The sequence below is a fragment of the Mesoplodon mirus genome, assembly GCF_964341445.2.
Source record: "Mesoplodon mirus genome assembly, chromosome: 18".
NCBI lineage: Eukaryota > Metazoa > Chordata > Mammalia > Artiodactyla > Ziphiidae > Mesoplodon > Mesoplodon mirus.
Window position 1 is genome coordinate 64,301,710 of NC_138994.1, and position 131,975 is coordinate 64,433,684.

The 131,975-nt window shown below is 43.4% G+C and overlaps 2 protein-coding genes and 1 long non-coding RNA gene across 5 annotated transcripts; 1 reads left to right on the plus strand and 2 right to left on the minus strand.

Moving 5' to 3' along the window:
• Positions 1 to 27,360: 27,360 nt before the first annotated feature.
• On the minus strand, positions 27,361 to 42,391 carry LOC309793234. 2 transcript variants are annotated; one of them, XR_014291895.1, is made up of 3 exons: positions 41,359 to 42,391; positions 38,880 to 38,992; positions 27,361 to 28,282 (listed from the first exon to the last, which is right to left on the minus strand). It is a non-coding gene; the product is annotated as an uncharacterized lncRNA (long non-coding RNA). The 2 variants fall into 2 exon arrangements; XR_014291896.1 differs by lacking the exon at positions 41,359 to 42,391 and adding an exon at positions 39,699 to 39,772.
• A 4,281-nt stretch (positions 42,392 to 46,672) lies between these two features.
• Positions 46,673 to 85,126, minus strand: SCPEP1 (serine carboxypeptidase 1). 2 transcript variants are annotated; one of them, XM_082603561.1, is made up of 13 exons: positions 85,011 to 85,126; positions 83,348 to 83,496; positions 78,482 to 78,571; positions 75,606 to 75,761; positions 75,186 to 75,260; positions 66,402 to 66,474; positions 62,419 to 62,456; positions 59,436 to 59,564; positions 58,732 to 58,825; positions 57,835 to 57,948; positions 55,050 to 55,187; positions 53,891 to 54,054; positions 46,673 to 47,000 (listed from the first exon to the last, which is right to left on the minus strand). In XM_082603561.1, the coding sequence occupies exons 1-13, from the start codon at positions 85,072 to 85,074 to the stop codon at positions 46,938 to 46,940; spliced, it is 1,347 nt and encodes a 448-aa protein (XP_082459687.1). In that variant the 5' UTR covers positions 85,075 to 85,126; the 3' UTR covers positions 46,673 to 46,937. The 2 variants fall into 2 exon arrangements, with proteins under 2 accessions (XP_082459687.1, XP_082459688.1); XM_082603562.1 differs by lacking the exons at positions 75,186 to 75,260; positions 75,606 to 75,761.
• A 10,322-nt stretch (positions 85,127 to 95,448) lies between these two features.
• COIL (coilin) lies at positions 95,449 to 112,993 on the plus strand. The gene is made up of 7 exons (XM_082604139.1): positions 95,449 to 95,700; positions 103,586 to 104,690; positions 104,814 to 104,900; positions 105,603 to 105,650; positions 107,543 to 107,612; positions 110,284 to 110,372; positions 112,031 to 112,993. Exons 1-7 carry the CDS (start codon positions 95,456 to 95,458, stop codon positions 112,139 to 112,141), a joined length of 1,755 nt encoding a protein of 584 aa, XP_082460265.1. The 5' UTR covers positions 95,449 to 95,455; the 3' UTR covers positions 112,142 to 112,993.
• Positions 112,994 to 131,975: the final 18,982 nt, after the last annotated feature.

A 131,975-nucleotide genomic window follows, 5' to 3' on the forward strand; every position in this document is an offset into this window, starting at 1 on the left:
CAACCAGACGCTATGCACTTGACTTGACTGTGGGCTCTGCAACAGTCTGACCCTCCAGATACTTCTCATCGGGCAATTTTTCTCACCCCCTTCCAGGTTCTTAGCTCTGCAGCCCTCTTCTCTTATACCTAAGAGCCCTTGATCCTCCTCCCAAATCTGTAGACTCAGCCCTGTCACAATCTCTAGGACCAATTCTAACTTTAGAAAAGGAAGATTAATGTTTAGTCTGACGACCAGGGACACAGCATAAAGGTAAGTTTGCTCTGAGATCATCTTTGACTTCTTGCTCTGTCCTAGGTTCCTTTGGCTGGGGCCAACAAGGCCCTTTTTATTATCACCCTAGTCCTCCCAGGACTAAGTCCTTACCTTGCTTTGGCTCTCCCCAAGGCCCACCCAAGTCCTGCCTCTGAACTCCAGCTGGGAGAAATGGCTGCTACCTGCAAACATGCTTTCCCGAAATCGGCGCCTACAGGCTTGATTTCCAATTGCAGCAAACCCATGACATGCTTGAGCAATACTCTTCCAAGCCACTTCGAACCCCAGCATTGTACAAGTGACTCTTGTTCTCCAGAATCAAAGGGTCACCTGCTTGTCGTGCGTAGCCTCTCATCACCTACTCACCTCCCTTTCAACGTTCACTAAAATTTAACTCTCTTTTGATGACCAGTGTCTGTGCCATACTCAAACAGCTTCTTTAATTTCTCTTTTTTTGTATAGAACACAAATGGACCTGTTCATCCCTTCCAGCCCAGCACAGCTGAGTTTGACATTCAGTTATATTTCATTTTTCTGACTAAATTTCTCTTCAGTTTAATACCAGCATCAGCAGCTAACTTACTCTTTCAAAGAAAAAAAACCATTGTGGTTATTGTTATTTTTTAATTACCTAAGGAAAATTTCTGTATGCCCAACAATGAGCAAAGAACCACAGCGTCATGGTGAGATGGAAGACCAGTCACTCGCTCAATTAGCTCACACGTGCTCAGGTATTTAAGATGCTTGTCCTGGCAAAATGACAAATGGCTGCATGTCATGGATCTTTGGGGTCACTCAAAAGTATTTTAAGTGGTGACTGTGACATCCAAGAATGCCAAGGGTGTTCATTTATTAGCTGGTCTCTTGTTACCCTGTATCCGCCTCTTGTCATATCAGATGACCCTGATGTCTCCTATTTTACAAAACAACTGCTTATCACTGATTGCCCTGTTCCCCAGATTCCATGTTCTACCTGCCACACTGGAGAGCCTCCTAGCACCCAAACCTGTGGGCTGCATTCCCAGGGCATATCCTGGGTGGGTGTGTCAAGTGCCAGGTCCCCACCCCTTCCAGTGCACCTTGTTTCTTCAATGCTCTGGACCAGATTGGCTAGGATGGCTGCCATTACCAATAACACATTGAACACTGGATATACTAACTCATGGAAATAGTTTTAAATACCTCAGCTGGTTCCAGGGAAACATATCAAGAGAAAATACAGGGATCCGTAAGATATCTTAGATCATTCAATCACCTCTTATGAGCCATCTAAACTCTAACAAGTTGAGCAAGATTCTCATCTACCCTTTACAGCCATCAAATCAGGCTCTAGTTCAAGTGTATGACCCAATGGTACTTTTATGCACTTACAGCTCATCGGGCTCCTGTGTAATCATGGCAGCTGTGTTTGAGTCTGTTTTATAGAAGTGGAAGCAGCACACTTTTATTGTTCTAGGTGATAACAGATTTTATCAGCTTTTCTCCTAGGATGTGTTTTTGACCATGTCTCTGACTTATTTAATGCTGAGTCCTTGGTTAGGAGCCCACTGTCCCATTTTAATAGTATTCCTATGAAGAAATGAAATACATCTTTATTTTTTCATTCAATGAATATGTTAATGTTTAAATGATCCATTCTGCTACTGAGGACATCATGAGCAGTCTGCCTCTGATTTGTGCACTGAGTGTGTGTGTGTGTATGTGTGTGTGTGTGTGTGTGTATAGCCAATAGTGAGGGATGGGGTGGTGTGGAATGAATATGATCCTTGGAGAAGAAGCTCTATTCTAGGACTGATAAGTGTGACAAGTTTCCCAAATGGCAAAAAAAGTAGAGAGTCTGCTGGTTGGGATGACCCTGAGCCAGGCTCCCCCAAAGATTCAACACCTTCAGCTTCCCCTAGGTTTCCTCCCTTAGAATTTCAGCTCATTCTTGTTCTTTCTCTGGACAAAATGGAGCCATTCTTTATCTTGACCCCACTTTGTCTAGAGGCCCTAGCATCTTTTCCCTGAAGCCTCAACCTCTCCTAAGTACCTCCCAGGGATGTCCACATCTTAATCCCCAGAACACGTGAATATGTTATCTTGCAGGGCAAAGGGGACTTGGCAGGTGTCATTAAGTGAAGGATCTTGAGATGGGAAGATGATCCTGGATTAGTTGTGTGGGCACAACATAATCACAAGGGTCCTTATAAGAGGGGTGCAGGAGGGTTAGAGCCAGAGAAGGAGATGTGACTATGGAAGCAGAAGTTGGAGCGATGTGGGGCTATGAGCCAAGGAATGTGGACAGCCTCTAGAAGCTGGAAGAGGCGAGGTAACAGCGTCTCCAGAAAGAAGGCAACCTGACCAATATCTTAGCCCAGTAATACCCATTTTGGATTTCTGATCTCCAGAAAGAAGGCAACCTGACCAATATCTTAGCCCAGTAATACCCATTTTGGACTTCTGATCTCCAGAACTATAAGAAAATAAACTTGTGTTGTCTTATGCCACTCAATTTGGGGTGACTTGTTACAGCAGCAATAAGAAGCTAATACAGTGCCCCGGCCAACATTGACTAGAAGGTAGAGACAGAGGGCTTATCTAGAGCTGTGTTGTCCAATATGGTAGCCCTAGCCACACATAGCTACTGAGCAGTTGAAATGTGGGAGGTCTGAATTAAGATGTGCTGCCAGTGTAAAATACACACCAGATTTTAGGAACTTCATTAATATTTTGGATACATTGGGTTAAATAAAATATACCATTAGGATTCCTTTCACCTGATTATTTTTACTTGTTTAAATGTAGCCACTAGAAAATTTAAAGTTACACCTGTGACTTGCATTATATTTCTATTGATCGGCGCTGTTCTAGGGATTTGGATGAATCTTGCTGCTGGGGTTTCTTTTATTACTGTGAAACCTGACTGGGTTGGACCAGGCTTTGCTTCCAGCTCAGATGCCTCTAGTCCCTGTTGAGTACTCCAGGATGCTGCCAGTAGGAGGCACAGTCCTGAAGTTCCCTACCTGTCTTGAGTCCTGGTATTCCACTTGAAAAGTTTTATGGACTGGGGGCCACCTTTAAGAAAAAGAACAGAAAATTAGGTATTGCTGATCTGCCAGGTTTTCCAGTCTCCATAGATTCTCACTATTCCAAAGACAACATCCAAAGTGGCCACCACAGCCCTTAATCCAGGCAAAAGGGGCCCAAGCCTTGAGCTTTACACAACAGATAAGTGTATTAAGGAATGTAAGAGTGCCCATCATTTGGGGTTTGACAGTCAGTGTTACCACAGCACAATCCATAAACCCCAAACATTTGTTCTCATGACTCACACTGCTCAGGTCCCAAGAAATGGCTTCCTTACATTTCTAACCTTATGTCCTTGAAATACAAAGGGACTGAGACCAAATGCCATGAAGATTTGTCAGTGGTCCAACGCTAACATAGAGGTAGACATTGCCTCCGAGCGCAAGGAGGAGGAAGAATTTAAGAAAAAAAGACAAACCAATTAACTTGTCAAATCCTTCCTCTCAGCTAGCTTGAATGCAACAGATTCCTGCATATCAAGGTTATCATTTCCCGGTGGTGCATGGTTCTGGTATTTGCAAGAGTTGCAAGTAAAAGCTAAGGGATATTTTGTACCACTAAATAATTCCTATCACTCTTAAATTTGTATATATGCAAGTTTAGATGCAACATTGAGGAAACATTATATGAATTGGCAACTAGGTGGACAAATACAGTGGCAACTAGATGCACGTTGAATGCTAAAATGATGAATTTTCATGAACATTTGAATAAGATGTAAATTTTCCCAAAATTTAGATATACATTTCAGCTTTATTTAAATAATTTTGAAAATGAGTACAAGATCATCATAGAGATAGAAAATACAACAGTGAAGCTCAGTGAAGAAAAAAGATGAAGGAAAAGGAAGTATTGATAGAAAGCAGTCCGCTTACATAGAGAAGAGACTTGTGGTTGCCAAGGGGAAGAGAGGGTGGGAGAGGAACTAACTGGGAGTTTGAGGTTAGCAGATGCAAACTATTATATATAGAACGGATAAACAACACGTCCTACTGTATAGCACAGGGAACTATATTCAGTATCCTGTGATAAACCATAATGGAAAAGAATATAAAAAAGAATATATATATATATACACATATATATATGTATGTGTAACTGAATCACTTTGCTGTACAGCAGAAATTAACACAACATTGTAAGTCGACTACACTTCAATAAGAAAAAAAATCAGTGCTTAAATTTCTAAAACCTAGAAACAATGAAAGTGAGCAGACTTCTGCTGAGCATGACCCACATAAAAAGACAGAGAGGATTTTACAAATTTTTTACCTAATAAAGATTTCATTACTAATCAAATAACAATGAACAAAAAAATTTCCAACTCATATTTTGGAAAGATTAGATGAAATCCCTGCAACTTCATATTCTCCATTAAATAAAGGCTTAATTATTGATTAAAATGATAACAGCAACAAAAAGAATTATTCATAACAAAGGAATGACTCAGGGAGCCAAATGCAGTTCTGGCCTGTCCGATAGCATATGAAGAAAATTGCATTTATAAAAGCTGAAATTGAATGTGAAAACGAAACACCTCTGGAGCTTTACTGTGCTTATTGGACAGTGATCCTGAAAAATGGCTATCACGTCCTTCTGACAGTGTAAATATATTTCTAGCAAGATGCAATCCCATTCAAATTAATGATTACAATTTTCCATTGCATGAATATGGCAGAATTAAATTTAGTATTTAATTTTACAGCAAAATTATTTTAGATGGAGAAAGAAATTGTAGAAATAGCCGTTATATGTTTTTATATCCTATGTCCAACAGCAGTATTTTGTTACCGCTGTGACAAAATTTTAAAGCAAGCCTCGTGATCAGTTTTGGCCAATTAAGGTGTTTGTTTCTGGAATCACTTAGGTTCTTGACTAAAATGAAACACCACTTGCATACAAAAAATATTACATATGCAACTACTATGATTAACTTTTTAAAAGACTGAATAAACAGCAAAACAAAAATAGTATTCAACAGAGACAAATGATGTTCTTATATTATGTATGATGCTCTTATAAAATAGTATGTGTCCAGATGGCAAATAGGCACATGAAAAGAAGCTCAACATCGCTAATTATTAGAAAGATGCAAATCAAAACTACAATGAGGCATCACCTCACACCAGTCAGAATGGCCATCATCAAAAATACACATACAGTAAATGCTGGAGAGGGTGTGGAGAAAAGGGAACCCTCCTACACTGTTTGTGGGAATGTAAATTGAGGCAGTCACTAGGAGAACAGTATGGAGGTTCCTTAAAAAACTAAAAATAGAACTACCATGTGATCCAGCAACCCCACTCCTGGGCGTATATCCAGACAAAATTATAATTCAAAAAGACACATGCACCCCTATGTTCATAGCAGCACTATTTACAATAGCCAAGACATGGAAACAACCTAAGTGTCCATCAACAGATGAATGGATAAAGAAGATGTGGTGCATATACACAATGAAATACTACTCAGCCATAAAAAAGAGTGAATTAATGCTATTGCAGCTACATGGATGGACCTAGAGATTATCGTACGAAGCGACGTAAATCAGAAAGAGAAAGACAAATACCATAGGGTATCACTTATGTGTGGAATCTAAAATATGACACAAATGAACTTATCTACAAAATAAATAGACTCACAGACATAGAGAATGGACTTGTGGTTGCCAAGGGAAAGGGGGATGGAGGAGGGTTGGATTGGGAGTTTGGGATTAGCAGATGCAACTATTATGTATAGAATGGATAAACAACCAGATCCTACTCTATAGCACAGGGAACTATATTCAATATCCTGTAATAAACCATAATGGAAAAGAATTTTTTAAATTAGAGGATAAAATAGTATGTGTCCAATATTTAATCAAGCATAATGATGCTTTTTGTGGCAATGGCAGCTCCATATTTACAGAAAACAATGGAAATTTTCTCAGTTTCATAAAAATTATTTTACAACGTAATGCAAAAATGTTCAGCATGGAAAAAGAGAAAAAAGGAAAAATAAATTTAAAAACAGAAAAACAAAAGATAAAAAAGAAAAAACAACTACAAAAAAGGGAAAAAATGTTAGCATGTAATATAGGTTAAAAAATGCATCAGATGATCACTATATAGAATGGAGGACTCAAAATGAGATTATTAACTTAATGTGTTTTAAAGTAAGAGGAAAAATCATATACAACATACTTAGAAGTAAATTTTACTTAGGTACTCAATTTACTTAGATTATATTACAGAATATAATCAAAAGTATTATTTCTTTTTCTTTATTATTATAAAGGTAACATTTCAAAAGTCATGGAAAACAAGTAGTATATATTATATATATTGATGAACCACCAGAAGGAAAAAAAACAAAAAGGAAATTGAAATTAATATTCACTGCAGTAATAATTACATTCAGTTATCTTTGCTACTTTGCTGGCTTTAAGTCATGTTAAAAACCACAGCTTTATGGATTTTAAAAAAAATTGTGTTGTCATGAAAGTATGTTTGTTTTGTTGTGATGAAGCTGTATGTGTTAGAGAGTTAGAATTTATTTTATTTAACCGTTTATTAGTTTGATTCTAAACTCTTAATTATTTAGACATATGGTACATGAATCTATTTAATATTCTTACTCGGGCCCAGCAAATGCTAGGTGTAGACCCAGCTGCCACCCACCACCTTTCTCAGGTCTGCAGACTCAGAGCCTTTAGGAACCCAACTTGCAGCTACACCAGTTTGCCAAGTCCTGGTCACACCAATTCCCAGCTTCTTCCACAACCCACATAGCTAGTTGTTGATGTACCATCAGGTCTCAGGCACAAGGGCACATATGTAACTACCATAAAAGTCTCCAAAGTGTAAAACATACTAAATCAACCGTGTGTGAGGAGCAGCCTCACAGATGAACACTTTTACCAGCTGACGAAATGATCCTACTTCTTTCTCCCACACTCTAGACTCCCAGACAACTAGTGTTTGGAGTACCAGACCTATGGGAAGAGAGATTTAAGTTTATACTAATCTTCCTCACCCAGAGCCTAATTACGTCATGGCCATTCATCTGTGTGAACTCAATTGGCTGTGTAGAGTCGGGGAAGTCACGTATTAATTATTCAAATTACCGATCTCCTGTATGAATTAGACCCTTACCTTCGCCCAAAGTCCCCAGCCTGGTTTCCTCTCTCATCAGCCACTCTCTTGTGGGATACAAGCTCTTTCGAATTGCCAGAGCAGTACATTTGCTGGTTCAAAAAACAAAAACTAAGTACCTGTAGATGAACACCATGGGTTCAGTCACCAGTGGTTTGGAGGATCTCCTCATGTTTTATATCACTGCTCCTTTCTATTATCACAGATCCTTAAGAGTAGCTGCAAAGAGAAGAATGTAGTGGCAAGCTGTGCCCACATCCAGATAAGCGACAAACTGCTCCAGGCTCTTTGATGTCCAGGATAGCCTTTAGTCTGTGTGGTAGGATTTCCCTGAGAGCGGTGCTTGTATTCATCAAAGACAGACTGAGAGAGTGAAAAAACAAACACAAAACAAAACAAAACAAAAAAATAGGACAACTGAAGCCTGCCAAGATAGGCTGGTACCTTATCCATCCCATGGCGTCTGGTCATGAAGCTTTGCTAGATCTTCCAGAAAAATCACTCACTGTTTCTCTTTTATAGTGACATGTTTTTTTTGTTTCTTTTTATCATTCCGTAAGAGTTGCTATGTATTGTACAAACTAGAGGAATTACAGGTTGGCAGAATAATATACAGCCAACTGCATACGTGCAAAGTAACATATAATTTTAAAAATCACCTGTAGTTCCACCCACACTATCATTGGCAAACTCTGGTGTATATCCTTCCAGTTGTGTGTGTGTATGTATGTGTGTGTGTGTGTGTGTGTATTTTAATAAAAATGAGATCATGTTGTAAATGCTATTTTGACAATCTTTTTAATCTATAATATTATGAATGGTTTTTCATGGCCTCGAATTTTCTGCTATCTTATTATGATTATTATTATTGAAAATGAATTCTCAGTATATGATAGCTACTTCTATGTGCCATGTACTATACTAAGCACTTCACGTATGACATTTAATCATTTCTGTGACCCTGGGAAGTAGGTATTATTATCCCCATTTCACAGATTAGGAAATTAAGTCTCAGAGAGATTGAATAAGTTAAAATATGCCAAAGAGTTAGTAAATGGCATAGCAGATTGGAGCCCAGTTCTCTCTGCTGACAGAGCTCAGGTTTTTAACCAATGTGATAATAATTCTGATTAGCAGAATTGAGTGTTCTAATAAACTTTTAGTTAGAAACATGGATAGATCAACAGGTAGTAGGGAGATCAACAATCAAAAGACATACATAAACATATGTAAATATAGTTGAGCATATCATCATGTACATGGATGTGCATGGGTATTTGTAGACACACACACACACAGAAAAACAATATAATCCAGGATCAAAAGAAGGAAAACCAGTAGAGAGCGTAAGGTCAGAGACAATGACGTAGAAAATGTTCTCATTCTTTCCCTGGATAAGTTGTGGATGTCTCGGAGAAGTAGAAACTACCCTTTAGTTCCCCTTAAATCTTTTTTTCTTCTATTGGAGTAAAATTGCTTTACAATGTTGTTACTTTCTGCTGTACAATGAAGTGAATCAGCTGTATGTATACCTATATCCCCTCCCTCATGGACCTCCCTCCCACCCCCCCATCCCACCCATCTAGGTCGTCACAGAGCACCAAGCTGAGTTCCTTGTGCTATACAGCAGCTTCCCACTAGCTGTCTATTTTACACATGGTAGTGTATTTATGTCAAACCTCATCTCCCAATTTGTTGCACCCTCCTCTTCCCCACCATGTTCTCTACATCTATGCCTCTATTCCTGCCCTACAAATAGGTTCATCTGTACCATTTTTCTAGATTCCACATGTATGCGTTAATATATGATATTTGTTTTTCTCTTTCTGACTTACTTCACTCTGTATGACAGACTCTAGGTCCATCTACATCTCTACAAATGACCCAATTTCATACCTTTTTATGGCTGAGTAATATCGCATTTTATATATGCACCATATCTTCTTTATCCATTCATCTATTTTTGGACATTTAGGTTGTTTCCATGTCCTGGCTATTGTAAATAGTGATGCAATGAACACTGGCGTACATGTGTTCTTTTGAATTATGGTTTTCTCAGGGTATATGCCCCATAGTGGGATTACGGGGTCATATGGTAGTTCTATTTTTAGCTTTTTAAGGAACATCCATACTGTTCTCCATAGTAGCTGTATCAATTTACATTCCCACCAACAGTGCAAGAGGGTTCCCTTTTCTCCACACCCTCTCCAGCATTTATTGTTTGTAGATTTTTTTTTTTTTTTTTTTTTTTTTTTTTGCCCTACGCGGGCCTCTCAGTGTTGTGGCCTCTCCCGTTGTGGAGCACAGGCTCCAGACGCGCAGGCCCAGCGGCCATGGCTCACGGGCCCAGCCGCTCCACGGCATGTGGCATCTTCCTGGACCGGGGCACGAACCCATGTTCCCTGCATTGGCAGGTGGACTCTCAACCACTGCGCCACCAGGGAAGCCCTAATTTTTTTTTTTTGATGGGTGGGATTGTGTTCCTGTCTTACTGGTTGTTTGGCCTGAGGCTTCCAGCTCTGGTATTTGTAGGCTGTTGGGTAGAGCTGGGTCTTGGTGCCAAGATGAGGCCCTCCCGGAGACCTCACTCTGATGAATATTTCCTGGGGTCTGAGGCTCTCTGTTAGTCCAGTGGTTTGGACTTGGAGCTCCCACCACATGAGTTCTGGCCCGACCGCTGGCTTGTGAACCAAAATCCCACAAGCCGTGTGGGGCAGCAAAAAAAAGAAAAGAATAAAAGGAGCAGAACTGTAACAAAGAGTAAAAAATAAAATAAGATTAGAAAATTAACAGATACGTTAGAAAGAATAAAAAAGTAAAAATATAGATGAAACAACAACCAGAAGGTAAAACAGAACCACTGTAGTAAAAAAGAGGAGACAGGGCTTCCCTGGTGGCGCAGTGGTTGAGAGTCCGCCTGCCGATGCAGGGGACACGGGTTCGTGCCCCGGTCCGGGAAGATCCCACGTGCTGCGGAGCAGCTGGGCCCGTGAGCCATGGCCACTGAGCCTGCGCGTCCGGAGCCTGTGCTCCGCAATGGGAGAGGCCACAACAGTGAGAGGCCCGTGTACCAAAAAAAAAAAAAAAAGAGGAGACAAAAAAATAAAGAAGCTGGAAAAGGCCTTGGCTGGGGTGTGGGGCTTAGGCTTAACTCAGCAGGAGGGGCCCAGGAGGGCCTCTGGCCTTGGAGGTCAGAGGACCAGGTCCAGGACCCCAGCAGGCTCACTGGGCCCGAATGGGTGGGGGAAATGCTAGGCACGTTCCCCCCGATCCTCTGATCCCAGAGGGCCCCTCCCCATTGGCATCTCTTTTTCTTCCCCTCCCCTCCCTCCTATGCCCCTAGTAGCCATACGGACAGAGGGGGCCCCAGAAGGCAGGGAGGGGACCAGACCCAGAAGCCCAACAGGCTTCCTGGGGCCAAGTGGGTGGGGGAGATGCCCTCCATGCCACCCCAGATCCTCCAGTCCTGGAGGGTCCACCCCCCACCGTCAGCCTCTCTCCTCTTCCCCCCTCCTCTCTCCCTCCTACGCCCCTAGGATCCACAAGACTGGAGGGGGCCCCAGAGAATGGAGGACCAGAAAATCATTCCAGGGAGTTTTGTAGGAAATAATGGGAAGAGACTCTTCCTTTCAGAGTTGGTGGATAATAAGAAACTGCTGGTGGCTATTTTTATCATGACTAGGGAGATACTAGCTGAGAACGAAGCCCTAACAAAAGGGAGCTGGATCACTGAAGACGACTCTTGAGTACCTAGGTCCAACTGTGTCTGAAGCCAAACGGCCCCTAGACTCAGGTGAGTCAGCAAATTCCCCTTACTGCTCTGGCCGATTCAAATATGATTTGCCATCTGTCACTGAAAGATACTTGCAGCGTTCACAGGGCTCGTCACAAACACTCTGCTTCTTCCTTTCCAGACACATGATAAGACTGTACTTCCACATGCTCTTTACGTTAGGGGTGGTTATGGGACCTGCTTTGACCAATTACGTGTGAACAGATATTTTAAGAGCCAGTACAAGATCTGCCACTTTTTTCTCTGTGCCGTAGCAACCGGCCATACTCCAGATAGCGTCTCTCCCATCAGCCTGGTTCCCAGCTGACCTGCAATGGACATGTAGCGTGAGTTAAAAATAAAACTTTAGTTTTTTCAAGCTACTGAGATTTTGGAGTTTTTTGTTACTACAGCATAACCTATGCCATCCTGACCAACGCTAATATAGACTAGTTTAGAAAGGAAAGGGATTATTGCTTTGTTAATCTGTGTATCATTTAAACATCGTCAGCATGCACAATAATGTAAATATACATACTGCCACTGAACTGTACTCTTAAAAATGGTTAAAATGGCACAGCCCCTTTAAGGGGGTTACAGTATCCTCACCACTTTACTGCAGGCTGTGATCCCAAGTACCGGAGCTGTGACAGCAGTCACCTTCATGAATGATGCTCTTCATTTACACTTTAAAGTTGCTCACTCTCACCTAGCTCAGCACCCGACTGATGTAGCCCCTTCCACTTCTATCCATCCTCAATCCCACTACAGCACAGAGAGCAATGCAGGGGCATATATATGAGGTTTCTGATTGGACCGTAACCATGAGCAATACCAAGTTTCAAAATTCCACTCTCCAGTTCGGATATTGTATGATGCTCTATGACAGCTCTGAAGATATCATTAAAAGGCCAGGTTACTTTCTTCTGGAAAAAAAAGGTTAAAATTGTCAATTTTATGCTGTCTATATTTTATCATAATAAAAAATATCACCAGCAGGCAATCAGGTATTTATTAGGGCCCTATGGGATAGTTCCATATAAATGGCTCTGATGGCCAAAAAAATTCTTTGTTGCATTCATTCAGCAGGCCTTTATTGAGCACCTACTATGTGCCTGTCACCAAGCTAGGCACTGGGGCTACAGAGACCACACTTTTGCTCTTGAAAAGCTTTCATCCAGCAAGAGGGCCCTCATCACAGCTGTTCGCCATCCTCGACCCCCTGCCCACCCCCTCACCCCCACTTTCAAGTTCTTGTATTATCACTAGACCCATCTATGGCCCTCATCAAGCAGTAATGACTCAAAGCCGTGGTAGCCATTTAAAGAACACTCCCTCTTTCTAATCTTTTTGCCCTCCTCCTCACTAGGACAGTGTTTACGAGGATAGGCTGGAAGGTCTAGCAGGCAGAGTCAAATCCCAGCTCTACCAGGTAATAGTTTTGTGACCTGGGCAAGTTACTTAATCTCTTAAAATGGAGACGCAAATAGTAACTGCTTTGTGATGGTTGTGAAGATTAAATGAGGTATTTCACATAAACACGTAGCCCAATGCCTGTACAGAGTAAGTGCTGAATAAATATTAGTTATCTTCAGTAGTTGTTCTGAACTTCTGGTTTACCCTGTGATGCTCACATATCCAGCCCACTAGTGGAAGTTGCAGTCAAGGATTCTGTATCCCAGGCTTCTCCATGTTCTCCATGTCCTGATACTTAGAGTTGGGCTCACATTTCTTGCCTCTCTGCAGGGGACCATTGCTGGTCCACAGCCACTTGGGAGCACCCTTGAGTTAGGCACGACCTGTTCTTCCTCCAGACAGGTGGCTCCATTCCCAGCCAGCAGAATCCAGTCAGAACCTTTCACTTTCTCATTTAGTCAGAACTGGGCGTGTCCTCCCCTGACACGAGGCTGGAGGCTGGTTCCCAACAGCTAAAGGAGGCCACCCCTGCTGAGAGAAGGCTTACAGCAGCTCCGTATCCCAACTTCCCAGCCTTGTCAGCAGGATCTGTAAGTGTGGCTGGAGTAATAGTTCAAAGTCCCCCCAACTCTTGTCAAATTTCTGGAAGGCCTCCCTGCATACCCTGCCCTTTCACCCCTTGTGAACAGGAGTCACCCTTCTGAACCAGAGAACAATGGTGCAAACACCAGAGAGTTACAGGCAAGATGCCGCTGGGCTAAACAAAGAGAGACCAAAGGGCACATTTGTAGAGAAAATCTGTGCGTACAATCCTTCTAGATGGTAATAATTTTCTTCCAGGTGTCTGTAGTTATCTCAACCAAATCTAATTCCAATGATTTTTTTTTTAATTCCAAAAAATTTTATTTTTTGAAAATTTCCAAAACATCTTATTTGGATTTTTTCTGCTATTTTCCTTATCTTTAAAAAAATTAGAGCAGACATTTTTTAGAGCAGTTTTAGGTTTATAGAAAAATTGGGCGGAAAGTACAAAGAGTTCCCATGTACCCCCTCTCCCCAAGTATACACGTTCCCATGGTATTAACATCTGGCATTAATGTGTTATACCTGTTACAATGAATGAATCAGTAATGATGCATTATTATTAACTAAGGGCCCTAGGTGACACTAAGCCTCACTCTTTGGGTCATACAGTTCTATGGGTTTTGACAAATGCATAACGTCATGCACAGTATCAGACAACAGATTCACTGCCCTAAAAATCCCCTGTTCCACTTACTCATTTGTCCCGTTCCCAACCCCTGACAACACTGATCTTTTTACCGTCTCTGTAGTTTTGCCTTTTGCAGAACATCATGTATTTAGAATCATACAGTATGTAATCTTTTCAGATTGGCTTCTTTCACTTAGAAATACACATTTATAGTTCTTCCATGGCTTTTCCTGGCTTGGTGGCTTGCTTACTTGCTTTCTCTCTTCCCTCCTCCCTCCTTCCTCCCTTCCTCCCTTCCTTCCTTCCTTCCAGCCTATTGAGATATAAATTGACACATAATATTGTGTAACTTTAAGGTGTACAATGTGTTGATTTGATATTTATAAATTGTAAAATGATAACTACCATAATATTAGCTACCACCTCCAACCCATGACATAGCTACCTTTTTTGTATTTTTTTTTTTGTGGTGAGAACATTTAAGATCTATTCTCTGGGCTTCCCTGGTGGCGCAGTGGTTGAGAGTCCGCCTGCCGATGCAGGGGATGCGGGTTCGTGCCCCGGTTCGGGAAGATTCCACATACCTCGGAGCGGCTGGGCCCGTGAGCCATGGCCGCTGAGCCTGCGCGTCCGGAGCCTGTGCTCCGCAACGGGAGAGGCCACAACAGTGAGAGGCCCGCGTACTGCAAAAAAAAAAAAAAAAAAAAAAAAAGGAATATCTATTCTCTTAGCAACTTTCAAGTAAATGAAACAATATTATTAGGCATAATCACCACATTGTACCTCAGATCCCCAAACTTGTTCATCTTATAACTGGAAGTTTGTACTCTTTGACCAATATTTCCCCCACCCCTGCCCCCAAGTGGCTTATTTCTTTTTATCATTGAATAATATTACATTGTATGGATGTACCATGATTCGTTTATCCATTCACCTATTGAAGCACATCTTGCTTGGTTCTAAGTTTTGGCAGTTATGAATAAAGCTGCTATAAACACTTGTATACAGGTTTGTGTGTAGACATAAGTTTCCAACGCATTTGGGTTAATACCAAGAAATATGATCGCTGGATCATATGGTAAGACTATGTTTAGTTTTTAAGAAACTGCCAGACTGTCTTTCAAAGTGGCTGTATTATTTTGCATTCCCACTCTTTTGGATTCTCTTTTTTTTTTTCATTAATGTGCAGTGAGAATTTGCAGTCAGAGGAGATCTAAGTATAGCATGTTTCCAGATAATAATTCTCTTTCAGTCATTTGCAGTTATTTGAATCAAATCTAATTTTTTTTTAGCAGCCGTCTCTTATTGAGAAATCCCCAAACATCTAATTTGGAGTTTTCTTCTTCTTTCTTCCTTATTATCTTTTGAAAACCTTTTTATTATGGAGAATTCTGAACATAGTTCAAAGAGCAGATGGTCAGTGTAATGAACCCTATGTATAAGCATCGCCAACCCCCAACCAGGAACCCATGACCAACCCTGTCTCATCCATACCCCCAGCCATGTCCCCTCCATATTTTAGTTTTTCAACTAGTACTTTTATTGAGGTATGCCTTTATTGAGGTTATACCTTTATTAAAGTAAAATTTATATACAATAAATTGCACCCATTTTAGTGTACAATTTGATGAGATTTAATGATGTATACATCCTTGAAACCACTGCCATAATCAAAACACAAAACATTTCTATCATCCCCCAAATTTTCTTGTGCCCATTTGCAGTCCATCCCTCCCTCTGCTGCCATTCTCAGGCAACCATGAGCTGCATTTTTTTTTTTTTTTTGGACAACATACGTTCCTTCCTCATATTATTTTGAAGCAAATATCAGATATTGTTTAATCTATAAATATTTTACTATACATTTCTAAGAGATAAGAGCTCCTTAAAAATACCTAATGTCAGGACTTCCCTGGTGGTCCAGTAGTTAAGACTCTGTGCTTCCACTGCAGGGGGGCATGGGTTCGATCCCTGGTCAGGGAACTAAGATCCTGCATGCCACACTGTGTGGCCAAAAAAAACCAAAAACCAAATGAAAAAAACGGAAATGTCATTATTATACTTCATAATTAACAATAATTCCTTAATATTATCAAATATCCAGTGCAAAGCAGGTGTGCATCCTGCACACTAGGTAGAAACCCCCAATGGCTGGCAAAAGGGAGAGAAATGTGAGCAGATCAAGCAAGCATAGGCACTGCTGGCTGCACAGAGCCCAGGAGCACTTTGCCTGCATCCAGCTGTCCTTTCCTTTGCTAGATGCTGGGTACTCTCTCCCCTAGGGTTGCCAAATAAATACACAAATAAAAATAGAGGATGCTCAGTTGAATAGTTGGATTTGAATTTCAGATAAGCAATGAATAATTTTTTTAGTATAAGTATGTCCCATGCAATCTTTGGGGCATGCTTATACTAAAAAGTTATTCATTGTTTATCTGATATTCAGGTTTAACAGGCGTCCAGTACTTTATCTGGCAACCCTACCTCCTCTGAAATTGATGGCAGAAGGACGCTGTCATGAGCCCAGGGCATCTAGAGGGCTGGTAATTCAGAGAGCAAAGCTCCAACTGACTAAGGTGGGACTGGTTAGAAGGAGCTCAAAATCCCCCAGAGAGATAGGACATCTCCCAGCTCCCGACCCCCAGGCCCCTATCCCTACCGATGGACAGAGACTGGCTTCCAAATCCCTCTCAAGTATTTCCAGCTGGTCTGGCTTCACAGCCTCACACAGAACCCACCCTAAAAGACCCCTCTGCTTTTTGGACAGATTCTAAAAGGGAATAAATTAAAGCCTAATTAATCTGAGGTACCCAGGGAGTGAGCTTTCCCTGGCACTTTTCTACGAAGTTGCTCTTTGCTTTGTACTGATCTAAGTGGCCATTGTTATAATGGGAATCGTCTCCAGCAGCCCTTTCTGGAATAGGAAAACCCCACTTGCTCAGACTTGCTGTATCAAATTGCAAGATGATCTCACCAAGTGCTTTCCTCCTCAGAATTTATTTTGGGTGTAACACATGTTAAGAACATAGGGGTGAGCCAGGCTGTGAATCTATCTGTGCCAAAGGCAAAAGGACCTTATGCCCCTCATGTCTACAAAAGAGAGCTCTTTACCTGCCATCACAGGTGCCTGCACCTGGCAAATAACATCCCACTCAATGCAATTGTTTTTTTATTGTCATTTTATTTATTGTGAGATATCTGATATATACAGAGGAGTAAATAAAAACACATGTACAGTTTAATGCACCATTATAAACTGGACACCCATATAACAACCAACCAGGTCTAAAAGGGCACTCAGCCTTGTGAGGGCCCCGTCCCAAATCACGTTCCCCTCCTCCTCCAGAGATGGTCACTATCCTAATCTGCGGAAATCATTTCCATGCTTTTCTCTTTAGGGTTATGACTATTTGTGCACCACTAAGCAAGCCCCTGGTTTGTTTAAAAAAATTAATTAATTAATTAATTTGAATTTTTTTGGCTGTGTTGGGTCTTCGTTTCTGCGCGAGGACTTTCTCTAGTTGTGGCAAGCGGAGGCTATTCTTTATCGCAGTGCATGGGCCTCTCACTATCGCGGCCTCTCTGGTTGTGGAGCACAGGCTCCAGACGCACAGGCTCAGTAGTTGTGGCTCACGGGCCTAGTTGCTCCGCAGCATGTGGGATCCTCCCAGACCAGGGCCCGAACCCGTGCCCCCCGCATTAGCAGGCAGATTCTCAACCACTGCGCCACCAGGGAAGCCGCAAGCCCGTTTTTGAACTTCATACAAATGGAACGATGTTGCGTATATTCTTTGTGACTTGTTCCTTCCTCCCATTGTTCTTGGACTAGCAATGTTTTCTGGAGTAGGCTGTCTTCATAAAAATTACTGGCCTTGAAGTCACACTAACCAGCTTTGCCCTCCTGGCTCAGCCACTCACCCACTAACTGTGTGACCTCTCTTTTCCTCCTTTGTCAAATTGTATCCCTGGACGTGAGCACCTCAAGAGCAGGAAGTACACTTCGTGTATCATTCTGTTCTCAGCAGCTCACAGGGCCTGATACCTGATGAATCTTGTGTGAATGAAGGCGTCGTGGTGAGATGATGTATTCAGGGCCAAATCCCACACCTGATTCATAGCAAATGGTCAACACATGGTGGCTAAAATTATTACTGTCATCAGTGTTGTTTATTTGAACATGCACCTGCCTATGGGAGGAAGCCTCTGCAATGGCTGCCAATGGTCCCTGCCTCCTGATAGAATGTGGCAGGAGTGATAAGATGTCACTTCCCAGATTCGATTATAAAGGGCCATGACTTCCACCTTGGGTCCTCCTTCTCACTGTCCCTGGGGGAAGTCAGCTGCCCTGTAATGAGGTAGTCCTGAGGAGAGGTCCCTGGGATGAGGGATGAAGGCCTGCCAACCACCACACAAGTGAGCTTTGAGGCATATTCCCTCTCCAGTGGAGCCTTCAGATGAGACTGTGGCCCCAATACAGCTTGACTACAACCTCTTGAGAGACCTTCAGCCAGAGGCTCCCAGCCAAACTGGGCCTGGATTCCTGACCCACAGAAACCATGAGATAATGAATATTTGCTGTTTTAAGCTACTACATTTGGGGGCAATTTGTTACACAGCAATGGATGACTAATACACTGCCTTTTCTTGGATGAAGGAGCACTGGCAATTTTTAGAGCATGTGGCAAACAAGGAGTTGCAGTGTTCAGGTCCCCAGTTAAGGATGGACTCCTGCCCAGATGCAAGGAGTACAGTTAACTGACAGCCTTTGGGGTCCAGCCCAGCTTTCAAGCTGAGATCACACTCTTCTTAAGTGCCTTCCCCAGCCAACAGGTAAGCTGAAGTAGTGGTACAAGGGCTTGGCCATCTCCATCTCTGTCTTTGCTTACAGAGCTCCATGTTGGGCTCCAGAAACTTTGACAGGTCTGCACTGGAGTCTTGCCTTTCCATGGGTGTCACTCCCCCATAAACCTTTCTCATTCCCAATCCCATCTCAGCCTATGCTTCCCAGATAACCCATTCTGCAAACCAAAGACAACATCTGCTTCATAGAAGCCCAAGCTTTCTAGTCAGCCCAGACCTGGGTCCAAAACAGACTCTGCCCCATGCTAGTTCTGTGACTCTGTGGAAGTTACTTAACCTTTCTGAGCCTTTTGTCTCACATGTAAATTGGATAGTAAACAACGTGGGGCTCAAACAGGATTTTTATTTACAGTGTATAACAGAATGAGCGACACATAGTAAGTGCTAGATAAAGGACAACTATTGTCTATCCGTAGACTATATACCAACTAGCCACTTTATATTTTCCATAAAGTTTTATTGGAAATTATTCCAGTAATTTGTCCAAAATATGCTGTCTAGTATATCTATAGTAGACCTTTGATGTTCATGAGGGTGTTGACAGAAAATTAATCATTCAATCTAAGAAAAAAATGGAAACTTTTATTCAAGCCAAATTTGAGGATTACAACCTGGGAAGAGCATCTCAGGAAGCTCTGAGAACTGCTCCACCGCCTTAGAAGTCAAGGCACAGTTACGTAAGTTTCTTGAGACAGAGGACTGTACCTCAAATGACGTATTGTTGACAGTTTACATAATCCAGATCTAAGCCTCATCGTGGTGGGTCATGTGACCCCTTACAAGATCAAGAAGGAATGCTATCTTTTAAGGAGTTGTCTTGCTGATGCTGGGAGAATGTTGCTCTTTGTGGCTGAGCAGGTATTTCTACCGATGGGGGAGGTCTGGTCAATGTACGATGCAGATACACAATGCACAGTGGGGGAGAGAGGAGGCCAAAGGACAGAGATTTTTCTTTAAATTTTTCTTGTCCTGCCATAAAAATAAGACCTTTATTTCACAAGGGTTATACCTGTTATCTTTGTGAAACCTCAAACCACCAACTGCCCGTCTAGCACGTCTTGTCAGCCATAAAATGAAATCAAGTACAACTCAAGCATATACATGACTCTTTTAAGTCCTTAACAGTTCTATAGATAAGGAGCTAAACCTTTTTTTTTTATAACAAATTTAATCAGTTATACATATACATATGTTTCCATATCCCCTCCCTTTTGCGTCTCCCTCCCACCCTCCCTATCCTACCCCTCCAGGCGGTCACAAAGCACCGAGCTGATCTCCCTGTGCTATGCGACTGCTTCCCACTAGCTGTCTACCTTACGTTTGGTAGTGTATATATGTCCATGCCGCTCTTTCACTTTGTCACAGCTTACCCTTCCCCCTCCCCATATCCTCAAGTCCATTCTCTAGTAGGTCTGTGTCTTTATTCCTGTCTTACCCCTATGTTCTTCACGACATTTTTTTTCTTAAATTCCATATATATGTGTCAGCATACAGTATTTGTCTTTCTCTTTCTGACTTACTTCACTCTGTATGACAGACTCTAGGTCTATCCACCTCATTACAAATAGCTCAGTTTCATTTCTTTTTATGGCTGAGTAATATTCCATTGTATATATGTGCCACATCTTCTTTATCCATTCATCCGATGATGGACACTTAGGTTGTTTCCATCTCCGGGCTATTGTAAATAGGGCTGCTATGAACATTGTGGTGCATGTCTCTTTTTGAATTATGGTTTTCTCAGGGTATATGCCCAGTAGTGGGATTGCTGGGTCATATGGTAGTTCTATTTGTAGTTTTTTAAGGAACCTCCATACTGTTCTCCATAGTGGCTGTATCAATTCACATTCCCACCAGCAGTGCAAGAGTGTTCACTTTTCTCCACACCCTCTCCAGCATTTATTGTTTCTAGATTTTTTGATGATGGCCATTCTGACTGGTGTGAGATGATATCTCATTGTAGTTTTGATTTGCATTTCTCTAATGAGTAAAGATGTTGAGCATCCTAGGAACTAAACCTTTTTAAAGCTGTTAACTTGTGCCAAAGCAACTGGGTGAATTGTTTCTTTTGTTTGCATTGAACTTTATCGCATCAGAGGTCTGAGCCACCTCTGAATGCTGCCCTTTTAATAAACCCAGTCATCTGAAGTTTAAGTCCAAACCTGCTCCTCCCACAGTCTGTCTCACTTTGATGGATAATTCCAAGCCAGGAAATGGGAAGCCATCTGTGGCACTGCCCTCCCTCATTCCCCACCTCCAGTCCAACAGCATGTTTTGTCTTCAAGATGCCCTAAATCCACACACTTCTCTCCATCTCCATGGGCATCATCCCAGCCGCCTTTCTTTCAAGAGCCTCCTAACAGTCTTCCTCTTGCATTTAGAATAAAGACCAAAAACCTCTTTATCAAGGCCTAGGGGCTCTGCATGAACTGGCCCCTCCCCTCCAAATCTCACCTCCACTCTCCAAACCCTCCTTCCCATGTGTCAAGCTTGCTCGTCTCAGGACCATCCTGCAGGCACGTCCGGTGTCTGGAACCGTCCTCTGCCCACTCTGTGCATCGCAGCCTCCTTTTCCTCCTAAGAATCTGAGCCTCGTGAGCTGCTTTCTCAAGCAGGTTCCATCACTCTCAACCACAGCACCCAGGTCATTTCTTGCAAAGCATGCATCTCATTTTGTCATGACATATTTATTAGTTTACTGAACGTTTCCCTCGATTTATTACAGTTTCTCTGAGTGCAGCGGTCTTATCCCTTTCGTTCATCCAGTGCCACGCCCAGTGCTGGCCACAATACAGCCTTGATAAACATCTGTTGGATGGATTTTCTAGCTAAAAATATCACTTTTATCTTTAACAATTATTTTTCCCCTATTGCAAAAGCCATACTTTTCATTGTAGAAAAGATTAGAAAGTACAGATTAACAAATCAAAACATGTAATCTCACATTTAGAGATAGCTGCATTAGCCTTCAGGTGTCTTCTTCTAGGGCAATGTCAATGCATCTCTACCCACATACATAGGGATATATATGCTCCCAAGCCCTTCAACCTTCTGGGGTTACTCTTTCAACAGCCAAACAAAATGTCTTGGTCCCTGGGCACCACACAAAGGGAAATCAAGCCTTCTAGAGGGACTATAATGGGGCTTGGTATCCTAGGAGGAATAAACATTACAGATTGTGGCAATCAGTGACAAAAGCCTTTGGGGAGGTCCCTGGAAGAGGAAGAGGAAGCAGCTAACGTGGAGAACTGCCCAAAGCTAGAGGAAAAGGCTCTGGCTCATAATAAATGTGTTTGACTTAGTTTATTCCAAATGAGCCAGTTTAGTTTTCCCAGCAATCTCAAAATAGCCTTTGTCATACTTCAGCCAACCTGCCCAGCAAGATGCTAAGAGGAAGCCAACTGGGTTTCCAGACAAAACAGAGGGAACAGTTCTCACTGAGTCTGACTCCAGCCAAACTGAACCAAATGTGGGAAAAGTCTGATGACCTAGGAGCCCCCAGAGCTACTTAGAATATATGTGTAGTAAAGCATAGTAGGGCAGGGGAGCTCCTAGACAGTGTCAGGATCAAAACAGATGGACAGGCCTTGGTCAGCTACTTTTCATGTTAGTTTACCCGCCCAACAAGCCTGCACCTCAGGCAAGGTGATTTTTAACCCCTTTCACAGGGAGGTTCAGGAATTTGCCCCAAAGAGCAGAGCGGAGACTGGAACCCAGTCTGTTTGGCCTCAGAACCTGAACTCTTTCTGTGGATCAGAAAGATGGATATAAGGGGACCATAACCATCACTGAACTGCAGGGCTCTTCGTGGCATGATCCTGTGTTGTTCTTAGAAATAACGATAACTAACGTTTAGTGCATTGTGCTAAAATTCTTCTGTACGTATCTCAATTACTTCCCCTAACAACTCTATAAAGAAGGCATGGTTATTGTCTTGCCTTTGCAGATAAGAAAGGTGCAGAGAATCGGAATAACTTGCCCAAGGTCACACTACTAGTAAATGGCCGAGCTAGGATTCAAACCCAGAGAGTCTGGCTCCAAAACCCACACATTTATGCCCCATGCTATGCTCCTCCTACCAGAAATGGGGGCCAGAAGCTCGTAGACATGAATTCCCACAGTCCCAAAGCTCCATGCAGGGGCTGGGAAAGGGGGCTGGGGGAAGATGTGACTGTACACATAATTAAGGCATGAGCTTTGGAGTCAGGCAGTTCCAAGTTCACATCTCCCCTCACCTTGGAGGCTTCGAGCCTCCCTTCTCCACCCCAAACAACTCTGGATGTCATTTCCTTTCTGCTGTTTTCCAGGATTGTGATGTGCACACACAGAGGAACAGAAGTGCCATAACCCAGCCGGGGCTTTCCTATCTCCTGTGTCCAGCCGCTCCCTCTTTTCACCCAGTGTCAACAGACCACAGAACTGAGCACCTCCCCAGTGTCCCCCAAAAGGATGCACTCGGGACTTCCCTGGCCGTCCAGTGGTTAAGACTCAGCGCTGTGGGTTCGAGCCCTGGTCGGGGAACCAAGATCCCACATGCCGCGCAGCAGGGCCAAAATAGCCCCACAAAAAGCAAAACAAAACAGACAAACGACAAACAAAAGAACCAAAAGGATGCGCTCACCACAACAGGGGACAACAGAAACATTACTGAGGATTTCAAAGCGGAGCTGAGGAAGCGGATCTCCAGCGCACAGCTCACAGAAGACAGCAATTCCGTTCTTATCCTTCCATGCTTCTTTCCAGCCCGCCACCGGTTCTTCTGTCACCGCTCCCTCCCCGCTCCCCACACATCCTCTGCCCGGGGTGGCAGGTGGTGGCTGAGGGAGGACTTCCCTCTTTTCCAAGTCTCTCCTTCTCACTCTCCTCCTCTCATCCAAATTCCCCTTGGAGCCGCCCTCGGGTTAGCAAACCAGTCTTCCTCATCCAGCACAGCCTTTGGGGGCCTCCCTCCAGCCCAAGTTGTTAAAGGCTTTATTCCAAATAAGTGTTCTCTCCCTGCTTGGAATCCTGATTAATACATTAGCTCCCTCTACCAACCCTCCTTCGAAAAAGGAGGCTCTTTTGAGAAAGGAAGGCAATGGAAATGGGGCAGAACTGTTGTGCCTGTCTTGCCGGGAGGGGGGAGGCGGGGTTCATGTGCCTTGGCCTGCGCTGGCCTTGCCCCCATTTCCTCTGTTTGGAAAGGTCACTGGTTTCAAAGGTCTGGGCATGTCTGTCCTGAGCCCCTGTTTTTCCATCTCTGGGTTTCTAGCTTGTCCTAACAGCAAAAGGGATTTGTCTCTGGTGAAGGCTGCCAAAGTTAGTGGCAGGAATCTCTCCGAGAGCAATTACCTGGAAGAGCCCTCCCTGGAGCACAGGCTCTTTCGCTTCCGAAATGGAAAATTTGCACCTCATGCCAATTATTCCAGAGGGCACTTGGACCTTTACCAGCTGGAACACTAACGAGTCTTAAAGGGAAAGTGAGCAAGGGACAAGGGCCACCTTCCAGGCGCTAGGGCAGCAGGCAGGCGGCTTTTGAAGGAAAAGCCCAAAAGGTAATAATGAGCTGTGTCGCTGGTGGAACACGCTGGAATATACGCTAAAACCCATCAACGATGAAAGTTATACGCCCCAGTCTTTTTTTCTTTTTCTCCAAGAGAGTATAGATTTCGTCACCAAGTTCTACAACCCTCTCCTTTACCCTAGAGGTGAAATGTCTATTTTTCAAAAGACTTATGACATCAGAAACCTCCTAAAGTCCATACGTAAATTTGACCTGCTGAAGGTTAATTATTTATCACAATAATAGAATGGCTGAGGATGTTTGCAGGTTTCTTTTTAATCCCATTGGCTTTGAGATGCACTATACGATTTATTTGGGAAACAGATTTGCTACCTCTGTTAGGCTTTGCCTAAGACAAAACTCAGCTTTGCTTTCCCCAGGTGAACACTGATTGGAGTAGCTCAGAGGTGTGCAGACTGGCGGGAAGAAGCTGGCTCGGGTTGACATCCTGCCATGTGTAATCACAGACTGGATGGCCCCTCTACAGCTCGTCTGCAAGCACCCAAAGCTTCAATCCAGGATGAGTTAGAGGGAAAGAAGGCACCTTACAGGAACTGGTCAGACCTATCACACGTGGTTTGGCAGAGAGGACAGTGAGCGGGGAGATCTGGTCCAGAGAGTTCTTTACACCAGAAGACATCAAATTAAGCTACATCATTGGCGATGCTATTTCATTCTGAAGAGGGTCACCTACAGGCTGCTCTTTGCTTTTGAATCTGACCCTAATTTGGACTGCTGACAAATTCCTAATGGCAGGAAAAAGCAAGGGCCAGGATTGCTTCTAAACATCCCAGCAAAACATTTTACTGCCTTCGCTGCCCCCAGAAATGAGCACTTTTTTTTTGACAAACAACAACAAAAATCCCTGATTCCCCATTCCCAACATATCTGAGCCCCAAAGTTATCTGTGCTTTCACCAAAAGACATTCTAACATGACTTTCTTTTGACCTGGCATTTTGCTTCTCTTTTTTAGATTGACATTTTTGTTTTAAAATATTTTCTTAGTGGTTTCTTTTTCCCAGCTCAGAGGAAAACAGAGCTAGACTTGGGCTTTAGCAAATTAAAACAGGTTATTCTTCTCAGAGCAGAGTTAAATGTGTTCCCAGAGAGATGCCAATGCCACTTTATTTTTGGTTTCAGTTTTCTCAAGAGGACTTTTTAATAGTTCTTGGAGTAGGGATGGTAATCTCTGGAAACAAGATAAACTGGGATATATTTACCCTACCCCTACTCTCTTTTTTTTTCTTTTACACTTGAGGTAACTAAATTGGAAGTTGGACATCATGAGTCCTATAGTTTTACTTGGGATTTCCTGTTGTTGACACTAAAGTTTTCTTTTTTGTTGGAACCAGCAATACTTAAGCCAAACCTAATGACGTGTTCTCGAAGTACATTTGAAATGCTTTTTGCCGGGGCAGTAACTCTTTCCTTCTCTGGGCTGATGAAAGAGTGTAACAATGACATTCCCAGTTTCTAAAGCCACACGTATTTAGTTAGAATAAGGTTTGGCTGTATGTGGTAGAAAACCCAAACCACCAGTGGCTTAAAATGGAACTTTCTCTCTCCCATGCAAAGGGGAGGGAAGTGGAGGGAGTGGAATGGTGGGTGCATTCCTCAAAGTTCTCAGTGACTCTGGCCTCTTCCAGCTTGTCTCCCACGTGACTAGGCTTTTGTCCTTATGCTCATTATCCCAAATGATAGCATCCATATTACCAGCCAGTAAAGTAAAAAAAGAAGAGGAAAAAAAAAAGTCAAAAAGCACCCATTGGGGAAGGTTTCCATCCACTGCCAAGACAACACTTCTGCTTATATCTCACTGACCAGAACTTAATCACATGATCACACTTAGCTACAAGGGAGGCTGGGAAATGTAGTCTTTTTTTCTGGATGGCTGTGTGCCCACTTAAAAATTATATTTGTAGGAGAATTCCCTGGTGGTTGGGCAACTAAAATCCCACACACAAACCGTGCAGCGCGGCCAGAAAAAAAAAAGCAAACCCCAAATTATATTTCTATGACATACACTCTAGGTCTTATGTTCTTAAAATTAATGTTTCTATCAATTTTACCTTAAGAATTTTGAATCACCTTTTGAGATTACAATATAAAATGGTGTAAAATCAGTATTAGAAATGCTCCATTCTATAATATTCATATTCTTTTACCAGTAATTTTGCTACAATTTAATTAACTCAAAATTCAGAAAAAGTTTTAAACAAAAAAATACTCATTACATAGTTATATATAATCAGACACAATAAAAGGGATCAGAATGCCAAAATATGGGAGATTGATCAAATAAACCATGATATACATCCTTAATGAAATATGCATCTATTAAAAATTATGTTTACAGGGACTTCCCTGGCAGTCCGGTGGTTAGGACTCAGTGCTTTCACTGCTGGGGTCCAGGTTTGATCCCTGGTCAGGAAACTAAGATCCCACAAGCCATGTGGCACAGTCAGAAAAAAAAAATTATGTTTACAAAGAGTCCATGGTAACTTAGAAAACTGCCTACCCTGTTAAATAAAATTATAGGGATATAAACTTGCAGTACAGTTACAATTAACCTATATATAGAAAGAAAAACAAGTAAACAAAACAAAAAAATCAAACATTAAAATCCAAACCCCAATGGCTTTTTGGCTAGTAAGAACTTTAATGACTATTTTTCCTACATTTCTTTATTTTCCAAGTTTTCTTACTATTATACTTATTATATTAGAAATAAAAAATAAATCCTATTCTCTTGTCTCTTTAGATACCTACATTCAACCCACCTCATAGAGCTCAGTTTAATCCTTCTTCCTATACAAAAGCTTTTCCTGATTACCCTCTCTCTCTTTTTTAAAATGGAAAGTCAGCTTTTTTGACTTACCACCATCAAGGGGAATCCTCTGCTGGAGGAGTCTTGGGGTCTAAAGTGGGCTAGATCTCCCCTCTCCCTGCTCCTTGGCAGATACGATGCAGTCCTATGATCCGGGCACACTAATCAGATGACATGAAGCATGGGATATGCTTTAAAATAGTCCATTTCAGGGGATGGAAGGTAGACTAGCTGAAATAAGTTTGTTCATGAGTTGATTAACTGTTGAAAAGAGTGAGAGAAGCATAGTGGTTCATTATACCATTGTCTCTACTTTTGTATTTGTTTGAAATTTTCCATAATTAAAAAAAAAAGATACTTAGAATTTACTCCAGTTTCTGAAACTGGCTAACTATGCAACTTCAACAGTTCATTTAATTAGGGCAGTAACAACTGGGAACAAAGTCATTAGTAAATTTTAAGGCAGGAGGCAAATGTTATCACTGGCATCATTTAGGGCTGTTTCCATTCCAAGTGAAGGAAAATCTAATTCAAAATGGTTTAAGCAATTTATTGGATCCCATTCATGAAAAGTTAGAAAATACGACTCTTTTCAGCTTGTTAACCTAAAACAATAAACAGCGGTTATTTTATCAGCAAAATGGGTTTACTTGGGAGCAGCAAAAAATTGCAATTTGGGACATGCAATTACGGAAAACCACATGCAAGTCCCGGTAAAGCAAAGGAGAGGAAACTCTTTTATAGAGGAGAAGGGGAAGTTGGGAGGGGCTATTACAAACAAAATGTCCATTAGAGGAAAACTGGAAGTTTCCCAGTATAGTGGCTTTTCATTGGCTGAGTCGTGACAGTCTCTCATTGGCTGAGCTGTTGCCAAGCGAAGAGAATCTTTTTTCTTCCTTCTGGAGGTGATAAAGTATTGTCACTTCCCGCTGGAGATGCAAGGTACGCCTCTTCCGGTTGGGATCTGAACTGTAGGTGAATGAGATCTCCCCTTTCTGGCCTCCTGACTATTTTAGTAGGGTTTCCCTTTATTAATTTTCACAAGGCGTTGTTCGAGCCAGGGTTCAACCATGCCACTGCACTGGGACTCTCTATATCTCTCTGTCTCCTGGCTCTGCCTTCTGCCAAGTTAGCTTCACCCTTGGACTTCACAAGGTGCTTCCTCAGGTTCACATCTGATCTGGTTCAAGTCTAGCAAAAACAAGAGAGGAGCAGTTGCGGTTGCCACCCCTCCCCCATGCACACACACACACACACACGCACGCACACACACACACACAATATTACATTCATCTTTGTATCCCACCATCACCCAACACAGTCCTCGCACATGAAAGGGGTTCAACAAATGCTTCTAAATGCCTTTTTGAATGGAAAACTTTTTGCCAGTGTACAACTGCAGGGCCAACCAGGCAGACTTGGAAAAGGAATTTTGCGACACCATAGAGAGAAATTTCATTAGACCTGATGACTAATGTCTGATAATCCCATGGGGGATAATGCCATTTGCCAGGCTTCCCAAGAGATAAGCCTTTACAAACAAAAAAACCTTCCTCTTTCTGTGGAATGATTAACAATAACAGCAGCCAGTGCTGACTGAGGGCTTAATCCATGCCCTTCACATTTCATCATCACAACAACCCTATTATTATCCTCATTTTACAAATGAGGAAGTTGAGGCACAGAACAATTAAGTCAATTACTGTAGGTCATCTGGCTAGTAGTAACCTGAGCCAGGACTGAATTCTGGCGACAGAGCTGGTTCTTTTAATCCCTCTCCTTCTTGGTCTTGCTGATACTTCCAAGCACTCTTTCTCAAACACTCTCCCTTGCAAGTCAGCCTCCAGCACCTGGCCGTTAAGTGTTACAAGTTCTCACAGGATTCTTCCTAGGCCCTCCTCTCCTCTCACTGTCTAGATTCTATCCCTGTGCAATTGCATTAAGGCCCTTGGGTTCAGCTGCCATCAGTATCAGGACTGCATTTGCCTACATACAGTTGGCCTTCTGTACCCATGGATGAGGAACCCACGGATACAGAGGGCCAACTATGTCATTTTGTGTAAGGGACCTGACCTTCCTCAGATTTTGGCATCCTTTTGGGGAGGGTTCTGGAACCGTTAGGGGAACCACTGACCAAAACCACCCCTCCTGGCCAGACAAGATCATAACCACTTGCATGAGTTATCTTACAACAGGAGGTCCTGGTAAGGAACTAATGGAACTAATAAGCTACCGCCAACCGGAAGAATTTGGTAAAGGTCACAAGGAGAGAGGAGACTCCTGTCCATATGTCCTACCAACCTCTCAGAATCCTTCTTGCTGGAATCCATCTTGGCTGAGCAATGCACGGGCCACCAGGAAGGACCCTGAGTCAGAATGATTGACTGGAGATAACCTGGAAACTAACCCCATTACCCTAAAACCTGAGACTGTGAGCCACGTGGCACAGCAGATCTTCCGGGTTCCCTTACCCTGATGCTCTCCGCCCGGGCGCCCCTTCCCAACAAAGTCTCTTGCTTTGCCAGCATGTGTCCCCTTGGACAATTCATTTCTGAGTGTTAGACAAGAGCCCCGGGAGGGATCCCCTTTCCTGCAACAGAACTAATCCCCCATGGATACTGAGGGACGACTGTCCAGCTAAAAAAGTGAGTATACTAGCTTAACCAAACGGGGGCTTGTTTTTCTAGTAAGATTAAAAATACTATATATCTATATATGTATATGTATAGCTATACATGTATACATATAGCTGATTCACTTTGTTATACAGCAGAAACTAACGCATCATTGGAAAGCAGTTAGACTCCAATAAAGATGTTAAAAAAAAATACATGATCTGGGCTCTGCCATGTCATCAGCGTCCTAGGGACCCTTGACTGTTCCTCTCCACCATCCTCACATGTAGCTTTCACTCTCACGCTCTTTTTGCCTTAAATAACAAGATAGATGCTCTGCCCCCAGCTTCAAGTTCATATTCCAGGCAGGTAGATGGGAGAAAGACAAAACTTTATGAAAGCCTCATCTATCACTTTGTATAAAGCTTCCTGGAACTCTTACCTGGCTACTTCTGTTTACCTCTTTGGTCAGAGCTGGCAAGTTCCAGCAGCCAGGAAGTCAGGGAAGGTATATTTAACTAGGCACATGGTATCCTGAACAAATTTAAGACTCTGATAGAATGGAGGAAATTTATATATATACAATGAAATACTATTCAGCCATGAGAAAGAAGGAAATTCAGCCATTTGCATCCAACAACATGGATGGAACTTGAGGGCATAATGCTAAGAGATAAGTCAGACAGAGAAAGACAAATACTATATGATATCACTTGTACGCGGAATCTAAAAAGCTGAACTAAAAACAGAGAATAGAATGGTGGTTACCAGGGGCTGGGGGCATGGGGTCGGGTGGGTGGGGGAACTGGGAGATGTTTAAGGGTACAAACTTGCTACTAGTAAATAAAAAAGTTCTGGAGATCTAAATGTATAGCATAGTACTTATAGTCAACAATCCTCTATTATAAACTTCAAAATTGCTAAGAGACTAGATTTTAATTGTTCTCATCACAAAAAAGAGATGATAATTAGGTGATGTGATAGAGGGGTTAGCAAACACTATTGTAGTAATCATATTGCAACACAGAAATGTGTCAAACCAACACACTTAAACTTATACAATGTCATGTCAATTATATCTCAACTGGGAAAAAAAAGGAAGAGAAATGATATTGGGAAGACAATCAACACACCATTTATACACCATTGACCTCAAATTTATAATTCTATCTCAGATCCCTGCACAAATTGAAGCTGAGTTGAGTTTATGCTGGACTCTCTTTCCTGTTGCAATAGTATTACTGAATAAAGTCTAGCCTCACCACTTTAGCTAGTGTTCAGCTTTGTTTATCTTTGATACCATGTGTTGTTCAGGCACACATTCTCTGCCCTTTTCTTGCAGGATCTTTTTGATCTTCAAATGTCCTTTTTTCTTCTATTGCAAAATCAAAAGCTATAGTTTCCCCACGTTTCTTAAGTAGGCTTCAGGAGCTTAGGTTGGAAAGTCAAAAGTTAACTGTTCCTTTCTGTTTGCATTCCTGTTTTAACAACTCCAATTCTTCCCAAGGCATTTAAGATGTCTCTGGATGATTAGGTGAAGGATCACATACTCAGTAGAATAGAGAAGAAAGCCACAAAGATTAATAATTTCAAAATATTATCTTGCTGTAGATACAGAATGCTTGTGTCAATAAATATAAAGAGAAGCCAACAATAGATGACATAAACCATTATATATCAATTTCATGGAATTGCGAGTCAATAAATTTCATAATTTCAAAAATTACATAAATAACTGGAAAGTTTGTTGTTGCTTTACTTACTATTACTGGTTTATCATTATTTGTTTATTTGGCTGCGTTGGGTCTTAGTTGTGGCACATAGGATCTTCATTGTGGCAGGTGGGATCTTTCGTTTTTGTGCATGGGTTCTCCGTTGTGGTGCACCGGCTTCTCTAGTTGTGGCACATGGGCTCCAGAATGAGCGGGCTCAGTAGTTGCGGTGCACGGGCTTAGTTGCCCTGCAGCATGTGGGATCTTAGTTCCCCAACCAGGGATCAAGCCCAACCCACATCCCCTGCATTGGAAGGCAGATTCTTAACCACTGTGCCACCAGGGAAGCCCCCTCATTGGAGTTTTGATTTCCATTTCTCTAATGATTAGTGATGCTGAGCATCTTTTCATGTGCCTCTTGGCCATCTGTATGTCTTCCTTGGTGAAATGTCTATTTAGGTCTTTCACCCATTTTTTAACTGGATTGTTTTTTTTTTTGATACTGAGCTCCATGAGCTGTTTGTATATTTTGGAGATTAATCCTTTGTCTGTTGTTTCATTTGTAAATATTTTCTCCAATTCTGAGGGTTGTCTTTTTGTCTTGTTTATGGTTTCCTTTGCTGTGCAAAAGCTTTTAAGTTTAATTAAATCCCATTTGTTTATTTTTGTTTTTATTTCTGTTACTCTAGGAGGTGGGTCAAAAAAGATCTTGCTGTGGCTTATGTCAAAGAGTATTTTTCCTATGTTTTCCTCTAAGAATTTTATAGGGTCTGGTCTTATTTAAGTCTTTAATCTATTTGGAGTTTATTTTTGTGTATGGTGTTAGATAGTGTTCTAATTTCATCCTTTTCCATGGAGCTGTCCAGTTTTCCCAGCACCACTTATTGAAGAGGCTGTCTTTTCTGCCTTGTGTGTTCTTGCCTCCTTTGTCGTAAGTTAGGTGCCTGTATGTGTGTGGGTTTATCTCTGGGCATTCTATCTTGTACCATTGATCTATATTTCTGTTTTTGTGCCATTACCAAACTGTCTTCATTACTGTAGCTTTGTGGTATAGCTTGAAGCCCGATTCCTCCAACTCAGTTTTTCTTTCTCCAGATTGCTTTGGCTATTTGGGGTCTTTTGTGTTTCCATACAAATTGTAAAATTTTTTGTTCTAATTCTGTGAAGAATGACATTGGTAGTTTGATAGGGATTGCACTGAATCTGCAGATTGCTTTGGTTAGTAGAGTCATTTTCACAATATTGATTCTTCCAGTCTAAGAACATGGTATATTTTTCCATCTGTTTATGTCATCTTTGATTTCTTTCATCAGTGTTTTATAGCTTTGAGTACAAGTCTTTCGCCTCCTTAGGCAGGGTTATTTCTAGGTATTTTATTCTTTTTGTTGCAGGGGTAAATGGGAGTGTTTCCTTAATTTCTCTTTCTGATTTTTCACTGTTGGTGTATAGGAATGCCAGAGATTTCTGTGCATTAATTTTGTATCCTGCAACCTTAACAAATTCATTGAATAGTTCTAGTAGTTTTCTGGTGACATCTTTAGGATTTTCTGTGTACAGTATCATGTCATTGGCAAACAGTGACAGTTTTACTTCTTTTCCAATTTGTATTCCTTTTATTGGTTTTTCTTCTCTGATTCCTGTGGCGAGGACTTCCAAAACTATGTTGAATAAGAGTGGCGAGAGTGGACATCCTTGTCTTCTTGCTGATCTTAGTGGAAATGCTGTCAGTTTTTCACCATTGAGTATGATGCTTGCTATGGGTTTGTCACATATGGCCTTTATTATGTTGAGGTAGGTTCCCTCTATGCCCATATTCTGGAGAGTTTTCATCATAAACCAGTGTTGAATTTTGCCAAAAGCTTTTTCTGCATCTATTGAGATGATCATATGGTTTTTATTTCTTAATTTGCTAATGTAGTGTATCACACTGATTGATTTGCATATACTGAAGAATCCTTGCATCCCTGGGATAAAGCCCACTTGATCATGGTGTATGATCCTTTTAATGTGTTGTTGGATTCTGTTTGCTAGTATTTTGTTCAGGATTTTTACATCTATGTTCATCAGTGATATTGGTCTGTAATTTTCTTTTCTGTGTGTGATTATCTTTGTCTGGTTTTGGTGTCAGTGTGATGGTAGCTTCGTAGAATGAATCTGGGAGTGTTTTTCCCTCTGCAATTTTTTGGAGGAGTTTGAGAAGGATCGGTGTTAGCTCTTCTCTAAATGTTTGATAGAATTCTCCTGTGAAGCCATCTGGTCCTGGACTTTTGTTTGTTGGAAGATTTTAAATTATGGTTTCAATTTCAGTGCTTGTGATAGGTCTGTTTATATTTTCTAATTCTCCCTGGTTCAGTCTTGGAAAATTGTACCTTTCCAAGAACTTGTCAATTTCTTCGTGGTTGTCCATTTTATTGGCATATAGTTGTTTGTAGTAGTCTCTTATTTATTTCTGCAGAGTCAGTTGTGATTTCTCCTTTTTCATTTCTAATTTTATTGATTTGTGTCCTCTCCCTTTTTTTCTTGATGAGTCTGGCTAAGGGTTTATCAATTTTATCTTCCCAAGGACCAGCTTTTAGTTTTATTGATCTCTGCTATTGTTTTCTTCATCTACTTCATTTATTTCTGCTCTGATCTTTATGATTTCTTTACTTGTACTGACTTTGGGTTTTCTTTGTTCTTCATTCTCTAGGTGTTTAAAGTGTAGGGTTAGATTGTTTTATTTGAGATTTTTCTTGTTTCTTGAGGTGACTGTATTGCTATAAACTTCCCTCTTACAACTGTTTTTGCTCTGCCCCACAGATTTTGGCTTCTCATTGTCATTTATTTCAATGTATTTTTAAATTTCTTCTTTGATTTCTTCCATGATCTCTTGGTTATTTAGTAGTGCACTGTTTAGCCTCTATGTATTTGTGTTTTTTACAGTTTTTTTTTCCTGTAATTGATTTCCAATCTCATAGCATTGTGGTCAGAAAAGATGTTTGATACTATTTCAATTTTCTTAAATTTTCCAAGGCTTGCTTTGTGACCCAAGGTATGATCTATCCTGGAGAATGTTCTCTGTGCACTTGAGAAGAAAGTGTACTCGGCCACTTTTCGGTGGAATGTTCTAAATATCAATTAGATCTATCTGGTCTATTGTGTCATTTAAAGCTTGTGTTTCCTTATTTATTTTCTGTTTGGATGATCTGTCCATTGGTGTAAGTGGGGTGTTAAAGTCCCCTACTATTATTGTGTTACTGTTGATTTCTCTTTTCATGGTTTTTAGCATTTGACATATGTATTGAGGTGCTCCTATGTTGGGTGCATAAACCTTTATAATTATTATATCTTCTTCTTGGATTGATCTTTTGATCATTATGTAGTGTCCCTCCTTACCTCTTGTAACAGTCTTTATTTTAAAGTCTATTTTATCTGATATGAGTATTACTACTCCATCTTTCTTTTGATTTCCATTTGCATGGAATATATTTTTCCACCCCTTCACTTTCCGTCTGTATGTGTCCCTAGGACTGAAGTGAGCCTCCTGTAGGCAGCATATATATGGGTCTTGTTTTTGTATCAATTCAGCCAGTCTGTGTGTTTTGGTTGGGGCATTTAATCCATTTACATTCAAGGTTATTATCAATATGTATGTTCCTATTACCATTTTCTTAATTGTTTTGGGTTTGATTTTGTAGGTCTTTTTCTTCTCTTGTGTTTCCCACTTAGAGAAGTTTCTTTAGCATTTGTTGTAAAGCTGGTTTGGCGGTGCTGAATTCTCTAGCTTTTGCTTGTCTGAAAAGCTTTTGACTTCTCCATCGAATCTGAATGAGATCCTTGCTGGGTAGAGTAATCTTGGTTGTAGGTGTTTTTCTTTCATCACTTTAAGTATATCCTGCCACTCCTTTCTGGCCTGCAGAGTTTCTGCTGAAAAATCAGCTGATAACCATATGGGATTCCTTTGTACGTTATTTTTTGCTTTTCCCTTGCTGCTTTTAATATTTTTTCTTTGAATTTAATTTTTGTTAGTTTGATTAATATGTCTTGGTGTGTTTCTCCTAGGGTTTATCCGTATGGGAGTCTCTGTGCTTCCTGGACTTGGGTGCCTATTTCCTTTCCCATGTTAGGGAAGTTTTCCACTATAGTCTCTTCAGATATTTTCTCAGACCCTTTGTTTCTCTCTTCTTCTTCTGGGACCCCTATAATTCGGATGTTGGTGTGTTTAGTGCTGTCCCAGAGGTCTCTGAGATTGCCTTCAATTCTTTTTTATTTAATAAATTTGTTTATTTATTTATTTTTGGCTGCGTTGGGTCTTCATTGCTGCGCATGGGCTTCCTCTAGTTGCGGTGAGCGGGGGCTACTCTTCGTTGCAGTGCATGGGCTTCTCATTGCAGTGGCTTCTCTTGTTGCAGAGCATGGGCTCTAGAGCACAGGCTCAGTAGTTGTGGCTCACAGGCTTAGTTGCTCCTCAGCATGTGGGATCTACTTGGTCAGGGCTCGAACTCGTGTCCCCTGCATTGGCTGGCAGATTCTTAACCACTGTGCCACCAGGGAAGCCCCCTGTCTTCAATTCTTGTCATTCTTTTTTCTTTATTCTGCTCCTTGGCAGTTATTTCCACCATTTTGTCTTCCAACTCACTTATTCATTTTTCTGCCTCAGTTATTCTGTTATTGATTTCTTCTCATGTATTTTTCATTTCAGTTATTGTGTTGTTCATGTCTGTTTGTTTGTTCTTTACTTCTAGATCTTCGTTAAGCATTTTTTTTTTTTTTTTTTTTGACGCGGGCCTCTCATTGTTGTGGCCTCTCCCATTGCAGAGCACAGGCTCTGGATGCTCAGGCCCAGCGGCCATGGTTCACGGGCCCAGCCATTCCGCGGCATGTGGGATCTTCCCAGACCGGGGTACGAACCCGTGTCCCCTGAATCGGCAGGCGGACTCTCAACCACTGAGCCACCAGGGGAGCCCCAAGCATTTCTTGTATTTTCCCAATCCATGTCTCCATTCTATTTCTTAGATTCTGGATCATGTTCACTATCATTACTCTGAATTCTTTTTCAGGTAGGTTGCCTATTTACTCTTCATTTATTTGGTCTTGTAGGTTTTTACCTTGCTCCTTCATGTGTGACACTGTTTTGTCATCTTTTTATTTTATTTTTTTTGATGGGTGGGATTGTGTTCCTGTCTTACTGGTTGTTTGGCCTGAGGCTTCCAACACTGGGGTTTTTTAGGCTATTGTGTAGAGCTGGGTCTTGGTGCTGAGATGAGGAACTCCATGAGATCTCACTCCTATGAATATTCCCTGGGGGCTGAGGTTCTCTGTTAGTTCAGTGGTTGGGACTCAGAGCTCCCACCGCAAGAGCTTTGGCCCAACCCTGGGCTCGTGAACCAAGATCCTTCAAGCTGCCTGGGGCAGCAAGAAAAAAAAGGTAAAAAATAAAATTAGACTAGTAAACTAACAGATATGTTAGGAAGAATATAAAAATAAAAATATAGATGAATCAACAACTGGAAGGTACATGAGTACCACAATAGTAAAAAAGAGGAGAAGGGAAAAGGAAAAAAAAAGGGTGGGGAAAGGCCTTGGCTGTGGAGGGCAGGGACTAAACAAGGGAAAGGTTTGGGCGGTGGGTGGGCCCAATGCTCAGGACCCACAGAGTCAGAAAACGCCCTGGGAGCTGTGGGGTGTGGGGCTTAGGTTCAAGAAACAGAAGGGGCCCAGGCGTACCACCCATCCCTGGTCTCAGAGGGCAGGGGACCTCACCTGGGAGCCCAGCAGGCTTCCTGGGCTCAAGTGGGCAGGGCAAACGCCCTCCTCTCCTCTCCTGCTCCTCCGGTCTGGAAGGGCCCCTCTCACCTGCCTCTCCTGATCTCCCCGGCTTCCCTCCTATGCCCTCAAAGGCCCACATGGGCTGGAGGGGGCTTTGGAGGGCAGGGGATCAGCCTGGGAGCTCAGCAGCCTCCCTGTTCCTGAGTGGGCATGGCAATCACCCTCCACTCCTCTCCTGCTCCTCCTGGTTGGCTCCTTCCACCTGCCTCTCCTGATCTCCCCAGCCTCCCGCCTATGCCCCCAGGACCTACGTGGCCTGGATGGTGCTTTGGAGTGGGGGTACCAGCCTGGGAGCTCAGCAGGCTCCTCGGCCCGAGTGGGCCAGGCGATCGCCCTCCGCTCCTCTCCTGCTCTTCCTGGAGAGTCCCTCCCGCCTGCCCCTCCTGATCTCCCCACCCTCAGTGGCACCAATCCTGTCTGGCCTCCACTGCTCCTCCCCCCTTAGTCCCCCTACATCCTACCGGTTCGCTTTGGCATTCCTCCCATCTCCTTGGGCATCAGAGTCCCCCACCAGCAGCCAGCAGGTGCCCTAGTTGTGGGGAGATGCTAACTCCACATCTTCCCACACCGCCATCTTGACTCCCTCTATTTTGTATATAGTAGTGTGTATATGTTAATCTCAAACTCCTACTTTCTCCCTCCCCCCAACCTTTCCCCTTTGGTAACCATAAGTTTGTTTTCTATGTCTGTGAGTCTGTTTCTGTTTTGTAAATAAGTTTATTAATGTCATCTTTTTAGATTCCACAGGTAAGTGATATCCTATGATATTTGTCTTTCTGTCTGACTTCACTTGGTGTGATCATCTCTAGGTCCACCCATGTTGCTGCAAACGGTGTTATTTCATTTTTTTATGGCCGAGTAACATTCCATTGTATATACATATCCCATCTTCTTTATCCATTTCTCTGTCGATGGACATTTAGGTTGCTTCTATGTCTTGTCTATTGTAAATAGTGCTCCAGTGAACACTGGGGTGCATATAACTTTTCAAATTATGGTTTTCTCCAGATATATGCCCAGGAGTGGGATTGCTGGATCATGTGGTAGTTCTATTTTTAGTTTGTTTTTTTTAAACATCTTTATCAGAGTATAATTGCTTTACAATGGTGTGTTAGTTTCTATTATATAACAAAGTGAATCAGCTATACGTATACATATATCTCCATATCTCCTCCCTCTTGCGTCTCCCTCCCACCCTCCCTATCCCACCCCTCTAGCTGGTCACAAAGCACCAAGCTGATCACCCTGTGCTATGCGGCTGCTTCCCACTAATTATCTGTTTTACATTTGGTAGTGTATATATGTCCATGCCACTCTCTCACTTTGTCCCAGCTTACCCTTCGCCCTCCCCATGTCCTCAAGTCTATTCTCTACGTCTGCGTCTTTATTCTATTTTTAGTTTTTTTAAGGAACCTCCATACTGTTCTCCATAGTGGTTGTACCAATTTACATTTCCACCAACAACGTAGGAAAGTTCCCTTTTCTCCACACCCTCTGCAGCATTTACTGTTGCAGAGTTTTTAATGATGGCCCTTCTGACCACTGTGAGGAGACACCTCATTCAGAAGGGCTTTCGTATTGGCACACTCAGCCTACAACCTGCTCGATTACCTACCCTACAGCATAGATAGACCTCCGTAAAGTGTAACTAACCTTGCAACAGATGGCCCTAAGTCAGGGGCACAGTTCCTCGTGAGAAATACAATTCTTGTTCTTGCTATCATTGAAGACGTTGCTCCCAAGACTTCTGCAACAGTGAACTACATCTGCCAACAAAGTTGGAAAAAGAACAGCACAAATGAAAAGGTCAAGTTTCGGAAACGAGAAAATGTGGCCAATTTTCATGCACAGATACGGCAAAAAGTGGGTATCACTGAATGTTGAAATCCCAGTCAGAGCCAATGAGGAAGGTAAGCACCTAGAACAAAGCAAACTCAAGTGCACTCGGGGACTGCACAATTTGGAGGAAGTCCATTGTGTTCACTCCTCATTCCCACTCTGGAGTGCCAGTCAGCCAAACAACTAGCGAACCCTGAAGGCCTACCCTGTACCAGGGCCCCAGGAAGTAATCACTAGAAGACTGAGGATCACAGAGTACTGGTAGAGGGCTATGAGACTGAGTAAGGGGGCTCCTAACTTCCCAGGGGAATCAGGGAAGGCTTATGAGAGAAGGTCAGGTTTATGCTGAAACCTGAAAGATGAGTAAGAAGGTAGCTACGTGGGGAGGGGTAGGAGGTCTTTCAATAAGAAGGACACATGAAAAGTCCAGTGTTGGGTGCTGAAGAGTGGAGAGGGGAAAGGTTTCTTCCCTGTTTCTGGCTTTAAGTCTTCCTGAAGACTCAGATCTCTTGCCCCACTTTAATGCTCTACAATGAGGAAGCCTGAGTTATCTGATGGGTATCTGTTTTGTGGCAGTCTCAGCCTATGGACAGTGATGCTACCTATCTGCTAGGAATGCCTGCGGGCACTCACCTGGGCCCCTGCTACTTGTGGTGAGCCTCCTCTTCCCCTACTGGAGCCAGTGTTGTGGCTGGATTAGCTCTTGTTCTGATCATGACTGTAAGATGTACCTCACAGTAACCCTCAGGGAACTTTGAAAAAGCAAGGTTGATTACTCACAAGCCCTGGAGGGTACAGGCATGCCTGGGGCCTACATACTGAGGTCATGGCCAAAGAGAAAGAGAGTGCATACCTGGGTTCTGCCTTTACTGGGGTGCCTAGAGTTTCATGAGTTCACTCTTTATTGGTTAATTTAGAACACAGGATTGCGAATGAAGGAGCAGGAAGGGAAAAAGCAGGATCACTCGAGCAGTCAGTCCTCTAGGTCACCCAGGGCTTTCTAAAGGGGGAACTTCATAGGTGCAGTGGCCTGGCTCTTTATGTACTTGTGTAGCTGGCAATGTGTTTATTCAATCGAAAGTTTAACATCAGGCACCTACATTACAATCAAATAAGTCAATTGTCAGGCACTTACACTACAATATCATCCAAAGTTTAGTGCAGGAAATAGAGAGCACTGTAGGTATTTTGGGTAGGAAAGGATTTATCAGTATCAGTGCTCACTACTTCATTGGAAAGACTGGAAGGAGGGAAGAAATGGCTCGAGGATAGGGTCTCCAGGGGTGAGTCCAAGAACATGGAAGAACCCGTCCACTACTGTAGCTCCTACCACTGGAACACTGATTTAACACAGACCACCACAGTTGTAAGTCAGGGACCAGGAGCCCTCAGACAAGAAGATGCCCCCCCAAAAGATCCTTCATACACAGGAAGAATGGGTACTGGAACGTTGCTGCTGAAAAATCTCACGATTCTACAACCTGGCTTGTGAGAAACAAAACAAAACAAAACAAAAAAAACCAAAAGGGCCACCATCTAATTTCCACCTTATTTACAACACGAATCCTAGCTACAAAGGCATCTGTGGGTATAACTTTGGCTTTCTGACCTCTGCACTCTGGAAGATGCCTATGAGGGTGGGCTGGCAGTTAAAAGCTAATTCATAGTGTTCATCACATGGGGCACAGATGGTGGTCTACACTTCTTGACTGGATAGAGCCAATCTAGCATGAGTGCTGGCTTGGGGGGATTTGGCTTTCTTTTTCCCTCTCTACCAGGGTGAGCAGGAGGCAGTGTCTGCCCTACACACTGTACCTTTCCCTTGGATGGGCTGGTCCAAGGTCAAGACTGGGTATTTGGAATTAGCAAGTGCATTCTGATTCAAACACTAAGCTACGTCTTCCAATTTATTTTGGTTTTCTTATCTGCTGACTTTATTGTGTTGTTTTCAATTGTTTCAGAACTTGGGTAAGGAAGAGGATATAATTTATAGGGCCCTCTCCAGGAACCCAACTTCTAATAGCACTGCAGTGAAAAGAGAAAGGGGTAGAGAGACACCAATGAGGCTGAAGACGGCCCTGATTCTATTAGGTCTTTGGATCTGGTTAAGGATTTTGGACTTGAACCTAAGGCCATGGGGAAGCCCATTCTTCCATCTCAGGAGTGTGAGGTGCAAGGAGAGCCTGAAAGTCTACACATCACCATACTTTCTCCTCTGACCCCTCTCATGACAAGAAGAGTTCTGAGGTGAAGAAAGACAGAGGGAGGTATGAGAAAATGAGTGCTGGCCCACCTGGTAGACAGTCTCTCAATGGCTCTCAGCGATGTCTGCTTCCTGTATTCATGCCCTTGTGTGATTCCCTCCACTTGAACAGGGCAGGACATACTGACTTGCTTCTTTAGAATAGGCAAAGCTGATAAGATAGCACACTGGGATTTGGCTATAAAGGACGGTGACCTGTACCTTGCTCACTTTCTCTCCCTGATTCTTCTCTCTCACTTTGCCACATCATGCGCTGCCCTGCGGAGAGATTCACATGGCAAATAACTGAGAGAGGCCCTCAGTCCAACCGCCTGTGATGAGCTGAGTCTTGCCAACAATCTCATGAGCGAGCTTGAAAGCAGATCCTTCCCCAGTTGAGCCTTGAGATGACTGCAGCTCTGGCTAATACCTTGATGGCAGCCCCAGGAGAGACCCCAACTTGACCCACAGAAACGATCAGATAATAATGTTCTAAGTCACTACATTTTGGGGTGTTTTATTATGCAGCAATAGGTAACTAATACTAATCCATCAAATAAGGAGTCCCTAGGTCTCTCTGGACTTTGCTTCTTACCAAAGCGGTTGGTCAAAAAAAAACAAACAAACAAAGAAAAAAACCCAAAGTGACTGGTCCATCCTGCAGCAGGGGACCACAACAAAATCTAGGTGCCTCTGCCATTAGTGAATAAGGGCCCCAAGGAAGGTTCCCAATACAGACAGTCCACGACTTACAATGGTTTGACTTACAATTTTTCGACTTTCGATGGTGCAAAAGCAATATGCATTCAGTAGAAACCATACATCAGATTTTGAATTGTGATCTTTCCCCGGGCAGCGATACCTGGTACAACACTCTCTTGTGATGCTGGGCAGCAGCAGCCACAGCTCCCAGTCGGCCACATGATCATGAGACACTGACAACCATTCCTTCACTTTCAGTACAGTATTCAACAAATTACATGAGATATTCAACAGTTTATTATAAAATAGGCTTTGTGTTGGATGATTGTGCCCAACCGTAGGCTAATGGAAGTGTTCTGAGCACACTTTAAGGTAGGTTAGGCTAAGCTAGGTAAGCTAGGTAGGTTAGGTATACTAAATGCAGTGTTGACTTATTTTCAACTTACAATGGATTTATCAGGATATAACCCCATCAAAGTCGAGGAAGATCTGTTCTTATTGCTCAAGATCCCAGCATCCACCTCCCTTAGGCACCTGAACAACTAAACAGACCATATGGACCCACAACATCCAATCTTCCAGAATAAGAACTAAGGGGACAATCTAAAAATTAACCAAAAGAACAGGATGCGGAATGAGATTATTCTATAACTACCCTCATTCAAAGATAAGTATACATAAGCAAGCAAACACAATAAACATGAAAAAACACACACACAACCAACCTCAACTAAAATGGAGGAAATCAACACAAAATACAAAAGACAGATGAAAAAGATGAGAAACATTCCTTGGAAGGTTTGTACTAGGAAACTCTAAACACTTTGCTTCCTCTCAAGGAAATTAAAGCAAACACTGAGTTCATGAAATAAGAAATTAAGAAACAGATGAGAAGACAACAAACAGTTCATAAGGTGAAACAGCAGCTGGCCTAACTAGGAAAAATCAATTTCCATCCTCCAAAGGTTACAGAATCTCCAGTCTTCTGGGCCACTCTAATCAGAAACAGAGGAAATTTAACTCCGGAAAACAGTTTGGCCAAGGCAAGTTGAAACATTACAAATACTACAGTCCACCCCTTCTCAACTGGCCACCCACATGTTGCCCGAAACGCTATTTAATCTCCAAATAAAGACAAAAACAAAGCTATGCTTCTGCTTAATATGACACACTATCCCTCTTACAACCAAAACCATTCTAACCTCACCCCCGGGAGAGCATCAAGGTCCCTTTTTTGTCTTTGGATAACGTTCATTCTTTTCCTAGCTGATTCACACTCCTGTTTTGACATCTTGTAACTTAAAACACTTACATATAAAGTGATTATGAGCATATCTCAGGTTAGATGATAGAGATTAAGAGAGGAGATAAAAAATTTTGGGTTAATATTTATTAAAATATAGTCACATCAAAATAAAGAAGAAATACTTTAAACTATAGTCCTCATTCTACAGCTGGTCACAAGGCCACAGCTAGTATTTTTAACTATCATCATCTACTGCTCATTCCATATTTCTTTTGCCCTCAGCAAACACCTCCATTGTCATAGTTCCTTGCCTGGTGGAATGACTCAAGCCCTTTGTGAAGGATCTGGGACATTAGCAGTCTAAATTGGGTTGTTGTAGTTTTCCACTGATCTTTTGTTTGTTTTATTGATGTATAGTTGATTTACAACGTTGTGTTAATTCCTGCTGTACAGAAAAGTGATTCAGTTATATATATATATATATATATATATATTCTTTTAATATTCTTTTCCATTATCATTCATCATAGGATACTGAATATAGTTCTCTGTGCTATACAGTAGTAGGACCTTGTCGTTTATGCGTTTTCCATTGATCTTAATCAGAGGATAAGGGAGTACTAAGAGGCACCCCAAAGGGTCTCCTGCAGTACCCCTTCTTACCCCCACCATGCAGCAGCAACCCAGTTTCCCCTTGATAGCCAGGTCAATCACCCCAGCCAGTACTCTGCCTATTGATTCAGTGCCCAAAGAGGCCAGATGGCAGCTTCAAGTTCCCATTTAATGCAGTCTTTGCTGTGTCTCCTTGTGAACGCATTTCTCCCTTTGTAATGAAGATCTCGACACCAGCAGATGCTAAAACTACAGAGATGGGAAGCACAACTTTAACTATCGGATCATTAGGATTACCACTGAGAGGATTGTCTTTCATATCTATCCCTTGATTCCTGAACTTCTGAATCCAGGGTATGGGAGAAACATAATGCTGATTTAGAATTTACCACAAACCGGAGGACACTGCCCCAGCCCTTGCAAGATGTCACCACCTATTCGGCAATATAACTGAATCTTCAAAAAGTCATCCAATTAATTGTCTGTCAAAGCAGTTGCTTCGAGATGATGAAGACTAGGGTTGGACCAGTGAATTCCAAGAGCATGAACCCACTGCTGTATTTCATTTGCTGTGAATACCATGATGGTGGATGAGACATCCTGTAAGGCCACAGATGGTAGTTCTGGCAGAAGCATTGTGGGCAGGGAAGGCAAATCTATGTCCAGAGCAAGTGTCAATTCCAATAAGAGCAACTTGCTGCCTCTTCCAAAATGAAAGTGGTCCAATGTAATCAACCTAACACCAGGTAGCTGGCTGATTCCTTGCGGCAATGGTGCCACATTAGGGGCTGAGCGCTGTCTCCTGCTGGCAGACTGGGCACTGAGCAGTAGCTGTAGCCAGGTCAGTCTTGGTGAACACACGTTCATGTTGCTGAGGCCATGCATAGCCTCCATCATTGTCACCAGGGCCACTCTGTTCACAAGTCCACAGGAGTTGCTGGGGAAGGGGGCTTGTCCGATGTCTACCAAATGGGTCATCCCACCCACCCGATTTATTAAAACCTTCCTGTGCCCTTCAATGAGCATTCACATGGAACCCAAATATCTTCACGCTCTGCCAATCAGAGAGCTCTATCCTCAGACCTCTCTCCTTCAGACTTTTCCATTTTCCAGTTGTGCTCCTTCCAGTTCAACGACCCAACCAAACTATGACTCGGGCAGACCCTTTCTTCTGGCCATCTCTCTTTGCAGGCAAAATAAACAGGGGCACTGCTTCCAGTTCTGTCCAGTAGGAGGATTTCCCTTCGCCACCATCTTCCAGGGCTGTCCCAGAGAGGAACTCCAGTGCCAAAACGGTCCACTTTCAGGTGATGCATGCATATCACACAGAACCATCTACAAACCAAGCCTGAGACTTTTCTTCCTCAGTCAACACATCATAGGGAATCCCCTGAAGGCATGGGTGTGGGTTGAGAGAGAATACAATGTAGCAGGAACAGGGGCCTTAGGCAAGTCTGGGAATTTGCTATAGGATCTTAGGGCAAGAGACTAACCTCCTCAGACAGGGATGGAAGGGCTGCTCCCAGAGGCAAAAAAGCTTTGAGGTCCCAGGTTCATTGGAATCTGCCCATATGACATATCCTAATGTTCAAACTTTCACTCCTTCCCCCCAAATACCCTAACCTCTAACAAAAAGACTCTGTGACGTTGGGAATTCAACTTGTATTGCAATTCAACACCTGAAGGACTCATAAGACCCAGTAACTAGTTATAATCATAGTTCAATTTTTTTCCAGCAAATGATACCCGGCAGAAGCAGCAGGAGAACGATACGCACTGGTGGAGTCCAGGGGGACCCAGCACAAGCCTCGGGAGTTCTTCCCCGTCCACAGGAGTACAGGAGCCCTCTCTTCCCAACAGCAAACCAAACTGCATGGAGCACCACCCAAGGAAGCCTGTTTTAGTCTCAGGTCAGAAGGGGCTGGTCACGTAGGCGTAACCTGTCAGTAACTCTTTCCTCACACACTGCAGGACGAGACTTCGGGTTTGGTTTTCAAAATCTCAGCCCCACAACTACAGGAAGTGGTATTTCTTTCAGGGCTATCATAGAAGCTATCAGGTCCCTTTGCAGATCTTGAACCATGAATTAAAACTCAAAAGTCCCAAACTCATCATTTTTTTTTTTTTTTTTTTTTTTGCTGTACGCGGGCCTCTCACTGTTGTGGCCTCTCCCGTTGCGGAGCACAGGCTCCGGACGCGCAGGCTCAGCCACCATGACTTACGGGCCCAGCCGCTCCGCGGCATGTGGGATCTTCCCGGACTGGGGCACGAACCTGTGTCCCCTGCATCGGCAGGCGGACTCTCAACCACTGCACCACCAGGGAAGCCCCCGAACTCATCATTTTAATTTTAAAGAAATGTTACAATTTTTTGACTGAACAAGTATGCTTTTAGGAAATTATTGTAAGAAAATGATAAGGATGTGTGTAAAAATGTGACTAACAGGATAAATCACCAGAGCACCGTTTATAAAAGCAACAAACTAGACACTGCTTATGGGAAACAACTGGGCATTTGGTAGGTAAATTATGGTACATCCATATGATGGAATGCTCAGCAGACAACATACTGATGTGTGAACAAAGTAGACTGTGAAATAACATAGCAATGACTGCGTTTTTTGTAAAAAAAAAAAAAAAAATATATATATAGCAAAAAAAGATTTGCAAGGATAAACACTTAAGTGGTAACAGTGCTTATCCCTGGGAAGGGAGTATATGAGTGTTCATTTTGTTCTATGTTTGCCTGTATTTCCTGTTTTTTCTATAAATCACATAATTTGCTTTTGTAATAAGAAAATGTCAATCTATTTCAACCCTTTATTTTGATGAAAACAAATCCATTTTTTTAAAACTTAATTTTCAGAAGCAGAAATGATTTCCAAGTTTTCACAGAGGCAATGATTTTGTTCTCTGTCAGAGCTGATGGGACCCTTCACAATCACAGCCCAAGTGAGGTTCTCCCCCCGAGTCGGATTCGAAGGGAGAAGAGTGGTTCCTACACCTTCCGGGTGCTTTGCTTCGGCCTCTGTACCCCAAGGCCAAGCAGCTCACCTCCAGCCCAGGCCATCCTATTCTTGCTGAGTCACCAGCCTCATCATCTGCAGAGCCACGTCCCCTTGGTCGGAAGGAACCTGGAAGCAAGCAGTATCTCCGTGAGCACTCCTGGTTCCATGTCTGGGGCTGGGGTCAGGGCCGGCATCCCGAGACGCTGCTCCCAGGAAGGGGGCCAGCTCTGTGACAGCAACCTGGGAGGACAGCTGCACCTGGGTGCCATTCCTTAGAAGAGCGTCCCTTCTGTGAAATGACCCTACGCTGGACAAATCCTCTTCTGGGCCCCCGCCTGCTGGGCTGCAGGGGTCTACAGAAGCCAGCATTTAGGAAGGAATCTCCTATTCCACTGGGGCTGACCTGTTGATTTCTTTCTTTCTTTCTTTCATTTTTTTGTGGCCACACCACATGCAGAATCTTAGTTCCCCAACCAGGGATGGAACCCTCACCCCCTGCAGTGGTAGCTCGGAGTCTTAACCCCTGGACCACCAGGGAAGTCCCTGTTGATGTCTTTATAAGGGCTGTGCTTATGTTACTAGGATCCAGCCTGTTCAAGGAAGAGGGAAGATTGTAAACATTTTAAAGGACTCTCTGTGTAGGAAGGGTCCCAGAGTGGAAGGGAAACTAACAGCAAATCTGTAAACCAACAAGACCCTTTGTTTGGGGCACCCCTGCTTTTACACAGTTATTCAACTTTTTGTTTTCCTGTAAGATCTTTCAAATAAGTCTTGTAAAACACCTCCTTCCCACACACCATCAAAAGGGGGAGGGGCAGAGGCCTCAGTTTCCCCTCCACAAAGACGGCGGTGGAGTAGCTGGCTCCAAGTTCTGAACTTCTGCGGCTCCACGATTCTCTCACACTCCTGCCCCCGACTCTCCTGCCAGGCTTGGTCCCCAGGAGGCACAGGCACGGTGGGGTAGGCCAAAACGACACTTAATCAACTAAAGAGGAAGTGGTTGGGGGATGATTTAATAACAGTCTCCAACAGCTATTTTAAGGCTGCCCCCAACTGATGCCTTGTTCTATGGGTGACAAACCAAAAGGAAACGGGCCTGAACTCCTCACACCAGTGACAGCCCACAGCTGGTTCCTCCTGCCTCCCTCTCCTCTCTGACTCCGCAGAGACCCTTTCTTGGAATAGTGCTGTGCTCTAAGACCTCCTACTGCCTTTGCCCAGTCAACACCGAAGGTACTCAGAGCCATGACAAAAATGCCTTCTTAACACTGTGTCCTGCTGCCTTGTCCACTGTCTCTATGGATCAAGTTTATTAAAAGAGTGGGCTACCACTCCCTTACTGTTTCTTTTTTCTTTCTTTTTTTTTGTGTTATGCGGGCCTCTCACTGTTGTGGCCTCTCCTGTTGCGGAGCACAGGCTCTGGACGCGCAGGCCCAGTGGCCATGGCTCACAGGCCCAGCCGCTCTTTGGCATGTGGGATCCTCCCGGACCGGGGCATGAACCCGTGTCCCCTGCATTGGCAGGTGGACTCTCAACCACTGCGCCACCAGGGCAGCCCTTTCCTGTTTCTTAAGGTAGGATTGTATTGCTATAAACTTCCCTCTTAGAACTGCTTTTGCTGCATCCCATAGGTTTTGGGTTGTCGTGTCTCCATTGTCATTTGTTTCTAGGTATTTTTTGATTTCCTCTTTGATTTCTTCAGTGGTCACTTCGTTATTAAGTAGTGTATTGTTTAGCCTCCATGTGTTTGTATTTTTTACATATCTTTTCCTGCAATTGATATCTAGTCTCATAGCATTGTGGTCGGAAAAGATACTTGATACAATTTCAATTTTCTTAAATTTACCAAGGCTAGATTTGTGACCCAAGATATGATCTATCCTGCAGAATGTTCCATGAGCACTTGAGAAAAATGTGTATTCTCTTGTTTTTGGATGGAATGTCCTATAAATATCAATTAAGTCCATCTTGTTTAATGTATCATTTAAAGCTTGTGTTTCCTTATTTATTTCCATTTTGGATGATCTGTCCATTGGTGAAAGTGGGGTGTTAAAAGTCCCCTACTATGATTGTGTTACTGTCGATTTTCCATTTTATGGCTGTTATTAATTGCCTTATGTATTGAGGTGCTCCTATGTTGGGTGCATAAATATTTACAATTGTTATATCTTCTTCTTGGATCAATCCCTTGATCATTATGTAGTGTCCTTCTTTGTCTCTTGTAATAGTCTTTATTTTAAAGTCTATTTTGTCTGATATGAGAATTGCTGCTGCAGTTTTCTTCTGATTTCCATTTGCATGGAATATCTTTTCCCATACCCTCACTTTCAGTCTGTATGTGTCCCTAGGTCTGAAGTGGGTCTCTTGTAGACAGCATATATATGGGTCTTGTTTTTGTATCCATTCAGCCAGTCTGTGTCTTTTGGTGGGAGCATTTAATCCATTTACATTTAAGGTAATTATCGATATGTATGTTCCTATTACCATTTTCTTAATTGTTTTGGGTATTTTATTGTAGGTCTTTTCCTTCTTTTGTGTTTCTTGCCTAGAGAAGTTCCTTTAGCATTTGTTGTAAAGCTGGTTTTGTGGTCCTGAACTCTTAGCTTTTGCTTGTCTGTGAAGGTTTTAATTTCTCCATCAAATCTGAATGAGATCCTTGCTGGGTAGAGTAATCTTGGTTGTAGGTTTTTCTCCTTCTTCACTTTAAATATGTCCTGCCACTCCCTTCTGGCTTGCAGAGTTTCTGCTGAAAGATCAGCTGTTAACCTTATGGGGATTCCCTTGTGTGTTATTTGTTGTTTTTCCCTTGCTGCTTTTAATATGTTTTCTTTGTATTTAATTTTTGATAGTTTGATTAATATGTGTCTTGGCATGTTTCTCCTTGGATTTATCCTGTATGGGACTCTGTGCTTCCTGGACTTGATTAACTATTTCCTTTCCCATATTAGGGAAGTTTTCAACTATAATCTCTTCAAATATTTTCTCAATCCCTTTCTTTTTCTGTTCTTCTCCTGGGACCCCTATAATTCGAATGTTGGTGCATTTAATGTTGTCCCAGAGGTCTCTGAGACTGTCCTCAGTTATTTTCATTCTTTTTTCTTTATTCTGCTCTGCAGCAGTTATTTCCATTATTTTATCTTCCAGGTCACTTATCCGTTCTTCTGCCTCAGTTATTCTCCTATTGATCCCTTCTAGAATATTTTTAATTTCATTTATTGTGTTGTTCATCATTGCTTGTTTCATCTTTAGTTCTAGGTCCTTGTTAAATGTTTCTTGCATTTTGTCTATTCTATTTCCAAGATTTTGCATCATCTTTACTATCATTATTCTGAATTCTTTTTCAGGTAGACTGTTTATTTCTTCTTCATTTGTTAGGTGTGGTGGGTTTTTACCTTGCTCCTTCATCTGCTGTGTGTTTTTCTGTCTTTTCACTTTGCTTATCTTACTGTGTTTGGGGTCTCCTTTTCGCAGGCTGCAGGTTCGTAGTTCCTGTTGTTTTTGGTGTCTGTCCCCAGTGGCTAAGGTTGGTTCAGTGGGTTGTGTAGGTTTCCTGGTGGAGGGGACTAGTGCCTGTGCTCTGGTGGATGAGGCTGGATCTTGTCTTTCTGGTGGGCAGGTCCACGTCTGGTGGTGTGTTTTGGGATGTCTGTGGCCTTATTATGATTTTAGGCAGCCTCTCTGCTAAGGATGGGGCTGTGTTCCTGTCTTGGTAGTTGTTTGGCATAGGGTGTCCAGCACTGTAGCTTGCTGGTCGTTGAGTGAAGCTGGGTCTTGGCATTGAGATGGAGATCTCTGGGAGATTTTCGCTGTTTGATATTACATGGAGCTGGGAGGTCTCTTGTGGACCAGTGTCCTGAACTTGGCTCTCCCACCTCAGTGGCACAGCCCTGACGCCTGGCTGGAGCACCAAGAGACTGTCCTCCACACAGCTCAGAATAAAAGGGAGAAAAGAAGAAAGAAAAGAAAAGAAAAGGAAAGGAAAGAAAAGAAAAGAAAAGAAAAGAAAGAAAGAAAGAAAGAAAGAAAGAAAGAAAGAAAGAAAGAAAGAAAAAGAAAGAAAGGTGATAAAATAAAATAAAGTAAGATAAAATAAAATAATTATTAAGGAAAAAATTTTGAAAAGTAAAACAGATCAAAACAAAAAACGGACAGACAGAACCCTAGGACAAATGGTGAAAGCAAAGCTATACAGACAAAATGTCACACAGAAGCATACACATACACACTTACCAAAAGAGGAAAAGGGGAAAAAAAAATCTATCTTGCTCCCAAAGTCCTCCTTCTCAATTTGGGATGATTCGTTGTCTTTTCAGGTATTCCACAGATGCAGGGTACATCAAGTTGATTGTGGAGCTTTAATCCACTGCTTCTGAGGCTGCTGGGAGAAATTTCCCTTTCTCTTCTTTGTTCACACAGCTCCTGGGGTTCAGCTTTGGATTTCGTCCCGCCTCTGCGTGTAGGTCACCTGAGGGCATCTGTTCTTCGCTCAGACAGGACGGGGTTAAAGGAGCAGCTGATTTGGGGGCTCTGGCTCACCAGCCTGAGGCGCGCCATGCGTTCTCCTGTGGAAGTTGTCCCGGGATCCCGGGACCCTGGCAGTGGCTGGCTGCACAGGCTTCTGGGAGGGGAGGTGTGGAGAGTGACCTGCGCTCACACACAGGCTTCTTGGTGGCGGCAGCAGCAGCCTTAGCGTCTCATGCCCATCTCTGGGGTCCGCGTTGTTAGCCGTGGCTCACGCCCATCTCCTTCAAGCAGCGCTCTTAATCCCCTCTCCTCGCGCACCAAGAAACAAAGAGGCAAGTCTCTTGTCTCTTCGGCAGCTCCAGACTTTCTCCCAGACTCCCTCCGGGCTAGCTGTGGCACACTAACCCCTTCAGGCTGTGTTTACGCCGCCAACCCCAGTCCTCTCCCTGCGCTCCGACCTCTGAAGCCCGAGCCTCAGCTCCCAGCCCCTGCCCGCCCCGGCAGGTGAGCAGACAAGCCTCTCGGGCTGGTGAGTGCCGGTCGGCACCGATCCTCTGTGCGGGAATCTCTCTGCTTTGCCCTCCCCACCCCTGTTGCTGCGCTCTCCTCCGTGGCTCTGAAGCTTCTTCCCCCCTCTGCCACCCGCAGTCTCCACCCGCGAAGGGGCTTCTAGTGTGTGGAAACCTTTCCTTCTTCACAGCTCCCTCCCACTGGTGCAGGTCCCATCCCTATTCTTTTGTCTCCGTTTTTTCTTTTTTCTTTTGCCCTACCCAGGTATGTGGGGAGTTTCTTGCTTTTTGGGAGGTCTGAGGTCTTCTGCCAGCGTTCAGTAGGTGTTCTGTAGGGGTTGTTCCACGTGTAGATGTATTTCTGATGCATTTGTGGAGAGGAAGGTGATCTCCACGTCCTACTCTTCCGCCATCTTCCCCTGTCTCTCTCTGGGAGGTTCTTAAGAGAAGAGTAAGGGAAGGGCTTTCCTGGTGGCGCAGTGGTTGAGAGTTCGCCTGCCCATGCAAGGGACATGGGTTCGATCCCTGGTTTGGGTAGATCCCACACGCCACGGAGCAACTAAACCAGTGCGCTACAACTACTGAGCCTGTGCTCTAGAGCCCACGAGCCACAACTACTGAGCCCACATGCCACAACTACTGAAGCCTGAGCGCCTAGAGCCTGTGCTCCGCAACAAGAGAAGCCACTGTAGTGAGAAGCCTGCACACAGCAACGAAGAATAGCCCCCCTCACCGCAACTAGAGAAAGCCTGTGCGCAGCAACAAAGACCCAACACAGCCAAAAATAAATAAATGAAATAAATAAATGTATATATATATATAAAAAAAGGAAGACTAGGGGTCAGAGAGGTTGAGGATAAGTTATCCATGGTCAAGATACCTAATAAATACTGTGAGAACAAGTATACCATATACCCAAGCTCCCACTTTCCTCTGGATCAGGGTTTCTCAACCTTGACACAACTAACGTTTTGTGCAGCACAATTCTCTGTGGCCGGGGGTGGGCCTGTGTGCAACAGGATGTTTACCAGGATCCATGGCCTCTGCCCACCACAAAGCAGTAGCAACCTTCCCCAAGCTGTGACAACCCCAAATGTCTCCAGACATCCCTGAAGTCCCCTTGGGGCAAAACTGACCCCAGCTGAGAACCACTATTGGTAACCCCCAAGTCCCTCAGCATTTCCTTGGCGGTCCAAGTGAATGCTCTATGATGTGCTCACTGTGCAGATGAAGCTTTACAGCCAGGTCCTTATGCCCTCCTTTCTAGCCAGACAGCTGTCCCTCAGCCCTTCTCTGTGGAGATTCTGTCTTAGCACAATGGCGCCAAGCCTTACCATCTCTCCCACAGATCTCCTCCAGGAAACTGCCATCTGGGACGAAAGGAGAGCCTGCATTTAAATGGCTGGACCAAAGCATAACCATGAGGGAAACACCTGGGCCCCTTCTGCTTCCTGGGCATTCCTGCCTTTGGCTCCTTTGCAGGTAGTCTGTGTGTGTGTGCATGTGCTTGCATAGTGGATCCATTCCTCCATAATCTCCCTCAGCCCAGGGAAAGCTACTCAGTCCACCTACAGCCTAAGGGAAAACACCGTGTTCGCTAGGCAAGTGCAAGAGTGCTGCAGCCTTAGTGCCCGTCTCTGCAGGTGAAGCCTCTTCTGAATTGAGGTTCCAGAGCCACCGCTCCTCACAGACACTTGTACTCTGCACTGTGCTCAGCCTTACAGACCACCGAGCTCTGATTTCACTCCCTGAAAATGTCAAGGAAAGACAATTTCTCCCTCCCTCCCTCCCTCGGGACAAGTTCCTTCAGGACAAACTGTCCAGAGGAAAGTAACATTCAACTCATTTAACCTAAAGAGCAGAGGATAGCGAACCCAGCGTACGTCTCTCAGGAGGATTTACTGTTTCAATGAAGCACAAATAGAGTTTCATTAGCAACCCCCAAACACCCCCAAACCCAACGCACTTATGAGACCAGTGCGTGTGGTTCCTCCACCCCCAACTCGAGCGGCAAATCTGGAACAAACGCTGACCCTCTCTCACCATGTGTCCAGCTCTGAGAATCCAGTAGAAAGCCAGGTTCTTGTGGGACTTGACAAAAGCAGACGTTTCTGAAGTCTTAGGGTCACTGTGCAGGGGCTTCCACTTCAGCTGACTGAATTTGGGCAGCTCTGCCCACTTCAGTTTTCGCATCCAGGCCTCCTGACCTGGCGAGGGGGGTGAGGAAGGGCCCAGCGTTAAGAGCTGAGTGGAGGAGAAACCAAAATCTGGGTCCCATGATTCGGCATGGAATCTGCAAGCTGGGATGTATATACAACTCACTTTGGGATCTTGTTAAAATGCACATTCCGATGCAGTAGGTCTGGGCAGGGCCTGGGACTCCACGTTTGTAGCACTGGGTGTCCCAGCCACAGCCAGGCTGCCTGGGAGAAACCTAACAGCTGTGATTACTTTTTGCCCCTGGCCCTCCCACTGCCCTACGCTCTATAGGAAGGAAATCGGGGACCTCTGGAGGTGGACAGCACTGTCAGGAGGACGGAGAAGCCTCAGGGTAAGGAGATGGTGGATCACATCGGGAAGGTCATGGAAGAAACACAGAACCTTTTCAAATCGTCCTCAGAGGCTCCCAAGTCGCAAAAATATTCAATCCTGCTGACTTTGAGGAACGCTCACACCCGCCAGACCATGTGCCTCGATTTATCTGCCAGTTCTGAGAACCTGCCTGAGCTTCTCCCTGGCCCTCCCTGAAACCAGAGGTGGGCACAGGTGGCAGCCAGTGCGGGAGGGACCCCACCAAGACCATTTCCCCTGGGTCCTCATCTTTACAGGGTCAGCAGGGCTGTCTTGATTCATGCTGCAGTGCTTACCATCCCCTGTGACACTGCACAAAAATGAGGTTTTCCCTCAGTTAAATGGTGCCTCTGTCCAGTGGCTAGGGAAATGTCTTCTTTTTAAATTTCGAGGTGGGCGTAGGTATTATCCTTTTCTATAATCATACCTAAGGCCTCAAAAGCTGGACAGGCCAGGCTTCTCTGAGAGGTCACAACCTTGGGCAGCCCTACCCTCTTCAAAGAGTCAAGGTCAGGGGTGGATGCATGTAACAGGAAATGGCCTTCCTCCTGCCATTTCAATGTCAACAGTCCCCCAAGAGGCCAGTTCCCTTCCAGCTCAACCCATGACACTGCCTCCGAGTGGTTCCTACCTATGGTGTCCACGATGAGGTCAAGCTGTCCATTATACACAGTCACGTTGACCCCGGCTTCCAGCAGCTTGTCCACAATGCTGATGACTGGCTTCATGAAGTCCCCCTCCATGTTCAGGAAGACGCTGGCAGCCTGGCCTGTACAAGGGGAAGGAGAAAGAGGTAGCAGCTTGGAACCTGCCAGAACAAGAGGCACCTTTCAGCCCAGAGCATCCAGCACCCAAAAGTGACCACCGTGCAGCCCCTAACAAAGACTGAATACACAGCTGCTTTGCCAACAGGGACCAGCTGGCCCAGAAATCTGTGCCCCAAGCTGGCCGTGTAGAAGGCGAGCCCAAACAGCACACGTGTCTATTCATCCAGGTGCTTGTGATGACAGCAGATGCCACTTGTCATGAGGGATGGAAATCCAGAGAAAGCTAACACCCAAGGAAACAGGGAGGTTTAGAAAATACCCTTTGAGGGAGTTCCCTGGTGGTGCAGTGGTTAAGAATCCGCCTGCCAACACAGGGGACATGGGTTCGATCCCTGGTTCGGGAAGATCACACATGCCGCGGATCAACTAAGCCTGTGTGCCACAACTACTAAGCCTGCGCTCTAGAGCCCGCAAGCCACAACTACTGAGCCCACATGCCGCAACGACTGAAGCCCACGTGCCTAGAGCCCGTGCTTCACAACAAAAGAAGCCACCACAATGAGAAGCCCACGCGCCGTAACAAAGAGTAGCCTCCACTCTCCACAACTAGAGACAGCTCGCGCGCAGCAACGAAAACCCAATGCAGCCAAAAAATTAAAAATATATTAAAAAAAAAAAAAGAAAATACCCATTGGGCTGGTCCTCTCAGGGGACAAACTGATTTGGGGCCAGCATTAGTTTTCTTCCTTTGCTGAGTAACACCAGGGACAAGGTTTTTTTGTTTTGCTTTGTTTTTGCTTTTTCAGGGCCAAGTTTTAAGCTCTGAACCAGTAGGGCTACCTTAGTAATCAACAAATCAGTCCTAAACCAATTCGGAGCTGGCCCTTGGTGAAGTCACATGGATGAGTAGCCCCAGGCAAGAGAGGAGGCGGTCCGCACAGCCTTCATGCTGGATCCCTGACCATCACCGCCATCGTACTGAGCAGCGGCAGCAGCCATCACTGATTTTTAGTTTCCAGTCACTGTGCTAAGTAAGCACCCTGCAAGCAACATCCCATTGCCTCCTTCCTTCACCAACCCTGCGAGGTTAGGTTCTTTAGCCTGTGCAACGGCTAAGGAAAATAAGGCTCAGAGAGGCTGAGCAACATGCCCCGGGCGAAACAGCCAGTGGCAAGCTGGGACCAGAACGCAGGCCTGGCTGACTCTGAAGTATGTAGGCCTTAACTACAAACTGGACTTGGGACACTGAGGGTACCCGGAAAGGACAGTCTGTCTTTTCCAGACCCACACACAGGCACACCCGGAGCCAGGGAGACTTTGCTCTTATCAGTTTTCATCGGCAAAGGTGTAGTCGGCTCGCCCATCCAGCCACACTGGGCAGGGAGGGAGGGTCCCTATAACGAGAGAAGCTGGGGCTGGACAACACTGTCATGAAGGTAAGATGAGGGGGTTGAGCTGAAAAGACGTGCTCTTGTGAGCTTGACCTTCACCTGGCCTCCTGGGGGCGCTCACATCTCCTCCTCAGCATCCAACCTCCCATGGGTGTCTGTACCCCTTAAAGCTCTGACACCACATTCTTTTGTTTGAGCTAACTTTTCCCTCATTTCTAGAAAACTCTAAGGGGTGAGGGGGAAATGAAGACACTAGGTCTAGGACGAGTCCTCTGTTGACTGCGTGTTGGGAGGACGGCCGTGTCCCCTGAAGAAGCCAGGGCCAGAGCCAAGTCCCAGCCTCTCCGCCGCGGTCAACGTTCTGCCTTAACAGAGGCATAGCTTTGGGGTCTCTTAGACATGAACAAAACCCTCCTCAGCTTGAGTGTTTCCCCTCCAGGAGTCTGGGAGCCCCACTTACTCGTGGCTTCCCTATAAGACTGAGCAGGAACTTATGCTAGATTTCTACCCGGTCTCGGTCCCTGAGGACCCCAGTATTTCCCCACTATGACCTTCAGACCAGAATGCAATAGATGCCAGGCCACATCCACATCAGGATGCTTGCAGAGGCCAGCCAGAGAGAGCTTCTCAAACCCTGTCTGAAAGGACCTTTGTCTGGAAGTCTCACCCACAACCAACTGTGGCCTTGGGCGTGGCTTTTTCTTTTTTTTTTTTTGCGGTACGCGGGCCTCTCACCATCGTGGCCTCTTCCGTTGCGGAGCACAGGCTCCGGACGCGCAGGCTCAGCGGCCATGGCTCACGGGCCCAGCCGCTACTCGACATGTGGGATCTTCCCGGACCGGGGCACGCACCCATGTCCCCTGCATCGGCAGGTGGACTCTCAACCACTGCGCCACCAGGGAAGCCCTGGGCAAGGCTTTTTTAATCTCAATTTTTTATTATGGAAAACCTCACACTGATACGAAAGTAAAGAGGAGGGTGTGATGATTCCCATGTACTCACTCCTGGCTTCCACTTATAAAAAGTCGCTTCATTTCTCTCCCCACCCACTTCCCTTAACAACACCCGATTTTGAACCATTTTGGCATGTTATTTACTGTCTTTCTATGTTTGCTCATCTATCAATGTCGATACTGTTCTACCTGCAACACGCTATTGCCACTACCAAAACCCATTCAACAGATTAAGGCCTTTGAATTTCCACCTTTTTCACCCCCCAGCTCTACAAAAGACGCTTTAATTAGGTCACACAAGTTACCTCCCCAGGAGCAATCTTCAGGAATAATTTTGAGCTTCTTTCTGATGGGACCATTCATGAGCTGACTTAAGGCATCCTGCTGTAAGTGTGTCACGTGACGCTGGAAAAGATGAACTAAAACAAACTGGTACACGGTGAGTCAAAGGACTGGAAATAAGACCAAGAGAACCTCTTTTCTAAGCTGCCGGGGATGCTGTGTGTAAGAGGGAGGCCTGCACCTGGAAAAAGAAAAGCGTCCCCCTGATTCCCCCCAGATGGTGGGGGGGGGGCGGGGGGAGTCAGGAACATGTTCGAAGTGGAGATGCTCTATTGGTTTTGATTGCTGCATTTTATGTACTTGGGGCCACTGAGATTATCCAGCACGGCCAAAGGCAATCAGCTGAGTGGAATCTAGAGGCCTCCTGCAGCTTCTACATGGCGGGAGGATACCAGGCATTCAGCACCCGCAGGGAAGACAACTCAATCCAGCCTTTAGGAGAACGGACATCGTAATTCAATGTGCAGAAGCTGGTTTCCAAACTTCAAAACACTATCTAAGTGCAAGAGGCCGGATGCAACAGACTATCTAGTGCATGACTCCATCTATGTGAAATGTCCTGAAATGGCAAATGTAGAGAGACAGAAAGCAGATTAGTGGTTCCCTGGGGCTGGGAGTGGGAACAGAAATTGACTGCAGACAGACATGTGGGATCTTTCTGGGGTGACGGAAATGTTCTAAAACTGGATTGTGGTGATGAGTGCACAACTCTGTAAATAAACTAAAAACCATGGAATTACACACTTAAAATGGGTGAATTTTATGGTATGTAAATTATGTATCAATAAAGCTTTTTAAAAAATTGGTTTTCTCTCACACGGAGGCTGAGACAGGGTGTAGCAAATTCAAGGTCCACTCACCTATGTGGCTCTGGGTGAATTCTAGACTCGATTTCACGGTAGACGTGGGAGACGTCTTAGTTAAGATGTTATAGAAGTTCACCCCGTCTGTATTCTGAAATACAGAAGAAATATATTTGGCTGTTTATTTATTCATTATCAAAGTTGCAAAACAGAACAGCACCTGGCTCTCCACCTTATCCGAGGACAGCTTTAACTCTGTACATTTGCTCAGACCAGAAAGAAATGTAGCCCTTAAGGCTCAGAGACCAGCAGTGTCAGCCCAGTCTCCTGGCACAGTGAGCAGCTCATCCGAGTGGAGCTCCGATGCCGCAGGAGGAAACCAAGGGCCTGTGTGTTAATTACCAGGGAAAACCGAGCTACAGAGTGTCCTACATACTCAAGTCCTCAGCCCGTGCATTCTTCCCTCCTGGCTCACTGGGGCCAAAGCACTGCTCGGCAAGGATCCAAACACTTGCCTCTGTGGGGCATATTCTTTTTTATAGAAGCCATACCTTCAGTCAAGAGGCAGGCAAGTCTTGCAGGCTGAGTGGCTTTCTGACCCTGTCTTTGCTCAGACTCGTCAGATTTATCGTTTAGTTTGACATCATTTCTCGACTTGTGGGCAGTCTCAGGATAGATCCCAATCCTAACAACACCAACCAAGGTCCCTTCACCCAAGGGGAAAAGCCAAGCAGGCTGGCCCCGAGCGTGTCCCCTCTTACCTGTTCAATGACCATTTCTGCTTTCCCCCACAGCTCGGTGGCCTCTTTGTAGAATCTCTTATTTATGGCATCCAGGACTTGTTCTGCAACCCGAGATACCTCTACCAGACCTTGGTCGTCGAGAAGAGACTGGAACACAAAGCAAGAACTAAAAGGCCCACTTTGTGAGAGACACAAATCTGGCATTGCTCCAGTCAGGGATGGGTAACAGAGAGAGTGGCAGGAAGGAGAAAGGGGACCGTCCACAGGAAAGTGGCAGGAAGGAGAAAGGGGACCGTCCACAGGAAAGCGGCAGGAAGGAGAAAGGGGACCGTCCACAGGAAAGCGGCAGGAAGGAGAAAGGGGACCGTCCACAGGAAAGAGGCAGGAAGGAGAAAGGGGACCGTCCACAGGAAAGCGGCAGGAAGGAGAAAGGGGACCGTCCACAGGAAAGCGGCAGGAAGGAGAAAGGGGACCGTCCACAGGAAAGCGGCAGGAAGGAGAAAGGGGACCGTCCACAGGAAAGCGGCAGGAAGGAGAAAGGGGACCGTCCACAGGAAAGCGGCAGGAAGGAGAAAGGGGACCGTCCACAGGAAGGCGGCAGGAAGGAGAAAGGGGACCGTCCACAGGAAGGCGGCAGGAAGGAGAAAGGGGACCGTCCACAGGAAGGCGGCAGGAAGGAGAAAGGGGACCGTCCACAGGAAAGCGGCAGGAAGGAGAAAGGGGACCGTCCACAGGAAAGCGGCAGGAAGGAGAAAGGGGACCGTCCACAGGAAAGCGGCAGGAAGGAGAAAGGGGACCGTCCACAGGAAAGCGGCAGGAAGGAGAAAGGGGACCGTCCACAGGAAAGCGGCAGGAAGGAGAAAGGGGACCGTCCACAGGAAAGCGGCAGGAAGGAGAAAGGGGACCGTCCACAGGAAAGCGGCAGGAAGGAGAAAGGGGACCGTCCACAGGAAAGCGGCAGGAAGGAGAAAGGGGACCGTCCACAGGAAGGCGGCAGGAAGGAGAAAGGGGACCGTCCACAGGAAGGCGGCAGGAAGGAGAAAGGGGACCGTCCACAGGAAGGCGGCAGGAAGGAGAAAGGGGACCGTCCACAGGAAGGCGGCAGGAAGGAGAAAGGGGACCGTCCACAGGAAAGCGGCAGGAAGGAGAAAGGGGACCGTCCACAGGAAAGCGGCAGGAAGGAGAAAGGGGACCGTCCACAGGAAAGCGGCAGGAAGGGGAAAGGGGACCGTCCACAGGAAAGCGGCAGGAAGGGGAAAGGGGACCATCCACAGGAAAGCGGCAGGAAGGAGAAAGGGGACCGTCCACAGGAAAGCGGCAGGAAGGGGAAAGGGGACCGTCCACAGGAAAGCGGCAGGAAGGAGAAAGGGGACCGTCCACAGGAAAGCGGCAGGAAGGAGAAAGGGGACCGTCCACAGGAAAGCGGCAGGAAGGAGAAAGGGGACCGTCCACAGGAAAGCGGCAGGAAGGAGAAAGGGGACCGTCCACAGGAAAGCGGCAGGAAGGGGAAAGGGGACCGTCCACAGGAAAGCGGCAGGAAGGAGAAAGGGGACCGTCCACAGGAAAGCGGCAGGAAGGAGAAAGGGGACCGTCCACAGGAAAGCGGCAGGAAGGAGAAAGGGGACCGTCCACAGGAAAGCGGCAGGAAGGAGAAAGGGGACCGTCCACAGGAAGGCGGCAGGAAGGAGAAAGGGGACCGTCCACAGGAAGGAGAAAGGGGACCGTCCACAGGAAGGAGAAAGGGGACCGTCCACAGGAAAGCGGCAGGAAGGAGAAAGGGGACCGTCCACAGGAAAGCGGCAGGAAGGAGAAAGGGGACCGTCCACAGGAAAGCGGCAGGAAGGAGAAAGGGGACCGTCCACAGGAAAGCGGCAGGAAGGAGAAAGGGGACCGTCCACAGGAAGGAGAAAGGGGACCGTCCACAGGAAAGCGGCAGGAAGGAGAAAGGGGACCGTCCACAGGAAGGAGAAAGGGGACCGTCCACAGGAAGGAGAAAGGGGACCGTCCACAGGAAGGAGAAAGGGGACCGTCCACAGGAAAGCGGCAGGAAGGAGAAAGGGGACCGTCCACAGGAAGGAGAAAGGGGACCGTCCACAGGAAGGAGAAAGGGGACCGTCCACAGGAAGGAGAAAGGGGACCGTCCACAGGAAGGCGGCAGGAAGGAGAAAGGGGACCGTCCACAGGAAGGCGGCAGGAAGGAGAAAGGGGACCGTCCACAGGAAGGCGGCAGGAAGGAGAAAGGGGACCGTCCACAGGAAGGCGGCAGGAAGGAGAAAGGGGACCGTCCACAGGAAAGCGGCAGGAAGGAGAAAGGGGACCGTCCACAGGAAGGAGAAAGGGGACCGTCCACAGGAAAGCGGCAGGAAGGAGAAAGGGGACCGTCCACAGGAAAGCGGCAGGAAGGAGAAAGGGGACCGTCCACAGGAAGGAGAAAGGGGACCGTCCACAGGAAAGCGGCAGGAAGGAGAAAGGGGACCGTCCACAGGAAAGCGGCAGGAAGGAGAAAGGGGACCGTCCACAGGAAGGAGAAAGGGGACCGTCCACAGGAAGGAGAAAGGGGACCGTCCACAGGAAGGAGAAAGGGGACCGTCCACAGGAAGGCGCAGGATTGTAAGTGCTCTGTTTACTGATGAGGGAAATATAGGAAAATGGTAACCGAGTCTCAGTGATGGGTACACGGGTGTCCACCATGATCTTTCAACTTTTCTGCATATTTGAAAATGTCTGTAATAAAAAGCTGGGGGCGGGGGATTTTAAAAAGTGCATTTCTTGTGCCTGGAGAAATGGGATAACTGTGCTGATATTTCTTTAAATTTGTCCCCAAGGCCGGCTGTTGCTGAGGGTCTTTGATTCGATATGGATTATTTGATAAGTCCCTAAGGGGCAGTGTCAACCACATAGGCAAACCCAGCTAGCTTTGTCCTTCCTTCGGACAGAGACAGAAGAGGTCAGCTGGGCTGTTAACCACAGAAGATGCGGAGCTGGGGACTCATCTACTTACCATGCTGTACAAGTAAGGTCCCCAGGAGAGCACTGAATCTGAAGGAAACCACATAAGAATAAAATAAGTTTGCTGTGGCTCTGTTCTCCCCACAAAGTACCTAACTAGTTTTCCTTCCAGAGCAGAAAGAGACAGAAGAAATGCAGTGGCTTCGGGTCTGAAGGCTCCTTAACTCACCAGGGCCCATGCAGGGCTGATGTCTCAGTGGCTGGGAGGTGGGGCGAGGCTGTGGGGGTCTTTCTGGTGACTCAGGACTAAATGCTACATAATTTGGCCTGATACTGGCACAGCCAGTGAGCCGCCAGGGATGGCACCACAGGCAAGCAGTGCGTGTGCAGTGGAGGCCCTCATTCGCAGACTTCTAGACTTTGTGACAGCCTAAAAATATTTCCCCACCTTCAGAGTTCTGCTCTGCATCCTGCCTGCTGCTCCAATTTGGGGACGCCAGCTTCCGTCAAGGAGCTAATTAAGGGAGACGACTAATGACCTCACAACCAGCGTCTGTGCTGTACTGCCAATCAATTCATTTCAATCCCGAAGATGTACTGAGAGCAGACTATGGGCCTAAAGCCAGTAAGGAGCTTTATAAGATATAAACGTGAGTAAGACAATACCTGACTTCAAAGAGAATAGTTGGGCTTGGTTTGCACAAGTTCACAACTACCATAACCCTAAGCATGGCTAGTGCCATTGAGACATGTGCCAAAAAAGTAGCAAGGCCCACAACTTTTTTTTCTTTGCTTATGTGATTTTTTTTCTGCTGTAATTAAAAAAAAACAAACCTGAAGTATAGCTGATTTACATCAAGGACCACAACTTACAGAGCACATTTGAACACGTCACTCCTTTGCTTAAAAGCTTTCAATGGTTCCCCCTAAGCCCAAGTATCTCAAAGTCTGTTTCAAATAACCTCAGTTCTACAGAATGTTAACCTAAGTATTAGAAGGAAAAATGACTTTCTGGTGAAATACCTTTGGGGTTATGCAAAAGACAACACATTTTTTTTTTTTTACTGCAGGACTTCTCAGAGCCTTTAATGTACCTGTGAACCTTGAGGAAGTGGGACCAGTATTTGGCACTCCTGAAACTTATTTGGCCATGGAGCCCTTTGCATAGCACTTCACTGGACTGGTATTCTTCAGAGCACACCCTGAGAAATGCAGGCACACCAGGTCCTTCAGGACCTAGCTGTCATTCACCTCTCCAGCTAAACCATCAAGCCTCTGCCTCAGTTTCTGTTTCTGTTGCTTTTTTTTTTGCGGTACGCGGGCCTCTCACTGTTGTGGCCTCTCCCGTTGCGGAGCACAGGCTCCGGATGCGCACAGGCTCAGCGGCCATGGCTCACGGGCCCAGCCGCTCTGCGGCATGTGGGATCTTCCCAGACTGGGGGCACGATCCCGTGTCCCCTGCATCGGCAGGCACACTCTCAACCACTGCGCCACCAGGGAAGCCCCTCAGTTTCTTATGAAGAATCATCTGCAGTTCTCCAGTGCATCCCATTCCCTGCTTGATCTAGACCAGGGATTGACCAACTTTTTCTGAAAGAAAGAGATAAATATTTCTGGCTTTGCAGGGCAGCTGATCTCTGTTACAACTACTCAACTCTGTTTCGGCAGCCTCCAAAACAGTCAGAGGACATGTAAATAAGTAGGTGTGACTGTGTCCCAGTAAAAACTTTATCTACCAAAGCAGAGTGGCAGGACAGACTTGACTTGGAGGCTGTAGTTTGCTCAACTCTGATGCGGACCTCTGATGTCCAGTAGAACTTTCTGCAATGATGGCAATGTTCTGTATCTTTTTCTTTTTTCTTCCACACCGCAAGGCTTGTGGGATTGTAGTTCCCCAACCAGGGATTGAACCCATGCCCCCTGCAGTGGAAGCACAGAGTCCTAACCCACTGGACCACCAGGGAATTCTCAAAATGTTCTGTATCTGTGTGGTCCAAAACAATAGTCAACAGCCACATGTGGCTACCGGGCACTGAAATTGTGGGTAGTACAAATGAAAGATGGAAAATTTTATGTATTTTAATTAATGTAAATAGTCATATGTGGCTATGGCTACCATATTGAACTGTGCAGATCTTCTTGAAGAAATGAAGCATGTCTGTGTATCTTTCCTAGCACCCAACAAAACAACTACTCTCTAGCAAGCAATTAATAATTGCTTATGAAAATTAACAGTACTTCTTCAAAAAAGAGAGTACTTCTGGGGTGGAAGAGTGATACGTAAGGTGGATCTGGAAGGAGGGATCAACGTGGACCTGGAAGGAGGGATTAAGAGCTGGGCAGGAAGATTGAAAAGGGGAGGTGGGTCACAACAAGGTGAATTCGGGAGATTTTGGACCAGATGAAGAGCACATGCAAAGCCATGAGGCTAACTTACTGGTCTCAGGGAGGAATGCAGGGTAATGGTTAAGTGCATGGATTCCAGTGCCTGCTGCCTTCATGTGCATCCTGGCTTTAGCTGTGTGACTTTAGGAAGATTGCTTAACCTCTCTGAGTCTCCATTTCATCACCTCCAAAACTAGGATAATAATACCATCTATCCCATGGAGCTGTTGCAAGCATTAAGTGAAGTGAGCACATGAAAAGTGTTTAGTGTTATTAACACAGCTGTGATGAGACCCTTGAAGGGAGCGTGAGGCCAGTACTGTCACTCTGAGGGAGACCCCTGGCAAGAAACCTGCTGACTCCCTCACGCCTCAGGTCAAGGCTTCTGCAACATCTTGGCGTCCTCGGAAGCACATCCAGGAAGGAAACACAAAGAGCAGCCCTTTGCACAATGCGGACTGAGCTTTCAGTCCTGTCCTTTCAGTCCTGCCCTGGAGATGCCAAGAACGAGGACAGGAAGTAACCATCCAAGCAGCTTCAGAATGTCCTGAATCCATCAGGGACATGGCTCTGTAAGAAGCCAAATCTCTATCTTTTAAGGGGAAAATATTACCTTTTATAAATGATTATTTTTAAAAACCTGAGGCATCATCACAAACCATAGACATACATTTAGAAGAGTTTCGGTGAACACATCCACTCACGTAACAACCACCCAACGAGAGCCTAAAAAGTTCCTTTGTGTCCCTTTCCAGCTTATTCCCCTCCCTCCTTCAGAGGCAACTTCTCTTCTGAAATCTAACTCTACAGTTTGGTTTTGCCTGTGAAAAGTCACCTTTTGTTAGGTTAGGGCACTAGTTCCTAACTGGGGTGATTTTGTCCCCTGGGGACATTTGGCAATATGTCTGGAGAGATTGTTGGTTGCCAAGCTGGGGTGGAAATACTGGCGTCTAACGGGTAGAGAGGCTGCTAACATCCTTCACTGCACAGGACACCTCCCCCCATAACAAAGAATCACATGATGCTCCAAACATCCACATTGCTGAGATTTAGAAATCCTCACCAGAGTTAACCCTACCACAGTGACTATTTCAGATGCCTGAAGCCACACCCTGGGTGTATACAATCCAAACAACTTTTATCTATACTCCCAACAGGGATGCTCAGGTTATGAAATTTCAAACCTCTGAGTTACAGGACCAGATGGTAGCCCTGCATCACCATCAAAATGAGCAACAGGTGGGAATTTCACCCCAAATGCTCATGTCAGCAGAAGGATGGTGGACAGGACGAGATGACAGACTTGGGTTTGAATCCTGCCCAGGCGACTCATTCTGTGTGTCAGAGGGCAAATTCCATCATCTTTCTACGTCTCTAGAATGTCTTCAACTGTAAAACTGGATTCTTTTGTTGTGAAAATCAAACAAGAGACCTCGGTTCAGCCTGTAGCAGTCCACGGTAGGTGCTCTCTGTAAATGAGTTCTCACCCCTGAATTTCTTGGAATACTCCTGGGGCAAACACTTTCTGTGTTGACTTCTTCAAGGACCCAGAGAATTCCATTGCCTTGTTCTTTGATCTAGACACCACAGCCCAAAGTCCCAAAGGGTAGGGAAAGGGACCTTTAAAATGTCTGAAAATTCCCTACTTACCGACGGGAGAGATCCAGGAGTCACCCAAAGCAACCCCGGCAAAGTTGCACTGGATGGTCCCTTGCTGAACAGCCTGAAAGAGAAGCCAAGAAATATCCATGTCAAGAAGACCCAGGGGCCTCCATCCCTTCCTCAACATGAGGGAGCCAAGCCTTTATACACTGCCTTTCCTGAGCAGAGAAAGCTCCTGCCCACCCAGGATACTCTGGATATCCAAAGACAACAGATGCCCACTAGAGGGCAAGGGTAACTCTTTCCTGCTGCCATTTGCAAAATGAGTAGGAACTGTTTGAGTTTTCCCAAGGGTGTTGGCAGGACGTGCGGGGGATCTGGTGTAGCCCCTATCTCTTCCTTAGAAGGGACGCTGGCACCCTTTCCCTTGGAGGACTCTGATTTCTCACAAGGTGCTCTGGGGGCTCTCTGGGTACAATCGCCACTGTCTCCAGTGGTCACTGCAGAGCTGGGAGGCCTCCTCAGAAGGTCCTTGAGGGTGGGATGGATGCCTTAGGACTGGGAACTCATGCCCCCTGCTGCTTTTATCCATTTAAAAGGAATTCATCTGCCCAGTAGCAGAACATTGGAAACAACTGAAATATTTATCAATAGGGTGGGCTAAATTAATTATGGTTATTTCCATGGTGCATGATGCAGCTTAAAAAAAGGAATGAGGGTCTTCCCTGGTGGCACAGTGGTTGACAGTCCACCTGCCAATGCAGGGGACACGGGTTCGTGCCCCGGTCCGGGAAGATCCCACATGCCGTGGAGCGGCTGGGCCCATGAGCCATGGCCGCTGAGTCTGCATGTCCAGAGCCTGTGCTCCACAATGGGAGAGGCCACAGCAGTGGGAGGCCCGTGTACTGCAAAAAAAAAAAAAAAAAAAAAAAAAGAAAAAAAAAGAAAGAAAAAAAAAGTTTAAACAAAGAAAAAATATTAAAAGCAGCAAGGGAAAAACAACAAATAACACACAAGAGAATCCCCATAAGGTTAAGAGCTGATCTTTCAGCAGAAACTCTGCAAACCAGAAGGGAGTGGCAGGACATAGTTAAAGTGATGAAGGAGAAAAATCTACAACCAAGATTACTCAACCAAGCAAGAATCTCATTCAGATTTGACAGAGAAATTAAAACCTTTACAGATAAGCAAAAGCTAAGAGAATTCAGCACCACCAAACCAACTTTACAACAAATGCTAAAGGAACTTCTCTAGGCAGGAAACACAAGAGAAGAAAAAGACCTACAATAACAAACCAAAACAATTAAGAAAATGGTCATAGGAACATACATATAGATAATTACCTTAAATGTAAACGGATTAAATGCTACAACCAAAAGACATATACTGGCTGAATGGATACAAAAACAAGACACGTATATATGCTGTCTACAAAAGACCCACTTCAGACCTAGGGACACGTACAGACTGAAAGAGAGGGGATGGAAAAAGATATTCCATGCAAATGGAAATCAGAAGAAAACTGGAGTAGCAATTCTCATATCAGACAAAATATACTTTAAAATAAAGACTATTACAAGAGACAAAGAAGGACACCACATAATGATCAAGGGATCGATCCAAGAAGAAGATATAACAATTGTAAATATTTATGCACCCAACATAGGAGCACCTCAGACATAAGGCAAATACTAACAGCCATAAAAGGAAAATTGACAGTAACAATGATAGTAGGGGACTTTTAACACCCCACTTTCACCAATGGACAGATCATCCAAAATGAAAATAAATAAGGAAACACAAGCTTTAAATGATACATTAAACAAGATGGACTTAATTGATATTTATAGGACATTCCATCCAAAAACAAGAGAATACACATTTTTCTCAAGTGCTCATGGAACGTTCTCCAGGATAGATCATATCTTGGGTCACAAATCCAGCCTCGGTAAATGTAAGAAAATTGAAATCGTATCAAGTATCTTTCCAACCACAACGCTATGAGACTAGGTATCAATTACAGGAAAAAATCTGTAAAAAATACAAACACATGGAGGCTAAACAATACACTACTTAATAACCAAGAGATCACTGAAGAAATGAAAGAGCAAATCAAAAAATACCTCGAAACAAATGACAATGAAAACACAATGACCCAAAACCTATGAGATGCAGCAAAAGCAGTTCTAAGAGGGAAATTTATAGCAATACAATCCTACCTTAAGAAACAAGAAACATCTCAAATAAACAACCTAACCTTACACCTAAAGCAACTAGAGAAAGAAGAAAAAAAGAACTCCAAAGTTAGCAGAAGGAAAGAAATCATAAAGATCAGATGAGAAATAAATGTAAAAGAAATGAAGGAAACGATAGCAAAGACCAATAAAACTAAAAGCTGGTTCTTTGAGAAAATAAAGAAAATTGATAAAGCATTGCCAGAGGCATCAAGAAAAAAAAGGGAGAAGACTCAAATCAATAGAATTAGAAATGAAAAAGGAGAAGTAACAACTGACACTGCAGAAATACAACGGATCATGAGAGATTACTACAAGCAACTCTATGCCAATAAAATGGACAACCTGGAAGAAATGGACAAATTCTTAGAAATGCACAACCTGCCAAGACTGAATCAGGAAGAAATAGAAAAAACAAACAGACCAATCACAAGCACTGAAATTGAAACTGTGATTAAAAATCTTCCAACAAACAAAAGCCCAGGACCAGATGGCTTCACAGGCAAAATCTATCAAACACTTAGAGAAGAGCTAACACCTATCCTTCTCAAACTCTTCCAAAATATAGCAGAGGGAGGAACACTCCCAAACTCATTCTACGAGGCCACCATCACCCTGATACCAAAACCAGACAAGGATGTCACAAAGAAAGAAAACTACAGGCCAATATCACTGATGAACATAGATGCAAAAATCCTCAACAAAATACTAGCAAACAGAATCCAACAGCACATTAAAAGGATCATACACCATGATCAAGTGGGGTTTATTCCAGGAATGCAAGGATTCTTCAATATAAGCAAATCAATCAATGTGATACACCATATTAACAAACTGAAGGAGAAAAACCATATGATCCTCTCAATAGATGCAGAGAAAGCTTTCGACAAAATTCAACACCCATTTATGATAAAAACCCTGCAGAAAGTAGGCATAGAGTCAAATTTCCTCAACATCATAAAGGCCATCTATGACAAACTCACAGCCAACATCGTGTCCTCAATGGTGATAAACTGAAACCATTTCCACTAAGATCAGGAACAACACAAGGTTGCCCACTCTCACCCCTATTATGCAACATAGTTTTGGAAGTTTTAGCCACAGCAATCAGAGAAGAAAAAGAAATAAAAGGTATCCAAATCGGAAAAGAAGTAAAGCTGTCACTGTTTGCAGATGACGTGATATATAGAGACGTGTACACAGAGAATCCTAAAGATGCTACCAGAAAACTACTAGAGGTAATCAATGAATCTGGTAAAGTAGCAGGATACAAAATGAATGCACAGAAATCTCTTGCATTCCTATACACTAATGATGAAAAATCTGAAAGTGAAATTAAGAAAACACTCCCATTTACCACTGCAACAAAAAGAATAAAATATCTAGGAATAAACCTACCTAAGGAGACAAAAGACCTGTATGCAGAAAATCATAAGACACTGATGAAAGAATTAAAGATGATACAAATAGATAGAGAGATATACCATGTTCTTAGATTGGAAGAATCAACATTGTGAAAATGACTACTACCCAAAGCAATCTACAGACTCAATGCAATCCCTATCAAACTACCAATGGTATTTTTCACAGAATTAGAACAAAAAATTTCACAAGTTGTATGGAAACACAAAAGACCCCGAATAGCCAAAGCAATCTTTTTTTGTTTGTTTGTTTGTTTGTTTGTTTGTTTGTTACGTGGGCCTCTCACTGTTGTGGCCTCTCCCCTCGCGGAGCACAGGCTCCAGACGCACAGGCTCAGCGGCCATGGCTCATGGGCCCAGCCGCTCCACGGCATGTGGGATCTTCCCGGACCGGGGCACGAACTCGTGTCCCCTGCATCGGCAGGCGGACTCTCAACCACTGTGCCACCAGGGAAGCCCGCCAAAGCAATCTTGAGAAAGAAAAACGGAGCCGGAGGAATCGGGCTCCCGGACTTCAGGCTATACTACAAAGCTACAGTAATCAAGACACTATGGTACTGGCACAAAAACGGAAATATAGATCAATGGAACAGGATAGAAAGCCCAGAGATAAACCCATGCACATATGGTCACCTTATCTTTGATAAAGGAGGCAAGAATATACAGTGGATGAAAAGACAGCCTCTTCAATAAGTGGTGCTGGGAAAACTGGACAGCTCCATGTTAAAGAATGAAATTAGAACACTCCCTAACACCATACCCAAAAATAAACTCAAAATGGATTAAAGACCTAAATGTAAGGCCAGACACTATCAAACTCTTAAGAGGAAAACATAGGCAGAACACTCTATGACATAAATCACAGCAAGATCCTTTTTGACCCACCTCCTAGAGAAATGGAAATAAAAACAAAAATAAACAAATGGGACCTAATGAAACTTGAAAGCTTTTGCACAGCAAAGGAAACCATAAAAAAGGCGAAAAGACAACCCTCAGAATGGGAGAAGATATTTGCAAATGAAGCAACAGACAGAATTAATCTCCAAAATTTACAAGCAGGTCGTTCAGCTCAATATCAGAAAAACTAACAACCCAATCCAAAAATGGGCAGAAGACCTAACTAGACATTTTTCCAAAGAAGATATACAGATTGCCAAGAAACACATGAAAGAATGCTCAACATCATTTATCATTAGAGAAATGCAAATCAAAACTACAATGAGATATAATCTCACACCAGTCAGAATGGCCATCATCAAAAAATCTACAAACAATAAATACTGGAGGGGGTGTGGAGAAAAGGGAACCCTCTTGCAATGTTGGTGGGAATTTAAATTGATACAGCCACTATGGAGAACAGTATGGAGGTTCCTTAAAAAACTAAAAATAGAACTACCATACGACCCAGCAATCCTACTACTGGGCATATACCCTGAGAAAACCATAATTCAAAAAGAGTCATGTACCAAAATGTTCATTGCAGCTCTATTTACAATAGCCAGGACATGGAAGCAACCTAAGTGTCCATCAACAGATGAATGGATAAAGAAGATGTGACACATATATACAATGGAATATTACTCAGCCATAAAAAGAAACGAAATTGAGTTATTTGTAGTGAGGTGGATGGACCTAGAGTCTGTCATACAGATTGAAGTAAGTCAGAAAGAGAAAAACAAATATCATATTCTAACACACATATATGGAACATTAAAAAAAAAAGTTCTGAAGAACCTAGGGGCAAGACGGGAATAAAGACGCAGACCTACTAGAGAATGGACTTGAGGATATGGGGATGGAGAAGGGTAAGCTGGGACAAAGTGAGAGAGTGGCACGGACATATATACACTACCAAACGTAAAATAGACAGCTAGTGGGAAGCAGCCACAAAGCACAGGGAGATCAGCTTGGTGCTTTGTGACCACCTAGAGGGGTGGGATAGGGAGGGTGGGAGGGAGGGCGACGCAAGAGGGAAGAGATATGGGGATATATGTATATGTATAACTGATTCACTTTGTTATAAAGCAGAAACTAACACACCATTGTAAAGCAATTATACTCCAATAAAGATGTTAAATAAAATAAAATAAAATAAAAATTACCAAAAAACCACCTTTATTTGTGGACATTGAAATTTGATTTTCACACAATTTTCATGTGTCATGAAATATTACTCTTCTTTTAACCCACCCCACCCCACCACTGTCACTTGATAATATAAAAACCATTCTTAGCTCATGGGTCGTATAAAAGCAGGTGGTGGACTGGATTTGACCTATGGGCCATTGTTTCCTGAAATCTGACCTATTATGATATATTCTATCCAAAACTTTTACCTTGAATGCATCAGGCCTTTAACTATGACCTCCAGTTTTGTAGGAAACACCATGAAGAGAGGAATAAGCTAAATAACACCATGAAGATGCTACCACACAAATCCAGAAAATGGGATATTCGGTTAGTCTGGTTTCTTTACCAAATGGGGGTCATAAAAAAGGAACTGTGTTAGATGAAAACAGACTTTAGGGACATCCCAGCCACATGTAATTCACGGATCTGGACTGAGTCCTGGCTTAAACAAACTGACCACAAAGGACGTGTTGGGATTATTAAAGCCTGAACATTTGAGATGAAAATTTACTGAAGTAGGAAAGGGAGGACTAGCGACGGAAGGAAGCAGGCTACAGACATTACGTATACTGCTATCTCCTATTGGTTAAAAAATTTACTTATTTCTAAAAGCGCGGAAAAAGATTTAAAGGCTATACGCTGAGGTGTTAACAATAGTGATCTCTTTTTAATTTTTTAAATTTGTGCTTGCTGTATTTTCTAATTTTCTGTTATGCACCTATACTGCTTCTTATAAAAGGTTCTTTTTTTTTTTTTTTGCGGTACGCGGGCCTCTCACTGTTGTGGCCTCTCCCGTTGCGGAACACAGGCTCCGGACGCGCAGGCTCAGTGGCCATGGCTCACGGGCCTAGCCTCTCCGTGGCATGTGGGATCTTCCCGGACCGGGGCACGAACCCGTGTCCCCTGCATCGGCAGGCGGACTCTCAACCACTGCGCCACCAGGGAAGCCCAAAAAGGTTCATTTTTAAAGAGAATAAATCTTAAAAAAAAAAGCTCATACTGTATAACACAAGGAATATAGCCAATATTTTACAACTATAAATAGAGTATAACCTTTATAAATTGTGAATCACTATGTTGTATATGTGTAACATATAATACTGTACATCAACTATACTTCAATTTAAAAAAAAGCTCAGACAAGCTCACTGTAAAAAATTTAATCACAGAAGGAGAAAAAGTGAAAAAAGGTTTACCTCTGCCCCATCTGCACCCTCACGCTCACTAACCAGTTAACATGGTATATATCCTTCTAGCTCCTTTGTTTTCACAAGCATATGTATATACATACACGTATATATATGCACAGATCTACCCATTCTTTCTGATGGCTTCAACGTGTCCATCACAGAAGGATCCACGTATTTCATTTAAGTAATCCTCTACAGACAGCCACTGATCTTGTTTTCCGTTTATGGACATTATAAGCAACGATGATGATGATGAACTTAACATCCTCTGACACACACACATGTATAAGTATTCCCACAGGACAGATTCCTGGAAGTGAAATTATTGGGTCAAAGGGCACATACATTTCAAAAGTTTATAGATACTGCCAAAGTGCCCTTTTAAAATGATTTACCAATTTTCATTCCCATCAAACGTGCACAAGAGCACTTATTTTCCTGACTGCTTAGCAAAACCGGGGGTTACCAAATTTTTACTTTATTTTATTTTATTTATTTTTTTTGGCCATGCCACGTGGCCTGCAGGATCTTAGTTCCCTGACCAGGAATCGAACCCGTGCCCCCTGCAGTGGAAGCGTGGAGTCCTAATCACTGGACGCCCAGGGACCTCCCACCAATTTTTAAAAACATTTGCAAATCTCACAGATTTGACTTACTACTAAAAGTTGAACATTGTTCACACGTCCATAGGCAGTTTGCATTTCTTCTATAAATTGTTTGCCCATATTTTCTGGCCAATATCCTATTAGAATATTATCTTTTTTAATGGACTTATTGATGTGAATACTACTTCTACTATATATTTATTTGTGTGTGTATATCTTTTAAAATTGTTTATGAAACTCTAAAAAGTTTTAAATTTCTATGTGGTCTAAATACGTCAAACCTACTCTTTTTGCTTTTGGGTGTTTCATCTTATGAAGGAAAAGCAAGTTTTTCGTACCCAAGATTATAAAACTTTTCCCCTATATTTTTAGGTTCTCTTACAGTTTTGATTTTTATGTTTAGATTTTTAATCTATCAAGAACTGATGTTTCAGGGCTTCCCTGTTGGCGCAGTGGTTAAGAATCCGCCTGCCAGTGCAGGGGACACGGGTTCAAGCCCTGGTCTGGGAAATCCCACATGCCGTGGAGCAACTAAGCCCGTGCACCACAACTACTGAGCCTGTGCTCTAAAGCCCGCGAGCCACAACTACTGTAGCCCGCACGCCTAGAGCCTGTGCTCTGCAACAAGAGAAGCCACCACAATGAGAAGCCTGCGCCCTGCAACAAAGGGTAGCCCCCGCTCGCCACAACTAGAGAAAGTCTGTGCACAGCAACAAAGACCCAACGCAGCCAAAATTAAAATAAATAAAATAAATAAATTAAAAAAAAAAGAACTGATGTTTCATGTAAGGCAAGAATCTAACTTTACTATTTTCCAAAGTGATAGCCACTTGTCTCCATATCATTTATTGAACATTGTTTTCCTCGGTGATTTGAAATACCATCTTATCATTTATGTATGTTCATATGTAAGTATGATACATATGTATGTTATAAACATACACAGATACATATATACATATACATAAGTATATATAAAATATGTTTCTAGATTCTTTAGCCTGCTGCATGTATCTGCATTTCTCTGTTGCTATGCCAGCCCCTAATTGCTTTACTCGCTTAGCTGTATAGCCTGTTCGATATCTGGTGGGGCAAACTTCATTGTTCTTTTTGAAACTTTTCAAGGTTATTATTACAGACTTACTCTGTATGTACAAGGTCCTATTCAAAGAATATTCAATTATCAGGTGACTATAACAAGTAAGATAATCAGTTTCTGTCCAACACCAAACAAAGTCATCTTCCCTGTTACCTTATAAAGTTCTAGAGCAATGCCAGCAGCCATTTTTCCTCCATAGGACTCTGAGAAAATGTAGAATGGAATCGTCTAGGAAGAAAAGGAATTTACAAAGAATTAAAATATCCTGAATGCCTTTTAATTCACACGAATCAATTTCAAATTTCTATTGCATGTAGTGGCCAGACAAAACAAATCGGCTTTTGCTGATCTTTCCTCCCATGTCTGATTATTATGTTTAATTAGAATACTGGCTGCAGGGTCATTTTTTTCAAGCTAAAACCACCTTTAGTGATGACTGAAACAGAAGCCCACAATCTGATCCTGGGTGCAAAAAGCTTTTCTCTGGAATCAGCTCGGCATGTAACTCTCGGGGAAGTTTGCATCTGATGGATGCAGTGCGGCAACTGCTAGCCCCCCTCTGAGCTTGCTTACCTGGAATTCTTCGTGGCATTCAAAGAAAGTCTTCAGGAGAACCATCATGTCTGATGCCACCATGGCCAGGTCTTTGGTGTACGCGTCACTCTTGTTCACATAACTGAACCCGGTGCCCACTGGGTTATCCACAAACAGGAGACTGGCTGACTGGAGCTACAAGCCACAGAGGAAAGTCAAATGTTGCAATCAGGGGTTTCCCTGGTGGTGCAGTGGTTGAGAGTCCGCCTGCCGATGCGGGGGACGCAGGTTCGTGCCCCGGTCTGGGAAGATCCCACGTGCCGCAGAGCGTCTGGGCCCGTGAGCCATGGCCGCTGAGCCTGCGCGTCCGGAGCCTGTGCTCCGCAACGGGAGAGGCCACAACAGTGAGAGACCTGCGTACCGCAAAAAAAAAAAAAAAAAATGTTGCAATCAGCCTGCCAGTCACCATCTTTTTTTTTTTTTTTTTTTTTTTTTTGCGGTATGTGGTCCTCGCGCTGCCGTGGCCTCTCCCGTTGCGGAGCACAGGCTCCGGACGCGCAGGCCCAACGGCCATGGCTCACGGGCCCAGCCGCTCCGCGGCACGCGGCATCCTCCCGGACCGGGGCACGAACCCGTGTCCCCCGCATCGGCAGGCGGGCTCCCAACCACTGCGCCACCAGGGAAGCCCCCACCAACTATCTTTTGATCCCCTTATATGAGCTCAACAAAAACCACACGTGAGGATATCAGTGTGGTTATGATCTGTTACTAAAATGGATTAAAAAAAATTTGGAACAGGAACACAGACTAGTATGGCAAAGAAAGGCAAAGAAAAGGAGAGGCAAGAAGAAAAATTAACATATACACAGGGATCGAAGCATCTAGGCTGTTACTTTCACACACTACAAATGTCCTGAATGTAATTCATTCGCGCAGGTAGAACCATGCAGTGTCAGTGTGAGCAACAGCTCGAAGCAGTGAGAGGTCGGAATACCACACGTCTGTTTTCTTCAAAATGAACCCAGTTCCCACATTGGCCTGGCTTTGCTGAACACTACAAGAACAGAATTTATTCTAATACCTTTCCCAAAGAGGCTTAGAGTTATAGAATTTTACATCCCGAAGGATCCCTAGTGATGACACACTACAGCCATGTCCTTTACTGATCAGGACAATAAAGCCCAGAAAGGCCCAGGACTTGTCCAAGGTCACAAAGTTGGATAGGTAATGGCAGCATCAGGACCAAGGCCCACATCTCCTCACTTCTTGTTCAGGCTCTCTGCCCCAGTCACATTACCCTATTAGTCGTGGGAGGCTTGGGGACAAGCCAGTGGGGTACTCTGTGAAGCGAGTCTGTGAATGTTCTAGGCTGAGGGAACAGCATGTGCAAAGACCCTGAGGCAAGAGCAAGTAAAATGTGCTTAAAGAAGACCCGTATGGAGACAGACAAGAAAATCAAAGGGCTCAGAGGGGATCTTCAGGTGGAGGTGCTCCTGCACTGAGTCTTAGAGGTGAGTATGGTGAGCTAGGTGTGACCGGGTGACCAAAGGAATGAAGTCCAAGTCCAGGAATGGCCCACACAAAGGCCTCAAGGAAGAGTGCACGTGGAGAGAAGCTAGGAGGTGTGGCTAGAGGTAGCAGGAGCCAGTTTTATGCCCAGGAATCTGGATCCAGTCTTGGGGGAACTGAAAGACGGTAAACTAAGGAGTGATTGGCATTGGAGGGTTTCACTCAAGCACCATGTGGGAAGTGGACTGGGGGTGGGGGGCGCATTTTGAAAGCACCCATGAGAGGCGATGGAAAAGGGGTGGATGAAGAATATTAACAACACTTGGGTATTAAACATAGAGCTACCACAGGACCCAGCAATTCCCCACCCACCCCCAAATTGAAAATAGAGGCCCAAACAAATATTTGTACGCTAATGTTCCCTGCATTATTCACAACAGCCAAAAGGTGAAAACAACCTAAGTGTCCATCAACAGGTGGGAGACGTGCAGAGGAGAAGCACAGAGCAGAGGGTGGCCACCAGCTGGGAGCAACAGCCCCACCCTGCCCACTGGTGTGCTTTTGCCCACCAGTGTTTGGCAGCCTGGAGGAAAGGGCTGAGCAGGTGGCCAGGGGGACTGACCCCAGGCTGGGTGTGGCAAGGATGTGGAGGGAGAAGAGTGGGGGAACCAGGGGTGGGGGTTAGGTAAGGAAGTGAAGCTAAGAATGAGGGGGCGGGGCGAGACAGAGAACTAGAGAGACAGCAAAAGGGCAGAGGAGGGCTTCCCTGGTGGCGCAGCGGTTGAGAGTCTGCCTGCCGATGCAGGGGACGCAGGTTCGTGCCCCGGTCCGGGAAGACCCCACATGCCGCGGAGCGGCTGGGCCCGTGAGCCATGGCCGCTGGGCCTGCACGTCTGGAGCCTGTGCTCCGCAACAGGAGAGGCCACAACAGTAAAAAAAAAAAAAACAAACAAAAAAAACAAAAACGGGCAGAGGACAGGGGGTTTGAAGTCCTGAGGAAGACAAGAATCGAAGTAGGAGAGTAGGAGGGGAAACGACTGCAGGTTGTGGCCAGAAGGTGGGACCCTGGCGTCTCAGGTTGCAGGGATGGCCAATATGTGGGTAATGACAAGGTCCAGGGGGTCTGCTAGAGTAGACAGAGGTTTCTGCAGGCAAGTGGAGAGAAAGGTCACCGGGTTGGGAAGGTGACCAGTGTGGGATAAGCTGCCCCAAGAAATGGAAGAGGCTGGCCGGAGAGGAAGCCTGTGGACAAGTACGCAAGGTCCCCCTGGACACAGAGGAAGAGGGAGGGGGGTGGAGTGGGATCGCGCAACTTGTGACGCCACCCAGAATGGGGTAGGGCTGGGTGGGACTCAGCCTGGGGGAGGCCACACAGCAGTTTGAGTTCGAGGCCTTCCTCACTGTACCCAAGTAGTTCTTCGTGGTTTGAGATCTCTGTCAAGGGGCCCGATTTCCTCAAAGTTCCCAAAACCAGTGCTGGAACCACCTGGACCACCCTGTGAAAGCAAAAAAAAACAAACAAAAATAAAGTCAGAGAAAATGTTAGTTAAACCTTTGTCATTACAACAATGACCCCATTCACTATAAACAATTTATGAGTCAGTGATGGCTGGGTCAACCTTACACACAGGACACAATTGATCCAGGGTCTGCACTAACTGAGCCCCCTGGTAACTGCTCAAGTCTTTCTAAAAAAAGGAAGCAACCAGGGTAAGAGCCCCCAGAGGGAACGTTCCTACCTCTGATTCTCTGAGCTTGAGCCTCGGCCTCACATGGGGTTTGTTGACTTCAAAACATCTCGTCCAAACCTCTCCCTTCGAAGATGAGCAGTATGGCCCAGAGAGGGAACGTGGCAATTAGGGGCTCCACCAGGACTGGACCCGGGGCCTTGTGACTCTCCACCACCCTCTCCTCAGTGTCCCTGAGGATTTACAAGGGACCCAAACTGAGGGGCAGTTTGATCAAGATGATCCCCAGGATATAACATAGTAAATGCGGAAGTCCCAGGGCAGGAAGCACTCAGTACTGTGGGCATCCAAGGCCAGGGGTGAGGCAGGATTCTGAACAGAAGCTCAGTGCTGGGGCCCCAGACTATGGGAGGCAGAGGTTCTATGGTTTCTAAGGGCTAAGAGAGGGGAGGAGGTCCTTCAGGAGATGGTCAGGGGAAAGGATGGTCAGTGCTTTTCTGGACAAAACCTCGGGGGTCAGCTGAGCCAACAGGATAGGCCGAGGGCCTTGAATAAAAAGATGTTGTCTCCCTGTGCAAGATGGATAGGAAAGGGAGATACGCAAAGACGGAAGGAAACAGCTCAGGCAAAACAGAAGCCGGGGCAATCTGTACAGGGAAATCTAAAGGGAAAAAAAAGACAACAAAGAGTCAGGGCTCAGGGGTAACTAAAGGACCCCAACAGAGAGTTTATGAAACTATTCAATGTTTTGAACCGACACCAAGCTAACTATTATAAAACTGGGAGGCTATAAATCCCTCTAATTATATGCACTCTGTATCTTAAGATTTCCTAATACAGTGGTAAAAAGCTCACAAGTCAGAGGGAGCTGTTTACTGCAGTGGTATTTATAAGAGCAAAAGGATGAAACTCCAATGTCCCGCAGTAGGGAAATGGGTTAGTAAATCATGACACGTCTACAGGATGGAATGTGACACTGCCATTTAGGATCACAAACTATGATAAACTACGTGGCAACACTGAAAAATGCATGTAACACGCAATAAATTAAGAGCAATGTCCTCACCATCGACAGAATGAAAAGACCTATGGAATGCGAGAAAGTATTTGCAAATGATACGACCAATAAGGGGTTAATATCCAACATATATTAACAGCTCATATAACTCAACATCGAAAAAACAAACAACCTAATTAAAAAATGGGCAGAAGACCTCAACAGACATTTTTCCAAAGAGGAAATGCACGTGGCCAGCATGAACATGAAAAGATGCTCAACACTGCTAATCATCAGGGAAATGCAAATCAAAACCATAATGAGATATCACCTCACACCTGTCAGAATGGCTACCATCAAAAAGAACACAAATAACAAATGTTGGTGAGGATGTGGAGAAAAGGGAATCCTTGTAACACTGTTGGTGGGAATGTAAATTGGTGCAGCCACTGCGGAAAACAGTATGGAGGTTTCTCAAAAAACCAAAAATAGAACTACCACATGATCCAGTGATTCCACTCCTGAGTATGTATTTGAAAAAAACGAAAACACTAATTTGAAAAAATACATGCACCCTTATGTTCATAGAAGCATTATTTACAATAGCCAAGATATGGAAGCAACCTAAGTGCCCATCAACAGATGAATGGATAAAGATGTGGTGTATATAAATACAATGGAATACTACTCAGCCATAAAAAAGAATGAAATTTTGCCAATTGCAGCAACATGATTGGACTTGGAGGGTATTATGCTAAGTGAAATAAGTCAGACAAAGAAAGACAATACTGTATGATGTCACTTATATGGAAAATCTAAAAAATACAACAAACTAGTGGCTGTAATAGATAAGAAGCACACTCACAGATATAGAGAACAAACTAGTCGTTACCAGGGGGGAGAGGGAAGGGAGGGGGGGATGTAAAGGAAGGGGATTAAGAGGTCCAAACCACTATGTATAAAATAAACTACAAGGATATATTGTACAACACGGGGAATATAGACCATATTTATAGAACTATACATGGAGTAGAACCTTTAAAAATTGTGAATCGCTATACTGTATACCTGTAACATGTAATACTGTACACCAACTATTCTTCAATTAAAAAAAAAAGCAAAGCAAAAAACAAAAACAAAATAAAATAAAAGCAAGGGTCCTTGAGTGAAAGCTGGGCCCCTTTTTCCTAGTGGACTTACTGGGCTGGGATAGGATCAAAGGGAAAGGAGAGAAGCTGGAATCCTAGAGGTATGGTCTTTGTGGGAGAAATCCCATTCTCCTGTTCTGTTCTACTTGATAACATTCCACTGCAAAATCTCTTCATCTAGAACTTTGGGATGGGGGTACTGTCATGGCCCAGAACTATGCAGTGACTCTGATATATGGCAAGTGTGTCAAAGGACAAACTAAAATGCTTAAATGACTTGAAAGTGTACCTAAAGTAGCACACGACATCACTCAGAGCTACTCCACTCAGATGACGTGACCTTGATTCCCAAAGACCTGTCCAGAGAAGTCAGTGCACGGATTCTCAGTAGGCTGCTAAGAGAGATCTCCTTTTAACCTGAATGAGTTATTTCTTCCTTAATCATACTCTTTTCCCCTTCCCTTGGGCCTCTGAGGAGATGAAGCGCAGGACAGTTAGCCAGTTGATAACCATCAAATAGCATCTCAGCTCACAGAAACCAAAGGTCACAAACTGCAGGGTCCTGAGGGGCGAGAAGTACACCACGCGGAGCAGAGAGGGCAGGTGGGTCCCCTCCCCCAGAAGCTCCTGCCTGTGTGCAAGAGGGCCCCCACCACCCAGCTCCAGGATAGCAAGTTCAGGCCCCAAGTAATCGCATCTCCTGGTTTTTGGAAAAAGGAAGGAAATGTCTTGATTCGTAAATGTTGGCAACTCATTCAAATAAAACAACTGCCCGACTCTGCAATCAACCAGAAGGAAGGTTTGCAGTTTCTGAAATTCAGAGGTTTTCAAACTGTGTTCCTGGAGGCCCAGAAAGTACCTGAGGGGCAACATGTGATAAAGGGGAAGCTGAATGGGTGGGACTTGGCACTCTGCCCAAACCTCGGACCCAGCACGTCTTTCTTCTGCTTTGGCTGGTCTGCAAGCTTTCACTTGGGAGTGGAAGAAGTTCCGCTGATTAATAAAAAGTTTGAAAACCGCTGAAATCCCACAGATTAGAGAACCAAAGCCCAGAGAAGGGAAGTGTTTTGCCACGGCTGTAAGTGGCAGGAAGGCAGCAATGGGCTTGTCCACTGCACAGCTCTCCCTGACAGCCCTGCCACAGCTTCACCTCCAGCTGCCTGGGATGCACAAAAGCTCCCTGGGCCACACAGATGGGTTCTTCTTCTGAGACATTTTCATATCTGCATTCCCATCTTCGTATCTGCATTCTTGGGCTGAGCCTCACCCCAGCCTTCAAAGAAAATACTTGCCAAAATCCCAGGAGAGAAAGGCCCCTCCCTGCAAACTGCTCTTCTTTGCTGTCTTGTCAGAAAGCCTGTATCCACTGGTCTGGAAGGCAAAGCTGGGGGCACTGGGAGGCTGCTTATGAATAATGACATTTTTGGAGGAAGTGACATTTACATCCCATGGGGGTGAGTATCAGGGCGCCCTATTTACTGGTGAGCAACCTGGCGCCCCAGCTGGGCCATGCCTACAGTTTCCAGAAGGTGAAGCAAGACCGCATTCCTCAACCCCTCCCTAGATCTTGGTCATCCAGGTGGATGTGGGCCACCTTTGTACAGACATTTTAGGAATGAAAAGAAGGATCCTCTGCCTGCCCTCAAATAATTTCCAACCAGTTTCCTGTCTTCAATCCTACCACTAGAGCTCAAGATTAAAATGAAAACACTCTTGGGCTTCCCTGGTGGCGCAGTGGTTGAGAGTCCGCCTGCCGATGCAGGGGACACGGGTTCGTGCCCCGCTCCGGGAAGGTCCCACATGCCGTGGAGTGGCTGGGCCCGCGAGCCATGGCCGCTGAGCCTGCGCGTCCGGAGCCTGTGCTCCGCAACAGGAGAGGCCACAACAGTGAGAGGCCCGCGTACCGCAAAAAAAAAAAAAAAAAAAAAAAAAAAAGCAAACCCTCTTTAGGGAGAAGGATAGGGCCCAACACATAATGCTAAGATAAAAAAGGCTGAGTTCTTTCAAAATATCAGTTTTTCTAGGGGCAAGGAATTCAGGTCTAGGAAAGGACTGGGAGGGGAGGGAGAGGAAGGGCTGGTCAGGGTACCTCAGTCTTTGCTTTGGAACCTTCCAGAAACACTTTCTGTCAGCATATTGTCAAATGTGTCTTCAGGAGCTTCCAGTAAGGGTTCCTACCGTTGCCTGTGCTGGGCTTAATAGAAAAAGACCCCCGTAAAAGGCTAGAACCTCTCACTCTCTGATTTGGCTTCCTTGACTGTGCCATCGCCTTTGCCTGCCTCAGAAGGAAGCTGAATCCCCAAGCCTAGGAGAGCGCCAGCTGGCTGCTGGACCACATCAGTTCTTCACTGCTGAGCTGTGAGCCTTTAAGGGCAAGCAAGGTGGTAAGTGGGGGAAACCTGGCCTCAACCTCAGGCCAAGCAGTGAAACCAATTTTACCTGAAGCCACATGACCAGGGGCAGTTCTGAGAAGTACTTGCTGGGGCTGGTGGCATAATAGAGCCACCAGAACATGTGGGCGTCCTTCCGGACAGTCACATAATCCCATACTTCCTTGCCCTCTTTTGTGGGCCAGCTGAAGACAGCTCCTGAAACAGAAGCACAATTCAATTTTCCGGAAGAATGTCTATGCCCAGTTAAATTCCCAGCCCGGGAGACATGGCTGGGTTAGGCTAGTGATGATTTGGTTTATACTTCAGACAATTTATTTACTTCAATATATTGTGGAGATAAGGGAAAAAAACTCAAAAAATTCAGCTATGAAAAAACATACCAAACTTAATAGTGGCACAGGGGGCTGGAGGCTTTCACGTTTTCACCTACACCCTCTGTGCTGTTGGGATTTTTAACAGGAAGCATAAAACGTGTTTATAATTCTGTTTAAAAGAGAGAGAGAGATTTACACTTGGGGGAAAAAAGAAAAATCTCAAAAGGCAGCACGCTGATTTTTGTTCCTCATTTAATATACGGTTAAAGAAGCATCACAAGTGTGTGGGGCAAGATTACTCACTATATTACTCTGGGGCAACTGTTAGATTTTTGAAGAAAAAAAATAGAGATGTAGGTTCTTCCTTAACACTCTAAACCAAAATAAATTCCAAGTGGATCAGATATTTCAATTTTAAAATTTAGATGTGAAAAATAATATGAAACTAGAGTTGAATGTCTTTTTGACCTCTGGATGGGGAAACGATTAAAGCATACCCTAGAGACTATAAAACAAAATATCAAGAGCTGAGGACAGAAACTTGTTACATTTCTGTACAACAGAAATAAAAGGCAAAACAACAAAGAAAGGTCGGCAACAAATATGAAAAGGGGTATTTCCTTAATCGTTAGACCAACTAAAAAATGCCACATCTTTGAAACAATCAAGATAGTTGTACAATACCTAGCACTTACCAGGCATTCAATAAATGCCCCCGGCTCGCCGCAACTAGAGAAAGCCCGCGCGCAGCAACAAAGACCCAACGCAGCCAAAAATAAATAATAATAAAATAAAATAAATAAATTTATATTAAAAAATCGGGGGGGCAACCTATTCGACAACATTTCCCAGACACAAGCCGAAGGGTCATATGATCCCCATTTTACAAAAGGGAAAACAAGTTAAGCAACTTGCCTAAGATCACAAGGCAAGTTTGTGGTCAGTTCTAATTCTCAGTTCTTGATTCACACCAGGGCTCATTTTGCTTAAAGAAAAGACTGAAAATCAATTTGCAAGTCATCCCATTAAACACGAATTTGTTTTTGCCAAAAAGGACTGCGGTGAGGGGACATATTATCTTGCCTGTTCTGATTAGGTAGAGGGAGAAGAGAAAGGCTTACTCTCAATTAAACGTCCCATTCGTGGTAGGATTTTTCAGAGTCTTTTGGTACCGTGTGTTTCAGCTCAAAATAAAAAGACCCAGAAAAACGTATAAAAAGAACTTTGAATCAGGAAAAAAAAAAATAGAGTGAGGCTCAAAAGCAAAAATAATTACGCAAGGTAGAAACAGGGGAAAAGGAATATGCTTTAAAAAGCACAAACCCACTAACAGATTCTTATCCCTAAAGAAGAGAAGGAGGCACCGGCCGCTGAAGCACTTTTGCCCGAACCTACCCGTGCTCAGGCCCAGGAGCAGCAGCAGCAACGGCAAAAGACAAGTCCGCGGCGCCAGCTCCATGACGAGTACCGCGCGGCAGCATCAACTACGCGGTGGACCCCGCGCCTCACCACGTGACGGTAGCGGGCTGGGCGAGGCCGAGCCGGGACGGGGGCGGGGCCTTAGCGTCGGGGCGGGGCCTTAGCGTCGCGGGGCGGGGCGGGGCGGAGCCTTAGCGTCGCGGGGCGGGGAGGGGCGGAGCGGCTAGCGACGTCTGCGCGCGTTCTGCCCAACTGGCCCACTAGGATCCCTGCAACGGCCCTCTGGGTGTTCTTTTTGCCCCACTAAGTCGTTCTTTGCCGTTTTGGGGACAAGCAGAAAGGAAGAGGCGTTTAATGCATTGATTTGACTTGGGTTGTGCGACAGAACTGAGACGCTACAGAGAAATAACCACGAGGACCGTCCTTCCTGCCTCGCCCATCTCTTCCTTCCCCCACAAAAGACCTGGCACTTCAAACTGCTGCATCTGCCCCAAATCAGATTAAACCTGGCCAGCTTAATCTGGAAACTGTGGGATTCTATTTTCATAGATTTGTTCTTAAAATTATTTTTCTTATAAAATTACGGATATAATGGACATTTTGGAAATTTGGGGGGAAAAATTAGGTACTACATAAACATTGTTGGCATTTGGGATTATTTTCCTCTAGTCTTTTACGTCATCTTTTTAAATACGATAATAAAATGTTTTATTCTTTTTTTTTCTCGATAATTTGTCATTGGCATAATTCTGTGTTTTTAATGATAGGGATTGAGTAGCATAATCAAATAGCAGCTTTAGACTTAGAAACCCCATTAGGGGATTGTTGACAGGGAACTTTAGGGGGCTTTGGGAGACCACAGTAAGGTTAATGATCACTCAAGAAAGCAATGGGAAAATCCTGAAAAAATGTGGGCTTGCTTGACTCATAAAGCAAAACAAGTGGCTTAACATCAAAGCCAGATTGGCTTACTTAACAACAAAATAAAGCTAGCTTGATTAGCAACAAAATAATGCAACAGAAGCATGAGACATGCCCCGGAACAATACAACAATGGTGGCATGAGACCTATATCCTGCCCAGTGGTATCATCAAGTTAATGACAACCGGCACATGCTCTGTGCACACAAAAAACAATCATTTATGGAAAGGTGACATATCAAAGTGAAAAGTCCTCATTGTACTGAGACCTGAAATAATTTTTCCAAAGTGCCATGACAGTCCTGGCCTGACCATGTAGGGACAAAAAACCCAATGTGGAAGGAGGAACTGATGAGGAAAGTAGGAAATCTACTCAAGAAAGACAAAGTCGGTCTTTTCCCCTCCTCTCTCTTCCTCTGATTATAAAAATGTAGCCCATTAAGTACTCGGGGCATCGCAACGCTTGCCTGACTGCTTGTTAAGCCTCTGCAAGCATCCTATTCTAATAAATCACTTCTTATCTATCAGTTTGCCTCTCGCTGAATTCTTTCTAGCTGAGATATAAAGGACCGAGCCCCCTAAATGACACCTAACCGTTTCGTTAACATGACAACAGTCATTTTAAAGAGGCAATTAGAGGTTTGGGAAGGGGAAGGGAGGAAAAAGGATGGGAGAGGTGTTTTCTTTGTGTGTGTGTGTGGGTGTGTGTGTGTGTGTGTGTGTGTCTAAATGTCATTTTTATTTTAGGGTGTACAGAATAACTCACCTCAGAGCTAGAAAACAAGATTGTGCAGAGCGGTATGAGGGTCAGGTTACTTCTAAATATTCTGCTTCAAAGGTGCACATGACAAAACAGAAAAACGAAGTACATGTGACAACTCTCTCTCTCCTGTTCCCTTCTGTAACCCTGTGCCCCTGCAGGTCATTAACGGACAGATGTTTTCATCTGCAGCCTTGTGAAATGGCAGAGTGCTGCAAATGAACGGGGAGGGTGCTGAGATTTGGGCCAGATAAGAGAAATATGCAACCAGGTTCTCTTAAACTTTAGCATGGAATGCTCCAGATGAGTAAAATCCCATAATGCTGGTATTGGGGATGAGCCTCCGGAGAAACATTTGAAAGATACTATTTATATAAAAGTTACATCGTTAGTCAAACAGAAGTAATGATGTAACAAAGATTGTCCTAAACTTTTCCTAGCTAAACATTCAAAGTTGTTCTGTGTCGCCAGAGCCTCAAATACACTTAAACCCTTCCATAATTAGACTCTAGGGCTTCACTTTGTCACAGAAAAATAGCACTATGATAAATATCTATAGTTTGCATATGGTATTTTTCATATTTGGGGTTATTTCTCTAAGATAAAATAGAAGTGGTACTACTGCATTAAAGGCTGCAACCGTTATTCTGCAAGTCAGCCCTCCCTCACTATTGGCTGGTTCCATATCTGTGGATTCCACATCCGTGGATTCAACCAACAGGAGATCAAAAATATTTGGAAAAAATTCTAGAAAGTTCCTAAAAGCAAAACTTGAATTTACTGCATGCAGGCAACTATTTACATAGCATTAACATTGTACAGGCATACCTTGGAGATATTGCAGGTTTGATTCCAGACCACCACAATAGAGTCACACAGATGTTTTTGTTTCCCAGTGCAATGTAAAAGTTATGTCTACAATATACTGTAGTCCATTAAGTGTGCAATAGCATTATGTCTTAAAAAATGTACATGCCTTAATTAAAAATTATTTTATTGCTAAAAAAGTACTGACCATCATCTGAGCCTTCAGCAAGTCATAATCTTTTTGTAATAGTAACACCAAAGATCACAGATCACAAATCACCGTAACAAATATAATAATAATGAATGTTTGAAATATTGGCAAATTGTGAAGAATTACCAAAATGTGACACAAGATACAAAGTGAGCAAATGTTATTGGAAAAATGGCACCAATAGGCTTCCTTGAAACAGGGTTGCCACAAACCTTCAATTTGTGAAAAATGCAATACCTGTGAAGCACAATAAAATGAGTCACGCCTGTATCTACAACTATTTACATAGCATGTCATGTATTAGTTATTATAAGTAATCTAGAGATGATTTAAAGTATATGGGAGATTATATGCAAATACTACACTATTTTGTATGAGGGACTTGAGCATCTGTGAATTTTGGTATCTGTGGGGTGATTTGGAACCAATCCCCTATAGATACTGAGGGGCGACTGAATATAACATTAAAAGTGTTATTTTTAAATCACGGGATGGGCTTATTCAGCAGAAGTAATGGAGGGGAGGGAACTCGCTGATAAAATGACAGAGTAAAAATCAACTAGAAACTGTGGTTGATAAAAGGCAGGGATCAAAGGGATAAAAGGCAGACATTGACAGGGAAGGGATATGAAATTTCCTGGGGATAGTGGTAATATTGCACATTTTGATAGGTGTGTTAACAAAGAAAATTCAACTGAGTAAAAATTTTTTTTTTTTGGCCACTTCTTGCAGCATGCAGGATCTTAGTTCCCTGACTAGGGATCAAACCTGTGCCCACTGCATTGGGAGGGCGGAATCTGAACCATTGGGCCGCCAGGGAAGTCCCCTCAACTGAGTAAATTTTAAAGATCTTATTGGCTTTATTCAGTGATTCATGAATCAGGCATCATTCAACCCAGCAGATAGAAAGGAGCTCCAATGTACAAAACGAAAGACTTTTATAGGTAGAAAGGAACAGAATGAGGAAGTTATACAGACAAAAATGTGGGTTGGTTATTGAAAGTTTACTTGCCTTTACGGGATGGCAGGGGTCTATCAGGCAGATTAACTAGTGCTGAATAGGCAAATCCTGATGGACTGGTTTAAGATTCCATTTCTGGGACAGTCAAAACTGTAATTAAGTCTAGGTTTGGTGATGTGGGGCTTAGCATAAGTGACTTCATTTGGGGCCTGTTGTCTTGTTTTTAACAGGTGTTTGGATTACAACAGATGTATATATTTGTCGAAACTCAGCAAACATACACTTGATTTGTTCATTTCATAAGAGGCAAATTTTGCTTGAAAAGGAAAAAATTGTAAACAAAACTTCACCTTTAGTAAATCATATGGGTTTGAAGTGTTTAGGAGGAAGTGTATGCAATCTTTAAAATGCATCCAAAATATACGATGGAATGATGGGTGGAAAGAGCAATGAATAGATGGATAAATATGTGATAAAGCAAGTATTATACTAAGATGTTAATGGTAGAATATGGGTGGCAGGTATATGGGTGTTCACTATATATTTTTTTCAAACTTTATATGTGTCTGGAAATTTTTATAATAAAATATAAGGAAAAAGCTAGGAAAAAGTAGGACTAGACCTCTGATGGATTGTAGAAGTCCATTCTTAAAATGCCTTAGGGCTTGAAATGCATACTATTTCATCTGTTTACGTTTTTGACATATAAGCAAAGGCTAACCAAATAAGGGAACCCCCAAAATGCTCTTATGACACAAGAATCACCAAACAATGAGTCAGTTACAGTGGCTGTGTAGATAAATGTGGTGTTAAGTATGGCAAACTGTGAATAGGTGCACTATAATCTCCATTTTAATCTGGCCTTCAACACTGGGTGGTCTTTTATGAGGGCAAACACTAATCCCTCCCCTTTTCTTTACAGTTTATAATCACTAGAATCAAAGCAACAAACACACCTAGGAACCAAGTGAAAGATTATTATTCTAAGAGCCAGCAGTGGTCTGGAAGACCCAAGAACTGGAATGGTCTGTGTTTAAGAAAAATATCTTTTTGAATGAAATAATGCCATTTGCAGCAACATGGATGGACCTAGGAACCATTGTACTAACTGAAGTAAGTCAGAAAGAGAAAGACAAATATCACTTACACGTGGAATCTAAAATACAACCCAAATTAACTTATGTATGAAACAGAAACAGACTCAGACATAGAAAACCAATGGATGATTAAAAAGGGAAAAGGGTGTGGGGAGGGATAAATTAGGAGTTTGGGGTTAGCAGATACGAACTACTATATATAAAATACATAAACAACACGGTCCTACTGTATAGCACAGAGAACTATATTCAATATCCTGTAATAAACCATAATGAGAAAAGAAAAACTTATTGGTTCCTTGACTTTAGGAGGTGGGAGCTGAGAGTATAGGGGCATCAGCCAAGGCAACAAAGAATTGCTAAACTGTGTTGCACAGGAATTTGGTTTCCTTCTAGGAGAGGAAAGAAGAGAGATAGATGAAAAGAAGGGGACTGTGCAGAAAGACCAGCAAAGGAGAGTCAAGACTGAAGAGCCAATGGAATTTTCTCTCATGGAGAGTGGCAAAAGTACAGTTTTTAAGGTGACGCTTGTGGTTCAGTTTGAAGTTGCATTTCTGTGATGTAAACTCGTCCTCTCGGGACAGATCACAAATGTAATAGAGCTTTGGGGGAGGCAACAGGATTGGAAGAAATCTATTGGGAACTTATCTCAAAACTGTGTTTGCAACAATACTTTATTTCTTAAATTATATGTTGGGGAAAGGTATGAGACGCTGATGGAGGCTCATTGCTTGGGGGTTCGTTAAAGGCCTTCCCAGTGAATTCTCAGAGCATCCGCTTGCGATCCAGGGTGTTACATGGCAGTCTCTTCGCCGTGTGTCTTCACACCATCTTCCTTCTGTGTGTGTCTTTCTCTGTGCACTTACACGTGCTGTTCTCCCTGTATGGACTGCCCTTTTGCATGTTTTCTCTCCCCTGAACCTGACTAGTTACTATTGAGACTTCAGCTGTCAGTTTAAATGTCACTTCCCAGGGAAGCCTTTCCCAACACTGCAGACTAGGTGAAGTCTACATAGGATCTCACAACATCCTGTACCTCTACCTCCTGATGCTCATCATAATTGTTTTAAAATAATCGTTTGTGTGGGTATTTATTTTCATTTTATTTTCCTCACTAAACTGTGGACACCATGAGATTGAGGATCGGGCTGTCCTGGATGGTTGGCCAAACAGACCCTGACCATGAAGTAGTATTTGAGAGTATCCTATGAGAGCCATGCAGCCCTATTGAAACTACTCTGCCATGACATCAGAGAGGCAAACAGCCAGCATTTTGCCTTTTTCCAAGTTTGGGATAAATTATTCTTTTATTGTATGCAGGGCCTCAGAGGTACCAGCATGTTCAGGGACCTCTAAGTAATAGGGGAATTGTTGGAGAGTAAAGCACAAGGGGTCTTGCTTGGTCTGGATCAGAATGCAGCTACCGCTGACAAGCTACTAATTCAGGATTCACTCACTGCAGGCGCTGTGAACCCGGGGGAGAGGATTCGGCAGGCAGTCACATGACCAGATCTGCGGGGCAGGCAAGTTTGTTTCATAGTTTCAACAAAAGTGTTTTTTCAAGGGTAAGCTGTGACAAAGTGAAAGAGCGGCACGGACATATACACACTACCAAACGTGAGGTAGACAGCTAGTGGGAAGCAGCCGCAGAGCACAGGGAGATCAGCTCGGTGCTTTGTGACCGCCTGGAGGGGTGGGATAGGGAGGGTGGGAGGGAGACGCAAGAGGGAGGGGATATGGAAACATATGTATATGTATAACTGATTAAATTTGTTATAAAGCAAAAAAATAAAATAAAATAAAATAAAATAAAAAAATAATAAAGTATAAAAGGGACTTGACCCACCATTGTTGGCTTGGAGATGGAGGAGGTCACATGGCAAGGAATGTGGGTGGCCCCTAGGAGATAAGAGTGGCCCTAGCTGACAGCCAGAAAGGAAATAGGACCCTGTAACCTCTAGTCCTATAATTGTAACAAACTGAATTTTGACAAAAAAAAAAAAAGGAATGAGCTTGGAAGCAAATTTTTCTCTAAAGCTTCCAGATGAGAAATCAGTTTTGGCAACACCTTGATTTTAGCCTTGTGATGTCATGAGCAGAGAGCCCAGCAAAAAAAAAAAAAAAAAAAAAAAAAAAGTGTTTTTTCTCTTCTTCAGGGCTGATTTCCTGAAGGAATCGGGCTAAATGCCATAGCAATTATTTCCAAAACTCAGACAGGATGATAGCAGGCAGGGAATCATAACAAAGCCCCCCAGTCAAGGAGGAGGGAAGATACAAATGTACTTGACAAAGCTAAGTGAGAACAGGAAAATATGAGAGAAGAAATGGACTAGAAATAATTCTTAGGAGCAAGGAAAACCCAGAGAGGCCAATGCTATTTTTCATGCTCCTTATTTTCAGCTTCAGTTTCTAAATTTAAATCCTGTAGGTGCAACAACAGGAATTCAACTCTATATGTGGGGTGTATCAGAATGCACCTTGTTTCTTAAATTTCCAAACTCAGATAAAAATAAATCAGGGACCAGAGACAAATGAGTGTGCTTGAGTCCATTCTTATATGTCAACCAGGATGGGAGCTCCCACCAGTTGGCAGCAGCAAGGAGGAGCTTCTCTGCCACTTGCGCCTTCAGGTGTTGACATAGACCAAGAAAGGAACTTGGACTTCAATCCCCACCTGCCGTACCTCCCCTCCCCCACCAGAGCAGTGTCAGAGAAAGACAGCTAAAACAGAATAAACAAGATGCAGAATCTCAGACCATAATATGAAAATGTTCAGATTTCAACGTCTTCAGTTTCATACCCAGAACCAGGAAGATCTCAAACTGAAAAAAAGACAATTAATAGATGCCGACGCGGAGATAATGGAGATGTTAGAATTATCGGACAAATATTTTAAAGCAGACAGGATAAACATGTTGAAATGAATGAAAGAAAAGAAAGACTCAGCAAGGAAACAGAAAGTCTCAGCAAAGGACTAGAAGATGTAAAGGAGAACCAGAAGGAAATTTTAGAACTGAAAAATACAATTACCAAAGTAAGAAGCTCAGTGATGGACTCTACAACAAAATGGAGGGGAGAGAGGAAATAATCAGTGATCTAAAAGAGAACAATAGAAAATTCGCAATCTGAACAACTGAGAGACAATAAAGTTAAAAAAAAAAAAAAAGCCTCAAGGATCTGTGGGACTATAATAAGAGACCTAACGTTTAAGAGATTGTAATCCTAGGAAGAGAGGCTGAAAAAGTACCCAAAGAAATAATGGTTGAAAATGCCCCAAATTTGGCATGAGATATAAACCTACAGATTCTCGAAGCTGAGTGAAACTCCAGCAGGATAAACCTAAAAAAATCCATGCCAAGACACAGCATAATTAAAATTTTGAAACCCAAAGACAAAAAAAAAAAATTCTTGAAAGCAGAGAAAAGTGACACCTTACCTATAAAGTAAAGACAATTCCAAGGATAGCAGATTTCTCACCAGAAACCACAGAGGACACACTCGAGGTCCTGATAATAGGGGGAATGGTGGTGTTTTGCGCATCTCCAGAAAGGAAACAAGACTAGCCAGGTAAGCACTGCTTAGGTAACTTTCCATGTTTTGGAGTAGCAGTCTTCAAACTGGGCGTAAATGTGTCCTGAGGAGTCGCATGCACTTTCTAAGGAGAGGTAGGCCTGCGTGGTTTTAAGAGAATTCAGTTCATCTCCCTCTTTCACTGGGACTCCTTCCTACAGCTGATTACCTGAGAATGTGCCTGTGCACTGTTTCTGTTCTCCTCAAAGTGTCTTTCTCCCTCCTGACCCCATCCACATAGCCTTACAGCTCCTACTGTACGTGTTTGTTTCCACCAGCTATTATTAAATTTAGATTAACTTTACGGAAACATGTAGTGGATTCTGCTGTAAATCATGTCCATAACAGCAATCATTCATACAAAAAACGTAACAATGCCCTGAACTTGAGAACCCAGCTTCATTTTATTGGGATAAACTCTTCTTTCTTAGATGTTGATATGCTCTTCCAATTCTATCAATGAATATTTATAAACATAATTGATTTCAACTATCAGATTAAATTGCTAATAAATCTATATGTAATAGTTTTATATGGATGATTATATATGGATGATTTATATGGATGTCATATATGGATGATTTATATACAATCATCCATCTCTCTATCCATCTGTCATCAATATACAGGTCTTTGGTCATAATCCTCATTTTTATGAATTGTCATTTTTACCCCAGTTTCATCTAATTTTAGCGCCATAGACAAGGCACCTCTAATTGTAAAAGTAAGTGGTATAATAATCACTTAAATCTTAGTAGAGCCTTCCCAGATACTGAGAAAGTGAACAACTCTAGCGACTGGGTAAACACTTTCTTTGAAAGTCAGGTGATTCCCAATTCTTTGTTTTTAACCTTATTGAACCTAACTGAATTGTTGACTGAAGGAGTACTGAAAATAATTTTTAACGAACGATCTCTAGGTGATTTTAGCATGTAAGTTGGAAGGAGCTTTAAGGAATCGACTGATACAGCCAATAACATAAGTCCTTCCATTCTTATCTACGTACATAAATGAACGTGTTTTCTCAGGGCGTCACATCTATAAAAACAAACAATAGGTCCAGAATTGATGGGGAGCCCTGTCTCATTTAGCAATATCCATTCACGGAGACTTGGGCTCATTAAAAAACCCCAAACAGAGCTCCATTTATTTTATTAGTAGATATGGTCCATGTCCATTTTATTTTCTCCGTTTAATAATTATGTAACAAAATGTGTGGCGTTTTATGCTATTTTGATCAATTGTGTACCTCTAATAACAGTCATAACTCAATCCAGAAGACCTAGAGCATTAGGGTCACAGGAAAACAAAACTTAAAAAAAAATTTTTTTAAACGTATCTACTGACTGCAAGGTATTCGCCACATACTTAGTCCAGTGACCCTGGGGAAGTTACTTAACCTCTCTGAACTTTTTGGGTTTTTTTAATCTTCAAAATGGGAATAATAATAGCTCATAATTCATACCTTTGTAATGAAAACTAAAGGAGTTAATATACTATGTGGAAGAAATGGAATGGAAATTCAAGTGATGTAAAATTTCTGATTCACTTACCTAAGAGTTAATAAGAGGACGTATTTTTTATATTTTAAAATTTGCATGGTGGTAGGTATTAAACTGCTAAGGTATTTCAATTCCACTGGATACTTTTAAAAGAGTGATTAATGGTTTTATTTTAAAATGTCCATATTTACAATACATTAGGAATTACATCTTTTGCAACTCTGTATGATGAAACATTTGGTAAACTAGATGCATTGGGAGTTACGTTTTTGAAATTATTTTATGTAAATGAGCAAATATCTTAGAAGACCACAGCTGAGCAGTGCTTGTTTATCTAGAGAGTTGCCTAAATTCGGACGCTACGTAGGGCTCAGCAGGAACGGAATAAAGGCATTCCGCTCATTCTCTTCCCTAGCCCTGTCTTGAGCGGACCTGCATCAATCCCGCTCCGCCTTCTCGGCATTCACAAAGCCTGGAGCAGCCATTTGCCACCAACAGGTGGCACCCGTTAACAGGCTCCAGGGGGCGGGCCCCGAGCACGCCTCTCGGCGGCCCCGTGGAGTCTCTCGGCTTCCGTTGCGCATCGAGCAAGATGGCAGCCTCCGAGACGGTTAGGCTACGCCTTCAATTTGATTACCCGCCGCCAGCCACCCCGCACTGCACGTCCTTCTGGCTTCTCATCGACTTGAACAGATGCCGAGTGGTCACGGATCTCATCAGCCTCATCCGCCAGCGTTTCGGCTTCAGTTCTGGGGCCCTCCTGGGCCTCTACTTGGAGGGGGGGCTCTTGCCCCCCGCCGAGAGCGCGCGCCTGGTACGAGACAACGACTGCCTCAGGTGCGCGGGCGGGACGGGGGCGCGGCGGTGGGGCGCCGGGGACGCGCCTGTGCACGCCCGGGGGCGCCTCCGGCGTCTGGAGACCGAGTGTGGGTGTGGGTCCGGGTGAGGGTCGGGGGGAGCTGCGGCGGGGGGGGTGGGGGGCAGGCTGTCAAACTGCACTTCCGTGAACCCCGGAGGTTCTGATTGGTCCAGTCATTATGGGGCTCAGGAATCTGCATTGTAACGAGCATCTTTCCCCGGGAAGCTTCTAATGCACAAGGTTGGTGGACCACACTTGGAAAAACCCTGATCTTGGTTTGTGGGCAGGGCCCGCGTTTCTTCCAGCCTTGACTTAGCAAGCGCTCACTTAGCCGGGCACTGTGTTAGGTGCGCGGGGTGCCGGGCGTGCCTGAGACCCCGCCTTCCCCTGGCAGCTCGCAGGGTCAGGTGCCGGAGACCCAAGCAAACGGACCCGCAGTCATGTTTTCTTCGCCACTTGCAGCGTGTCCAATCTCAGAGCTCCTGCGATACCCCCTGGGACCGGTGGGCGTCATTCTGTGTCTCACCTGGGTTCACTTAAATAGGTGTTTGGAACCTTTTGGGTTGTGAATTGGGAAACAAAATAGTTTTAAATATGTTTTTGGAAGTTTTAAAAAATGATACTGAGATGAGTATCAAGGAGCGGTTGTGGTGTAAATCGCTCACGTGTGGCTGATTTGTCTCGATAAAATGGTAAGACACGATCATTTCAGTTCGGATTCATATCTTGGACTGATTTATTCAGGGCTTCTTTTTAAAAGCTTCATCTACAATGAAAAAAATTCTAGAGTTGTGAGCCAGGCTACTTACTTCTGCTTGCCATTTGTTGCATGTTGAATATTCCTTTCCCCAGAGTATGTCAGATTCATAAGATTTCTTCAGAGCATCAGGGAATTTAACTTGGAACAACTGCTACATCTTTGAGCATATGTGTGTCTTTCTCTCTTTTAAAAGCAGGAACGCTGATTTACTAATAATGTTTAGCTGTTTCCAGTGACAATTTGAAATAATCCAAGTTTCAGAAAGAGGTCTTTTTCCTTTTTATTCACTGTGAAATAGATCTCCATTCTCTCTGCAGTTCAGGGACTATTTAAATATTGCAGTTGTAAGGACTGCATCCTCTCCTGTTAAGTTTACTTTCTGACCTATCTCCTGTCTAATGAATTAATAACTTGCTGATGGCTAACTGCAGTTATACTTCATTTAATGAATCATCTGGAAATTAGACTCTTTATAATGCAGTCAACAATGTCAAAAGCAAACCATGAAAGCTGTTATGGGAAATAAATACAGCACAGTGGCAGGCAGAATTCCTCCAAAACACCAGAATGCACAATTGCATATGGCAAGAAATACCTCTGCAGCTAGCTTCAGTGGTAAATGGGGCAGACCTTAGGAAGAAGTTGAATTTGGAAAACTTTTGTATGTTTTTGTGGTTTCATGTCCATAGTCATTCTCTGTCTTCCCCCTGACAGACTCACTTTTCTTCAGAGCTACAGAAGAAAACAATTTCTTTTCTCTAAGGTACCCAATATTGTTGGAGTAGACCAAAATAACTAGTTTTGTGTTTCTGTATATTATCTTCTTGTGTCACGTGGAGTGGATAATTATCCGACTGGATAATCATACCAGGTTTTGCTGCTAAGTGCAGAAGATGGTTGAGAAAAGAGATCATCGTGGAACACAAGTGGTCAGGGAATTTCACAGTACCTTGAAGGTTGGATAGCCTCGTACAGTTGTGGAGGCCAAAGCTGCCCTGACTTGGTGAAGGGATGAGTTTGACCGGCAGAAAAATTCTGTTGGGATTGCCAGGAGTGATGAGAGAGCTCTCATGAGGAAAAGCGGAGCCTGGTTGTGGGAATCCTGAGAACCAGCCCTGGAGGCGCGAGCATCTCCACACTTGTGTGCCACGGCCACTTCCTCACATCCCCTTCTTTTAAGCCCCCAGAATCTGACTTCCTCTGCCCCCAGGCTGCTAACATGGAGCTCCTCAAGGCGGTCTCCATCTCCCCTGGGAGGAGGAAGTGCTCCCATTTGCCTGGAGCCCCATCCGTCTTCTAGGGCTGCTCTAACAAAACACCACAAGCTTAAGCAACCGAAATTTCCCTCTCACAGTTCTGGAGGCTCGAAGTCCAAGGTGCAGTGTTAGCAAGTTTTGTTTCTTTCTGAGGCCTCTCTGCTTGGCTAGTAGGTGTCTCTTTTTTTTTTTTTTTTTTTTTTGCGGTAAGCGGGCCTCTCACTGTTGTGGCCTCTCCCATTGCGGAGCACAGGCTCCGGACGCGCAGGCTCAGCGGCCACGGCTCACGGGCCCAGCCGCTCCGCGACATGTGGGATCTTCCCGGACCGGGGCACGAACCCGTGTCCCCTGCACCGGCAGGCGGACTCTCAACCACTGCGCCACCAGGGAAGCCCCGGTGTCTCTCTTCTTACTGTGTCCTCACAGGACCTTTTTTCTGTCCTCAGAAAAAGGCACGTGACCTGGTGTCTCTTTGTGTGTCCAGATTTTCTCTCTCATAAGGACACCAGTCAGATTGGATTAGGGCCCGCTCTTAACGGCCTCATCTTAACTTGATTACCCTGTCTCTAAATACAGTCACATTTAGACGTACTATGGGTTAGGGCTTCAGCATAAGAATTTTGAGGGGACACAGTTCATCCCTTAACACACCCTGAAGAGAGCTTCACAGAGGCCTGGCTGCAGCACCTGGAGAGCGACCAGCTGGAGTGAGATCTCCCTGTTGAAGAGTCATTCTGTGAGGAAACAGAATGCCTTCTCTCCTCTGTCAGTCTTTTGACTCTGCGGCATTTAACACTGATTACTAACTACTGGACATTAGAGATGAGCTCTCATTCCATGTTGCTGTGGTCAGTGGCTCCTTGGATAGCCAGCCAAGCCCCTCTTGACATGCCTGTGAGGCTGGCAGTGGGAGTGAAGAAGACAGAGCGTCTGAGCCAGGCTGAGGGCAGTTTGGTTTCCTGAAACCTCGGGAGCCAAAGGAGGTACTTGCCAGTAAGGCTGCCGATCCTTGTGCAGCTCTGGCTCTCTTGACGCTCAGTCTCGTTTTGTAGCGTGCTGATGGTTTTGGGGATATAGAATACGGAGAGCTCTTCTCTCATGTTCAGGAGCGTGTTTGTCCAGTGCCCATGGGTGAACAGAGACCAGTGGAAGTTAGGCCTGGGCTGCTTTCATTGTGGAACATTCATAGTCCCTTCCTAGTCTTTTATTAAAACAAAGCAAACAAAAAGGCTTATTGTTAAAAAAAAATTATACTTCAAAATAGTTCAGGGTACAAAATCCCTTATTTCTTTCTCACGTACTCTTCCTACACCCCACTCTCCAGAAGTATCCTCAGTTAAATTTGGAGTGTCTTTTCCATACATATGCAAACATATATACTTACCCTTTTGAAATACACATGTCATTATAATATACATTTTTTCCTGCACCTCACTTTTTTTTACCTAACGTATCTTGGGTATCTTTCGTTTTAGTATATACGATATGTGATGCAATCGCTACGTCATTCTTTGTAAATGCTATATTATTCCTTTGCATGGCCATGTTAATTTATTTAACCAGCCCCTTATTAATGGACATTTTAGGTTGTAATCTTAGTTTGACTGGGCTTCTATAATAAAAATACCATACACCGGGTAGCTTATAAACAACAGAAATTTAATTCTCACAGTTTAGAGGCCGAGGAGCCCAAGATCAAGGTGCCGGCAGCCTCATGGTCTGGTGAGGGCTTGCTTTCTGGTTCACAGATGGTACCTTCTTCCTGTGTCCTTACATGGTAGCAGGGGACTAGGGAGCCCTGGGGGTCTCTTTCATAAGGGCGCTAATCCCATTCATGAAGGCTTTACCCGTATGATGTAATCACTTCCCAAAGGCCCCATCTCCTAACACCATAACATTGGGGGGTTAGGATTTCAACATATGAATTTGGGGGGAACACCAAAACTTTCAGCCCTCGGCAGTTGTCGTCTGGTTTTCACTGTTACATACTGCTGTGGTGAGTATTCTTCTATATCTTTGTGTACTTGGGCAATGATTCAGTAAGATACATTCCCAGAAGGGGTACTCCTTGGTCAAATTTTAAAATCTGATAAGTACTGTCAAGTTGGGCTCCAGAAGAGTTGTACAGGTCTGTATTTATACCACAAATATATGAGTTACTTTTGTTCAATATTGTGTGAAAGGTAAGAGAGCAGAGTGATGAAGAGCTCCGGGTCTGGAACCAGAACCCTGGATTCACATCTTGGCTCTATGACGCATTAGCTGTGTGCCCTTGGTCAGGTGACTTACTTCTCTGAAGGTGGTGATGCAGGGCACTGCAAGCAGCAGCTAGACAGCGGGGAGGCTACAGGGAACAGGTGGGACCCAACGAGATGGCAGGTCCCTGCTTTCACCCTCTGTTGAATTTCACCTCCGTTTGACGGGACAAGTTCATTAAAACCCATCAACTCCTGCCCTCAGAGGACCAGCAACATTCACTGTATGAATACAGATCAGAGCTAACATTGAGAGAGCACTTGCTCTGAGCCCAGCCCTGCTCTACATACACATGACAGCTCATTTGAGCACTATACTTAGTACTCTTACCCCCATTGGTACAGATGGGAAACGTTGAGGTAACGATACTTTAAAATGTTAACTAAAGGCAGAAGAAGGATTTGAATCCAGTCACTTTGGCCTTGGCAGGCAATGGCTGATGGGAGTGGGGAGGTGTCAGGCAGTGCAGAGGGCATGTCTGTATCTATGTGTGATAGAATCCTAGAGGTGAGCTTGCAAATTTAAAGGGAATACCTCGCATTTTGATACTAGTGCCCAGTTTGCCCTGCAAAGAGTTTGAATGAACAGTGGAGAGTCTGCTTTAAACATTTCTTGGGATCACGCCTCTTTCATTGCTAATTACACAGGTAATTCACTTTTCTTTGTAAAAGGACAGCTAGATTCACTTCTGTTTGTAAAAGGACAGTTACATTTGTTGTCTGTGATCCAAGTGGAGAAACGAAGCACATTGCCAGGGAAAGTGTCCACCCTGAAAAGAATGGTAACTGAGCAGACCCAGGTGAAACGTTTCTTGTTCTCTGGATGGTGTTTTGTTTCTGTCTTAATATGTTCCAAAAACTGACATTATTCTCTTCAGGAGTGGCAGATAGCGAGGCTTCAGCAATCACAGGTCGAGTATCCACGGATCCACAACCTTCAGAATGGGTGAGGTGATGACAAGCGCTGCTCTGGGCAGCATGACGCTGTTGTAGGCTCCTTTGAAAGCCAGGGGCCCTGCCTACACGGGATGCAGCACGTGCAGCGTTCCAGTGAATTAATGAACCACAGTGACTGAACAGAAGGTCTTGCATCCATTTTCAAAGTGTGATGGAAAGTTTGATACTAATTGTCATCTCAGAATTGAAACTTGAATCAGAGCATTGCTCCAAGTGAAAACAAACTGATCAAGAACGTTATGGAAAGTTCCATATCCAGGAAGTTCCTAAGTCGTTCTTAGATTCACAGGATGCTTTTGCCCATTTAAGAATTACTTTCTTGCTGCTAGGTGCCAAGGTCCACAGCTGAGAACAGGGGGTAGTGACTTTTTATTTAAGTCCCTGCTCTTTCAGAGTTCTATTTCTCTCTTCATCCTACTCCTGGTATCAGTAGCTTTTACTTTATCTTCATTTGTATGTGTCTGTGTATTTGTGTATTCTGAAGAATAATTGAGGATTTTTTTCAACTACCACATTGAGATAAATCCACAGGATTACTATACCTTAAAAAAATTTAAAGAATGCCTATAATCTATCTTATTACTCACCAATTGTACTTTATTTTCTATTTTTTAAAAATCAATTTATTTATTTTATTTATTTATTTTTGGTTGCGTTGGGTCTTCGTTGCTGCACGCGGGCTTTCTCTAGTTGTGGTGAGCGGGGGCTACTCTTCGGTGAGGTGCGCAGGCTTCTCATTGCAGTGGCTTCTCTTGTTGAGGAGCATGGGCTTGAGGCCCGTGGGCTCAGTAGTTGTGGCTCGCGGGCTTAGTTGCTTCGCGGCATGTGGGATCTTCCTGGACCAGGGCTCGAACCCGTGTCCCCTGCATTGGCAGATTCTTAACCACTGTGCCACCAGGGAAGCCCTGTACTTCATTTTCAAATATGATTGTCCACATCTTTCCCTGGTCACTAAAAGTACTTGATGAAAGATACAGCTGGATGTAAATGTATTGAAATAATAATGTATGTTTGTAGGAGACATTTTAAAAAAATTATTTATTTTATTTATTTTTGTCTGTGTTGGATCTTCATTGCTGTGCATGGGCTTTCTCTAGCTGTGGTGAGCGGGGGCTACTCTTTGTTGCAGTGAGTGGACTTCTCATTGCAGTGGCTTCTCGTTGCGGAGCACGGGCTCTAGGCATGTGGGCTTCAGTAGTTGTGGCATGTGGGCTCAGTAGTTGTGGCTCACGGGCTCTAGAGCGCAGGCTCAGTAGTTGTGGCGTACGGGCTTTGTTGCTCCATGGCATGTGGGATCTTCCTGGACCAGGGCTTGAACCCATGTCCCCTGCATTGGCAGGCGGATTCTTAACCACTGCGCCACCAGGGAAGCCCCAGCAGGCATTTTTAAACACCCACTATGTGCTTGACATTGACGACACCCACTCAGCCCTCTGTCACTGGGCTGTGCCTATTAGAATTAGCTGTTGCCAGTTCATGGAGGAACAGAATTCCTTTCCTATAGTAAAATGATTTTGGATGAACTGTATATTAGTCAGAGTTCTCCAGAGAAACAGAAACAATAGGAGATGATATAGATATAGACATAGCTATAGCTCTAGGTACAGAAATGAGATTTATTATAAGGACCTGGCTCATGAGATTATGGAGACAGAGAAGTCCGAAGATCTGCAATCGGCAAGCTGGAGACCTGGGAAAGCTGATAATAAAATTCCGGCCCAAGTGCAAAGGCCAGGAAAGCAGATGGTGTGTTTCAGTCTGATTCCTAGTCTGAGGCAGGAGAAGTTCTTCTGACGTCCCAGCTCAAAGATAGGCAGGGAGGGAGAGCGAATTCCCTCTTGCTCAGCCTTTTATTCCGTTCAGGCCTTCAGTGGATTGGGTGAGGGCCATTCACACTGGGACTGTCTGCTCACAAAGGCAGTCTATTTAGTGTACAAATTCAAATGTTAATCTGATCCTGAAACACCCTGACAAACATGTTCAGAACAATGTTTAACCAAATATCTGGTCACCCCAGGGCCTAGTCAAGTTGGCACATAAAATTAATAATCACCAAATGTTATGGAGTTTTACGATGGCTGTCAGTACCCCAGAGAACATAAATTATAAATTGTTTGGTGTTTTCCTAAATTTAAACAAAATAAAAATGAAATTTGATTTTTAAAAAAGTAGCTTATGGTTAAAAACAAAAATGGATAGTTAGCATTATCACCATTTAGCGTAGGCACATAATGTAGTGGAAAGATTGCGAACGTTGACGTTAGACAAACAGGTTTGAATCCTATTTCTGTGGCTAATTAGCTGTGGATCCTGGGCAGTTACTTGTCTGAACCGTAATTTTGTGATCTGTTTTAAAATGAAATTACTTCATGGTGGTGTTTAGATTAGAGAAAATCTATAGAAAATGTTTAGGATGCAGTAGTTGATCGATAAATAAAACTAGTCATTTGAAAGTTGACCGTAAGTGATGCCATATAGGCCATTTTGTTAAAAAGAGTCTTTTGTCCTTAAGCGATTTGACATTTTTTCATTGCCTGATGACAGTGACAGTTTGCAGTCCTCTTAGTATATAACTACATCCTGGAGACATGCTTATGAATTACTTCTAAAGCTTTCTCTCTTGTTCTTTTGATAGAGTTAAATTAGAAGAGAGAGGAGTTGCTGAGAGTCCTGTAACAGTTAGTAATGGTGATAGTACTCGTTTATTACCTAGAAAAGCAAAGAAGAGGGCATATAAGTTGGAGGAAGATGAAGAAACTGAACTAGATTACAAAAATTCAAAGAAGCGTTGGAAGAGGCATGAGAACAATAACAGTGAGAAGACCTTGGATCTAGAACCAAAAGCTGTCACAGATCAGAGTGTGAGTAAAAAAAACAAGAGGAAAAAGAAAGCCACATGTGGTGTAGTGGATGCTGATGGTGGAGAGACCGAAAGAAAATCACCAAAGAAAAAGGAGAAATGTGAATATAAAAAGCAGGCAAAGAGTCCCAAGTCTTCTAAAGCACAGTCAGTGAAAGAGTGGACCATCCTGAAGTATAGTCCTCCAAAAGGTCCTCCTGCTGGAAACAGCCTTGTGAAAGCCAAAAGAAAAGGTGGCCCAGGCATTCGTACAAAAGAGAGTCCCGACTCCTCCTCAGAGTCTGAGTCTTACCATGAATCAACCAGTGATGGTCTCAGCAATGTCATCTTGGAGGTCAGACATTCCCCAGAGAAAATCTCGACTGAAGTATCACAGGAAGGCTCCTCTATGAAAACCACAACTGCAAACAAAGGGGCTGCAAAAACCGGTTTTACCTCTACCCCCATCGAGGGCAAGACCTCCCGAGCATCATCTTCTAGTTCAGACTCTAGTTCAGAGTCAGATGACCAATGTGTGATGTCCAAGAGTACCCCGGTGTGTGCTGCAGATTTCTTAAAGACTGTAGGTCTCTTTGCAGGAAAACGTTGTCCAGGGCCATCCTCCCAGGTTCCAAATGCTGCCGGATGGAAGCAGTCGGACTCAAATGGTGGCAGACAGGCCCTTGGTCCTCCTCCCAATGTGACTCTCCCCATCACTTTGGGAAGAGGTTGGAGTAGGGGAGAGGACCTTCTTTCTTGGAAGGGAGCGAGGGGTCGGGGTATGCGGGGCAGAGGTCGAGGACGAGAGCACGCCGTTCCCTGTGTTTTAAATAGAAGTGCTGAGTATCAGAAGCAACAGCAGTTGAATGAAATGGTGACAAACTCCTCCACTGTTATCCAGGTAAGTAGTATTTATCGTGAGCTGACCTCTTCCCCTTGCCTCACGTAGTGTTTCTGGAATTGATGTCATGGGTTCACAGTTTCTCACTAGTAACAAAATCACATGACTCATGCTGTTTTTCAGAATCCCATAGAGACACACAAGAAGGACTACAGTCTCTTACCGCTTTTAGCAGCCGCCCCTCAAGTTGGAGAAAAGATTGCATTTAAGGTATATTTTTAAAAAACAATAGTCACAACAAAAAAGATTATTCCCCCTCTAAATAAACTTACTCATTAACATGTCAGGTTACATTTATATTTATAAGTTAATATAATTTATATTAATAAAATTTCATAAATTTATTAAACTAATTTATATTATATCATATTTATAGTAACTCTTCCTGGATCATATCTTTCGCGTTCTCTTGCCTAGCATGTAGTAGGTGCCTAGTAATTGTTTTCTGAATGAGTAGAAGTGGCTCAGCCTGGTGTCTGGAACATAGCAACTGCTCAATAAAAAAAGCCTCTATGGGCTTCCCTGGTGGCGCAGTGGTTGAGAGTCTGCCTGCCGATGCAGGGGACACGGGTTCGTGCCCCGGTCCGGGAGGATCCCACGTGCCGTGGAGCGGCTGGGCCCGTGAGCCATGGCCGCTGAGCCTGCGCGTCCGGAGCCTGTGCTCCGCAACGGGAGAGGCCACAACAGTGAGAGGCCCGCGTACCGCCAAAAAAAAAGCCTCTACATATCACCCCAGAAACCTCCCAACCCCCAAAAAAACTTTCCTACTGGAACCCCTGTTTTGCCACAGGCTCATGGTAGGGCTCCCAGAGATGGAGTGGGCACCCCAATACTGCGTGTTTTGTTTTCTCAGGAGTGGGGGAAAGGAGCCACAGGGCATGTGTATTTGTGAGTTTTTTTCTTCTTTTTTAGCTTTTGGAACTAACATCCGATTATTCTCCTGATGTTTCTGACTACAAGGTAAGGTTCCTTATTTTAAAGTAGTCAAATGTCAGTACATTAAAGAAGCTAAAGTCATGTTCAATACTGCTAATATGGATAACATGGAGTTTTATGGAGTAAATAATGTCATAAAGTAGAAAATAAAAATATTTTCAAAATGTAAACTTTTTGATAGTATCACTTTGAAGTCTCCCAATGTTATTTTTCTTAATACTTGGGAAGAATATAGAATGAGAATGACAAATTTAATTTTTTTTATTACTCATTTATTTCTAATCAGCTTAGATACACAAAGTTACTTGAGTACCCCTCTCCCATGATCCTAAACTTTGAAAGAGAAAAATAGATAGCACTCAGCCAGAAAATTTGATTATTTTCAGCATAGGAATCTATTTCATGTATTTATGAATTACTACTGGTTATTATCATCTAATATGGTTTGTTTTGCTTTACCAGTTAACCACAGGTTATTCACAAATACTATCCTTGGAATTTACTCACTTAATACTTGTATGGGACTTCATATTGGCATATGAACTTTATCACAGTTCAGTAAAAGTTTGACGCAATCAGTAATTACACGTTTCCTTCCCTTTCTCACCCATTCAAAATTTTGCTGAAAATCTTGTTAAAATGCATACTTTCTTATTTTGATGTGAGATTCAGAATGTAAGTCCGTTTTTTTAAGGGAATAATTGATAACGTTAATATAGTAATACAGATAAGGTATAAGAAGATTTGATTCAATCTGAGTTGATCCCTTGGTAGCCTTTTAAAATAGGGGTAAGAATCTTTCTTCAAAAGCAGGCTAGAAGAAGAATCAGTTCATGAAGGGATTTGGTTGGTTAGTTCTGGGTAACTGGTGTTTTATCATCTTTTTCATCTTAGCCCTTTAATATAGGTGACCACATAACTTATATAAATCAGAACACTTGTGAGTGAAAAGGATGAATATTGTATTAATAATTATACTGAAAGGAAATGTAAGTGGACCTGTCTTGGTCAAACCAGGATGTTTTTTCACCCTACCGTAGATGACTAATTTAATTCTGTGGTACATGAGGAAACGGAGATAAACATGAATTGGTATGTCCCACAGCCTCTACCAATTGTTGATTCTAGATGATACTGATTTTTTTAAAACTCATATTAAATGGATGTTGGTCATTATAGTTATCATCTTGGTAAGCTATTTGCTTACTTTATTTCCCAGTGTTTTTAGAACTTTTTTGAAGTTGCTTTCAAAACCGTTTCAAGGGTGAAAATCAGTACCACTTTTTCGCTTTGATGTCAAGTACTGTTATCCAGCTAGATCATGGCTTTATTCATTAAGCTTGTCTTTAAAAGTCAAATCTACCTTCAAAGAATGTAGTCTCCTCAGCCCCTAACCTGTCTCATTTGTATCCGTAGGGTTTTAATTTATGGAGGTGACTGAGTGATGACACAGAGAAGTCAGTGCTACTGAGAAAGGAATTTATTACTTACATTTCCCGAGAGAAGAGGGGGATGCCACACCAGGCAGGACCACAGGGGGCAGCACCTGGTTGTGGCCGGGAGGCAGAAGCAGGAGGGAGGAGCTTTTCTTGGGGTTTCCTTGGTGTAGGCAAGGCAAGGTGAGGGAGACAGCTGAGGATCAGCTGGTCTGAATAAGTAGCAGGCTGTGGGCTATAGGGGCTGTCCCTGTTTGGTACCTGTTCCTGGGATGATTGAGACCAGGGGAAATGCTGGCTTGGTATGTGGGAGTTTTATTTCAAATGCATGTTGATCTATTTAAAAACTTTTTTTGTTGAGATAAAACCCACATAACAAAACTCACTATTTAACTGTTTTAAAGTGTGCAATTCAGTGGTTTTGGTGTATTCATAATAGTTCACATGTTGATTTTTGACTTGGACTTTTGTTTTTGAAAGGAAGGAAAAATATTAAGCCATAATCCGGAGACCCAGCAAGTAGATATAGAAATTCTTTCATCTTTACCTGGTGAGTGTTCTAGAAAAGAATCTGGTAATGTAGACTCTTCACATCTACACTGGTTTCTAAACAGCTTTCACACACAGGCGCTGCTGTCTTCCTTGGCCCCCATGGCTGCCTGGCGCTCTGCATACCTCTGTCAGCACAGAGTGGCCGGGAGGGTGGGTGCTGCACTCCCGCAAGTGGAGGTGGGTGTCTACTAAGAGTTGTTGGGTTTGTTCCCAGAGCTGTTAGGCGAGTTGTTCTTGTTACTGTAGTTACGTAATTTCGTAAAATTACATAAATTGATGAAAATTGATGGCAAAAAAAAATATGTCTGTGAAACCCAAGTTGAATGCTGACTCAGGATTGTTACTGAAAAATTCGCTTTTGAATTATATGTGGTGGGTCAGCTATAAGAGATTGGGAGGAATTTGGTAAAAATCTGGGAGGAGTCTACACTTACATTGTGTTGCCAGCTTTTGTATTCTTTTTTTTTTTTTATTCTTGCATCACTTAAAAAAAAACCCTCAAAACTCAAAAATTGTGGATATTGCATATATACATTAAGGATATGATTTAAAAAGAAAGACAGCTCTAGTTGGTGGACTCATAAGACCTGCTAGCTCTGTTTCCAAAGATTGGCAAATGAGCATACTTCTGTGTGTTACGTCAAAATAAAATGTCTCACGTGTAAGTGTCTCCACACGCTCACCCGTTATCTTAAATGGTTCCCTGCTTTATCCCTGATTCACCCCACCCATTATTGGTTCTGAAATCCTGGAATAAGAGGGCTTTTACTGTATATGGCTTAACTGGGGTTGTGTCTGCAGGGGTCCCTGGCCAGGGAGTAGAGATCTCTTGTTCTGTAGCAGACTCGAAGGAATTAATTATTTTCTGTTCGTGTTTAAATAAGGTAGTGAGTAAAAGAGTCAAAACTCCAGTACATAGAAATCATTCAGAAAGGCTTTTCAGAGAATTCCCTGGCAGTCCAGTGGTTCGGATTCAGTGCTTTCACTGCCGGGGCCCAGGTTCAACCCCTGGTCGGGGAACAAAGATCACACAAGCCATGCGGTGCAGCCAGAAAACACACACACACACACACTCACACTTCCACTGGTTTTCCAGCTTTCTCTTCTGATTAGGTTTCATTTGAAGAAATCCCCCTTCTTTGGAATGGTGGACAGAGGTTTGTCCATGGTCAAATTTTGTGGTCACAGCCTTATCACTTCTTGTCAGGTGATTGACAGTGATGACATCCAATTAGAACTTTTCTTCTTGGGAGCATCGAGAAACACTTTATCTGTTTTCTAGCAGAAGTACAGGTAGTCCTCACTTTGCATGGTTCTAATATACATGAATTCCAGTTACCATGGTGTAGTTAAATGAAACCAGCTCCCCGGTGACATTGGTCTGTTAACTCTTAACTGTAAGTAACTGTAGAGCACTGCCAGCTCTCCCGTCCACAAATCACTGCATAAATAACACACGGCCATATGATTAGTGACAAATCACATCACTTCTTTCAAAGTCTGTTGGTGGTTGGTCACTGTGCATCTGTTACTCAATTCCCACAACACAGCAAAGCGTGTAGTTGTGCTGCTTCCTTGTCTCTCGGTGATAAATCCACGTGACACTTGACAAAAATGGATAATTGAAATAGGGAATTGGCCAACAAAGATGAAAGCACAACAAAGAAACAAAAAGTGATAATGCTAAAAGTGACATCCAAATCGAGTTTAAGAGAAATCATAGAAGAAGTAGCTCACTGTGGGAATGTTGACATTGAGCTTTATGTGAGCTGCTTGACATCAACGAGGAAAGTGGTTGTGATGAAAGGGATGAGAATGTCCTAGAAGTGACATCAGCAAAAACTTCGCAAAACTGTGAAAAAGAAACTCTCAGAGCTATTTCATGACGTTAAAAGCTCAAAGAATAACAAACTGAGAGGAGTATGACAGTTATGTAAGGCGTAGAAAAGATTCTCACTCTGTACTGTCGTTACATGACAAGAAGGTGAGCACTGCTTAAACTACCCTCGATAAGTTTCTTACAAAGACATAGAACACTTTAATTCTCAGTATTTCTGTTTTAAATTAGATCAGTGTACTACATAAATAGTAGTTTTAGTATTTTTTCATTTCCCTATAAAGGTTTTAAAGTTTTGACCAAAAATTTTAAAGATCATGAGACAATCATAAGTTTTCCCATTGATTAAGATTGTTTTGCGTGATTTCAGCCTGCATGGTCACTTTAACGGCCCCACCCTACCATGTAAAGTGGGGACTGCTGTATTACCAAGTAGTAAGCCTGTGTGATTTCTGAGGATACAGCAAGATATAAGAACTTTGCAGAATTTACATTACCTTCCCTTGTTGAAACATACCAGTTATTTTGGGGATTATCTTGTGGTTACACGTTCTTTTCCGGGATTACTAGTGGTAGTGGATCAAGCTCATTTCTTTTTGATGAAGGAAGGATTGTCACTGATCAATAGCCGAGAAGCTCCTGTCTTTTGATGCAGGGTTTTCAAAGGCTCTCCCGTCCCTGAGCACTCCATACTTTCATGTGTGTCGCCAGCCTCCACATCAATGGACAGTGTGTTTGTGGTTGTTTTTCTAATGATATGAATTCCCTGTAGAGGAACATTTCATTACTGAGAAATGACTTATTGTTTCTCCTTCCTACCGTCTGCTTTCAGCCGTGAAAGAACCTGGGAAATTTGATTTGGTTTATCACAACGAAAATGGAGCTGAGGTAGTGGAGTACGCTGTGACGCAGGAGAAGAGGGTAGGCACGCTTCTCTTCTTGGGATTGCTTGGTTGTCCACTCTCTTGACTGGCTACTGGTGGCCTGGAAGGTGATACTGCAGCTTCCTGAACTGCCTGTAACAAAATCATAAAGGATCTCAGCCTTGGGGATCTCTGTCGTGCCTACAGGGTGGCTATAACTGTGCCAAGTGCCAAGTTAGGGTGCCATCTTGAACGTCAGAGAGCCTCTAAGACAAGATGCACAAATAAATCTTATTTAAGAGCATATAGTTGCATAAAATCAGTTTTGGGAGTTCCCTCGTGGCCTAGTGGTTAGGATTCTGGGCTTTCACTGCCATGGCCCTGGTTCAGTCCCTGGTCAGGGAACTGAGATCCCACAAGCCATGTGGCATGGCTGAAAATCAAAATCAAATCAAATCAAATCACAGTTTTATAAGGGTGTCAGTAGAAAAGAGTAGCATTTTAAAAACTTTTTATTGAAAAAAAAAGTACACATAAATGTACAGCTTGGGCAATTTTCACCAATGAACATACCCCATGTAATAACCAGCACCCAGATCAAGAAATAGCACATGAGCAGCCCCTCCAGAAATCTCCATCACGCCTCCTTGCACTTACCTCTCAAATGTTAACCATGATTCTGACTTACAACAGCACAGGTCATTTTGAAGAATGATGTAAAATGATGAATCTGTCTTTTGATTTTGTTTCAGTCCTTAAATTTCCATTTTAGGAAGTATATGGTTTAGAGCTTTATAGGCAGCCAGACTTCCAGAGTTGCTGGAATGGCTGCCTCATTAGAGTATGGTAGCATTAAAGTGAGTAGAATTTATATTTAAGAAACCACTTCTTAAGGTGTTTATACTTGAAATGTTATGATATTATTCTGAGTTTTAGTATTGCAGAGTCACGTTTTATCTGAAATGTGAATTTGTGGAAACCCTAAGCAGACTATGTTTTGCTTTGTCTTTGGGGTAGATGCCACTCAGGGATTTACTCCAAAAGCACATTTTTAGGGTCTGTGGTAGGCTCAGCAGATTTTGCCCAGTCTCCTGTACGTCTTCATTTGCAATATATGCAGCCCCACTTTTTTGTTGAAATTTATTCTTGGAAACTACATTGGAAAATTAAATGTTGAAGGCTTTCCTCTTGGAGGCCTTACTAAACAGCGGCCTGAAGTAGGGCCTGTAATTACCTTTTTTGACACTAGATGGCTCTCATTATTCATATGGCCAATGTTAGCTTTGCTTTCTCTTGGTAAAATGTGAAATACCTCCTGTTTTTAGGTAGCACAGGAAAAGAACTACAGGGCTGCACAAAAGGGCATCAACAGTATAGTGATAACCTTCCTGGGCCACATCTGCCTCCCGGGAGGTCTGTGGGCTGCCTTTCCACAGAGGCTTGTTGGGCAAATCCTCCTGACCGTTGTAACCAGCTACCCTCCCCATACAGCCCCTGCTCTAAATCAAAGAAAGATGAAATATGTTTACTGTAAAAATTTAGCTGCATTCTAGGTAAACAAGACCTTCTGCCCTAATTGAACTGAGTTTACTGGGACTCAGATTACTCCAGGTCTTCAAGCATTCTGCACAAATGGAAATTGACTTTTTAAATGACTAAAATTCATACGACCTCAAAATGAAGTCTCTAAACTGAATATTTTCTGTTTTTCCTCAGATCACCATTTTTTGGAGAGAATTAATTGATCCAAGACTGATTATCGAATCTCCAAGTAACACAAAGTGCGGAGCTTCCCTGAGTATGATCTCTCCACCTCATGGTTTATAAATGTCTTATCTGTGAAAGTGACTATAACCTGAACTTTTTTTTTTTTTTTTTTTAAAGAAGATTTGAGAGTTGTATGCATTTTTGGTTATCTTTACCGCATAGGAAAAAATCTACCTCATCATTTAAACTAACATGGGTGTTGCTTTTTTAGACCTTTTTTTTTCCCTGCAGGCTTAATTTTAGTAACAAAATTCAAAACATGACATTCTTCAGGCATTGTTTATAAAGCAATATGTATGGTTTCTTCTCTTTTTTATTTTTTTTGACCATCAAGTAGCCATTGTCAGTAGGAGTTTATAATACCAAGTACAAAAAAGTGCTGCATTTCTTGTCTCAGTAAGTTTTATTAAGTAACATTTTAAAACGTGAAAGCATGTTACTTGACTTAACTTTTTAACATTTAAGACGTTCCATTCAATATGGAACATCTTATACATTTCAAGTATTTTATACTTGTAATTGTCAAGAGTTAACCAGTGGTTGGGTTTATTGCAGTTGGGTTTATGAGTTAAGGAATCCTTTCATACTCTTTTCAACTTTAAAATGAAGGATTCTTCGGGCCTGTGGAGAGCAGTGGAAATAAGTATGTGTGCCTGGGGAAGAACTGGGCCTCCACTCGGGGGGAGAGGATTTACTGTGGGCTCAGACCAGGGTTATCTTGCTACAAGATCCCGAGCACCTGGCTGAGTGTGCTGGAGGGAGGATCTTGAACAGGAACTTCCTTTTCTGTTATTATTCAGCACAGAACTAAAAAGGCTAAAATATATAGTGTGAAAATTGTTTTCTTTTAACAAAACATCAGATCCCTCCTTCAGCTTTGCAGATTTTTAAATAAAATCATATTGAACTAAACTTCCGTGCTGAGTCATCTTGTTCGGTTGAGTTTTGCAAATTGCTGTCTTGTTTTATAATAATGCAAAAGATTAAACATTTCTGGAACAAGGTTTGCCTTGACTAAAGACTCTGTTGTTGCAAGGTTTAGTCCAGTGGAGTTTGTTAGATTTGGGAGCTATTGGACCAAAGGAGATGCTGTCCAGTTTTAATTTGCATGACATTGATGTGTATCAAAGTGTGTATTTATTGATTTGAGAGGTATGACTTCAGAAAGAGTGAGATTAACACCAATGGTGGAATCTTGGCACTGGGTTTCTCGTGTCAGCATGCTTTCTTTCCAGCGTTTGGAAAACAAGACAAATAGTAAAGGCGAACAGGTGCATGAAAAAAAAATGCTCAACATCACTAATCTGGGACATGCAAATCAAAACCACAATGAGATATCACCTCACACCTGTTAGGATGGCTCTTATAAAAAAGACAAGAAATAACAATTGTTGGAAAGCGTGTGCAGAAAAGGGAACCCCTGTGCACTATTGGTGGGAATGTAAATTGATACATCCACTATGGAAAACAGTACGGAGATTCCTCAAAAAATTAAAAGTAGAACTACCATATGATCCAGCAATTTCACTTGTGGGTATTTATCCGAAGAAAACAAAAACGCTAACTCGAAGTCAGAAAGAGAAAAACAAATGCCAAATGCTAACTATATGGAATTTTGAAAAGCGGTACTGATGAACCTAGTGGTGGGGCAGGAATAAAGACACAGACGTAAAGAACAGACTTGAGGGCAAGGGGGTGGGGGAGGGGAAGCTGGGACAAAGTGAGAGAGTGGCATGGACATATATACACGACCGAATGTAAAATAGATAGCTAGTGGGAAGCAGCCGCATAGCACAGGGAGATCAGCTCAGTGCGTTGTGACCACCTAGAGGGGTGGGATAGGGAGGGTGGGAGGGAGGCTCAAGAGGGAGGGGATGTGGGGATATATGTATACATATAGCTGATTCACTTTGTTGTACAGCAGAAACTAACACAACATTGTAAAGCATTTATACTCCAATAAAGATGTGAAAAAATGCAAAACACTAACTTGAAAAGATATGTGCACCCCCATGTTCATTGCAGCATTGTTTACAATAGCCAAGATATGGAAACACTGCTGTCCATCGATGGATGAATGGGTGAAGAAAATGTGGGGTGTGTGTGTGTGTGTGTGTATATGTGTGTGTGTGTGTATATATATATATTATTCAGCCATAAAAAAGAATGAAACCTTGCCACTTGTGATAACATGGATGGATCTTGAGGACATGATGCTAAATGAATTAAGTCAGAGAAAGACAAATAGCGTATGACCTCACTTATCTGTGGAATTTCAAAAAAACCCCAAACTTACAAAGAACAGATTGGTGGTTGGCAGAGGCAGGGGCTGGGTGGTGGGCAAAATGGGTGAAGGGGGTCAAAAGGTATAAACTTGTAGTTATAAAATAAGTAAGTCCTGGGGATGTAAATATACAGCATGGTGACTGTAAATCCTGTATTGCATACTGTATTTGAAAGTTGTTAAGAGAGTAGACCTTAGAGAGTCTCATCACAAGAAAAAAAACTGTTACTACATCTGGTAGCTAGACTTTTTGTGGTGATCATTTTGCTACGTATACAAATATTGAATATATTGTACTCCTGAGACTTACGTTATATGTCAATTATACCTCAGTTAAAAAAAAAAGATAACTACTAAACATTGACTAGACCACAGGAGAGTGTTGACCTAAGGGTGTCTTTTCTTCAGATTATAATCAGTTTATGAGTCACCTTTTTCCTCTATGGTGGTGGTTTTCAAACTATGAATAGCAGTCTACTAGAAGAGTCATGGTATTGATTTAAGCATTCATGACCTGCATTTTGAAAAATTAAGTAGAATGGAAAAATAGTGCACCACATTTAGTAAATTTCAGTTTGCTTTATGAAAGACGTAATTTACATATAGCCATATGCCATATCCAGGTGTCCTGGATCACCATGTAAAATGTAAATGTATTTCTTACTGCTCGAAATCAGACGTAATTTTCAGATGTGGAAACTCTAAACAATACCGTTTATTCTAGGAGTGACAGAAGAGGAGAGGTGAAAACATAGGTGCTAGGCAAAAAGCCCACGCCAGGGACTGAATGTGCCTCGCTGCTCCTGGACTGGTGGTCCAGAAGCACGGTTCTTGATGCCAGCCAGTATTATTCTAGGATCATTCTCTGGGCTCAAAGCAGTGACTCATCTAACTCCTCTCAACTCAAAATTGAATAACTTGCCAAAGACCACCCAACCAGAAGAGGGAGAGTCTAGTGTCGTTTCAGAGCAGGATGGTGGCTGTCCCTAAAGAGGCTCTGTCTTGGCCTGAGTGTAAGCAGCATCAGGGCGCCTGCCTCACATTTCCCCCTGCTGCCTTTATCCTTGGGAGCTCATGTGAACCTTCTGGCTAATTACCTTTCTGGCCCCATGGCCCAGTTTTGTCCATCTTCAGGTTGTCTCCTCACCATTAAGTTCTTTTTTTTTTTTAATCAAGTGTTTATTGTTTTGGTTTGGATTAAAAATTTAAAAAAAACAGCTTTATTGAGTTATAACTGATATACCAAAAACTGCACATATTTAGTGTATTCAGTTTGATGAATGCACACAATTGTGAAAGCATCACCACAATCAAGGTAATAAATACCTGTCACCTCCAAAAGTTTCCATATACTTTGTTTTGTTTTGTTTTTGTAATAAGAACACAACATGAGACCTACCCTCTTAACAAAAATTTTAAGTGCACAATACAGTATTGTTAACTGTATTGTACAGCAGATCTCTAGAATGCATTCATCTCGCATAACAAACTTTATACCCATTGAACAAGAGCTCCCCATTTCCGCTAGCTCCAGTCTCTGGAAACCACCATTCTCTGCTTCTATGAGTTTGATTATTCTAGATACCTTATGTAAGTGGAGTCATGCAGTATTTGTCCCTCTGTGACTGGTTTATTTCACTTAGCATAATGCTAAGTTCATCTATGTTGTCACATAGGCAGGATTTCCTTCTTTTTAAAGGCTGAATAATACTCCATGGTATGTATTACCACTTTTTTTTTTTTTTTTTTTTTTTGGCGGTACGCGGGCTTCTCACTGTTGTGGCCTCTCCCGTTGTGGAGCACAGGCTCCGGACGCGCAGGCTCAGCGGCCATGGCTCACGGGCCCAGCCGCTCCACGGCATGTGGAATCTTCCCGGACTGGGGCACGAACCCGTGTCCCCTGTATCAGCAGGCGGACTCTCAACCACTGCGCCACCAGGGAAGCCCGTGTATTACCACATTTTTAAAAATCCATTCATCCATGGATGGACACTTAGGTTCTTTCCACATCTTGGCTATTGTAAATAATGCTGCAGTGACCGTGGTCACTGTTAACTTCTAAACTGTTTTAGCTCTCAGCTGTTCAACTCTATATGGAAGGACTCTGACCCTGACTTGGTCCAATTTCACACTGGGTCTTTTTCCTCTTCTTGTGAAACCTTCAAGCTCTCCAGTTCAACTCACATCACTGATATGATTGGTCTCCTCTTCGCTGTCCTCATCTTGGACACTGTGATGGTAACTTCATCACCTGTTAACTATTTTTTAACTACTTCCAAACCTGAACTGGTTGGGTCATTCACTCCCTAGTCCTTTAACTGTTCCGAAGGGATGATGTCACAAAAACTCTTTGCACTGGTGAAAGAACTAGCCTGCTGGAGATGTAGGTACTATTTGAGTCTAATTTTCTTTCTTTAAAAAAAAATTTTTTTTTAATTATTTTATTTTATTTTACTTTCTTTAAAAAAATTTATTTATTTATTTATGGCTGTGTTGGGTCTTCGTTTCTGTGCGAGGGCTTTCTCTAGTTGCCGCAAGTGGGGGCCACTCTTCATCGCGGTGTGCGGGCCTCTCACTGTCGCGGCCTCTCCCGTTGCGGAGCACAGGCTCCAGACGCGCAGGCTCAGTAGTTGTGGCTCATGGGCCTAGTTGCTCCGCGGCATGTGGGATCTTCCCAGAGCAGGGCTCGAACCCGTGTCCCCTGCATTGGCAGGCAGATTCTCAACCACTGCGCCACCAGGGAAGCCCTTGAGTCTAATTTTCAATTCTTTATTTATATCTAAAAGCAGCTGTTCCAAACTTTCTCCTTCAAACCGCATCCCCGCCCCGCTCCATGTCAAATAGACAGCTCTTGCTGTTGACAAAGATGAGGAGGGTGGTTGGCCCCTCTCCTTGCTCTCTTCCCTTCACAGCAGTGACTGTTCTGGTTTGGTTTTCTTCCCTGGTGACTGATCTTAGCGCTTGCTTGCAAGGCCAGCTGTATCAGCCTCAATCCAATCAGGAGAGAGAGAGACCACACGGTAATTCAACCAGAGAACTACTAACTATAGCAGGGGCTGGAGTCATATATGAGGGGTAGCCACAATCCCTGGGGCCAAGATAGAGCCCGCAAGGAAGAGTCTGCAATACCCTCACCCCCTGGGTTGTGATCAGACCTTGTGGGGAGGGTTGCTGGATATCTGCCATCTTTCAAATCCTGACACATTTAATTATGCAGTATTTTAAAATTACACTTATTAATACTGCCAAGCGCCTCATCTCATCAGAAAAGTCTTTAAGTAGTGGGGAGTTATCAGCTCACTATAGCAGATACGAGTTTTCCAAAATTCTAATTTTTGCTTGAAAGCTCAAATTTTTTCACTGGCAGCTAACACTGTCAGTTGTTCTTGAGGTAAGAGGCTCACTTCATTTGTTGTCAAGACAATGTCTGCCAGTACCCATGTCAGAATGAGCACTGATTTTCTGTCTGTACTTATTTCAAGTAACACTGGTGTTCCCTGAAAAATGGGGCAGTCCAGCTCACAATGGGACCAGTTGCACGAGTGGTTTTCCTTGGGACAACTGCCATACTGCGGTATGCTGTGGAAACTGCCTTTAAGGGTCACGACTTAATAACAATTGTCTCTGCTCCATCAGGGACATTCTGAAGTTCAACGGGCTTTTTTTTTCTTTCCTACTGTGAGTGAGGCCAAGGACGCCACTCACTAGATTGGTGCTCAAGTGCAGCGGTTTGTTGCTTTTACACCGTCATTGCAAACATCAAGATGTGAAAAGACAAATGATGTCTTAGGAGTTTTGACCTCACAGATGCCCCCAGAAGCATCTAGAGGGCCTGCAGGAGCCCACAGACTACCTCTGGAGAACTGTTGTCATAGTGGAAAGAAAACGGGTTTTGAAATCCGAATTGGGTCCTCATCTGAGCTGGGTGACAAAGGGTGAGTGTCTTCATTTGTAGAATGAGACTAACCCACCCTTAGAGTTATAATGAAATGTTAAAGTAATGCTTGAAAATGTTACATTCAGAAAGTATTGGTCTACTCTTAAGACTTTAATAAGACTCAAAAGAAGCTAATTAAGCAACTCTGGCAAATTCCCTGGCTGTCCAGAGGTTAGGGCTCCTTGCTCTTACTGCCGAGGGCCTGGGTTCGATCCCTGGTCAGGGAACTTAAATCCCACAACCCATGTGGAGTGGCCAAAAAATAATAATAATAATAATAAACTCCAACTCTGGGACTTCCTTGGCGGTCCAGTGGTTAAGACTCTGTGTTTCTACTGCAGGGGGAATGGGTTCTATCCCTGGTCAGGGAACTAAGATCCTCCGTGCCATGCAGTGCGGCCCCAGAAAATAAATAAATAAAAATGAAGTAAACTCCAACTTAAACTTCAGAAAGAAAAGTCACTACTGCGTATTAGCATTGGATATGCTTTACGGTGGATTCATTTCACTTTCAAGTTATATTTAGGTATCCTGCTTTAAGAGGTTCATTCTAAAGATTCACTGCCTAAACGAGAGTGGGGTTACAGTGAGCACCCAGCTCTTTATACAGTCCAGGCACCCCCATGGGAATGGGTCAGCCAGGAGAATATCATCTCTTCCGTGTCCCAGTGGACTCAAGGGAGAAATAAAGCTCCGGTCTGAACTGTGAGTCTTTACTGGAATCTAAGCATAGAATCTTCGGTCATTGTAGGGTCACAAAATGTTAAAGCCAGAAGCCACCTTTGGAATAATGAAGCCCAACCTCCATTTTACCCTGAAACGGCAGACTCAGCGTAGGTGAAATAACAGAGATGCTTGTGGTTAGAACATGGGTGCTGGAGTCTGATGAACCAGGTACAGTTCTGCCTTGTACTCTTCTTAGTAGTTTTTTCATAAGACAAGTTATCTAACCTCTCTGAGCCTCGATTTCCTCATCACAATACCCACCAATAGGAGTGTGGTGAGGACTGAGGGAGATAATAATGCATGTAAAGCATTTAGCACAGGCCCTGGCACATAGTAAGTGCTTGATGAGACATTAGTTATCATTTATGTTTCCATTATGTGACTTGCCCAAGGTCCTGCTCCAAATTTTTGGTAGCCCTTGAACCCCCTTATTTTTAATTTATTTTCACCTGTTAGAAATAACTTGTGTCATATCTCATATCATATTTGTCATGTTTAGATTTTCTCTAATTTCCTCTTTCAGGTAGGAGGAAGTCAGTCATCTAATTCTCATCAGTGATGCTTTTGAGAATAGGAGGCTTGGAGATTTCTGTGCATCCATCCATTATCTCCAAACTGTTGTGTCGTATTCTAGTGTTTGAGTGGTACAGTTTTTCCCCCAGGGCTCTAGCCACTTAGAACACATGATCTCCACTTTCAAAGTGGTTATATTAAGAAAACAACTCAGGTGGTTTTTTGTTTTGTATTGTTTTGTTTTGATTTGTTCCAGTTAACAGAAAAGTCATTCGGAGATGAACCAGTGAGAGATTATGGGAACATAAGTATAATGAAACCCCAGAAAAAATGCATTTGGGGTATAAGGGGATTGGCAGTTTGCTCTGCAGGTCACACAGGCTGGTAAATTTGTTAACCTTGCAGTAATGCTACCCCACGTGTTAAGTGACTGGATTGGGGCAGGGTTTGGGGAGGGTTTTACTATATGAAATGTGGCTATAAGGTAATGTCTGAATTTTTTTCTTTTAAAAAACAAACCCATCGTAACAGAGTCCAAAGGCATTGGTTGTGTTGGTTACACATCTCAGCCAGCAAGTTTCCACTGAACCAGGTCAGTTTCGCTGAGATACAGCCTCAGGGTCAATGGCACAGGCCACTCTCTTGGCTCCTGGGTTTCAAACACTAAAGGAAAGGGCTCAGCAGGCTAAGCCAAGACGTTGCTGCTCCGGCGGGTCCACACATGAGCAGCGGCCCCTCCCTGGGAGCTGATTAGGAATGCAGGGTCTCCGCCCACCCCAGACCCGCTGTGTCGGAAGTTGCATTAACCAAACCCCAACCAAACGGGACGCGTGCACAGGAAGATCTGCCAAGTACTGAGGCAGAGGAGGACGCAGGCGGAACGCTGGCACTGCCTTGCCCATCAGACCGCTCAGAGGGACTTCTGCTTGACGACACCTGCCCTCTGCTGTGAAGCTTTCTCTTGGGGGCTGACCTGGCAAACCTGAGATTCTCTTTCATTGCAGAGGAAACAGGGAGTGACGCAGCTACTACAACTGGGGGCTGGCTCAGGGCTTTCAGAGGCCGAATGTTTCATCTGGGCCAGGACTGATACATTCAGTGGGTGCTGTGAGCAGTGCTCCGTGACCTTTCTCACACAGGGGCTCACATATGAGGGGCTCACATATGAGAGTTATATAGGTAGGGCATACTGGGAGAAGAAAATGACGCTGTTAGTGGCCAGAGGTGACCACCCATGGGTTCTGGCTGGCCCAGAGCTGTGGGGATCCAAGTCTTGGCACACAGGGGCCGTGAGCCCTTTGGGCACCTCACACATTTGGACACTGTTTCATGACACAGCAGTTCATTCAGGAGCAGGAAGTGGACCCAGCATGGCCTGAGTGGCTCTGAGCAGCCCTACCACCATGCTGGCCTGGTCATCCTCATAGCCTAGGAGGGGCCACTGCTGCCATTCTGGCCCCAGACTGAGACCCACTGCTGGAGATGAGAAGATCATGACAGGGAAGTTTGGAGAATAGAGATGATAACGATAGCTCTGGGCCCGCTGTTTTTCTAAGCACTTTACATGTGTTAATTCATTTACATGAGATAGGAACTGTTAGTATTTCCTTTCTACAGAAAAGGAAACCGAGGCACAGAGGTTAAGTCCCTTGCCCGTGATCACACAGCTAGCAGATGAAGGAGCCGGGGTCCAGATCTAGGTTGTCCGCTTCAGGGTCTTAACCACTAAGGTCTACCACCTCCCCAGCAGTAGAAGATTCCAGGGAAGACACAGATGTAGTATTAAGTGAAAATGCAAATTGTGCACATAATATATTTAGAGAGTATATTTCCCATTTGCATTAGAAAAGACGTTCCTGATACAGGATATGGATAAAAATATTCTGGAAGGACTTCTGTGAAACTTAATAGTGGTCACCTCTGCACAGAGGGACTGATGGAGGGGGGCTTTTCACTGTTTTAATCCTTCCTCTCTGTAAATGTATTGCCACAAGCATGCCATACCTGTATAATTTTGTAGCATGTTTTAAAGGGATACGGTATCAGTAGGAATGTTACTTAGGAAAACATCAGAAAGTAGAACTACTGGGCAACGGGAAGGAGAGAAGTTGTAGGGTTGGGGTGGGCGTGGGAAGGGTGTGGGAGAGAAAATGCAGAAGCAGCTAGTGATACAGGCCCTGATAGATTTCCAACATGGGGTAAGAAATGTACAGCTAACCTTGACCGTCATAGATGTTTCTGTCTGCCTGAGGCTCCACAGTTACCCCAGGCGACGGGGGAAAGAGTAAGGGATCTGCAATTGTCCAAAAGCATAACCCTCCGTGGGGGTGGAGAGCCTGGGGGACACCAAGGAAATGTGACCCAGGGCCTCAATCATGGTGCCTCCACAGACATCCAGACCTGGCAGTGGCCAGTTGCCAGCAGCTGATGGGGTGTGGCCAAACGTGCAGGGTCCCACCTCCCCATCACCTGGTTAGTAGTTGAGCAAGAAGAAACAAACAAACAAAATTCCACTGTTAGGAGCTGAGCGAAATGTTTGGAGCTAAATCTCTTAAGAATGTGCTCTTGCAAAATCATTAGGTAAAAAGAGCCAAGCACAAATGAGTTCCAGAATGTGTTTTTGACCTCTTAATAGATAGTTAGAATGAGCTGCTCTGTGTGAAACATGAATAAGGGTCTTGCTGCTTTTTTAAAAAATTTCTTTATGATAATAACCAGTGAAATATTTTTAGTTTTTTTTTTCCCTTCCATATAAATCCAAATGTATGATGTGTCATGCGTGGTCATATTAAGATTTTTAACAACAATATAGAAATAGAAGAAATATAGGTAACATGTTCCCCCTTACCATTTTTTAAAACAAATGCTGTCTTATAAAACGCTTGGATTTCCAAACACTTATTGCATTAAAGCTGCCAGTCTGCCAACCCTCTTTGCATCTCCTTTTGGGCAACAATCTAGAGAAAGCTAGTCAAATAATTACAGTAATGACAGTGATAAAAATATGGCTACTCTTCTATTTTGAATTCCAGATTTAATTTCTGGAAACAGCCAAGTTTGGTGGACAAAGTGGAGATACCACCTTTGTTTCCAAATGAGGTACAACTATAATATAATGTCCCTGATTTTACTGTGTGGGTTTGAAGGACAGCCACAAACACAGTTTTAAATACCTTGGTAACACTGGAGATCCAAGGACCTCTGATGAAAAACTCCAACTTTAGAGAATTTCTTTTGGCTCATTTAACTGAAGGAGTATACTAACGCTCCGATCATACCCTCAAGGTGGCTTTTTGCAGGTCGCACACCCTCAGAGGCCACGGCGATTGAAACTGCTGAGGGCTCCCCGGCAGACAGGAGCTAAGAGCAGTAGATCAGCAGGGTTGGAGTCCCGCTTTCCAGTCACAATACTGCATCTGAGCAATGATCTGGCTCCTAGGATGGAAGAGAATGGGTGTGACGTTGCACTCCAGCTGACCTTTATCAGTTACTGAGTTATTACTGTTTTAAGTGCTTGACATACCTTCACTCATTTAATCCTCACAGAAACCCTAAGTCAAGTTGCCTCCCTTTTATGGCTAACACACGGAGGCACCGAGAAGCCAAGTAATTTGTCCAGAAGACACACAGAATAAACAGCAGATTTGGGATTTGAAACCAGCTATTCTGAGCTCCAGAGTTGGTGTTGGTGTCTTTGACCACTGTGCTATACCGACAAGGATCTTAAGCCGCTTAAGTGTGTATTTCGGAATCTTATAATGTAGGTTGTTGGGGGTTTTTTGTTTGTTTGTTTTTGTTTGTTTTTAACAGATGTCTCATATAAAAGTCATAGGAACTTGGACAAGTCACTTAACAGCTCCGAAGAAACGGGGAGCTGAAGAAACAGGGAGAACGCAAACTCAGAGTTGCGAGGGTTCCTAAAAAATTGATACAAAGCTCCTGGTATATAAGAGGCATACCCGGCCATTTCCTATAGAAGAAGGGTAAACTATAGAAAATACTGTTCACTTACTACTTCCTTTTTTTGGGCGGGAGGCACATTATGAGAAGATTAGTGTGATTCTAATTTAATGTAATAACATTTTGCTTAATGTCATGAACCATCATTCTTCTGTGGAAATAAAGTGGATAAAAATCAACCATCTTCCCTATTTCTAACATTAACTCCTTTCTGCTCATATCATTCAACTCATTTTAAAAATTATTAATTTTTCTTCTTAAAAACAATATATACATTGTTTGTAAAAATTTAGAAAATGCATAAATGATAAAGAAGAAAAATGCCCATAATACATTCACCTACAAATAACTAAACATTTATATAACCTTTATATATATATATAAAGGTTATATATAATGTTATGTAATGTTATATATATGTAACATGGGGCTTCCCTGGTGGCGCAGTGGTTGAGAGTCCGCCTGCCGATGCAGGGGACACGGGTTCGTGCCCCGGTCCGGGAAGATCCCACATGCTGCGGAGCGGCTGGGCCCGTGAGCCATGGCCGCTGAGCCTGCGCGTCTGGAGCCTGTGCTCCGCAACGGGAGAGGCCACAACAGTGAAAGGCCCGCGTACCGCAAAAAAAAAAAAAAAAAAAAAAAAAAAATGTTATCATGATGTAAGCTATTATATATAAAATGGATAAACAACAGGGTCCTACTATATAGCACAGGGAACTAATATTCAATAACCTGTGATAAAGCATAATGGAAAAGAATATAAAAAGGAATATATATATATATATATATATATATGTATAACTGAATCACTTTGCTGTATAACAGAAAGTACACAACAGTAATCAATTATACTTCAAGAAAACCAAAAAGGAAAAAAGAAAAAACATTAATATCTAGAAATTTAAAATCAATACACGCAAATGGCTATTTAACCTATTCCCAAATGATTTGCTATATAGTGGTTAAAAACTTCACCTAGAATATCACATCATGGCTAGAACAGTAACAACAAAAAAGAATATAAGTAAATATAACAGATGCAAAATGATGGTGTGTCTTTGGTCTTTCTCAAAAGAAAAAAAAAAGAGAGATAGGGAAACAAAGTAAAAATATGTTTTCCCCAAATGTTTTATAACTTTTTTTTTTTTTTTTAAAGAAGATGTTGGGGGTAGGAGTTTATTAATTTATTTTATTTTATTTTTGCTGTGTTGGGTCTTCGTCTCTGTGAGAGGGCTTCCTCTAGCTGTGGCAAGCGGGGGCCACTCCTCATCCCGGTGCGCGGGCCTCTCACTATCGCGGCCTCTCTCGTTGCGGAGCACAGGCTACAGATGCGCAGGCTCAGTAGTTGTGGCTCACGGGCCCAGTCGCCCCGCGGCATGTGGGACCCTCCCAGACCAGGGCTCGAACCCGCGTCCCCTGCATTAGCAGGCAGACTCTCAACCACTGGGCCACCAGGGAAGCCCGTTTTATAACTTTTAATAAAACATTTTAGCAAACTGTTTTCTTAAAATGGAATTAAAGCTAGAATAAAAATACAATCACCTCAAAAACTAAACAAACAAAATCAATTATCATGACAGTATTCCCCCATGTCCTTAAATATTCGCCTGTAGCGTCTTCGTGAAGGTTTGTGTACTGTCGCACCACATGGATGTATCAGTTTACTTAAGCAGTCCTTTATTACGAAATGTTTAGTTTCCAGGTTTCTGTTATTATGAAAAAAAGCCACAATGAATATCACTGGGGATAAAATGCATAGAAATACAACTCTTTTTTTTTTTTTTTTTCCGGCACGCGGGCCTCTCACTGTTGTGGCCTCTCCCGTTGCGGAGCACAGGCTCCGGACGCGCAGGCTCAGCGGCCATGGCTCACGGGCCCAGCCGCTCCACGGCATGTGGGATCTTCCCAGACCGGGGCACGAACCCGTGTCCCCTGCATCGGCAGGCTGACTCTCAACCACTGCGCCACCAAGGAAGCCCAGGTGGACATATTTTTATACTAAAGATAAATGGGGTAAGATTTGCCAGTAGAAGGTAAACAGTCATTTTCCTGTGAATGTATGTGTGCATTTGGGGACAATAAGTATTGCACATTGTGCCTCTAATCCTTTCAGCTCACTGTGGATTTGAAGAAATCAGCTTCTTTCCAAAGTAATATTTAATTACAATGTTTTTTTAAACAAAGTGTTCCTCTTCAGTCATTGTTACTGAAGGTAATGAAGCAGTTGCTTTCTGTGGAAGTCACGAAGTTAATAGATTTTAATCTTGGATCTCAGTGATTCTCATTAAGGGGCAGTTGGAAACATATGGGTATGTTTTTGCTTGTCACAGCGACCTTGAAAACTGCTGGTTTTTAGTGAATAGGACAGGAATGCTAAGTGTCTGGAATGGTCCCCCACAACTAAGAATTATGTTACACGCAATGCCAATAATCCTCCTGTTAAGAAACACTGAGAGCTATTTGTGATGATAAAATGTAGTTGGGCACCTAGAATTGGGTTCTTGTAATAACTTTTTCTTTGCAGTCAAGACTGGAGCTGTCAAAGAGGTAAGCATATTTTCTGTGTATAAGGAAAGTGATCACTGTTAAATAGCTGTGAGATTAGGGTGTGCATCTCCTTTCAGAGATGTGCTGGTAAAACCCGAGAGGCATTAGTCAAGTACCCTGGAATGAGTGCATCTCCTAAAGTTGGCTTCTCTACTTCTTGTTCCCTATTAGTGTTGATCTTATTTAAAACAGAGAGTCTTGTGTGTAGAATTTGTGAACAGTACAAATGTATCTCATCCCACCAATGTCAGGACAAAATTACTTTTTTATACTCATTTCTTTTTCAAAAAAGAGATCCTGAGTATAAGAATAACACTTCAGCACTTTCTCAGTGTTTTTCAAAATTGAGCTACTTTAAGATTGTGTTATTCCTAAGTAACGTTCCAAGAGTGATGGGTAATCTGGATACTCTTTTCTTGTATTTTCTCCTAGGAAAACTTTTAAAAGGCAAAGCTTACCAATTCGAGTATCAAATCAAATGTCAAGAAAGTATTTCCAGGGCTTCCCTGGTGGCGCAGTGGTTGGGAGTCTGCCTGCCGATGCAGGGGACACGGGTTCGTGCCCCGGTCCGGGAGGATCCCACATGCCGCGGAGCGGCTGGGCCCTTGAGCCATGGCCGCTGAGCCTGCGCGTCCGGAGCCTGTGCTCCACAACGGGAGAGGCCACAGCAGTGAGAGGCCCGTGTACCATTAAAAAAAAAAAAAAAAAAAAAAAAAAGAAAGTATTTCCAGTGTTAGGACAATAAATGCATGTGTCTCAAGTTAAACTTGTGCAAAAATTTGTTAGTGTCTTGGGTTTTAAACTCTGAAATATATATCAAGTTAAACTTAGTCATGGCTATTCTAAGATGTACTTAAGGAGAGAAGGAATCTTTTTGTTCATTTTATTTATTTATTTATTTTTGACTGCGTTGGGTCTTCGTTGCTGCACGCAGGCTTTCTATATTTGCAGCTAGCGGGGGCTACTCTTTGTTGCGGTGCGTGGTCTTCTCATTGCGGTGGCTTCTCTTGTTGCAGAGCATGGGCTCTAGGTGCACGGGCTTCAGTAGTTGTGACTCACGGGCTCTAGAGCACAGGCTCAGTAGCTGTGGCACACAGGCTTAGTTGCTCCACGGCATGTGGGATCTTCCCAGACCAGGGCTCGAACCTGTGTTCCTTGCATTGGCAGGCGGATTCTTCACTGTGCCACCAGGGAAGCCCTCTTTTTGTTCATTTTTGATATATGTTTTATACCTGCATATCTGTGCACAAACGCTTTTACCAGAATTATTCATTAAGGTCCAGTTATTGACCTTTGGAAAAAAAACCAACTATATTCCAATATAAAATAAAAAGTTAAAAAAAGAAAGAAATAGAAGTATAGGCAAAAGACCAATAAGAGGAAATGAAAATGAAATGTACAGCATATTGGATTAGCCCAAAAGAAGACTGGAAAAGAGGAACATAGGGAAAAAAACCACAAAGAGACAACCAAAAAACAAGTAGTGTTTTGGTGGACTTAAAATCAATAAGTATGTTAAATACAAATGGACTAAACACACTAATTAAAAGGCTGAGCTTGTCAGACTGCATAAAAAGCAAGACCCAAATACTTCAGTCTACAAGAGACACACTTTAAACATAAAGACACAGAGAAATAGGAATTAACATGTTAGAAAGCTATACCATGCAAGTAGTAAGATAAGTAAACTATTGTAACTACGTTGCTATTGGACAAAGTAGATTTTAAGAGAAAGATTATTATGAGAGATAAAGGGGGACTTTCAAGGGGTTAAATAATAAAAAATACATAAAATCCTTAACGTGTATGTACTTGTATTAGTTTCCTAGCGTTGCCATAACAAAGTACCACAGACCAGGAGACTTAAAACAACAATTTATTCTCTCACAGTTCTAGAGGCTGGAAGTCTGAAATCAAGGTATCAGAGGGCCACGCTTCCTCTGAAATCTGTAGGAAAGGCTCCTTTCTTGCCTATTCCTAGCTTATGAGGATTTTCCGGCTATCTCTGGTGTCCCTTGGCTTGCAGCTACAGCAGCTCAATCTCTGCCTTCAGCGTCATCTGAATTTGCCTTCACGTGGCATCTTCCTACATCATGTCGAATTAGGGCCCACCGTAATGACCCCATCGTAATTGATTATACCCGCAAAACTGTATGTCTAAATCAGGGGTTAGGACTTCAACATATATTTTGCTTATGTTGGCTGCCAAAGCATTAGAGCCGCCCTATTTTGGGAGGATATAATTCAATAATAAAGCTTCACAATACATGGGGAAAAAAAGGGACAAATACAAAGTGAGAAATAGACAAGTTCATTATCATATTGAAATAAAGCTAATAATAAAGCTTCACAATACATGGGGAAAAAAAGGGACAAATACAAAGTGAGAAATAGACAAGTTCATTATCATATTGAAATTAACATCCTGTCAGTCTCAACATATTTCTTTTTTTTTTTTTTTTTTTTTTGCGGTACGCGGGCCTCTCACTGTTGTGGCCTCTCCCATTGCGGAGCACAGGCTCCGGACACGCAGGCTCAGCGGCCATGGGTCACGGGCCTAGCCGCTCCACGGCACGTGGGATCTTCCTGGACCGGGGCACGAACCCGTGTCCCCTGCATCGGCAGGCGGACTCTCAACCATTGCGCCACCAGGGAAGCCCTCAACATATTTCAAAAGACAAACATCTGAGATAGTAGAGCTGACTAAAATGGAATTAAATTAGAAATTAATAACAATAAGATATACTGGAAAGCACTAGACAGTGGGAAATGAAGCCATATCTTTTTTTTAAAATTTATTTATTTTTATTTTTGGCTGCGTTGGGTCTTCGTTGCTACATGCAGGCTTTCTCTAGTTGCGCTGAGCGGGGGCCACTCTTCGTTGTGGTGCGTGGGCCTCTCATAGCAGTGGGTTCTCTTGTTGCAGAGCACGGGCTCTAGGCGCACGGGCTTCAGTAGTTGTGGCTCGCAGGCTCTAGAGTGCAGGCTTAGTAGTTGTGGCGCGCAGGCCCAGTTGCTCCGCGGCATGTGGGATCCCCCCAGACCAGGGCTCGAACCCGTGTCTCCTGCATTGGCAGGAGGATTCCCAACCACTGCACCACCAGGGAAGCCTGAAGCCATATCTTTATAAGTAATTACAAAGAAATTACAAAGGTGAAATTATAAAGGAAATTAGAAAATATTTTGAATGAAATTGATAATGAAAACACTTATTAAAACTTGTGGAATATAAATAAAACATTTTGAATGAAATTGATAATGAAAACACTTATTAAAACTTGTGGAATATAACTAGAACAGTGCTTAGAGGGAGATTTATTTATTTATTTATTTATTATTTTTTTTTTGCTGTATGTCGGCCTCTCACTGTTGTGGCCTCTCCCGTTGTGGAGCACAGGCTCCGGACGCACAGGCCCAGCGGCCATGGCTCACGGGCCCAGCCACTCTGTGGCATGCGGGATCCTCCCGGACCGGGGCACGAACCCATGTCCCCTGCATCGGCAGGAGGACTCTCAACCACTGCGCCACCAGGGAAGCCCGAGATTTATATTTTTAAACTCCTATATTAGACAAGAAGAAGGTTTAACAATAATGATCTGATGTTCCAGCTTAATAAACTTGAAAAAGAGCAAATTAAACCAAAAGTAAATAGAAGGAAATAATAGATATGAGAAGAAATCAATGAAAAAAAGAGCAGACAGAAAAAATTAAAGCCAAAAGCTGGTTCTTTGAAAAAATTAATAAAATAAATAATCTATTAGATGGATTAATCAAGAAAAAAGAAAACACAGATTACTTAAATCAGGAACGAAAGAGGGGTTACTACTACAGTGTCTACTGACATTAAAAGACTAATATGGGGGCTTCCCTGGTGGTGCAGTGGTTGAGAGTCCGCCTGCCGATGCAGGGGACGCGGGTTCATGCCCTGGTCTGGGAAGATCCCACATGCTGCGGAGCGGCTGGGCCCGTGAGCCATGGCCGCTGAGCCTGCACGTCCGGAGCCTGTGCTCCGCAATGGGAGAGGCCATAACAGTGAGAGGCCCGTGTACTGCAAAAAAAAAAAAAAAAAAAAAAAAGAGTAATATGGCAGAATAAGGACCCCTGAAAATTCTGCCTCCATAAAAGAAAACTAGCAAAAATTGTCAGGATCAACTTTTTCAGAACTCTGTAAATTAGCAAAAAGCTTGTAACAATTCAGAAAAATGCTTATTCAAAGAAAGTGGTTGAATCTTGGTAAGAACAGCAAGCTTTGTGGGGTTTTAACTTGACCTTTTCCCATTACCCTCACCCTAGCTCCATGGTAGTCTTAAAAACTAATAGTCTGCAAATAACTCCAAGCCCTCGGAAAACACTGGGAAACTTATTGGTTTTAGGCACTTAAGGAAATCCTTATCTAGTCATTAGCTGATCACGAAGCTAACCAAGCAGAGAGGTTAGAGAAACACATGATGAAGAATACACACTTTAAGGAATTAATTCAGAAAAGTCACTAAACAAATAACAACAACAAACAGCCACAACAACAAACCCTGGGAAGGGGGGAATCTGGTGTCCACAGTGCCACATTGTATTATTTTAAATGTCCATATCCAGCTTTGAACAAAAAATTGATGACAATTGGTGATACACAGAAAGAAACAAGAAAACATGGCTCATATAAGAAAAAAAAATCAACAGAAACTGTCCCTGAGTAGGCACAGATGTTGGACTTTCTAGACAAATACTTTACAACAGTTATTTTAAATATGTTCCAAGAACATTAGGAAATCATGTCTAAAGAAATAAAGGAAAGCATGAGAATGATGTCTCTTTAAATAGAGTATCAGTAAGGAAATAGAAATTATTATTATGTTTTTAAAAGAACCAAATGGAAATTCTGGAGTTGAAAAGTACAATAACTGAAATGAAAAATTCACTAGAGGGGCTCAACAGCAGATTTGATCAGGCAGAAGACAGAATTCATGAATCAGGACATAGATCAATTGAGATGATTCAGTCTGTGAAACAGAAAAGAAAAAGAATAAAGAAAAATGAACAGAGGTTCAAACACCTGTGAGACATCAACAAGCTCACCAACATACACATGATGGGAGTTCCTAAATGAGAGGAGAGGAAGGAGGGCAGGAAGAAAATTGGAAGAAATAACAAAGGAATAAAAAGAGTATATTAGAAAATATTTAACACAGAAGAAGGCAGTAATGGAGAAATTGAAGAGCAAAAAAGATATAACATAAAAATAGGTAGTGAATGGCAGATGTAAATCCTACTTCTTAGTAATTTAATGTAAATGGATTAGATGCTCCAATTAAAAGGCAGAGACTGGCAGAATGCACAAAAAACATGATCTGACTACATGCTGTCCACAAGAACCACACTTTAGTTTCAAAGACACAAATCGGTTGAAAGTAAAAGGATAGAAAAAGAGACAACGTGCAAATAGTAACCAATAAGAAGACAGACCACATTTGGGTCTCAATAAATTTAAAGGATTGAAATAATACAAAGTATATTCTCTAACCACAGTGGAATGTATTTAGGTCGGTCTTAGTAAATATCTACTGCACAGAATTTGATAAACATAAAGTATGCCCCTCTTAGTGTTCTTCACTGGCTAACCAGCCTCTTAAAACTTCTCTGCCTGGAAGGAGAGTTCTACAAGCCTTCTGGCATGAGTCAGGTCACCTCGCACACAAGAGCTAGGTCAGAGGGGATTTCATAGTGTTCATTTCCTGGAAACTGCTCCCCATGGGGGCGGGGCAGCATTTTATAGTAGCAAATGCTTTGCTTCTGGAATCAGATAGTCTGGATGCCAATAACCACTACCTTAGGCAAGTTATTTAGTTTCTCTAAGTCTCAGTTTTCTCATTTGTACCATCAGATAACTATACCTCAAAGATTTAGTGGGAGAATTAAATGAGGTACTAAAT

What these genes read in the sequence shown, in the direction of transcription:
- COIL (XM_082604139.1), top strand. Translation starts at nt 95,456, where the DNA reads ATGGCAGCCTCCGAGACGGTTAGGCTACGCCTTCAATTTGATTACCCG. An exon ending in ACTCCTCCACTGTTATCCAG is followed by an intron (nt 104,691 to 104,813) that starts GTAAGTAGTATT and finishes GCTGTTTTTCAG; the next exon opens with AATCCCATAGAGACACACAA. An exon ending in CTGATGTTTCTGACTACAAG is followed by an intron (nt 105,651 to 107,542) that starts GTAAGGTTCCTT and finishes TGTTTTTGAAAG; the next exon opens with GAAGGAAAAATATTAAGCCA.
- SCPEP1 (XM_082603561.1), bottom strand. Translation starts at nt 85,074, where the DNA reads ATGGAGCTGGCGCCGCGGACTTGTCTTTTGCCGTTGCTGCTGCTGCTC. An exon ending in AACCACGAAGAACTACTTGG is followed by an intron (nt 75,762 to 78,481) that starts GTACAGTGAGGA and finishes TGTGGCTTGTAG; the next exon opens with CTCCAGTCAGCCAGTCTCCT. An exon ending in ATTCACCCAGAGCCACATAG is followed by an intron (nt 57,949 to 58,731) that starts GTGAGTGGACCT and finishes AGTTTGTTTTAG; the next exon opens with TTCATCTTTTCCAGCGTCAC.